This window comes from Lemur catta, chromosome 9, assembly GCF_020740605.2.
Source record: "Lemur catta isolate mLemCat1 chromosome 9, mLemCat1.pri, whole genome shotgun sequence".
In the NCBI taxonomy this organism is placed as follows: Eukaryota; Metazoa; Chordata; class Mammalia; order Primates; family Lemuridae; genus Lemur; species Lemur catta.
In genome coordinates, this window is record NC_059136.1 from 87,947,623 (window position 1) to 88,091,801 (window position 144,179).

Consider the following 144,179-nt stretch of genomic DNA (forward strand, 5'->3'; position numbering starts at 1 on the left):
TATTTAATGCGTAACTGTAAGTGGCTGAATTTTGCCAGCCCTACAAATGGCGTTTGCATTGGAAGAAAGTCAAAAATGACAGATCCACACAGTATCAATCAGTCCCTGATATTGCGATACATCCACTTCCAGCATTTCCGAAGCCTGATAGGATCCCTCAATTTTTTTGGCAGGCTAAGGATATGGAGCTGGTAATAGGGCAATAACAGGAGTTAAAAGGTCATCCCGTATACCAGCTGTTGAAGGCAGGCACTGCTGAGGCTACACAGCAATGACTGGATACCTGTGAACATAGAAAAAGAAAGGAAAGAGTCAGAGGTGGTGCAGCTTTAGGACAGTTAAGAGAGGATCGGGAGAGAAACCCCTCCAGCCTTATCCCAGATCAAGTGAAGTCACTTCCTCCAGACCTGCAGGAGGCTGCCTGAGACCCCACCTACAACTTCTTCCAGCTCTGCACGGAGGGGAGCCAAGGGCTTAGTCCAGAAGCTCTGCTTAACCTCAACTCTGAATATGCTTCTCAGCGTGGTTCGCAATGAGGTACATGTCTAATAAGTAGCCAGCATTTAAAATCAGAAAGCACTTCAGCTTTGTTAAATGCTTACAATTGTGTGATATAAATGTTTACTCAGCACACAACACCGAATTTAACCTCAGGACAAGGCAATGACCTGCCAGGAATGACAGGATTTAAACTGTTTCTTAGGCCCAAGTACTGTTTGCAAAACGCTTTAGAGACTTCCTTATAAATGTAAGCTGGAAAGCCAAGATAAGCCTTTGTTTATAGCATCCGAAATCTTAGCAAATATTCTAGCCTGTGAATTATGAATTAGCAAGATTTCGTTATTTTTCCTCAAGAAAATGAGAGGCATCTGGCTTCGGCAGAAAACCTAAACAAGTCCTTGGCACGATGGCATTAGAAAGCCGCTCAGTATGTATGGAGCTATATGTGGAGAAAGGTCAGCGCCTTAAAGAGGCACACCATTTAAAAGAAGAAAGCATAGAGAACATCAACATTTTCCTCTGAAAAGCCTGATATATTTTCTACACTTTGTCCCCTGGCAAAGGAGCAATTATCTCCATCATATAAGATGTAGCAGTGTTCTGCTCGCCCTTCTAGATGGAGAAAAAAATAATTATTTCAATGTGAGGTTTATCTTTAGCATCCTTTCCCTGCCCCAGTTAGCACCCTCTGCTATCTCTTGGAAACCCCTAAGTCTCTAGTCCTACTTTGATGCCTTATGATCAGATGTTTTACTTCATCCTCCTGCTGCCTGCACTTTTCTTTGTCCTAGTCTGCTATTTTAAATGAGCTGATACAGAGGAAGATGTCCTGGACTTGAGATCAGAGGTACTAAATTTGAGTGGTTTGGATCCGTGGATAGGGTCTAAGCAGCAGTATTTTTGAAAACATCCCAAGCGTTTTGATGTGAAGCTAGTGTTGGGAATTAACTTGCTGTTAACTGATGGTAGTAATACTCAGCTACAACTCCTGCTGGAAAGCAAGTAGATAAACACCTACTTTCCATTAATATAAGTTTATTGTGATACCCAGTATAAGGAATAAGTGTCCAAGGATGAATTTTTGGGCTCCATGGCAGGAGGCCATCTCAGGCCAGTGAGAAAGCAACGTAGTGTGTTGGTGAGTCTTCTGAACCTTCTCAAATCCCCTACCCTGCCTACCCAGAAATTAGTCCTAATTCAGACATTTGTTTTTCCTCTTGCTGGCAGTGAGACTAAGGGATAGTTCATGATAATTCAAATGTTACAGGGTCCATTCATTTAATTGTATGCAGTGCTGAATTCAAGTATGATCTCATAGATCTAGACCTTTTCCAATTTACTAGGAAAGAAGAGTCTGGTAAACTGTTTTTTGTTTTTTTTTTTTTCCTGAAAGAAGGGCATTTTTGTTTTTCAGAGGAGAAAAATATTATCCAACACACAAAATAATATGCTTAAATATCTTGGACAAAAAGGTAAAGCTACCCATACCTTCTATGTGAAGTCCAAAGAACCATTTGAGAGTAGATCAGATAGTATATAAATTTTCTGGTATTATGTCTTATCAGTAAAAATCAATCCAGGCAAATATATTACAAAATCATTTCTCAAGAACAGCTATATTCCCACAAATTAAGGGTAGGCTTGCAGCCAACCATTTAGATAATGTTCTTTACAAAAAACAAAATGTTTTCATCTATACCTTCAAATTGAACTTCCTTGCTATGATTCACAAATATGGCTGTACATCTAAATAGCCTGGGACTTTATTTTGGTATCCCAATAAAATTTACTAAATAATATTTGATGGTGGCTCCTGGGAATCTATTATTGAAAATCTCTTCCTGTAAGATGGATTATTCATCTTTAACAGTGAGGATAACTAGAAGTTCTGAGGGAAAAAAAAAGTTGAACCCATGCCTCACACATTAAAACAGAATAAAGTCTAAATGGATAACAACGTAAAAACAATAAAATAAAACCATAAATTAACAAGAAAGAAATTATAGGAGAATTCTTTTGTCACCTTAGAATAAAAACAGCTAGAACCTATGACAGAAAAAATTGATTAATTCACAATATAAAACTTACACATATAATAAGTAATTATATTACTTATATATAAAATTATATATATATAAATTCTTATATAAGAATTCCAAATATATTACTTATATATAAAAATTCCAAATATATTTTATAAATATAAAATAAGTAAAGTCAAAAGATAAGCAAAAAACTAGAAAAAAATTAACTTACATGAAAATTAAAAAGTTGATCTTCTTAATGTAAAGGATTCCAACAAGCCAATATGGAGAATTCTCAGAGAGGGCAGAGCAAGAAGGCAAAATAGGACTCTCCAGCATTATCCCCCCTGCCAAACACACACATGAAAACATCAATTTGCACAATTATCCGCATGCAAAAATACCTTCACAACACCTGGAGAAACCAAGTGAGAGATCACAATCCCTTGTGACAGCATAATAATATTAGATGCATTGAAGAGGGTAGGAAAGAGTTTTACATTACCCATGTCTTCACTCCTTCTCCAACCCTAGGCAGCACAGCACAGAGAAATACTGCCACTTGGGGAAAAGAGAGGAAAGTAAATGTAGGACTTTGCATTGGACCCCAATACTGATTCCACCACAGTAAAACCCAGCACCAGTCAGACCCCCATGGCCCCAGACTTCAGGCCAGTACCCATGGACTGAGCTTCTACACTTGTCCCAGTGCCAGAGGGGAAGCCATAGCCCCTGCAAGATAAACTCAAGTTCTACTCCATGTCACTGCCAGCTGACTTCAGTAGCCTTGGGCTTTGAATAACCCACAATGACAGGCTTCAGAAGCTGAGGGCTTCTATTCCAACTCAGTGCTGCACCAGCCAGAACATTCCTGGGCTTAGGGAGCCCCCTAGTGCTGCAACAATGGCTGCAGCGGCCGTGGGCTCAGGGACCACAACATATGACCTGCCTAGAATTTCTGGACAGGCTTACTGTAGAAGGACATTTTTGAACAAAGCCATGCTGCTTTTAGACTGAAATAAGTATCTACTTCTTCAATGCATAGACATTGATGCACAACTACAAAAAGCATGAACAATCAGGGAAATATGACGTCACCAAATGGACTAAATTAGGTGTCAACGACTGACTCTAAAGAGATGGAGATGTATGAACTGCCTCACAAAGAATTCAAAATAGTTATTTTAATGGAACTCAATGCACTTCAAGAAAATACAGATAACAATTCAAAAATTTATCAGTGAAATTTAACAAAGTATAATAATAATTATAAAAAGATATCCTTAAGCTGAAATATAAAATACAATAGAGAGTATCAACAGAAGAATTGATGAAGCAAAAGAAATAATCTAAGAACTCAAAGACAGGTTATTTGAAAATATACAGACAGGAGAAAAAAGAATGAAAAGGAATGAAGAAAACTTACAGGATTTATGAGACACCATCAAAAGAGCAAATGCATGAGTCATTGGTGTTCAAGAGGGAGTAGAGAAAGATAAAGAGGTAGAAGGCTTATTTAAAGGAATAATAGCAGAAAATTTTCTAAACTTAAAGGAAGATAATAATACCAAGGTACAAGAAGGTCAAAGATATCCAACAGATTCAATCCAAATAAGACTACCCCATAACATATTATAATTCAACTATCAAATATCAAAGACAAGAGAGGATCCCGAAAGCAGCAATAGAAAAGAAGCAAATTACATATAAGGGAGTTTCAACAAGGCAAGCAGTGGATTTCTCAGCAGAGATCTTACACGGTAGGAGAAAGCAGAATAATTCAGAGTGCTGAAGGAAAAAAAAAAAAAACCTTCCAATCAAGAATACTTTTCCTAGCACACTTGTGCTTCAGAAATGAAAGAGAGAGAGATTTTCCCAGACAAACACAAACTGAGGGAGTTCATCACCACCAGGCCTGTCTTACAAGAAATACTAATGGGAGTTCTTCAAGCTGAAAGAAAAGGACAATAGTGAGTAACATGAAAATATCTAAAAATATAAAACTCATTGGTAAAAGTAAGTACAGTCAGGCCTCTGTATTTGTGGGTTCCACATCCATGGATTCAACCAACCGTGGATAAAAAATATAGTATTTATAGGGTGCAGAACTCACAGATACAGAGGGCCAACTTTTCATATCCACAGATTCTTCAAGGCTACCACAGGACTTGAGTATTCACAAATTTTGGTATACATGAGGGGTCCTGGAACAAATCTTTCACAGATAGTAAGGGATACGCTAAGGGATGGCTGTACACAATCAAATTCAGAATGCTCTAATGATGTAATGATGTTAGATAAATCACTTGTATTAGTATCTTTAGTATGAAAGTTAAAAGACAAAACTATTAAAAATAATAACTACAATAATTTGTTAGGGATTTGCAATACAAAATGATGTAAATTGTGACATCAAAAATATAAAATGTGGGGAGAGTGGAGTTAAATAAAGTGTAGTGTTTTTCTTTGTGATCAAAGTTAAGTTGTTGTGTTCATCTATTTTGTGTTCCTATAACAGAAGAGCTGAAACTGGATAACTTTTAAAGAAAAGAGGTTTATTTAGCTCATGGTTCTGTGGGCTGGGAAGTTCACGGTCATGGCCCTGGCTTCTGGCAAGGACTTTTGTGCTGTGTAATAATGTGATAAGAAGGTCAAAGGGGAAGCAGACACATGCAAAGAGAGAAAACCTGAGGGACACCCTGGTTTTATAACAACCCACTCTCATGGGAACTAATCCATTCCCAATAGAAATAATCCAGTCTTGCAAGAGCAAAAATTCACTCACTACCCTGAGAATGGCACCATGCCATTCATGAAGGATATGCTTCCGTGACCCAGAAACCTTCACTAGGTCCTAAGTCACAACACCACAACATTAGGGATCAAATTTCAACATGAATTTTGGTGGGACCAAACTCAAACCATATCTAAACCTAAACAGTTGATATCCCTTTAAAATAAACTATTATAACTATATGATGTTTTTTGTAAGCTTCATGGTAACCACAATGCAAAAACCTATAACAGACACACTAAAAATAGAAAGCAAGGAGTCAAAACATACTACTATTAAAAAAATCATATAACTACAAAGAAAAATAATAGGAAAAGAAGAAAAGAAAAAAGGATCTACAAAAGAACTAGAAAAAAAATAACAAAGTGCCAGTAGTAAGTCCTTACCTATCAATAATTACCTTTAATATAGATGGATTAAATTCTTTAATTAGAAGACATGGATTGATGGAATGGATAAAAAGATAAGGCTAACTACATGCTACCTACAAGAGACTCACTGCACCTTTAAGAACACACTAAGATTGAAGTGAAAGAATGGAAAAAGATATTCCACCCAAATGGAAACCAAAAGAGAGCAGGAGTAGCTGTGCTTATTTCAGATAAAATGGACTTTAAGTCCAAACTGTAGAAACAGGCAAGTCAATAAAAGCCCAACAAACCAATAAAAAAATGCACAAAGAATTAGAATAGACAATTCATAAGACAAGAGTAGCAAATGGCTTATAAATATGAAAAGATACATTTTTCATAGTAACAAAAAAGTAAATTAAAATGACACAATATCTTTTCACAATTCAGAAGAATACAAATCCCAAAATTTGACCACATGCTTTTATTGAACAGGGTATGGAAAACCAGGCCCCTCTCATGTGGAGAGGAAATTAAATATCTGTGGAAGACAATTTAGCAATAGCTATCAAAACTGCAAGTGGTCATGTCATTCAATCCAGTGACTTCTCTTCTACAGACATACTTTCACATGTATGTAGAGACATATGTACAAAGTTTCTTACACAATATTGTTTGTAATAGTAAAATACTGAAAATAGCCCAAATGTTGATAACAAATGTTCCATTTTATTAAATTATAGCTGAACTACACAATGAAGTATATGGCTGCTATAAAAGACCCAGAAAATTTCTTTATGTACTGATATGTAATAATATCTAAGAAACAAATCAAAGTCGAGTGCAGTCTATACATTATTGTACTACTTGTGGGGGAAAAAAAACGAGGGAATCACTGATTTTCCTTGGTATCCATATTCATCTCAGTCTCAGAAGAATCACTCTAATAACTGCCAAAAATTTTTATTCAAAATTCCCTATCCAAATTGATAAGCTACTATAATGAATCTACACACAGGCAGCAACAAACATTATGCATGATTCCAGGGAAGACCAGAGTGAGCTTTAATCATTTCTCAGGTGTTCTCCAGATAGAATTGAGTTTCTGCTGATGTCTAATCAAATTCTGCATCATAGGCATCATCTTCCTCATATCTTAAGTAAAAATAACTTCTAAAAGTGGAACAGAAGAAAATGGGTGAGCCTAAAATGTATAGAAATGCTATACATAAGAAGAAAAGTTTGACGTGATAAAGCGCATTGAGAGAGGCGAACTCATAAAAAGAAAATGTAATTCATAAATGACCCTGTAGATCCATGCTTCTCTAACATCAATGTGCCTACATAACAGCTGAGCATCTCTGCAAAACACATTCTGATTGACTAGGGTTGTGTTAGGGTCTGAAATTCTGCATTTCTGACAAGCTCACAGGTGATGTTGATGTTGCTGATCCACAGACCACATTTGAGGAGAAAACTTTTGTTATCATTGCATTCTGCACATAATGAACTCATAAGTGAGTTCATTAAGTGTTGAATATTTAAGTTCCTTATGCAGATATCCTTGGGGAATTGATAACAATTGGAGAATTGAATCAGCTTTTGATTGCCTGGGAGTATATTCATTTTCTTTTAAAAATAATAGATTATAAGCTCCAACTGTCCAAAAATTTGCAACCCAACGTGTTTTCAGAAATGTGCATGTGTATGTGTATTAGCTTCTGTGTATATAAAATAACTCTGGAAAGCTCTGGAAGAATAAGAAGAAATTTAACATTAAGTAAAAGGGGAACATGAATAATAAGCATAATTCACTATATTTCCTTTTATGCCCTTTGAACTTGAATCATGTGACTACATCATTTACTAAGCCATTTTTTAAAAATTCCCACTCTTGAAACTGATGACTTCTTGAAGTAGGACAGAAAGGAAGAAGGATTTATGCAAGTCCAAATCTTACAGAAAGCTTTGCAAGAAAGGCATGGTGCTGAATTGACCCTGGCCCTTCTCCATACCTTAAGTCTACACACAGAAGAGAATAAGTATATAATAGCTATATCCTCAGTAAATGAAGTTTTTCCATTTTTCCAATAATTCTTTGAAAAATACTTTTTTTCTTTTTTTTATTTCAATATATTAAGAGGGTACAGATGTTTGGGGTACATGGCTTGAGTTAGGGCTATAAGTGTGCCTATCACCAGCATAGTGTTTATTGCACCTATTAAGTGGGTTTTTGCCCTACTCCTCCTCCCCCAACTCCCTGCTTTATTTTCAATGACTTTTACTTTCCTCTGTGTACTTGTGTGCCCATTGGTGAGTTTCAATTTATTAAAGAGTGCATGTGGTATTTGTTCTTCTATGCTTAAGATACTTCACTTAGGATAATGGTCTCCAGTTCCTTCTAAATTGCTGCAAAAGGCATTAATTCATCCTTTTTTATGGCTGAGCAGCATTCCATGGTTTACATATACCACATTTTGTTAATCCATTCATGAATTGTTGGGCACTTGGGTTGATTACACATCTTTGCAATTGTTAATTGTGCTACAATAAACATTCAAGTACAGGTGTGTTCTTGATAAAATGACTCCTTTTCCTTTGGGTAGATACCCAGTAGTGGGATTGCTGGATCTAATGGTAGGCCTACTGTTAGTTCTTTGAGAAATCTCCATGCTGTTTTCCATAGCGGTTGTACTAATTTCCAGTCCCACCAACAGTGTATAAGTGTTCCTTTCTCTCTGTATCCATGCCAGAATCTATTGTTTTTGGACTTTTTAATAAAAACCATTCTAACAGGAGTGAGGTGATATCTCATTGTGGTTTTAATTTGCATTTTCCTGATGATTAGTGATGTTGAGCATTTTTTCATATGTTGTTTGTCTATTTGTCTATCTTCTTTTGAAAAACTTCTGTTCATGTCTTTTGCCCGCATTTTAATGGGATTATTAATTTTTTTCTTGGTGATTTGAGTTCTTTGTAGATTCTAGTTATTAGCCCTTTATTGAAAGTATAGATCATGAATATTTTCTCCCATTCTGTAGGTTGTCTGTTTGCTCTGTTGATTATTTCCTTAGCTGTGTGGAAGCTTTTTAAATTAATCAAGTCCCATTTATTTATTTTTGTTGCTGCTGTAATTGGCATTGTGGTCTTAGTCATAAATTCTTTACCTAGACCAATGTCTAAGAGTTCTTCTAAATTATCTTCTAGAATGCTTATGGTTTCATGCCTTACATTTAAGTCTTTTATCCACTTGAATTAATTTTTGTGTGTGGCAAGAGATAGGGGGCCTGTTTCATTCTTCTGCATGTGGCTATCCAATTTTCCCAGCACCATTTATTGAAAAGGGCTTCTTTCCCCTAGTGTGTTATTGTCTGCTTTGTCAAAGATCAGTTGGCTATAGTTAGGTGGTTTTATATCTGGGTTCTCTGTTCTGTTACACTGGTTTATGTTTCTACTTTTGTGCCAATACCATAATGTTTTGGTTACTATTTGAAGTCTATTAAGATGATGACTCCAGCTTTGATCTTTTTGCTTAAGATTGCTTTGGCTATTTGGGTTCTTTTCTGGTTCCAAATGAAGCATGGAGTTATTTTTTCTAGATCTATGAAATATGACATTGGTATTTTGATGGGGATTACATTAAATCTGTAAATCACTTTGGGTGGTATGGACATTTTAGTAATGTTGATTCTAACGATCCATGAGCATGATAGGTTTCTCCATTTGTTTGTGTCATCCACAATTTCTTTCCTCAGTGTTTTATAGTTTTTCTTGTAGAGATCTTTCACCTCCTTGGTTAAGTGTATTCTTAGCTATGTTATTTTCTTTGTAGCTATTGTGAATGATATTGAGTCTTTGATTTGATTCTCAGCTTGACTGTTATTGGTATATAGAAATGGTAATGATTTGTGTCATTGATTTTATATCCTGAGAATTTGTTGAACTTATTTATCAATTCCAGGAGACTCTTAGGGGCTTTCTAGATAAAAGAGCATATTGTCAGCAAAAAGTGATAGTTTGACCTCCTCTTTCCTGACTTGGATGTGCTTTATTTCTTTCTCTTGCCTGATTGCTCTGGCTAGGACTTCCAGAACTCTGCCGAAGAGAAGTGGTGACGGAGGGAATCCTTCTCTTTTCCAAGTTCTTAGTGGGAATGCTTTCAACTTTTCCCCATTTAGCATAATGTTGGCTGTGGGTTTGTCATGTATGACATTTATAATTTTGAGATATGTTCCTTCTATGTCCAGTTTGTTGAGGGTTTTAAACATGAAAGGGTGCTGGATGCTGAATGCTTTTTCTGCTTCTATTGAGATGATCATATGGTCTTTGTTTTTGCTTCTGTTTATGTGGTGAAGCACATTTTTGATTTATGTATGTTGAACCATCCCTGTGTCCCTGGGATAAAGCCCACTTAGTCCTGGTGGATTTTTTTTTTTTTTTTGATGCACTGTTGAATTCAGTTTGCTAGTATTTTATTAAGGATTTTTGTATCAATATTCATATAGTTTTCTTTTTTTGTTGTATCCTTACCTGGCTTTGGTATCAAGTTGAAACTGGCTTCATAGAATGAGTTGGGGAAGATTCCCTTCTTCTCGATGTTATGGAATAATTTCTGCAGTGTAGGTACCAGTTCTTTGTAGATCTGGTAGAATTTGGCTGTGAATCCAGCTTGCCTGGGATTTGTTGTTGTTGTTGTTGTTGTTGTTGGAAGATTGTTTATTACTGCTTCAATCTCACTGCTTATTATTGTTCTGTTCAGGTATTCTATTTCTTCCTGATTGGAAGGTTGGTCTTGGAAGGTTGTGTGGAAAATACTTATTAAAACTCTAATAAACATAATTTAAAAATCACCTCATATAAAGGACATAATGAAAGGAAATGGTACCCTTATCCACCAACCCCTATTCAGGACAGACTCCCACAGGAAGACATTTTTAACATGTTTTTCCCATGATTACATCTGTGCTGACAAATAGTATGTTTATACACCTGTTTATAGACTCAGGAGTTTTATATATTAACCATTTACTCCCTGCTGTAATGGATGAAGATTTAGCCCACTTACACCACCACTACCTCCTCCTACCATATATTTAAAATACTTTCATCAGCATTCATTTTAGATTTTCCATTTGTTATGCTCATAATGGTGAATAATATGTTGTCATCTTCATTTCTCATTCCATCAACTGGTGCAGTATCTCTTGAAGTCCCACTCTTTATGATGAGAACATTCTTGTCCTTTCTTGTAGTTCACTCTCCAAATATTGTCATCTGTGTTTTACATTGCCAAGGGGATGACATTTATTATACATTCTGTTCTCAATCATAAATATGTAGCTTATATTTTATCCTAAAAGGTTTATTTTAAAACTTGAAAATTTAAGACAGTTTGACTTAATTATGACCATAAAATTATTGTTCCCTATAGTAAAGACAAATAGTACAATGTATGACCATATTTTATTTACTGTGCAGTTTTTTGTTTTTTTAGAGTTCCTAATTAATTTCTTATTTTCCTTCCATTATTTAACTTTTTAGTAATTAAAGCCTCAGGATTTTCCCCTAATATGCTCATTTTTCTTTTGTAATATCAAGTCATATGTTCCTACATTCTCTTCTATCCTAGACTCTTCCATTTTCTGCTTCAATCTATACCACTGTATGCTAACACAATTTTCTTCCTAAACTTCTTTTTTTTTGCTGTCCTGGGCTGTATCTCTGACACCTACTGGGTCCTTTGACTAGAGGGAAAGCTCTTGGCCAACACATTCCTCTAGCTACTACAAAGAGACACTTGTCCTCCTAACAAGGGCTTGGGCTTCTTGATGAAAAGGACTAATATAAAAAGTCAAAATACCATATTGTGTGCTCTTCTTTGCATACCCCTAGAGAAGCAGTCTGCCTTTTTGAAAAGTTCTCTGAGGTGATGATTCAAATAAGGCAATTTGGAACTTGATTTTAATTTAGTTATTTAATTTATGCCAGTTATGATTCATTCTGTTTCATATTGAAATATTATACTTTATTTTTCTTTCTGGGATTATTTGGCAGACACTAAATAGAGTCTCTTTTTTATAATAAAGAGTGCTTAATTGTCAAAAAGTTAAAATATTATACATGGACTAATGACTAAGATTTTACAACATTTTACTAAGGTACTTTGATTCTATTTCTTTTATAATGATCTGTTCTTTTAGAGTCTACTTCTTGAGACTATAAGATGGGGTAAGGAAAGAGGTATATGATTACTCACCAACCTGATTAACTTTTTTCTCTTTTTGACAAAGTATTATGTCATGGTTATGTACAGCCCTGATTCCATTTAAATATCTGTGTGACAAGTATTCTGCAGAGGAAAACGAACAGGACTTGAGTAATGTGACTAATTCAGCATACATAATTTGTTAATGCAGTTAGTTCTGATTCAGAACTATGAAATTTTTAGAATTAATGGAATGCACAAAAGATGGACAGTCACTTTTACTTTACTTGCAATGGTTCAATTTATCCCAAATCTTAACATTTTTAAAAAAATATCAATATCTTGAAGACATTTAATATGCAAATGGATTATTCTATTCATTTCCATATTAAAACCTGACCTAGGAAATTTAATTTGTTTACAGGCCTCACTGACCTATCTTTCACTTCTACTCAGTGAATATTTACTAAATGTTTAGTGTTTATAGGTTATTCCTATTTACCCAGCACAGTGCAAGTTTTTTGGAGGAGTCAAAATAATTGAAATATAATACCTCACTCCAAGCATCTGGTAGTATAGATAAAAACATAACAAATGCACACAGGAAACAAAAAATTATTCAAAGAAGTTAATAATCAGGGCTGCATTTTATGACACAAAGGATTGTGTGGCACTTAGAGAAATCTGAAGAAAAAAAGAGAAACAAGGGCTGGAGTACCCATGGAAGGCTTAATGAGCAAAGATGTAATTTTAGAGTTACCTACAGGTTATTTTGATGTAAACACTTCAAGCCAATTTATTGACTATGAAAGACAAGATTTTCCGCTGCATCTGGAACATTATTTAACTTCTTGGGTATGTTTTTTCTTTCTCCTTGTGTGATGGAAATAAGATAAAAAGATTAATGCTTGCTTTTGAAAGTTGGCTCTAAATGTCAGCATTTTTGTGTATGTGTATGATTTTGAATAGTGCCTATTATTCCAACTAAAATTCATACAAGTAAAACTTTTTATTCTTTGCAAGTAATTTGAACTCAGAAGACATGACCATTTTAGAAGATGATTAATAGTGTACAATAACCAGCCTTAATGCAACGGAGCAGTCATCACTCAAGTCAATCTGGGTAAGTGTACCTTAAACACCAGTCCTGTGGCCAAGAATTTATAATATAGGAATATTTCACTTAGAGAAATAGATATTTCCTGAAAAACCTAGAAGTATAAAAAGCAGAAGTCTAAAGTGAAACCATATGAAACTGCTAGTTGTGTAGGTCAAAATATTAGCAATTTTGTATGGTTCAACAAAGGATGAGACTATTCCAACTTGATTTTCTTAGTAGCCACTACCTATAGATTAGACTTGGCCTAAAAGAAAAAATTAAACCTATTAAGCTTACTTTTATTTCTAAAATCCTAATATTTAAGGTTAAGGATACATAAGTTATCTTCAGAGCAATGAAAATAGGCAACCAACCTTTTCTAAATTCTATGGCATTCCCTTGAAGAAGATTCCTGTGTGTGTCTCTTACCTCATTTAAGAATCACTAGCTTAACAGTATGTGTATTTGCTTTTCTATAGATTGATTTGGTAGATAGTGCTTATACTAGACCCTTTTAGACTTTCATATAGGAAATAAGGCAAAGAAGACAGAGAGAAATTTTGTCAGCCTTGACCCAGAGTTCTTAGGACAAAGAAGAATAATATACTGAGGTCTATTCAGGCTCAGCTTCTCCACAGATCATTACAACCAAGATGCCAATTAACACTGGCTGTGACAGTGGCTTTTGTGACGTGGACAGCTGGCCACTCAAATATACACAAGGACCACCTGCTCGTGTAACACAGGCCACCAAACAGGCACCAGATGGTGACAACATTTGAATGTTATTACTACAGTCACTTTCACCTCAGCTCGATTTGAACTGGACATTAGGAGAAAGAGCTGTAAAATTCACATTTGATTTTTGGAACAATATGGTTTTCTATAAATCTCACACGTATGACTTGCTGGAAGCCAAAGAATCATTCCTGAGCATTGGTGGCCCAACAGAAGTTGTGTTTCATGTGGCAATTAGAAACAATTGGCTTAACCAAGATACACTATACCTGCTGAGATCCCCGTATGGAAAGCCTGGAGAAGAGAAATGTAGAAAAATTAGCTACAAGAAAAGACTTGAGTGAGGGGATGGGGCTGGTGATAGATGGAAAAGTGAAAAATGGTTGCCAGAAAAGGCAAGTGGAGGAGTCAAGATATGCATATTTTCGGCCATATTCCAAGTCCTTGAAATTTCTCCTGGCTATACAGATTTGCAAGAAAGAACATTCTAGAAATTTCTAAACATGCTTATTGCCCACAAAATGGTGTAAATACAACTTTTTCAATATATATGCTCTAGGAAGTTGAGAGAACATTCATCAATTTCCAAAGTTGATTAAAATGTTCTATTAAACTAGCTGATGCCCAAAGCACCACAGAACAGATACAAATAAAGTAAAACTTCTTCAACAATTCTGGAAACATAGTCTGTTTGGACAAGGAGGAATCCCTGGTTGCATTTCACAGGGAAGAACAGATCTGAGATATCCCATCCAAATCCCTAGGAAAGAAACTAACATTGTCTAGGAAGTCAGGAATCACGTGTAAAATTGCCAACAAATAATACAATAATTAAAAGACCATAGAGATTTTGCTAACATGGTTTATTCTGCATTATAGACTGATGTAGTCTCTACCTATCTATGAAAAAAAATCAGATTTCCATCTTCCTAACAACATAGGTGGATCTTGTTGAGAATAGCAGCCATATGTCCAATATTATTTCCTGAATTTCATAATGCAACTAACTTAGCAGGTGGTCCTAAGTTTCTAAATCAAACCATTAGGAATCTGGGGGGGCTCTTAGTTAGGAAAATGGTGGTCAGTATGAAAAATATGCTGGTAAAAAAGCTAGAAACAGTAAAAGTAAAGAGCAGAAAAAAATTGGTAAAATTTGACAAATGCATTTCTCAGTATTATGTCAAACATGTTTACTGAGCTGCACAATTAATAAAAAATATTCTGTACTAGAGTCCCTAATTATTATTCTACACAGGACAGAACACCTCTTCATTATCCCTTTTTGAATTGATTGTGTACATCAAACAGTCAAGATATAAATAAAATATGCCTGCATGCATAATACCCTCACATTAAAGCTGGAGACAATTAACCTATGATTTCTCATTAATTAAATTAAAATAACCTTCTAAAAAATGTCTAAAATCAAAACAGATTTTTTAGCATGGATTTTCCTCCCAATGATGCAGACAGGCTGTTTACCAAATTTATCACACCAATAAGAAAAAATGCTATTTCTGATTTTATCCCAGGTTTGTCTCTAATTTCCTTCTGAGGTTTCAGTCTCATTTAGCTAAACCCAATTACAATGTCAGGGTTTTCAGGGGATTTTTTTCTGTCTTTAAAAATACTCGTTCTCATCAAGGTTTTTTTATTTTTCATTAAATTGTTCCAGCACCTTCTCCTTGAGCTGGATCCATATCATATAAGTGGAAAGCTGCAAATTATTTGGTGAATTTGTTGAATGTACACAGTCAAGCCACATAGATGAGATACCAGAGGGAGGTAATGGGTCTGAATGTGAGCTGCCCTCAGCCACGCTGGAAAGTTCTCCTCACCCCCTGCTCAGGCTCCTTCCAGTTCCTCCTTTCCTTCTCTGGCTCCCAGTTACCACAAGTTGCTAGTTATGCTAGTAGTCTCCTCTCTAAGGAGTGTTTTTATTTTAAAATAGGCATAAAAACAAAATAGATACACATATGTATGTATGTAGGTATATGCATTCTAAAAGACACATCCTTTTAATGCTAGAATTTTTTGTTTTGCTTTTCTCTAAGCTCCTTTGCATATTCCCTGGAAATACTGCTGTATTAAGAGACCACAGATTCACAGATTTCTTCCACCTACAGCCCACTCTTCTGGGTACCCAAAGAGGTGTTAAGATTTGCTTAGACATCATGTATTGGTTGATTTACCTCTTTCCCAATGGGAAAAGCATATATATTCACTCTTTTCCTCATATGCAGAGAATCTCTCCCTAGATTTCACAGTGTCTGGCACTGTGTTTTCACACAGTGAGTCCTCAGTAAATGATGCTATGTTGAATTGAGTTTTAGCCCTGGATTCATTTTTCCCCCCAATCAGCTCCCCATGCTAACTACTACCTGGACATCCATGGTAGCACTTCTAGCCCTCTGGTAAGAACTTTGGAGACATCTTTCACTCGTTCATCATCTTTTCTTAATCTCTTTATTGATTTCCTCATGAGGTGCTGTCATTTCTTCCTTCAAAAGATTGGATTGCTTCCTTTTTCTTCATTCCAACCATCACAGCCTAATATGGACACTCATTACTTTGCCCTTATCCCTAAGCTTTCCCTAGCAGCCCTCTAACTCCACTCATTGACTCTCAGCTATCCCTCTACAATGTGCATTACGTGCACTCTTTGACTACAAATCTCCCTACAGTCTTGACTTCCCCTTGACCCAATCCTCGTACACCTGCATCATCTCTATAACACACATTATCCATTCAATATCCAACAAACATCATCACCTTTCCCATCTCTTCCCTGCTAGGAGAGCCCTGGGTTTTGTAGTTTAGTGGCAAGAAAGATCCTATAATCTTGCAAAAGAATAGCCCCTTCTCTGGTCTCTGATGGTCTAAACTAGTCGATAGTCTAGAGGTGAGTACTTGACACAGTTCTGGCCGGTGAGCATTAGGGGAATGTAGGCTGGGAGCTTCCATTTCTGAATAAAATGACAGCACCTCATAAGGAGTAAACATTATACTCTTACCGCTTCCTCACAGCTTGAAATATTGGTATAAAAATATGATGCTTAGAACTATGTTAATAGGTAAGAATAGTAGATCAAAAAGACAAAAAAGAAAAACCAAAAAAACAAACCTTGAGTCCTTCATAGTATCATTGTTCACTGAACTCAGACTTCAAGACTTTTTATTAAAGGAGAATAAGAAATGTAAACTTATATTTAATTGAATTGTAAAAGATGAAAAGAAATGATTTCACTGCACAAGATGAATCTGCAAAAAGACTATGTAAAGCATTATTCTTCAGTGTCCCAGGTTTGGGAACTCACTGGCACAGAAGACCATGAATACCCCCAATACCATGTAACTTCAAGATAAATTCTTGTAGGAGATTGATAACATATTACACAGGATTTAATGTCAGGGTACACACTATTTCCAATCCAACAAAGGCATCTGACAAATTCACTAAGCACGTATTTAAACAATTGAATCTGTCATGTGCATACTCAGAAGTCCCTGAAGAAGTACATGCCTGACAGGATACAATGGCATTGGAGAAGCTATTATAGTCAATTCTATGAATCAGATACCCTGATTCTCCAAGGCAATTTTTACAAGAGCAGGTCAATGGCTTATGTTTAAAGCTTTGTTTTAAAATGATAAGAGGGATTTGAGGAAGGGTTTCTTTTTAGTTAGAATACCTTTTATGACTACATTAAAATAAGATAGGTGCTATTTATACAAAGGTACCTTTTGACAAAAGAGGATTTTGTAGCAAATAAGAAATTTTAAAATGAAGCGTTAATTCAGTTTTTTACTGCAGACCATCATCAATAGACCACAGTATGCTATGCATAAAAATGCTAATGCATAAAAACATATAAAGTATTAAAGTAATGTGACTGAATTTTACAAATCTATACATATGATATTTAGCCACTTCAAAGTAGTCACCTTGTAAGGCTATTTCCTCATTGTAATAATGCCCAGAATATACTCTGCATGCATGTCCTTGACAGTGACAAACTCTTAACCTTTGAGAATGGAATTGTGTTTTACAAACAAAACAAAGTCATTAAGTTTAATGAAATTAATCTCACCTTGCCAAAAGTCTTGTTCTCCTCAAAGCCCAGTGGAACTCAAGTCTCTCACACTCTGGGCCCGCCAGCCAGGCCTCACCAATGTCACATGGGTAACAAAACCCAGATCCTTTCCCACGGCTCTTGCACATCAAAGGCATCATTCCTTCAAAATAGCCTCTCAGAGTCCAAGAATCCAACCCTCCATGTATAAATTGAAGATCATCCCTACTACATGATCTAATTCATGTCCTATATCCCCCAAATTCTTGAGATTAACTCAGTCCTCTTCCCTTCGTTTCCCAAAGGCTCACCTAATCCTAATCTATTTACAACATCCAGACCTTTCACTATTACTCCAGTGCTTTTGCCCCACAATCTATAGGGCTCACACCTACACTTCACCAGCGTTAAGGACTCAAGTCTCAGTATCCTCAATACACTATTTTCACACATGCTTCTCTTTTGTGATAGGCTTCAGTTGATACCCTTCCATTATCTAGTTTACAGAGGTCATGTCAGAAAGCATGTCCCATATTGCACTAACCTTTGGGGTCATTCTGCCCTCCTTTATCTCAAAGACTGATAACTTTCTCTACCAATGAGTCTCAGAAACAATTCCTATCCTTAATCATACCATTCACTATGAGCTATCAACCAAAATTCCTGTTGATACTACTTACAGGGTACAAGAGCTTAGAAATAAGGAAAGTAAGATCATTCTCTGACATTAAACTGTAAGGTTGACATGTTAGCCTTTTGTTTCCAAATTTACACTATATGAATAGATCCAGATAAAAATTTTGAGTTAGGATTGGTATTCCTCACCTCTCAAAATTCTCACTACCCAGTATCCAAAACTCTGGAATAAAATTGATTCAGACTAGCCTCAGCCTCTGGACTCTTGACATTCAAACCCAGGAATCAAATAGATTAGGATGTTGAGGGGTATTTACTAGGCCCAAGTTTTAGAGCCACATGGAAAGGACATAATGGCTCAGAAGCCTGCAAGACTTGATTAAAACCTGATTTAACATATTAATATATTTTACAAAAGAACATGCAGATGAAGGGAGCCATGAAAACATAAATAGGGGAGATACAAAGATGAAACATGTTCTAACACATCCCCTAAACATGCTTCAGCATACTTCTCCTATAAGAGAGGAAGATTTGGCCAAAGCTTTAAGTACTTCTGGTCTATTTATTTAAAAATTGTGGCCAGGCGCGGTGGCTCATGCCTGTAATCCTAGCACTCTGGGAGGCCGAGGCGGGTGGATCGCTTAAGGTCAGGAGTTCGAGACCAGCCTGAGCAAGAGCAAGACCTCATCTCTACTAAAAATAGAAAGAAATGATCTGGCCAACTAAAATATATATATAGAAAAAATTAGCCGGGCATGGTGGCACATGCCTGTAGTCCCAGCTACTCGGGAGGCTGAGGCAGTAGGATCGCTTAAGCCCAGGAGTTTGAGGTTGCTATGAGCTAGGCTGATGCCATGCACTCACTCTAGCCCGGGCAACAAAGCGAGACTCTGTCTCAAAAAAAAAAAGAAAGAAAGAAAGAAAATTGTGTTGCAATGGAACACATGCATCTTTCTAGGTTATCAGATTCTAGCCATTCATTGTCTTCGAGCTATTTTACAGTTCTTTGTAAGTTGATAAAGATTTCTTGTCCAGCAGAGTTTCTGTTAACATCCTTTCTCTGCCGTAGAAAAATCAGTTTTGCCTCTACTTGCAGTTCAATTCCTTTATTCCAAAAACGTTTGTGCCTTTCTACTTTTCCTTTCAACCAGTTATAACATGGCCTGGTTACTTCATTGAATGAGTAAAATAAGTCCTTAAACATGTGTTCATTTTTTTCACTTTTATATCTATATATAAGGATTTCACCTTTTTTCTGAAAATTATCTTTCTTAATTATCTTAAGGCAATCTTAACTTCATGTGAATGAATATTTACTTTATCTAATTTCTCTTATTATGATTTGATGGTCACAAAGTAGCCATTTGATTTTAGTTGGCATTCTATATTAATCCTCTTTTAAAAAGAGAATGTACTGACCCTGCAAATATAAGTGCTTCAGTTCAATGGCAGTTATATATTTTATTATAAACATCAAGTAATTCTTAAGTCAAATCTAAATGGTGAGCACACAAAACAGTTTTGAACAAAGACGAAATAAGAGCAAGTATCGTAGCATGAAGGGAAGTAAGAGCATAGGCTTTAGAATCAGAACTGGGATTAAATTCTAGCTGTGCCAGTTTATAAATTGTGTGATCTTGGGCAAGTCAGTTAATCTCTCAAAATCTGAGTTTTTTCATCAGCAAATGTGGATCAGCACAGAATTGTAGGAAAATTTTGCAATGACATATTTCTAATCCAGACATCAGCTGGGCTCACCCTTTCCTTTCCATGCTATGACTTCTGGAAAGTTCAGTCCCAAAGTGTTGTTGAAACTGCCAAGGGGTTTCAGTCTAGGTCCATTTGTTCATCACACAAAGATCCAATTATTGAGACAACGAGTGCCAAGGAAGAAAGGAATTTTAAATATGACAGATGTCTTGTTGGGAGAACGAGCGAAGCTGGCTCAAGTCAATCTCTCTGACTAATGAGATCATGGACTTTTAAAGGAGGGACCACATGCGTGGGGACAGGTCATGGTGTCTGTGTGCATTGGGGGCAGGTTGTAGGGGATAGTGAATCTCATCAGGAAGTTTGCCCAGGGGCCTTCAGAATCTCAGCTCCTTTGTCTTGCAGAAAATCCACCATTTTGGGGAAACAACTCAAAAGGTCAAGTAGTTAGCTACGGGAGAGGATTACATAGGGAGTGTTGAAATTTGTTCAATGGAGGGTAGGGTACAGAAGATTGCTTTGAGTCCCAATTCCATGGTCATTTCTACTTCTAAATTCTTGTTTCTGCTAAATCTTTGATTTCTTACAAATCCTGCTTCCCATATCTTCCTCTTTTCTCTAACTATGCCACCTGACAGGGACCATAGCCCCTTTTTTCCTGATTTCCCCAAAGCACCACCAGTCACCTAAGGCCTTTGTGCCTAGCAGACATTAGCAGAATATTAATAGACACTACAATACATATTAGAAACGGTGGGGTCTGTTTCCTGTTCCCAATGAACTTTCCCACTACAATGGCTCCCTCTCACTCCAGATATTTTCCTGCTATCTCCATCTCTGCTTGCAACCACCAAAATTTCTGTTTTATTTCTTTCAAAAATCAGTTTAATTACCAAGAGGTAGTTGTCACTTCGAAGAACATTCTTGTTATGCTCAGAGACGCTGTTTCTGAGAAGAATTTGGTGGTCAGTATTTAAAGTAATGTTATTTTCTCTTAGCTACATTCCTGAAATTCCTGGAAGAGAAGGCATTCAATCAGTGGTAGTTATTATCATTATGTATACAGATCCCCAAGGTAATGACCTTGAAATGCTATTCCCATTTGAATAAATAAATTCTTTTATGTTTGTTAAAAAGGCAGTTCCATTATTTTATGATCATCCTCTACAAATTACTGTTCCAGAGACCAGGGAGGATAATACAATGCTTTTGGTTTTTGGAGTACTGAAAAATAACTCACTACCATTACATTTTTAATTACATCCCAACAACTAGAAAGTCTTTTCCTTGTTTCACTCCTACAATCACTTCTTGTGTAAACCATGTTCTGCTTTGGGTTTGAGAAAACACCACTCTGTGCCTCCTCTTAGGTTGTTGACACCATCCTCACAGCCAGGGTATATATAGTATGTGACCTAAGCCTAAGAAACAGTGCGTTCTGCTCTTGGGACTCACATATTAGTCAGGAACAGACACACTACCCAAATCTGGTGAATCAGACCAAATGAGTCTAAGTCCTAGGATATTAGAGGACACTTTTAGAAAAGCAAACCATCCAAGCTAGAGCTCATAAAGACATCTTATTTTTGTCAAGCAAGAAGATACTTTTTCTGAGAATAAAACCAACACAGCAAAAGACTGCAAAGAGAGACAGGGAAAGAGAAACCAGATCCTTCTGATATTTATTTGAACCCTCGGTCAAGCAATATTTGAAACGGACCCTATTGCAGGATTTTGTTTGTTTCTATTTTTGTTTTTGTTTTTGAGACAGGGTCTTGCTCTAGTATCATCACAGCTCACTGTAACCTCAAACTCCTGGGTTCAAGCAATCCTCCTGCCTCAGCCTGCCAAGTAGCTGGGACTACAGGCACATGCCACCACATCCAGCTTATTTTTCAATTTTTCAGTACAGATGGGGTCTCACTATGCTGCCCAGGCTGGTCTTGAACTCCTGGCCTCAAGCAATCCTTCTGCTTCAGCCTGTAAAAGTGCTAGGATTATAGGCATGAGCCACCATGCCTAGCCTATTTTTGGATTTTTGTTGTTTTTGTTACATAACAGAATAAACTCCCATTTTGTTTAAACCACCTTGGATTGGGTTTTCTGTCCCCTATAATTGAGAATCCTGTCTGATAGTCTCATTTCATCCAAATGAGTTTAAATAAATTCAAAGAAATACACACAATCATTCAGATAAAAGCAAATAGAGGCATGGAGGCACACAATTAATAAATGAAAGAAATTTAGACAAAGTCACGTGTAAACCAACTATGTAAAACTGCATGTAATTAGTTTCCAGGGGAGAAGTTCAAATTCAGGACATTACTAATGGATAATTAATTAACATTTGTGAAATGCATAATGTCCATGAAATTAAATAAAATCAATTGCATAGAAATTGAACCCTAGTTTCCTGGTTCAAGAGGGAAATTCTTTAATAGCTTTTCATAGAGGGGCATTTTGGTGATAGATTCACCAAAAATATTCTAGTGAGCTTCTTTTAAATGTTTCTTGTAATGAAACTCAACAAAAAGCCAAAGTAATGATACCAGAACACAATTCTGTAAGATCAATTATATGAAAGACCAAAAGTCTGTGGTCTTATTACACAGCTCTCTGACAGCTAAGAGCCAAGGATAAGAATGTCTCTAGATCAATGGTTCTAAGATGTTTTGCATCAGATATTGTTATTCACGTGATACTGTGCGTGGAGCTGATCTGTTTGATTCCTGAATGGGGTGTGTAGAAAGCCCACTCACCAACACCCCCTCATACCGTCCCCCTCTCTCTAACATGGCTGTCCCTAGGGAACACCAGGCCTCATAAAGTCGTTAAATATAGGAGATATAGAGAAAATAATACATTGGTATCAATCCAGAAATATTCCATGAATGGTATTTTTCCACTTTTGAGCTCTCAGAATTTCAAAGCAGAAAACTCAATTTCATATTATCTGACATTGAGAAAGGACAGAACCTGTATGTGCTGGGGATTAAGTGGAGGATAGGGTTTCATCCTCCAATTCTCCTATGATTCTAAGAAAATAAAATACTTCAATCGGGACATGTTCTTAAACAGAAGACTATCTATCTCTGAATGGAGAGGCACCCAGATAGTACCTGAAGGAGAAAACCATGGCTTCCTAAAGAAACAGTTCTGGGTCTGTCCTGAGTCAAAGACAAGTGGGCAATAAAGAACCAAGCACTCTACATCATGGAGCATGTCTTAAGTCACAGTATTTTGGAAACATTTCAAACAACATAGGACCTCTCGTAACATATAGAGTGTCTAACTTTGAATAATGTAATTTCTTAGAAAACTCTTAAAATATATTGGCTGAAAATATACTTCTATGAAAATGAATGGTCTCATAAAAGATAATTGAACATAAGCCAATTAAATGTTGGAGTACGTCTGCCAAAAATGATGATTTGGGACCTAGAAAAATAATAAAATTATGCAGATTAATCCTTTAAGACAAATGGACAGCAAAATCAATTGTCTGTGACTTGAGACAGAAAACCCACACTACTGATGTAAAGAGGAATGTTTATCTTTCTATTCTAAATAGCACACATCTATTTCAACCAGAAGCAGTTTTAACTCATTATGATATCAGGAGAACAAACAGGAAAATATATGCTTATCGTACATGAGTATATTTTTGACAAGGATATTATCAAACACGAGGATGGCACCAACTGACCTCACCTTGTTAGCAAGTCTTAGAACGCAGTTTGTGAACCTCAGTAATGAGGAGTTTATATTGTTTTTATATGGCTTACTAGAGGTTGAAAAACTATAGTCCACAGGCCAGGTGCTTAAATAAAGTTTTTATTGGAACACAACCAACCCATTTGTTTATGTTTTATCCATGCTGCTTTTGTGTTCCAGTGGGATATCTGAGTGGTTGCAACGGAGACCCTATGACAATGAGACTAAGATATTTACTATACACCTCTTTAAGAAAAAGTTTTTGTACTTCTTTGATGACTGGGAACTGCCTCGGAGTCAAAGGCCAATAAAATATCAAAAAATGCTAAATACTTCTATTCACAAAGTTACAATGTAAAGTCATGGGTGAAAATTGTCAGTATTGGATGAGTAAAACCCAAAGTCCAGATGTTCATTGTGTAGAATTTCAGCCCAAGAAACACACACTTGAAATTAGTTAGAAGAAAACTAACAGAGTTTAGAAGACATGCATAGTTAATCAGTGGATTCATAACATAGGGTGAGGTAGATTACCTTTTAAAACTGAATAGGTTGATCAATGGACTTATCAGGTGAAATAGAGGGTCACTTGCTAAAGAATGAATAATGAACATACAATATAGGATGAAGTAGATTACTTTTTAAAAACTAAATAGATTATTCTTTGAGCCCATCCAGATAAGGAAAATTTAGAGCCCATAGTTTGCAAACAAATCATAAAAAAAAATCCAGAGAACTGAAAGTCTACAAAAGGTATTCCACTTAATTTGAGCTCTTCAATGAGCTATTCCAAATGAACAACCACTATTTACATTATTAAAATCTGAAAACATTTGGGGACTACAAAGTTCAAGCAGTTCTCCTCAAATTAAATTAACCTCCTTTGCTATACTTTATGAAGGTTTACTTAATACATGTGCTTACCTCAGAGATGTGAGAACTGTCCTTCCCAGGAAACCTCAAGGCTGGGTGTGGATAGGAGAAATGAAAAAGTATCCAAAGAAGGGCTGAAAAAAGAAAGAATGAGTGAAAAAGTAAACAAATGTGCTACAAATAAATGGAATTAAACCAATATCTCTTTGCATAAATGTTTCAGGCTAAAGTAAAGCCCACCCCATTTATGCCTGGAGAGAGTGGATATACCCACCCAGTATCTCCCTGCCTGCTAAGCCAGAAATGAAGCTAGCCAAATGACACATCTTGACCAGGTTCACAGAGCCCAAAATCAACTTCCTACTTAGAACAGACCCCTATTGGGGAAAAAGACCTATATGATGGCAGAAGAAACCCATGCCAACTACCTATAATAATCAACCCAGTCCCTCATAAGTAATTTTAAATATGAATTAAAAATGAGAAGCTGCTCTACATTTGAAGAGAATCAACAATGTGAAAGAAAATTGAAAAGATAAGAAGAATGAATAATTTTGAATGAAACAAGATTATTCGGGGAAACAGAAGACAACTTTTTAAAAATTCTAATGTTTTATTAATTGATTATTTAAAGAGAATACATGATACTCAGAAAACAAAACCAGGCGGTTATCCATAAAACAAAATGTGTATCAATCTAAGAACAAAAAAAGAGTTCTTATAAAGTAAAAAATATGATTGGAAAAAAATATGACTAGAAGGGTAGAATAAATAGTTAAGGCACTCTCCCAAGTATTGAGCAAAAAAGACAAAAGGGTTAAAGAATAGAAAAATGTGATTCTTATATAAGACAAGTTAAAAGGAAGAAACTATGGAAAAAAATAGGAGAGAAGTGATAATGCAAGACATAGTAGAAGAAAATATCCCAGAGCTGAGGAAAACTACAGGCATAACATTTAAAGATATAAATATACAAGAATAAAAACTAGTATGATTATTAAAAATTATGAGTAGGGAGAAAGATTGATAGAAGGTAATAGAATTAAGTTAATGTCTTCTTTTCATACTGGGGTATAAACAGATGCTGTTTAAAGTTGCCAAGTACAAAAAGGAACATATAAGATTTAAACCAGAGAAACCAACAAGAACTGTGAAAAGTGGGACTGCAGTTGAATGACATCATGGGAGATTTTTCACTTGATACTCTTTTTCACTATTTCAAATTTTTCTATGGGCTTATACTATATTGCTATAATAATATTAGCAATAATAAAAATTAATTATCCCAAATGCTAACGAAGATATGGTTTTCCACCACCTCACTCACCATATGCACTTGTGGGAAACATGATCCCAGAATCTACATGTATTCCTAGTTCCGAGTGCCGAGCACAAGCCATACTTCAAGATTTTATTTGAGATTTTTAGAAGAAATAATCTTGGGAATGTCTTGTGACACCTAGTTTTTACCTTGTGTCACATGGAACCCGTTATAGTATAATTTAAATATGATAAGAACCCAGGTGAGTTCTACTGAGTTCCCTATTGCTTTTTGCACCAGTAATTTTATCAATTTTGTTTTTAACTTCCTATCAGTTTTTAATCAAGCCAAAAATTAGAACCTTGTGAATTGTAAGAAATAGTTTCTCTCTGGAGGCAATGAAGACAGTATTCAGTAGGTCCTGGGATACCACATAATAACCATTAAAATTCAAAAATCCCTCCAACCATTCTGTTCTTCTTAACTATTTTATGCCAATAGTCCAATCATGACTACAAATAGGCCCCAGGTTGAGATTGATACCGAGGAAATTGACCACTTTCTGCCTAGTCCAAAGAATCCTTCCTAAGTATGGCAGTAAACAGAAAAAGGTAATTATAGTTCTGTTTCTCAGATCACCCTTTGGGTTCTACTATATTGTTCCATTCTGCAGGATCAGTTTCTTTTAGTGAAGAGTTATTCATTCAGATTTATTCAATTCACCAAAGGAGAAGAGTCCCAGAGATGCAGTCCTCTCCCTCTGTGGTGGGTCCCAGGAGTGCTCCACTAAGCATGCCCCGATCCAGTCACTCAGATGTCCAGAGACAAATCACTACCATCAGATTGGTTGAAAGATCACTGGTACCAAATTAGACATCCAAATAGCCTGTGTAAACCAAGTACAACTTCTTCAGGTAATGCGTCAAGATTTTCCTAAGAGACACAACACCAAGTCATTCTGAGAATAAACAGGATGGCAGAGGATTGCTCACATCTATGCCTACCTCTGTCATTTTGCCCTTAAAAGAAAGGTTTAAAATCATGGATATAAAAACATTGTTATTAAAATTTAGGTAATATTAAAACCTATCAGGAAAGCTAACTCACCCTAATGTTTACTTTTAGAATCCCAATGAATCACATTTTAAGAAAGAAATCTTAGTAAGTGGCAATTTTTAAGAAATCTAATTGAAAGAATACATCCTTTTTTCTTAAGACACAGTGGCTCACACACTGCAGCTATTGTTGAGTGATTTGGTCCAAATTAAAAGGCTCCCTAATCTCATCAAACCAGGGTATATTCTGTCCGGCCACATGGAATAGCCTATAGACTTTTTACATCATAAATACACAGACTTGAGTGTCTCATGGTGATTTGTAGACTCCAGAGTAAAAAACTTCACATGGGAAAAGAAAAGTCAAGAAGTGAATGGAATTGGGGTAGCTTTACACTAGTGTATTTACATGATTGTACTCTTAAGAACTGTACATTTACTATATGTAAAATTCACCTCGATTCAAGAAAAAAAAAAAATAAAGTGACCCTGAAGTTCTAAGCCCTCAGGAAGGTGATGGTCTAGAAAGTGCTGCTTTACTTGCAGGCTGTCCTCACTTTTCGCACTTTCAATATGCACAAATTCCAGTTACCACACTTAGTTAAATAACACGTTTCCCAGCAAGACAGTCCAAAGTTCAACCACCACAAAACAGTTTATTAATATTAACTGAGGAATTCCATAAAGCACAAACTGTTTTCACTGCCGACTCTAGTTCACAAATCGCTATGCAAGTATAGATGCACCGACCATCAGTGAACAATCACATCACTCGTTCAAATTCTGTCAGCTCTTGGCCAGTAATATCTGAGATTCAGTTCACATAAGTGTGTGGTTGTGTTGCCTCTTCGTCTCTTAGTAGTAAACCCATGTCACATTTTATGAAAATAGATACTCAAAAGAGAGAATAGGCCAACAAAGATGAAAGTACAATGAAGAAACGAAAAGTGATAATACCGGAAGTGAGATTGGAATCAAACGTACACAGCACAGAGGACATAGCTGACTAGGAATGTTGACACTGTCACCATTTAAGAGTTTCTAGATTTGCAGCCAGAGGAACTTAGTGAAGGTGAACAACTTCCAACATAAATGAGAAAAGCACTTGTGACATAAAAGATGAAGATGTCATAGAGGAAGGGAGGCCAGGGAAAATGATCACGTTAAAGGAGCTCTCATAGATATTTCATGACATTGAAAGTACAAAGGATAAAATGCTGGAAGCTGATCCAAACTTAGAAAGGAGTGTGACAATTCACCAAGGGGCAGCAAAGATACTCGTTCCATAAGTTATATGATGGTAAGAAGAAGGCAAGCACTGTTCAAACCGTAAGTTTTTTAAAAAAAAGAAATAATACAGTTCAATTCTCAATGTTTCTAATGTTTTAAATGATGGTGTTATAAAAAAAAATTGGTTTTACTTTTTTTTCATTTTGTTATACATTTCCAACCAACAGTAAGAGAGTTTTAATGTTTTGACATTTTTATGTATCAAGAAGCAATTGTAATTTTGCTCATTGATTATTGGGATTGGATTCAGCTTGCATAGTCATTTTTATAATCCCACACACCCTGCAAGGCAAGGACTGTCTCCTTAGACTAGATTGTTAACAAACACTGAAAAGCCATTTTAAAAGGGAACAGTTTCCACTGAGAGAAGAACCTCCTGATCATTTGAACCCTCTAAATGAATCGAGTGAGAAGTCTAGAAGAAACCTACCTGAAGCTGGGAGAATCTATCCCACAGCCTTCAATCTTAATCAGATTACCTTTTAAATTGTCTGATCTTTCCTTTGGAAAATGGTTCGAAGTATTAGAGAAGCCCAATTTCAGCTGCCTCCCTTGGCCCCAAGGGCTTTCTCAGGAGTAGGAGACCTCTCAGTCAAACAGCAAAAGATATTTCTTTCCTTCATTAAGCGCTGTCCCAAACAACTCAAAAGATTACTGTCTGCCAATGGGAATCGACTAGGTTTTATTTCCCATGATCTAAAACTCGTTTTGAAGATGGCTGTTACAGCAACACCTATAGATTTTCTCCCAAGAATGTCTACCAGGAAGCTCCACATTGCTTAGGGACGTCTTTGGCCAGAACAGCATTAGGAGGGTCTTTCCTCACATACAATCTCCTTTTTCCCTTCCATTCCTGTCATATCACACGATTTGGATTCAGCTTAATCCAAGTCCGAATGCTTAATTGAAATGGGCACAGATTGTGCTTCTTTTTAAAATTTATTTCTTTAAACTTATTGGTTTAAAGTATTATCAGTTGAGTAATGTACGGGTTAGAGGAGGGGGCAGGAAATAATTTAAACTGTTCCTCCAGGTAAGTGATCGCTCTCTTATATAAAGCTCACAGATTTCTGTTTATGTCCCCTGCTCCTCTGCAAATGTGTTCGAGAGTGTTTGGGAAAAATGTGGCTTAAGTGGCCTGGTTTGGGCAGAGTTTGGGGGTCCTGAATCTGTGTTTGATATTTTTCTGCTATTATGTAGCTCTTCACGCCAATTTCTGTTCTGCTGCTATTGAATCAGATGTGTCAGATGTGTGCTGTGGCTTCTCTCTCTCTCTCTCTCTCTCTCTCTCTCTCTCTCTCTGACTTCTTCAGCTAACAGTGGTCATCCCACTCACTTGGCCCACCTCACCCCTCCCTAGCTTTGCAGGTCCTTCATAGCTGTCTGTGGCCTCCAGTTGATCTTGACCCAGGGAGTCTACTCTACAATGCTTGACTTCAGGGCTGCAACCTCCAGAAAGTTCTCAAACCAGACTTGCAGCTAACACCCTTACGGAGAAGGTAGGTCCCATCCAAAACACATGAGAACTAAAGCGGCCAAGATCTAATCCCAGAAATTCCTGTTGCTGAATCAGAATGCACTGCCAAGTACACTCTGCTGAAGCTGCCCCTTCTGTTCTCCACATTCCCCTCATCTTATCCGGAACACACCTCCCTCAAGGCCTTCAACCCAGAGAAGGGAAACCAGAGCCCTGCCTTCCTTCCATACTGCTGTTTGCCATAGCCCTGCACCATGTTGGAAATGTCCTGCTCAGGGCTTCTTCTAGGCTCTAGGACCTAGAGTCTTGCAGAATCCTGGGGAATCCGATCATATGCCACCAGCACTGATGTTTTCTATCTACATTGTGTCTACCTGAAAGTTTCTAAATTGTCACCCTCACCTCAAATGTTGGGATTGATTAAAACCCTGGTACCTGCCCTGTCTCTCTGATCTGACTCCCTTTTAAGCTTCTCATTATCTCTTAGGTTAGGCTCAAGCATATCCTTATATCATAACATCCTTCTGCTAGGAGAACAGTCCTTTGGCCTAGAATTCCTAGATGAAATTTTATTTTCTCTACACTCAGGGAAGAAAATAAATGCCCAAAGTCCACCAATGTTGGATCTTGGTGTACTAAAGCCATCTCTACACCAAGCCTAGATTTTAAGGCAGTCTTGTTTTAGAATTCCCTTTTGGATATTCAGTGGCGACTGTTAATGCCCTTTTTGCATTCCTGTGGGAGCATTCCTAAACTCCGCTACAGACCCTTCCTCCACCCCATCCTTGCCTCCAGTGACATAGAGGGCTCCATCTGAATAAGAAGAAGACCAAATCATGGAAATGCAAAAGAGAAGGGGACAGACATTAATGTGTTTCAAATATTATTCCCATTAAATCAAATGGAAGGGATGATGAGAAACACCCCATGCCAGGAGTGCATGAGAGCTGTATGCAAGGAGAAGGTGGCTGTGGCCCTGAAAGGAATTGTTGGCTGGTGAGTCCCCTGAGAAGATCAGGGCTTTATGAATATAACACTAGGAAAAAGGGAGCTTCAACTGAGGGTATCCAGAAGAGCAGTAAAAAAAAAAAAAAAAAAAAGAGTTCAAGGAAACTTCCAGCCTCATTTGTTGAAGAAATTTACCTCTGCTGCTTCCACTTTACCTAGCAACTATTATATAAACAAGTCATGAGAAAAACTAGTTAAACTTTTAGAAATGTTTATAATTAAAATTAAGATCCAAAAGCTGCACACATATAAAAACTAATAGAAGCTAAAAAATAAATTTAAAAACTTGAAAAAAAATCAAAAATGGAAAAAAGAATTAAAAAGATTAAAATTTTAAAAAGGATAAAATGAATAAGATTAACCAAAGAAATGAAAAAGAATAAAACTGCCAAAATTAGGAGCATATAAAAGTTATCAAGTGGAAATTTTAAATTAGAAGAAGGAAAAATAAAGGTTAGGAGAAAACAGAAATCTGCAAAAATAATTTGTCACACTGTTCTACGTCGCCTAGATTCTCCCTTCAGAATTTAAGGACTTTCTCCCTCAGCTCCTACAAAGATTGTCTGCTGACTTGTCAGGTGATGGCCCCTACCGAAGAGAGATGCTCCATCCACCCTGAGACAGCTGCGTCCACTGTGGGCATATGAATCATTGTGGGAAACATGGCAAGGCCCTGCCATGCCAACTTGAGACAACGCGAACCAGCCATTCTAGCTTCAGAGCTCCCCAAGAGTATGGTAAGTCCTTGGTAAGATGCATTAGCTTCAGGCAATAGTATATTTAGAGATCCTTTACTTCAATAAAATTTGTATGGTTATAGTGGTCTAGAACATCCTAGAAAATCCCCCTAAAGAAAAGGACACATTATCACATTCCACACTGTTCACCACAAAGAAGGAAGCTCTATGCCTGGTAAAAAACTCTTTATGTTCTAGAAGCAGCACACTACACCTGAGAATACTGCTCCCAAATACCAGGTAACATAGAAGGCTGCTTGCCTTGAGGGGAAACTAGAATAGGGGAGAGTTCTGCAGCCAATTGAGGCCAAAGTGCTAGCAGCCCTCATGCTTGAGACATACGATGCAGCCACACCTATGGTGCTAGAGGTATCAGTATTGGGAAGGACACTGTGTGGAGTTTATGGCAAGCCCCAGTGGGAGAATTACAACACAGACCCCCAAGGTTCTGGAGCAAAGCCATATGATCTTCGGCAGAGAATTACAGGACTTTCGTTTTGAAAAATGGTTCTTGGTGTACTAATTGGACTCACAGAGAGAATATCTAACCATAGGAGACCATGTGGTCTTGCAGCCAGAATTCCCCATCATGAACTGGATGCTATTAGATCTTCCAAGTCATAAGGCCATATTGGCTCAGCAGCAGTCCATTGTAAACTAGGATTGAGCATAAGCAGGAAAGAAGAGCCAAAGCTGGCTGCATGAGCAGGTAACTGAGACTCCCACATGTCCACTATTGTTGCGACTGTGCCCCTTCCTCTGCTAATACCTATGGTGCATTTGTGGAGAGGACCAAAGAGCTAGAATAAGAAGAGGTAAGTGTCGTTCATGAATAGATCAGCTAAGTATTTGGGTTCAAGCTGAAAACGGACAGTAGTTGCACAATAACCCAACTTGAACTTTAAAGTGCCCTTAAAGGACAGTGCTGAGGGAGAATCCTCCAATTAGGCAGATTTTCAGGCCATGCATTTGGTCAACCACTTTGTGTGGAAGGAAAAGACCTGAGTTTAGTTCAGCATTTATAAAATATGAATTGGTGGGCAAATGCCTCAGCTGATTGGTCAGTTGCCTAGAAATAAATCAATTAGAAGATCATGGACTAGGAAATCTAGGGTAAAGGCAGTAATGGAGCAAACAGAAGACGTAAAATGGAAATATCTTAATATTACATGTTAACAGAGAGTATCCACCATGGAAGAGCCACTAAAAAGCCAATTAGACTCAAAGACTCAGCAAATTGGCATCAGTCAGCCTCTGACACAAGGGCTGTATGAATGGAGCAGCTGTAGAAGTAAGAAGGATGCTATTTGTAGGCCAAAGAACACGGGCTCCCACTTATCGAGACTAATATAGCTTTTGCAGAGGTTGCATGTCTAGCGTGCAAGCAATGGATGCCAAGGCAGAGGCCTAACAATACCTCAAAAACAGAACAATCAGTCACAGGGTAACAAGTTGACTCCATTGGACCCCTTCTGACCTAAAAGATATTTTAGCAGGAATTGCAACATATTCCAGATATGACCCAGTCATTTCTTCCTGCAGAGCCTCAGTTGAGGGTTTTGAGGGTGGTTCATCAGCACAGCATCTCAAATAACATCACATTAGAGCAAGGAATCCACTTGTCAGCAAAGGGCGCATGACATGGTATCCACTAGAGGTGTCACTTACTGCCCCACCCAGAAACTACCTGCTGGACTAATAGAGCAATGGAACAGCCTGTTAAAGGCTCAGCTGAGGCACCAAATCAGAGACAATACCCTGTAAGGACAGTGCTCTCTTTCAGGAAATATTACATATATAAAATAAATGACCATTATATGGTGTAGTGTCCCTAATAGGAAGAATATATAGGTCTGGGAACCAAGGGGTCGAAGCAGGCATGGTCATGATTACCATCATTCCCAGTGACCACTTAGGGAAGTTGTGCATCTGATCATCTTAACTCTGAGCTCTATGCATTTAGAGGTCTTGGTTCCCAAAGAGGTCACACTTCTACAAGGGACACAGAAAGATTCCCAATGAACTTTAAGGGGCTGCTACCATCTCATGTCAGGCCCCTTGAATGAAAGGACCAGCATGCAAGAAGACAGATTGCCATCCTACCAGGGGCAATTGACTCAAAGGGCACAGTAACCGGGAGCTAGAATTCCTGACATAGGGGTCTGTGCCCTCCATTAGGTAACCCAAAAAACCACCAGTGGTAAAAGCAGAGGGTCAGCAGAAGCTAGAAAGATCATAAAGGCAGGAGATGGGTATCCACTGTGGCCTCAAGACCATATGTATTAATAGCAACAGGTCCACTACCTTTTCTAATAAGTTTTCTATAGTTCCTCCAAGAAAAGAGACCTATCAAAATGCCGGAGAAGCTGCTTCAAGAATGTAAGTGAAACTAGCAGCTACAAGCAATACCAGGAGTAGACGGCCCTGAGCACTGTGTTGTGAGCCACCCAGATCATTCACTGGGGACTAAAGGACTTGTTCCCCTAGCTTTGGGGAGGTTCTTGACTGACAGCTCCTAGCTGTCAGCCCTCTCTGAGGAATTGCCTCAGTTGAAGAGAGACACCTGGCTAACGGCTTCCTATGGATGCCTGTTTCATAACTCATTGATGTGGAAGAGACTCAGCCACCTTGGGACAGGGTGTGCCTCAGTACCAAGGAGTCATCCCCAATCTTCCTTTTCTGATCTCCTTTTGGTGATTGGTTTCAAGACATAAAACTGAAAGCTCTTCCAGGCCTTCCTCCCCCAACCCCCACATTTAACCGGTGATTCCTGTGGACCAAACCCTGCACCAAGTGGTTGCCTGCATCACCACTCCCCTGAGACAGCGACTGCTATTATCTCCACTTTACAGACAAGGACAATCCGGTTTGGAGATACAAAGTAAGTTTTCAAGGTCACACAGCTAGTAAGTGGAAGCAACGTTAAGATCAACTTCTACCTGCTCTAGAATCCACACTCTAAGCCAATTCCCTGTTCCCCCCTTATCCGAGGTTTTGCTTTCCCCAATTTTAGTTACCCACAGTAAACCAAAACACTACATGGAAAGTTCCAGAAATAAACAACTCATAAGTTTTAAATTGCATGCTGTTCTGAACAGCATGATGAAATCTACCCTCATTCTACTCCATCCCACCTGGGACGTGAATCAGCCCTTTGTCCAGCATCTCCAGGCTATATACACTACCTGCCTGTTAGTCCCACTTAGTAGCCGTCTTGGTAATCAGATGTTTTTCTGATCTCTGTCTTTTCTTCTTTCTGGGTATGTCTTTCCACTTACACTTTTCCTACTGACTCCTTAATTCCCTCCCCATATCTCTAGGTCAAATTCCCGAGGGTGGCCTGCTCATATGCTGCTGGCAGCCTGTGTTTGCCTTCACTCGAGAATGTTCCAGTCCAACACAGTGTGGCTGGGGTAAGGTGGACAGGGCACCACAGATACAGGAAACACCCACCTGCACCTAAAGACTGGCCCAGAAAGGAGCCTTCAGCAAGCGATGGAGAGTAGGGAGGACTCCTGTCAAAAAGAAAGAATCAGGCAGGCCTGAAGTCTGACCCGTCAGGTGTCCTGTGAGCTCATACTGAGCTCTTTACCACTGGAGTAAGGCTTTTCCTTACAAGAAATTACATATTCCTCTTCCTTTGCTATTCTTACCGGTTGCTGCAGTTTCAAAGCATGATGTAGGTCAGGACTTGTGTGAGTTTCTGGAATGTGAAAACTGAAAAGGACCATGAAAGTCACAGACTCAGGATTGGCCTCTACTGGAAATATGATGTTATGAAATAGTCTGTTTGCTTCACTGATTATACTAAATATAACCAATATCAGAGGAATTTTATGATCAGATAATTGTGTTAGAAGGATTATCCCCATGATGGGGTTAATGAGATATTGAAGGAAGAGAAACAGAAGAGAGCAGGTAAGATGCTTTGTGATAGCTTAGACGCCTTTTCCTAAGAAAGAGGCAATCGGAATGGGGAGAAGCACACCTCAGAGGTATTCATGGCAGGTAGAAATTAAAGTGCTAATGACAATGAGATAATGAGAGGGTGGAGTGAGTGGCACGTGTAAGAGATGCCAACTGTAACATGGAAATAAGACTGGTGAATTTAGGAATTTGGGCACCTCTAGTTGAGGCAGGAAGTACAGATGAAGCAGAGGATCTTTTTGCGGGGAAAGGATGACATATGCCACATTCGATTTTGAACACATTGTATTTGAGTTTTCTTCAAGTGATTCATGTGAAACTTCCCTGAAGGAAGTGAAAATCTGGGCTTGGAACTGGGACTAGAGGTTGGAACTGGTCGTATACATTTGGCAGTATATGATCCATTCCAGCCTTTCCACTTTGAATATTACTTTCAATAAAGAAAACAAGCCGGATAGAATCTTTGATGATCATCTGTCCCTAAAATCAAGGTTATCTCTTTTTTATTATTTCTTAAAACAAACCGAATTGCTGAGAGAATTTTTAAAAAGCCAAACCCAAAAGATTACATAGTAAGTGATTCCATTTTATATAATATTTTTGAAGAGATAAGAAAATACAAACTTTTAGCAATGGATCACAGATAAGTGGTCACCAGGGGTTATGCAAGAGACCCTGGAGGGAAGTGCATGTTGTTAGGAAAGGACAAAGTCAGAGGATTCTGTACGGCTGGAATTGCTGTGTGCCCTGACTGTGAACCTACACACGTGATAAAATTGTGTATAACTAAACACACATTAGTACAAGAAAAATGGGGAAATTGGAATTAAGATTGAGAGGTTGTATCAAGGTTGACATTCTGGTTGTGATATTACACTAGTTTTCAAGATGCTGCCATTAGAAGAAATTGAGTGAAGGGTATACCAAGATCTCTGTATTATCTCAAAATAAAAAGGTCATTTTTAAAAAATATGGAGGCAACAATCATTTGGAAGGGAAAACATGTATGTTTTCTCTCATGTGTTTTCTCTTTACCTTTCTTCAGTTTGCTTCATTGATTCAAGAAAGGTATGGGGCTAGCTTATGGAGAAAGGAATATCCCCCAAGTCTAAGAATAATTTGCCCTAACTGGGATGGAGTGGGATGAGGGAAGTTGAGAAAAAAAGAAGAGAAAGAGAGAAAGATTAAAGAGTCCTTAGGCAGCACCAGACAGTTGGCCCAAGGTTAAAGGATGCTTCTGCAAAGGTTCTTGTTACTATGACATTCTTGAAGAAACAGGAGTTAAATGACAACTGAGCCATGGTGCCACAATACCCAACCTTCTCTAAGGTGAGCACAAGCCAGCTCTATCCTATGCTGGCTGTCCTGACCACCAGTGGCCTATCAGGGCATCCCTCGGTCAGCAGTTGGCATCTTATCCAGTGACTGTACAAAGTAATGCTTATCCATGACCTGACAGTTTCTTGGCACTGTCCAAATTACCCGTCAAAGTTCCAGAATATTTATAAACCCAGAAAAAGCAGGTGGAACCAGGATGTCTATTGAATGGTCACTTGGAGGTGCCCTTCTACCCATATTTAGGGAATATGCTAAACAGAGAAGCTTGAGAACCAACCCTTCCCCCCTAAACTGGCTCAGCCCACCTATGGTTCCTTTCTGTTTCTTTAGCATTCTTCTTAAGCCTATGGCAATTCTAGATTCTAGTTTTTCTATCATCTTTAATGTTTTGTGTTATGTAAGTCTCCTTTCAATATTAGCAGATTTCTTATAAAATTGGAGCTCTTCAGTGAGCATTTTTTGTAGCCACACTGGTTTCTTTTTATATCTCTACATTTTATAGTGCATTGGGACATATTTTGCTTTCTTAATTTCTATTTTTTGGACCTTCTACCTATCTTAAGCCACATTCTCCTCCATAAACAACTGCCAATACACTATACTTTCCTCTGATTTTGTTTTGATTTGATTTCTCCAACATAAATCTATATGTCTGATTTTTCTGTAAATTACGTTATTTTTTTTCTTATTATGAAATCTAAGATGTCTTCTATTACTTCTACATCACCAGCAAGTTCTTCCTTACTGGTAAGAATTAGCTCCAATGTTCTACATATTACAACTTGTATCTTCTTGGAGAACAAAGTCTCATCAAGGCAATTGAAGAGTTTATCAAAGCTCTGCTTTTAGCAAAATAAGGCTTCTAGCAGATGTCTGGATAGTTCAAGTTTCCTATCATAACCAGATCATATTCCTGCACCTGTTTTATAATCTGCATAAGGAATGCATCCTTCCCCTCCTCTAACTGTCCAGTCATCCACAGTAGTGACATCACATCTGTTTCCTTCTCAATTTACCCCCAACCAGATGTTCTCAACTGTGCTTCCAAAATCAGGTTCCTTAACTTTCTCCTGAAGTAAACTCCTTGAGAGAGAGTGATACTTTGCAATCATTTCTATTAGTTGTATTTCTTTTGTCTGTGTTTCTTTTGTATTTCATTGCCAATTACAGTATTGGTGATTCTTATTAGCACATGTGTATCAATTCGTGGCAAAATCTTCAGTTATTTCAATATTCTATGCAATAGTATGTAAGTACCTGTAATCATGAGTGGTAATTGTGACTTTCCTATCTACTTATCTCCCTGAAAGTTAGTAAGTCCTCCTTCCTCTCATGGAGAAAGCTATATCACAACAGTAATTCTTGATGCTATCAAAATTTTATAGTGTTCTTTGGGGACATTATTCTTCTTTACCCCCAATTTTTACTTTTTAGAGGCCTTTTCCAGCAGGTTGATGAGATTCTTACTAAATATGTTCTTGTCTGGAAATTGCCCAATGAGTCAGAATGAGCTGAGTTATAAAATGCTAGAAAAAAATCATTCTCATCTGATCATTGTTAAACTTGTTTGACAGTAAACATAAAAAATTAAATGAGAGAGAAAATTTTCCCAACACTCCTTGCGGCACTAAACCACTAATTCTGATGGGACAAATTGCATTATGTGGGTGAAGCAGAAGCTTTTAAATAAAAAATATTTTCATTGTTTTTAGTTCTCCTACACCCTTTTTTACATTTTGAAATATGTTTTATAAGATGACTAACAACATTACTGTACAAGCTCCTCACAGATATTAATGACCCAGAATAACAAGCTTTTAGTATAATCTCTACTCTTAGCTTCCTCATAGAATCCCCAAACATTCCAGTTTAATGATGGCTTACATAACACAGAGCCGTTAGTAGAGTTTTATTTTAGTTGAACAAAACTATTTAAACAATGTTGTAAAGGGAGGTGGGGCAAGATGGCTGACTAGAGACATCACTTGCCAGACTGGGAGAGAAGGAAGGGTTTTGGATAGGGGAGATCAGATATGGGATGCAGCACACATAAATTTCAGAGAGAGAAGTGCCATAGCCTATGGGGACCACACAGAGAAAAATTATGAAGCAGAGAAGAAAGAGAATAAAGGGAAAAAAGATGTCAGCAAAGACCAAACACAGGGAAGCTCAGAGTACAGTGAAGGGGTGAGGGGGGATCCCTTTCTCCCTCTCACAATCCTTCCATGATGAACAGGCTACCAAGTTACTGGGAAGCTTTTCCACCCCCATAAACCCAAGCACTGGAGTAACCACAGAACTGTGGGAAGAAATTGCGTGATCCCAGAGCTCGGACACTCTGTGCCGTGTTCCCCTCCAAGGAGAGTGACCCAAGAGGCCAGAGAGCAGGCTTTCTTCCTTTCAGTCTCTTATCTCTCCCTGCCCCTCCCTACCCACTGCAACCGGGAGAGTATTTTGAGCCAAGAATTTGTTAAGCGGCTCCCTTCCCCAGCTAGCATGTCCTGCAGTCTGAAGTTTCCACAGAGACTGAGGCCCATGCTTCTCCCCTTGGGGATCTGGGAGGTCTCTGCCTACGGCATATCGTGGAGGCACACACCAGTGGGTCAGACGTGCGGGCCAGATCCTGTGCCCACAGGACTCAAGCAGGTTGCTAAGGGACATGGTGGGGAGGTTTAGGAGCTGGATTTGGGAGGCAAGGGAGCCCACATGGGCAGAACTGATGGGAGAAAACTGTGGGGTCTGAGACTTGGCAAACAAGGGAAGTCCCCATCCCCCCATAGGAAAGCCATAGCTGTCAGACTAGGGTGGGTCCTCTGATGGGGAAGATCCCAGCCCATGGTGCAGAGAGTGCAGTGTGTTCAGGGCCCAAGGGCAGAGCAACACAAGAGGGGCAGAACTCACTCCCCACAGCCAGTCTGGGAAGTGCAGCCCCTCCCTCATGAGCGGACTTTCCGGCTTGGAGAGCTGGCCTTGACTTTCCCAGCCGCTCCCTTTAGCAGCCAGGAAGATGACCTCTGTGCCTTGCCAAGTCTTTGCAAAGCCTTCCAGACTCACACAACCTAGCTGTACCCAGCCTTGCCCCTCCAGCCACCTCTGCTGTGGTGGAGATCAAGCTACTACCTAAGATATACAAGGCCCCTCCCAAAGCCTGGGGCATTCAAGTGCTCCACCTGAAAGACTAGAGATTATCACAGGCACAAAAGAACATCTCTGCAGTGGCCTCTCTCCTGCAAGCATCAACCAGTGACAGGGAGAACAACTCTATAGCTCATTACAGTATCTACCAACTCAACCAAACAGAGCATAGCTGATTCTTACTCACAAGTATCACCCACCATCTTGGAGATTAAGCTGGGGTGGGGGGTCCCAGTACAATTCACACTGCTTTGAAGAGGGGAAGACAGCAGAATAGAAGCAACTCAAAGAGATACTACCTTTCTGGAGAGAAACAAAAGTTACAGGCAGCTCAATTTGTGAGGAGCCGCCCTCCTCCACTGCAGACCTCTGGGCTGATCAGGGAGCTGCTCAGAGTCTGTGCAGACATTCCACTGGAGAGCAGGTGCAGCAGAGAGCTGGTGCCTGCTAACCCTAGGTTTCTGCAACTGATGCCATCCTGATCATTCTGGTGGACAAAGCCAGGCCTGCATGGGACCCAGCCTCCCAACAATAGCCTTTGCATTGCTGAGCTGGGGAGGGAACAGACACTCCCCTGTGTGATGCCCTGTGCCTGGGAGCTGAGCACGCCTCTTCCCCTGTGTGGAAGCCAGACAGAGCAGGAGCCCCAGAAGCCACACACACCACTTGGAAAGCCTGGGAAGACTGCATCAGTGGGTTCTAGGTGTGGGGGGAGAACCTGGGTCAATTAGCAACGCTAGCCTGCCTACACAGACCCTAGGCCACTGAAACTGTGTGACAGGGCATCAGCAGTCCCCACGCTGGTGGAACAGCCCCCCATAAGAGTGACTCTACCTCTGAAATCTCCAGAGTCAGCTGTGAGGCTCTCACTGTGCCCAAGTCTAAGGCTCTGCCCCTGTAGTTCCAGGGCCTCTACCAGGCCTGCAACTCTACCCCCGAGAATCTAGAATTGTGCCTAGACCCCAAGACCCCTGCTACTGAGTCCTCACCACTACCACTAGGCCAGCAGAATCTCTGCAAAATCCCAAACTTCACTTATGATCCCCCAGCCCTGATAGCTATCACTCCTGGACTTGGTTTGAGAGAGTCCCTAGCAAAAGGGACAGATGCCCTGCAACCTATTAAGGCAGAGCTGGGAGAAGGGGAGCCAAATGAGAAGAAACCAGCAAATAACCCCAGCCACATGAAAAAAACAAAATAGTTTGACACCACCAAGGAACACAATAGAGCTATAGTAATGGACTCCACCCACAAAGAAATTGCTGAAATAATAGAAATAGAATTCAGAATATATATGGCAAATAAGATGAATGGAATTGAAGAGAAAGTTGAAAAACAACAAAAAGAAGCCAAAAAAAAAAATTTTCAGGAAATCAATGAAAAAAAAGGAAAAAGGCACTAGAGAAGTAGACAAAATAAGAAAGGATATAATAGAACTTAGAGAAATGAAAGAGTTATTTAGGAAATTTAAAAATGCAGCAGAAAGCTTTAACAACAGACTAAACCAAGGAGAAGAAAGAATCTCAGAGCTTGAAGCCAAGGCTCTCAACATAACCCAGGCACTCAAAGAGGCAGAGAAGAGTATAAAAAGTCTGAGCAATCACTGAGAGAGATATGGGCCTATGTGAAGTAAACTAACATTCAAATTATAGGTATAGGTATCCCTGAGGGAGAAAAAGAAAGAATTAAAAGCACAGAAAACCTATTTGAGGAAGTTATTGAGAAAAACTTTCCTGGTATAGACAGAAATTCAGAAATACAGATATAAAATGGACATTGGACACTGGGAAGATTCATAGCAAATAAGTCAGCTCCAAGACACACAGCATAGAACTTGGCCAAAATTACAATGAAGGAGAAAATTCCTCAAGCAGCAAGATGAGAGCATCAAATAACTACAAAGGAAAACCCATCAGACTAACTGTAGACTTCTCAGTGGAAATCTTATAAGCCAGAAGGCATTGGGGCCCATCTTTAATCAACTGAAATAGAACAACTGCCAGCCTAGAATTTTGCAACCTGAAAAACTAAGTTTCATAATCATTGGAGAAGTTGAGTCTTTTCCAGACAAGTGAACACTGAGGGAATTTGCCATGACAGACCTGCTTTGTACAAACTACTCAGAACAGCACTATACAGAAATCAGCACACAGATACCCATCATTGTAAATTCATCTAAAAAAAAAAAAAACCAAAACTCACAACTCTAGAACAAGAGGTAAAACAAAGCAATAAGAGACCACCCAACAGGATAAACAGACCAACATCCCACATGTCAATGCTATCAAAAGAGAACAGGAGTAGATATTCTCATATCAGATAAAATTGACTTTAAGCCAACAAAGGTAAAGAAAGACAAAGCTCATTATATAATGGTAAAGGGAACTATCCAACAAGAAGACATAACAATCCTAAATATAGATGCACCCAACACAGGCTCTCCCAGACACATAAAGCTAATTTTACTAGAGTTAAGCAAAGAAATAAACAGCACCATCATAATTTTGGGGGACCTCAACACCCTACTGTCAGAGCTCAACAAATCATCAAAGCAAAAAATAAACAAAGAAACAATGTACTTAAACCAAACTCTAAATCTAAGGGACCTAACAGACATTTACAGAACATTCTATCCAAAAATTATAGAAAATGCATTATCTCAGCACCACATGGGACATTCTTCAAGACTGATCATATCTTAGGCCACAAAACAAGTCTCAAATAAATTCAAAAAAATCAAAATCATACCATGCACCTTCTCAGATCACAGTGGAATAAAAACTAGAAATCAAATACAAAAGAAACACCCAAGCCTACAGAAAGTCATGGAAATTAAACAACCTGCTGTAAATAATTACTAGGTCAAGAAGGAAATTAAGATGGAAATCAAAATATTCTTTAAACTGAATGTCAAAGGGGACAAAAGCTATCAAAATCTTTAGGAAACAGCAAAAGCATTCCTCAAGGGAAAATTCATATCCTTAAATGCCTACATCAAAAAGACAGAAACGTCACAAATTGACAACGTATTGTCACACCCAAAGGAACTAGAAAGAGAAGAACCAAACCCAAAGCCAGCAGAAGAAAAGAAATAATGAAGGTCAGAGGAGAACTAAATGAATTGGATAATAAAGAAAGTACAAAGGATTAATGAAACTCAATGTTGGTTCTTTGAAAAGATAAACAAAATTGACAGACCTTTTGCTAAACTAACCAAGAACAGAAGAGAAAGGATCTAACTATGCTCAATCAGAAATGAAAATGGTCATATTATAACAGATACTGCACAAATACAAAACATCATCTACAAATACTACATAAATCTCTATTCACATAAACTAGAGAATATAAAGGAAATGGACAAGTTCCTGGAAACACACAACTTCCCCAGACTCAACCAGGAAGAAATAGGACTCCTGAACAGAGCAATAATGAATTGTGAGATCAAAACAGTAATAAAAAACTTCACAACAAAAAAAGCCCTGGACCAGATGGATTCACTGCTGACTTCTATCAGACCTACAAAGAAGACCTGGTACGTATAATACAGAAATTATTCCATAATATCAAGAAGGATGGAATACTCCCCAACTCATGAAGCCAGGATCACCTTGATACCAAAGCAAGGAAAGGACACAATGAAAAAAGAAAACTACAGGCCAATATCCCTTATGAACATAGATGAAAAAATCCTCAGTAAAGTACTAGCAAACTGAATTCAACGGGACATCAAAAAAATAATCCACCAGGACCAAGTAGGTTTCATCCCAGGGATACAAAGATGGTTCAACATAGGTAAATCCATAAAGGTGATTCATCACCTCAATAAAAGCAAAAACAAAGACCTTATGATCCTCTTGATGCAGAAAAGCATTTAACAAAATCCAACACCCTTTCATGACAAAAATCTTCAACAAAACGGGCATAGAAGGAACATATCTCAAAATTATAAAAACTATATATGACAAATCCACAGCCAACATCATACTGAATGGGGAAAAGTTGAAAGCATTTCCCCTAAAATCTGGAGACAAAGATGCCCACTGTCACCATTTTAATCATCATAGCTCTGGAAGTCCTAGCCAAAGCAATCAGACAAGAGAATAAGATTAAGGGTATCCAATTCAGGAAAGAAGAGGTAGAATGATTATTGCTGTTCATTGATGATATGATCTTGTATCTAGAAAACACCATAGATTCCACCAATAGTCTCCTGGAATTGATAAATTCAGCAAGGTCTCAGGATACAAAATCAAAGTACATAAATCAATAGCATTTCTATATACTAATAAAGTTAAGCTGAGACTCAAATAAAAGACACAGTACTATTCACAACTGCTACAAAGAAAATAAAATACCTATATTTAACCAAGGAGGTGAAAGATCTCTACAAGGAGAACTACAAAACTCTTGGAAAAGAAATCACAGAAGATAAAAGAAGAAACATATCTTGCTCATGGATCGATCAGTAGAATCAACATTGTTAAAATGTTCACACTGCCCAAAGTGATTTACAAATTCACTGCAATCCCCATCAAATTACCAAAGTCATATTTCACAGATCTAGAAAAAATAATTCTACACTTCATATGGAACCAGGAAAAAGCCTGAATAACCAAAGCAATCTTAATAAAAAATAATAATAATAAAATAAATTTAAAAAATAAAAACAAAACAGAAAACTGGAGGCATCACATTACTAGACTTTAAACTATACTACAAGGCTATAGTAACCAAAACAGCATGGTATTGGTACAAAAATAGAGATATAGACCAATGGAATAGAACAGAGAACCCAGATATAAAACCACCCACCTACAATCAACTGATCCTTGACAAAGCAGGAAACAACAAACACAGGGGAAAAGAAGCCCTATTCAATAAATGGTGCTGGGAAAATTTTATAGCCACATACAGAATGAAACAGGACACTTACCTCTCACCACTCACAAAAATTAATTCAAAATGGATAAAAGACTTAGATCTAAGGCATGAAACCCTAGGAATTCTAGAGGAAAATGTAAGTAAAATCCTTCTAGATATCGGCCTAGGCAAAAAATTTATGAAAAAGATCCCAATGGCAATCATGGCAACAACAAAAATTAATAAATGGGATTTTATTAAACTAAAAAGCTTCTGCACAGCTAAGGAAATAATCAACAGAGCAAGTAGACAACCTACAGAATGGGAGAAAATATTTGCAAGCTACACATCCAATAAAGGGCTAATAACCAGAATTTACAAAGAACTCAAGCAAATTAGCAAGAAAAAAACAAACCACCCTATTAAAAAGTGGACAAAAGACATTAACAGAAGCTACTCAAAAAAAGAAAGACAAATGGCCAATAAGGATATAAAAAAAATGCTCAACGTTAGGGAAATGCAAATTAAAACCACAATGAGATATCACTTTACCCCAGTTGAAATGGCATTTATCAAAAAGCCCCAAAACAATAGATGCTGGCATGGATACATAGAGAAAGGAATGCTATACACTTTTGGTGGGCCTGCAAATTAGTACAATCTCTATAGAAAACAGTATGGAGATTCCTCAAAGAACTAAAAGTAAACCCACCATTTGATCCAGTTATCCTACTATTGGGTATTTACCCAAAGGAAAAAAAGACTTTTCATCAAAAAGACACCTGCACCCACATGTTTATGACAACACAATTCACAATTGCAAAGATGTGGAATCAACCCAAGTGTCCATCAATTCATGAGTGGATTAATAAAATGTGTGTGTGTGTGTAATGGAGTACTACTCAACCATAAAAAAGATGAATTAATACCTTTTGCGACAATCTGAATGGAACTGAAGACCATTCTCCTAAGTGAAGTGTCTCAAGAATGGAGTAACAAACACTACGTGTAATTGCTACTAAATTGGTGAATGCACATGTGCACAGAGGCAAGTAAAACTCTGAAAATCAACTGGGGGGAGTGGAGGGACAAAAACCTACCTAATGGGTACTATGAACACTATTTGGGTTACGGGCACACCTTTAGCCAGGACTCAAGCATTACAAAAGTGATTCATGTAACCCAAAACATTTGTACCCCCTTAATATCTTGAAATTTAAAAAATCTGTTTGTACTGAGTCACATGAGAAGTGTATCCTTTGATCCTGCCCTGCAGCGATAGGGGTAGTTGTTCTAAAATGAGAGCATTGGTGATATCTAGACAGTGGGACTGTTCATTTCCAGAGAGGAGAGTCCCCCTGGGGTCCAATTTCTTTCTAAGAAAGTCATGGTGACAACTACACAACAGGGAAATCGGTAGCCCAAGTAAGCAGGTGGCCAGTGTGTGACACCTTAGCACTGTTCAGCTGTTCTCAAGGAATATGGCCAAAGCACAAGCAGAGAAGAACAACAGAAAATAGGAATGTGTGGAGAACAGAAATAATGTAAATATAACCTAAATCATAATGAATGAATGCCAGGGAAAAACTTCACAATCAACACTGCAGTGCAATATAAGGAATGTAACCACAGGAAACAGAAAAGCCACAAGAGACAAATGTCAGAAAGAAAAAGAAAAACAAAAAGCCAGGCACAGTGGCTCACACCTGTAATCCTAGCACTATGGAAGGCCTAGGTGGCAGGATCGATTAAGGCCAGGAGTTTGAGATAAGCCTGAGCAAGAGGGAAACCCCATCTCTACAAGAAAAAATAGAGAAAAATTAGCCAGGTGTGGTGGCATCTGCCTGTAGTCCCAGCCACTTGGGAGGCAGGAGGATTGCTGGAGCCCATTAGTTTGAGGTTACAGTGAGCTATGATGATGCCACTGTACTCCAGGGGGACAGAGAGACCCTATCTCAAAAAAATAAAAATAAATTAAGAGTGTAAAAATGCCAGCCATAGTAACCTAAGACTGAAAAAAATAGTACTCACATCACCTTCCTGGGCCTTTAATGTCCCAGGGTAGTAGGAAATAGACCAAATCCAGAGAGGTAGTTCCAGCAAGGGAGGGGCAGGTATGAAGCCCAAACCACAGGGTCCAAAGAGGTGTGGGGCATAGTGACTTGGTATGGAAGAGCTCCAATGGCTGTAGAAATTCAGTCTCTGAGGTGGAACAAAGCAATAGAATGTTCCAAGCAGAAGTGATGTCATGGTTCTAAGAATTCAGTTCACATATTGCCCCAAGCAGCAAATTACAACCGCAAGGAAAGATGTATCCCTATATAGAGAGGGCTAGTCACGAGATCAGGCCTCAAAACAGTAAAACAGTTCCAGAGGAGGAGTAGAATATGAGACAGGAGTCAAGGGATGGGCGATATATGTCAGCATTAGAAAAATACCTAAAGAAAGTATACGTGCCTAGAGCTTGTCTGCACATACAAGAAAAAGATATCCTGAGAAGTGATGCTCAATGAAACACTAATCTAGATGTTGCTGTGAAGGTATTTTGTAGATATAGTTAACATCTACAGTCAGCTGACTTTGAGTAAAGAAGATTATTGTCAATAATGTGGGGGAACCTCATCTAATCAATTGAAAGGCCTTAAAAGCAAAGCTAAGGTTTCCCTGAGGAAGAAAAAATTGTGCCTCAAGATACCATCAGCTCCTCCCTGAGGGTGTCCAGCCTGCTCGCCTGCCCTGTGGGTTTCAGACAATTGCCTCAGCCAATTCCTTGAAATAAAGTTCTCTCTCTCTTTCTCTTTACATATATATTAATATTAACTCATACCGACTGTATAAACTAGTAAATAATAATAATAGTAGTGGGATTTAAATGTATTTTGAGAAAGAATAAAATATGCAAAAAATGACAAAAGTTACACAAATGGTAAACAAAGTGAAAATGATCTAATATTCTTGTACTGTCTGGGAGAAGAGGAAAAGTTTTCAGTAACGCTGGACTTTGATAAGTCAAGGAAGCTTGATAATTTGTAGGAGTAATCACTAAAAGAATAGAAAAAAAGAATACAGACTTCCAAATTAATAAGGTAAAAGTGGGGAATTGAAAGATTAAAAATACTCAATTCAAGGAAATAAGAGGAATAAAATCAGAGAAAAGGCAGAACAAGTAAAAAGCAGAGAGGCAGATGGTAGAATTAAGCTCTAATATATAAACAAGTGCATTAAATGTAACTGGATTATAAAGTTCCAATTAAAAGACAAAGCCTGTTAGCCTAGATTTAAAAAAATAGAATATATGCTGTTTAAGATATCTAAAGCAAAGGATACATAAAGGTTTAAAGTAAAAAAATGTAATAGATATACCATGCAAATGCTAACTACAAGAAAATTGGAGTAGCATGTAAATGCCACACAAAATAAAACTTAAGGAAAAAGGCACCAGTAAAGATAAAGAAGTGCCTTCATAATGATAAATGTTCAATTCATTAGGGAGCTACAATTCCAAACCATACTCCCCTAATAATATAACTCCAAAACAAAACAAAAACTGACAGAAATTCACTGAGAAATTAAGTGGTTAATGATTATAATAGGGAGTCTTAACACACCTCTCTTAGTATTTGAAGGAAGCAACAGACAAAAATCAGTAAGGACAAAGCAGATTTGAAAAACATGATAAACAGACCTGAACCAGTGGGCATATAGAACAATCAAACTCAGTAACAACAGAATATTCTTTCTTTTCAAAAATGCATGAAACAGCTTTATAAATAGCAATATACTCGACCATAAAGAATGTATTAACAAATTTAAAAGAACTGAAACCTCAGAGTATATTTTCTGATTACAATTTGTTATGCTAGAAATTATAAGCACAAGATAACTCTAAAAGTCTCCCTATTTGGCTTACCATGAGAAATATACATTTAGCTAACAAATGGATCAAAGAAGAAATCACAAAGAAAAAAAATTTTGAACGGATGGATAACAAAACTAGTATACATTGTGGAACTCAGAAAACACAGGATTTAGAAGAAAACACATATTCTTAAATGCATATATTAGAAAAGATTAAAGGCTAAAATTTAATGAGCTAAGCTTCCAGATCAATAAGTTATAAAAGGAAGAATAAATTAAATTCAATGAAGGGAAAAGAAGGAAATAATAGAGGCATGACCATAAATTATTGTAACAGAAAACAAATATACAAATGAGAAGAACCAAAAAAGCCCAGTTTATAAATGCTTTGAGAAACTGATAAAGGAGAAAAAAGGAAAAGCACAAACAACATCGGGAAAGAAGGAGACAATGATACAGTTGCTGCAAATATTAAAAATGACAATAGGAGGAAAATATAAATGACACTATACCAAAAAAATTAGAAACAGAAGAAATTGACAAATTATTAAAAAAACATGACATAGAAAGCTATCATAAAAATGAATAGAATTAAAAACATTCCCATAAAGAAAATTGCAGGCTTAGATAGTTTCACCAGTGAATAGTCGTAAATATTTAAGAATGAAATAACTCCAATCATATAAGAAATCTTCCAGAGATCAGAAAAAGAGGACACACGTCTCAAATAATTTTATGAGGTCAAGATAACCTTGGTCCAAAACTCGACAAGAAAAAAAAAAAAAATGGCAGGCCAATCTCACTTATGAAGAGAAATTCAAATATCCTAAATAAAATATTTGCAAATTAAATCCAGCTATACATAGAAATAATACAATGTGACCAGCTTTGATTTGCTCCAAGAATTCGAAGTTGTTTTAACATTAGAAAATCAATCAATGTAATTCATTGCATTTACTGAATATTATAATAATCTGGGCAGAGGCAGAAAAGACATCTGATAAAATTCAACATCCTGTTGAGATAAATATTAGCAGATGACCAAGAAAATCAAACATTTTGTATTTAATGGGGAAACATTAAACATTCCCTTCTGAGACTGGGAATGGACAAGGATGAAATCATCATTTCTATTCAACATTGTACTGAACGTCCCAGCCACTGCAGTAAGGCGAGAACAAGATTAAAGGTAAAGGGACTGGGAAGAAAGTAATGAAGCTACCCCTACTCACAGATGATATAGTTGTGTATAAAAAAATCCAAAATATTCAACTGATTGTTAATTAGGATTAATTTGGATGTAATAAATGTACCTGATTCAAAATCAATATACAGAAAACAACTGTGCTGGCAGTCTTCTATTTCTTTACCTGAGTGGTGGCAATATGCACATTTGTTTTGCAATTATTGGTTAAGCTCTATGTTCATGTTTTGTGTACTTTTTAATTAATTCTTACCCAGCACGAGGACCCTGAAAGTGTCACACTCTTCCAAATAGGATCTACCAGCTTGACTGAGGAAAAAAGTGCATGTAGCACTTGTACCCTGAAAAGCAGCAGTACACATACAGGAAAGCATTTAAAACCTTGTTTAATGGTTACCTTTGCTATAACTCCCTTTATACTCACAATTTTGGCTTCATTTCATTCTTATTTTGCTGTTTAAGTTTTTCCTTAAAGCAACAATTTTCTTTATATTGTTTACAATAGACTCCACAGAAGTACAACAGAAACTATTTTTCTATTGAAGAATACTATTAATATTTCTCTTCTAGATATTTCACCTTAAAACAGACATTTACTTAACAATTCTATGCTCCTAGCTTTCATTCAAAGAGATCTGTGTCTGTTACCTCGCCCTTGATATACTGATCTATCATAAGCCTTTCCTTGAAGGAAAGGGTCGCTCAGAAGGAAAGAGCGATTTGATAAAACCTATATAAGCAAGTCATTGTCAAGAAAACTGACATGTTTTCTTAAAGGCAAAGTATAACAATTTCTTTTCATCCACTGATCAATAGATAAAAATAACTTGGATACAAATTTACGGGCACAAACCCGTCCTACTTGATTCACTTATTGTTAGTTGCATTGAACATTGTTAAAAAACCCATTGAAAGCCCAAAGAGCCGTCAGCAGAGGGTGGCAGGCATAGCATCACCGCCACTGAGCCTAAAAGCAGAATAGAATAGCAACATCAGACCTCATGCAGGGATACAGTTTAGAAGTCTGGCAAAACTCCCATGCTCCTAGGGTACCTGCTTCCTCTTACAAAAATATCATGTGCTTTAAATGCTTGAACCACTTTTCATCTAAAAACTACCATCCACTACGGCACGGTTATTGTATGTTCATTAGACATTGAAAACACAAACACTGACATTCTTTACCTTACCTGTTATGGCACAAGAAAGCATAAACGAGTCTGTCAAGTAACAAAAGGATTTTGTTAAATATCCCAAAACTAATCTGTTATTATTCTGCCTGTCAGGGGAAAAAAAAATGAGAAAACACAAATTCATATCATTTTCTGTTAACCAACTAAAAATAGAGGGTAAAATGTAATTCCACTAGAAAAATGAATAAGTACTTGAAAACCATCACATTCTATAAAGGTCTAGCTTTTGGAAACTGTAACCCTGTCATTAAATTATTTCCACAAATCCATTCACACAGTCATGTGCTGAGTCTAAGAGGAGGAGGAAAGATCATTTTTTTCCCCAAATTTGGTATCCAGCTTTCTAAAAAAAGACAAAGGCACATTTTATCATCCTGGAAAAAGTGACTTCAGTGAAGCAGATAAAGTGTCTAATAAGGCCTAATTATCTCATGTTGTGATTCTTTTTAAATCACTTTTAACCTCAGGAAGAATTTTAATTATCTTGTATAATAAAGTCTTTCCTTATTTCACCCCCTGTAGGAGAAAAACATATTAAACCTTATTTTTGTCAAAAGATAAGAGCAGTATTAAGTTTAAATTGATGTCATTATGGAATATTTGATATCAGGATTACAAATTTCAACTTCAGTAATTATTCGATTGGTCACAAAAGAGTATCATTCCACCACCAACTCCTAGGAAGAAGCCATCAGCTATCAGCACACACGCCATACACCAGGGACGGTGGGGGGAGAGAAAAATGTGTCCTTTCTATTCCAGTAGAGTCTTGTGATTCCAAGGTTAAATTATTGAAGCAGTTTGGGAGGTACTTTTTAATATGATTTTCAAAAAGTTTTCTCCTCATTATCAACTCTTTAATAAACACTTCAAAGTTTCTGTGAGCTTCTCCATTGGGAACAATATTAATTCATGAGCCTTCTTCCCAAACATACGCTCGGTTCTCTCGTTGGGATTCAAGAACTCAGGAAGGAAATGTTATGCAAGTGTCTGCATATGGAAAGACAAAGTTTTTCTTCCTCTCTTGCTCATTTCTCCTACAAATGCATTCCCTTCATGCTTAGCACAGCGGCTCCATCTTGCAAAGTGATTCTGGCATGAGGAGCATCCTCTCAGACTCAGTGAGGGTCTCTGACACAGGGTACTAATCTATCCTACTCCTCTTCGTTTCTGACCTACATAAAATAACAAAATTCATGTTCACTGGGTGCTAGGCATTGTGATAAGCACCTTCCAGCACATTCATCTCTTTTATTCTTCACAGCTTTATCCTCCTTTACCAATGAAAAAACTAATCCTTGGAAATGTTTGGTGGCTTTCCCAATGTTATGTAGCTGGTAAATGGTGGGATTTGAATGCATTTCCATTTGAGGACAGAATCCATTCGTTTAACTTCCACAATTGTTAACACAGTTTTTTATTCTGACAGAGAGGAAGTAGCTGTTTTCACACCTTATATAAGGATACCATTTAGATACTCATGGTGCTTTGGAAAAGGAGGGCATTTTTCTTAAACCTGTGTCTTTATGCAGTTGACTTTGAGCCTTGCCACAGGACTGTGTGTGGGTGAAACTTTAAAGCAGACCCCTGGCATACTAAACTTCACGTTAATGCTCATGCCTAAGAAGAATTAAATATGTGCAGAATTCACGTACATCGTATTTTACTTCAGGGAGCTCAAATTCTCTTTGGCTTACTACAATGGAAATCTGTGTCTTATCCTGGTAAAATCCCATCAACAGTGCATAGGGGACAGGTGGGAAGAAGATCAGCTTCACACATTTAGGGGCCCAGATGGTCATGGACTCTGACATGGTGCAAGGTCACCAACCTGCAGCCTGGAGCCCTGGAAAGAAAGAGTAGAGGACTGCAGGGGAGGGCTTTCTGGGGCAGGCAGAGAAGTGCCCAGAAAGAAGACAGAAAGGATTGGGAAACAGCCAGTCTCGATTACCTTAGGTATATAGCATAATACAAAATAGATGCAATAATTAAAATCAGAAGAGTTAGTTATAGGTATTCCTATGGCATGCATTGAAACTTCATTTCCTTTTTTAAATGTGATTATCTTTCACTGTCTCTTAAATTTATTAACACTGTTTAGTTTGTATCTTTGCAAGGCCCTTTAAATACTCTCTAGGAAAAAATTTGGGACTACATTTAATTAATGAATATCCTGTGATACCAAATAATAATAATTTTAATACTAGCTAGCATGTATACATCATTTATTATGTGCCAGATACTATCCTAAGTATTTTACACATACTGATCCATTTAATAAAACCATATATTTTTAGTCCACTTTTTATTCATGTGTAAATAATGCTGCTTTAAACTCTGTTTTTAGATTTTTTTCTGGGAAGCTTAAACCAATGACTCATCATCTTTTTTGATCTATTAATTTGCTGAAGAAGCCCATTTTTTTTTTATTCTCAGTCAATACGAAGGTAAACATCAGCCAAACTTTCCTATATAAACTGTTAAAACACAGATACAGGGCCCCTTTCCCAGAGATTATGAGTCAATAAGTCTGGGATAAGGCCCAAGAATTTTCAGTTTCCCCAAGAAAAACTAATGCCATCAGCACAGATAAAGCAAAAGACTTAGTTGGCAAAGGATGGTGAAATCCTACCTCAAAGATATGGGCCCCTGGAGTCTTTGGGAAATGCAAGAGAATGGATTACAAGAATGGGTACAATTCCGATTTTAATCAGAATCATAGAAACACTGTCACTGGATTTTCATTCGAATATGGTTTCCAAAAGTCATGTAAGCAGACAAGGCTGCAGCAGAAATGATGTCATGTTGAGTTTGTGCATCTCCACAAAGAGATGCTCAGTGCTGCCGGTGGGCTTGGTGGGACTTCCAAGCCCCTTCTAAAAAGAGAACTTCTGGGATTTTAGGGTAGCCTGATATTTAGAGCCGCCTTAAAATGGAGAAACGAGATAGATTGCAGGAAGAGGTCTCACAGGCAAACTCTGTGGCCAGGAGGAAGGGATGCCAAGCTAATCAAGAGAGATGAGGCTCACTGAAAACAAGCAGGAGGAGCACTCTGCCCAGCCGACCCTTGTGACCTGCATGGGGTAGGCCCCAGCAGAATAAGAACACGATTCCTCAACTCCGGACTGCATCCGACTTTGTAATTTGAGAACAGGGCAGAACATGACAATGTGATGGATGCCCCATTCCTCTTCCTCCCTGGGTAATGTTGCTTAGGATCTCTTCAGCGCCAGAGTCAATTTCAGGGACTCTACAGAACATGATTGTATCTGGGGCCTTTGAAGTTCCAACTGCGAGATCCGTTTGTAGGACATTTTTCTAAAATGAATCGTTACATGTGTTGGTCTCTGCTTCTGCTTCTCACTGCCTTTGCTAGATTGGCTATTTTAAAATCCTGCTTTATACGTAAATGAGCAACTTGATTCTATCTTTCATGCAGGGAAAGAGATTGCTGTTGTTATACAAAAAGCTGATTTTTCCTATTTCTCTAAGATTGGGTTGGCTGGGGAAGGGGACCAGCTACCCTTTCCTCTCTGTTCCTTCCACCTGAGAAGGACTGAGAAAGTGTCACAGCAACCACAGGGCTTTCCATACTATGGGAGCTCAAATATGTACAGTTCCATTCAGGAAAAGGAATTGCTCTCTGAGAGTTTCTCTGGTATCATTACACCATCAAGCATTTTTGTATAAAGAAAGAAGGGCAGGACACAAGCTGGGATACAGCAAGGAGGAATTAGTTCATTCCAGCATCTCTGCCAGTATCAGTTCACTCATTCAGCAAATATTTATTGTAGCTTGCTGTATAGCAGCACAGTGCTGGACTCTGGAGGTATGTTGGGGAAAAGAGACACACAGATGTGTTATATTCCATCCTCATATACATTGTATTCCAGCAGGAAGACCAGATATTAAACAACTCCATGCATTATTAACTAATTATGATGGCAATAAGGGCTGTGAGGCACCGTGACAGCCTGGGAGCTGATCTGGTCATGGGTTCAGGGAGAGCTTCCCTGCGGAACTGACATACGCATTTCCTGAAAGATGAGTTGAGTTCTCTGATAGTCTTTATAATACAAATCATCACTTAGTTTTTATGTATTCATATGTTTGTATATTGCATTGTGCCTGCCTAAAATTACATTAATAAAAGAAAAAAAAACTGCTTACGGAGTTACTATCTGTGAGACCCAAGGAACTATGACCAGTATAAAAGACAATGAATTTTAACACTTATAACTCTAATTTACATTCATCTTCAGTTTCTTTGCTGTGGTCATTCCAAGAGAGCCCTTTGCCTTTGAAAATTATAGTCTTGCTTGTCTTTGAAACCCAGCTCTGCCACTTGCTAACACTGTGATCTTTGGCAAGTCCCTTTAACCTCTCTTCAGTAAAACAGGCATAGTAATGAGACCTATATGATAGGGTTGTGGAAGTCTTAAAGAGTGAATGTACGAGAACAGTGTTCACCACATGGTAAATACTATATAGTGCTAACATTGTATGGATAAAATGGTTCAAGTAGCCATGGGGTAGTTCGAAATGGGACCCTAACACAGACAAGGCTGATTTTTTGTTATATGTCACCAAAGAGGTTTAGCTGTAGCTGTTTGCACCTTCCATGAGTCTGTTAGGCTGTTTTATTCACGCACAATCAAGTTAGATTTGGATGTGGTGATTCTTCCATTCTCCTCTTTTATGATTATTTTCTTCTGGCTTACTGACTCTTCAAGTGTTACCTTTTCTCATTAAAGAAATAGTGATGTGCTATAAAGTTACCAAACTTACCTGAAAATATCACAAACCCTGCTGTATGTTTGCTAATGATGCAGTTGAAGTTCTCCAAATGGTGAGAAATCCATTCTTGCACTTCCTGATCCTTCAGTCAAATGCAAATTTTTATTCTTCCAACAAGAGGTACCCATTCATTCAACAATAAACACATATTGAGGACATATTTTGTGGTGAACATTCTGGAGGTGCTAGCAATGCACAGATGTTACCCATCCTCAAGGGAATTACCATTACACAAGGGATTTAGTCCTTGCACTCCTATCTATAGGGTGGATTCAGGCCCATACTGGAGCCAGGCCCTGTTCTTGAGAACGAAGTACAGTGGCAAATGGAGCCAACCCTGCCCTCATGGAGCACTGGGTCTAGCAAGAGAGACAGATAATAAACAGGGAAACAAACAAAGAAGCACACAAGTACAAACTGAGAAATGTCTTATGAGGGTAAGACATTTCAAAATTTTATTTATTTCAAAATTATGCCACCAGCACCCCCCAAGGGAGGAAGTCCGTGTAGATTTCATGAACAGGGAAAGCCACCATGAGAAGGCAATGACCAGGCTGAGACTAGCTCAGGAGCACGGGAAAGCGTCATACAAAGAACAGGGGAAAAGGTGTTCAAAGCAGAGGGAACAGTTTGAATGAAGGTCCCATGATAGGAACAACTTAACTTAGTTCAAATAGCAGAAAGTAGCCCGCTGAGGCTGAAACAAAGGCAGGACTTGCCAGATGAGATCCCAGAGACAAGCAACTTCCCGTGCATTGCAAGGCATGGTCAAGGGTATGTGTGCATGCTATCTTCATGCAGGGGGAGGTCATTGAAGGATTTTAAGACATGATATGCAGTTTACATTTCTTTAAGTCTGCACTGGACACTGTGCTAGGAATGTGTTCGAAGTGTGAACAGTCATCTAGATGGAGCTCTGGGAGGACAGGAAAGCATCAGCCCCTCCAGAGCCATCACTAAGAGGCAGCCCATGGTTGGAGAGAAGTGGAGGAATCCGATTCATTTGGAAGTAGAATGTGGGGCTGCCCTGATGGATTAGAACTGTAGTATGAGGAACAGGGAAGAACCAAGGATGAAGCCCAAGTCCATGACTCAAGCAAATAGAGGAGTAGAGATGAAGGGAGGTGAAACCTTAGGGAGGAACTGGTTTCAGGAGGGAAAATCTACTCCATTTTTATTGGTCATACACAGAAAGACCTTCCTATAAATAATCACCTTCCAGAAAATTAAATTCTAACAGGGTTGTGTATCAGTAATCTGGAAGACTGCTGTGTGAGCCTCCGCAACTCACAGGGAATTAAACACAGGGAGAGTTGCAATCATCTTTGGATCACTTTTTGCTATGGACAACAGGCATCCAGTATTTCATGTACCTGGTAGAGTATGCCCAGGGGTTAATAATATCCCAAAGACGTTTCTTTTCCTCCCAGCCTGGACTTTGCTTGGTACCAGCACAGGCTACACAAGATGCAGCCGTGTCTTTAATGAATCTGGAGTTAGAGCATGAGATGAACAGCCATCTTAGAATACCACATTACGCTGAAATTTTGGTGTTTCAGTGGTTAATGTGGCCCCCAAATGGTTAGCCTCACTGAGAGTGAGTACAAAGGGAAGTCTGAAGGCAGAGTCAAGACCCCCCAAAAGAATAGCCGAAGTCACTCACAGTATTTCAAATTCCCCTTGCCAGTGGCTGATTCAAGGGTGGGCATTTGACCCAATCCTAGTCAATTCAAAGTGAAAAAAAGTCTGTTTGAAGGGCTTGGGGAATGTGTTCCTGGGCCCTAACAAAGAAACACAAGGAGAGATTGTCCTTTCTTTGTCCCCTGGACATTGCTATGTCTGGAACTGCCGCAGCCTAAGAGGAGCCAAGGCACAGACAAGCAGAACCAAGAGAACACATGCAATGGACAGGAGCCCTCGACCTTCCTGGAGGCTTCCCTGTCCTCACCTTCCTGCTACGTGGGGTATTAAAGTTCCTCACTGATAAGCAAGTTTGAGATGGGTTTTCTGTTGCTGACTCTAAACACATCCTTACTGATATAGATAGGTCCCATGACTTAGGGAAAGGATCAAATTATCATACACTCAAATCCATGGAAAAGCAAACCCCCTCAAAGGTCCTATTATATTTTTTAAATACTGTACATCCCTATTTTTTGAGAAACATGTATATTCTCTCAAGAAGTCTATAAATATGAATCAAGGTGACTAGAGTAAGTTTAATAACAAGAAATCTGTCAATGATTACAATACTTCTCAATAATGTTTTCTATGGAATCATAGAATGGTTTTCAAAAGAGGAGTAAGAGAGAGAAATCCACAAATTTCAGTTATAAAAGAAATGTGAAAATATAAAAGTAAGAACATATTAAAGGCCATCCTTTAGTAAATAACCCCTGAAAAACATAAAAATAAAGGAGTCTACAATAAAGGTGGTTTTCTTTCTCTCTCTCGTGTCTCTTGATTTATTAGCTACCAAGTCAGATGAAAAGTAGAAACGGTACTATTGAAGTTAAGAGGGGAAAATTATTTGGAGGACACCTCTGAAGTGGTAAACAGCAGGGAATTGTTTGAGCATCAAAAATGTCTTTGGATGGCAGGTTATGAAGAGAAAGGACTTTGTGGGCTTTGTGGTCTCCAAATCCTGGAACGAGCAAGTCACAAGAGCAGGGTGAGATTAAGATGGATCACAAGATGAACAGAAAGTATTAGAAAAAAAATCTTTCTTGTACAGGTGAACGCTGAGGGCCCTGGGAACAGAGAATGACCTGGACCAAGGATATCAATACACTCAGTGGGAGAAGAACAGCACTCCCTGTTTACACTGATGCAAGTCCCACCACATCCCGAAACCCGTGCCTCACTAGCCGCCTATCTGTGAGGAAATGTCAGCTTCAGTTGTGCAGGGCCTGGTCATTATAAGTTTTGCACATTTTAGATCTGGGTCATGACAGAGCTAGTCTATTTTCTGATCATTCGCAAAACTGTCAGTTTGGGTCTAAAGATTATGTTGGTTAGAATATTTCTGAAACATTTAACTTCATAAAAACACAAAATCTTTCAAAATTTCCATCTTCTAGGAAGTGAAATAGACAGGTCCCTCCCTATTTTTTCTTCTTGAGATTAAAAAAAATTAAATTCATTCTGCTATTTCACACTATTTGTAGTAACTGCAACTTATTCTTTTAGCAAATTTCCCACTAAACTTAGTCAAATGGACCCACATGAATGTTCACGTTATGTATAAATATACATGAAGATACAATTTATTGTAATCTGAAATATGAAAAGAATAGATCTGCCTATCAAATAGATATTTAATCTCCTAACCTAACTTCACAAAATTTCCCTTTATAACCCCTTTAAATACTGAGTTTCTATGATGAGTTTTTTAATTATTAATTTATAAACATTTATTTATATAACATGTCACTGCTTTCTCTCAACTATATCCACTTTTATGATGTGTATGGATATACAGTAAAACTTTGATTAAGTACACAATGGATGTTTGCTCTTTAAAAATAGCTAAACACATCGTAATTTTTTCCCATGGATAAAAAGTAACTGTGGCTATAACCAAATAACATGAGCCTTGAGAAATGTTCCAATGTCAGGTTGCCTTGACTTTTTTCTTTGGAGTCATGGCAAGACCATGTCTTCGTGGGTGTCAGGTTCTCTTCTGAAAACAGTGGTGACAATCAATATGCCAAGTGGTTGTTCCCAGAGCTGGAAACAAGACTAGACTGTGAGTAAGACTTCCCTCCTTTCTCTGGAAAAACACCTTTCTCCGGCAATGGGTGCATCCTGGCCCTAACCTTTAGAAGGAGATGGGAGAGGAGGAGACAGAGGTCTCTGCTGTCGACCAGAGGTGGAGGCTGCAGTGTCAGCAATGCAGAAAGGTGGTGTCGATGGGGGGACCACCACCTGGAACAGCAGTCATCAAGTCCTGGAGCTGCACGGGGGCATGGCAAGAGCCAGGACACTGACCCTCTGCACCTAACATGGGAAGCATCCCCTCCCTGGCAGGCCAGAAAACATTCGATACCATCAGAAGGAGGCCAGCTGTGCCCAACACAACACAGGCCCACTGGGGACTTTAGGGCAGAGGAAGCACTATGGCAACAGGCCGGAGCAAAAGCACCCAGCAGGCATGTTAGGAAAACCCTGTGAGGCCCCCGTGTGAGGACACCTGTGTGGACGCTGAGAGCCCTCCCTGTGTGGACCCCCGCGAGGGCATCTTCTCTGAGGAAACTCATGGAAATATTGGGGAACACTTTGAAGAACACCCATTTGTATCAAGTGAACTAGTGTGAGATAGTTCCCACGGATTTAGGGCGTCTTCACTTGCCTTTCTCCTTTTCTGAAATGTTCTTCCAGGTTGGCACATGGCTTCCTTTCTAAGCTGCTTTGGGTCTCTGAACATCACTTTACCAGGGAGGACGACAAAGTGACATCTTAACCCGCACACACAGACACACTCAGGGCCCAGCCGGTATCCCTGCTTCAGCTTTTCCAATGTGCTATTACAATCTGACGTATCAGACATCTAATAATACGTATTTTTATTGCTTAACTCTTTCCACTAGAAGCTCCACCTGTTGGGTTCACAGGTTTATTCCAGTATTTAGAGTAGTGTTTGGCACATAGTAAGCATTCTATTATTATTATTTGTTAAAGAAGTAAAAAAAATCTACCCCGCACCATGGTTCAGGCCTCTCAGTTTTTTATTTCCTGCCCCTTCTCTGGCTCTGTCCAGCCACCCCAGTAGTCATGTCCTGAACCTTATCATCACCCATCATCAGCTGGGTCACACCTTTCCCCTCTTCTGACCTGTTCAGTTTCTCCCACCATACACACTTTGCAAACTCATCAGGACTCCTTTACTTTCTTCAAATCCATCAACACTATCTATCCTTCAAAACCAACTTTTTACTTCTATTGGATTAGATTACAAAGACTATTTTTTCAATGCTGTGTCTTGATGCTTTATATTTTGGGGTCCTGTCCTGCTAGACCCCATTCCTGAGTGACCCAGCTCTCCACTTACCCATGACTTCACCCCACAGCTGAGCACTGCTGGAGAGAGTTACACAGCAGAGCAGATCAGGGATGGCTTGAACCCTGTGGCCAACTCACATAGGTCCTCAAAACGCTCCCTCTTATTCCTTCACTTTCATCAAAGATCTCTGCTCCTCATTTGCAAAGAGAATAGAAGCCATCAGAGGGGAATTCTCTCACCTTTTCAACAGCAGACACATAGGCCTGCCCACATCTCATACGTTCTATCAACTTTCTTACCAACTTGGATCCCATTCTCATTTTCTGAGGAACTTACACTATCAACTATCCTCTTTGTATGTTCACCTTCTTCCTGTGATCCTGTATGAGTTTTCTAGAGCTTCCAGAACAAAGCACCACAAACTGGGTGACTTAAATAACAGAAAGTCATTGTCTCACACTTCTGGAGGCTGGAAGTCTGACATCGAGGTGTTGGCGAGGTTAGTTCCTTCTGAGGGTTGTGAGGATGACTATCTTCCATGCCTCTCACCTAGCTGCTTGTGACACACCGGCAATCTTCGGGATTTCTTGGGTTGCAGAAATATCACCCCAATCTCTGCCTTCATCTTCAGATGGCATTCTACCTGTGCAATCTCTCTGCATCCAAATTTTGCCTTTTTATAAGGATACCAGTCCTACTGGATTAGAATCTGGCCTAAGCCAGTACGATCTCATCTTAACTAATTACACTTGCAATGACCCTATTTCCAAATGAGGTAACATTCTGAGATACCAGAGATTAGAAATTCAAGGATCAGTTCAACCTATAACAGATCTGTTCTTCCCATTGGCTTTTAAATATGCGCAAAACTCTCCCCTTAAGAAAGAAAAAATCAGCAGAGCCCACATTTTCTTCTAAATTCCATCTCTAAGTCTCTAGTCTTTCTTTAACAGTCATTTTTAAAAAATTATTTTCTTTCCCTGATGTCTCTATTTCTTTTATTTCCCGTTCTCTCCTTGATCCACTTCAAATAACTCTCCAATAGCTCCCACAAAGGTCGACAGTGGTTTTCTATAGATAAATACAATGTTTATTCTAGTCCCCAGCTTATTTGGCCCCTCAGAAGCATTTGGCATCATCAAAGATGCTCATCTTCTTGAAATACTCTCTTTGACTGGGGACTAGCACTACCATTGCTTTGCTATTATCTTTCTATTCATTCTAAACTTTCATCAACCTCACATTGCTAAAGGTGAACACAAAATCCTTATCCCATCACCACCCTTTGTAGAGCAGTCTTCCTCTTGTATTCCCGACTGCAAGGAGTTGAAACATCATTCAGACTTGACTAAAAGACCATGTACCAAAGTCATTATTTCTTCCTTTAACTTCATGTTGTTCTCCAATTAAACTGGGTCTAGAAAAACTTATTAAGCACTTAGGGTTGCGTTTATTCAAAATGAAAGTCATGATCTCTGTTCTCACACAGGAAATAACCATCTGATTGAAGAAGGTAACATTTGAAATAATTAAGAAGAACTCAAAACAGTCTACGGTTGTTGATTTCTATATAGTGCTCTTTTAAATATTTTACATGTCAAGGTTCATTAACTCTCATAACAATTCTATAAAGTAATTTTACCTATTTACGTTTAGGAGATGAGGAAACTGAGTTTGGAGAAGTTACTAATCCCCCTGAGACTACCTAATAGCAAATGATGAAGCCTTGTTTCAACCTAAATGAGAATCTCAGCCCTTAGTCACATTACGAAATTGTGATCAAGATCGTAGTTTGTATTGAAGTCATTGGGAGAAAGCAGAAAACCACATTTAATCTTGGCTTGAGGAATTAGAGAAAGTATGGATAGATGGGAAAGTGAGCAAACCACGCTATTTGAGCAAAGGGAAGATTGAAATGACCCTGACATAAGAGAGGGACAGCAGAATTCATTCCAATAGACCAGAGTCCCTATTGAGGACTATTATATAAAGGTGAACATTTAAGGTAGGGTCATAAAATGGAATTTCCTGAATGCCAGACTGAAAAGTTAAAACTTGAAACGCTAAGCAATAGGAAGTCAAGAGCAAAAGCACAAGGATTTTGAAAAGAGTACAATAATACAGTCTTTTTTTGTTTCCACTGTCCTTTCTGATAACACACAGATCTCTAATAGCTGTTTGGGGTTCAGAGGTACACTAAACCATTAACTGTGAGGACATAAACTCTTCCTTCCTGGGTTAAAACTGATAATTTATGGGCAGACACAATAATGTAATCCCAGCAACTAACAAACGTAAATATGGTTAGAATTTCAAGAATAGATTTCTAAATACTTGATATTATACAAATTATTTAGAAAATGTGCTTCCCTGGACCCAGTTATGTCCTCTTTTGTATAGACATGCATCTTTTTCTCCATCAAAGATCTATAATCTGAAGAATGAAAAATAGGGATGGGCACCATTGTTCCAGGAGTCGATCATAATGCATTCCTCACGATGACTGCTTACATTTGACTTCCAAAATGCTTCATTCTTACAGCAGGGTTGATGTCTCAGGAGATGAACTTGGTGACCCACAGGAAGGTTGATTATGTATTGATTAGAAATACCTAAGATGAGTCAGGAAGTTTGCTGGCCTTACAATGCTCCTTCACTTACAATGGGGTTACGTCCCAATAAATCCCTTGTAAACTGAAAATATCATAATTCAAAAATGCATTTAACACACCTAACCTACCTAACATCATAGTTTAGCCCAGCCTACCTTAAACGTGCTCAGAACACTTACATTAGCCTACAGTTGTGCAAAATCATCTAACACAAAGCCTATTTTATAACAAAGTGTGGAATATCTCATGTAATTTATTGAATACTGTACTGGAGGTGAAAAGCAAAATGGTTGTATGGGTATTCAATGAATGATTTCTACTGAATGCCTATCACTTTCACACTATCATAAAGTTGAAAATCCTAAATAGACACATCATATATTGGGTACCATCTGTATATACAGCAAAATGGTCCCCATCTTCATGAAGCTTACAGTCTTGGGGGGAAGACAAACACTAATCAAATTACCACATATGAAAATTGACACTGATGAGCATTTATGTTAAATAATTCACTTCAATGCAACAGTCAAGTTAAATTAAAATTTGTTTTGTTTTTCTGTGCAATAGGCCCTGACATACAATCTGGGAATTCTTGTAGTACATGGTCCATTTGCCTAGGTCCTCAGGCAAGTTATTTAATTTCATGAAGGTTCAGTTTCCTCATATGTAAAATGGGAGTAATAACAACAAATAGGGATTTTTTACGAGGATAAGTGAGACAACTTACGTAAAAATGCTTAGTATTGTGCCTAATACCTACTGACTATTAAAATACGTCAGCTATTGTTACTCTTAGAGCAGTGCCTCTTACAAATCTGCATCTTTCATGCTAGTGGATACGAAATCTGATTAGTCAAATAGTTCTTACCTGCAACAATGTCAACAATGTTTTGTGCTAGGTAACATCTCTTACAGGCCAATTATTGCATAACATTCTGGAGGTAGGGGAGGAAGACAGCAGCTTATTACTGAGTAAAGGAAATAGAAATATGAATATCGACAAGCATAGCCATAGACGTGGGTACGGGGTGGGAGGCAGACATGCTGAGTGTGGCTGAAGAAGGGCCAGACGGAGGACGATCCAAACGGAAACACTGGAATGACAGTGTGTCAGCAGTAGAGAGCCCTTCCCGCATCCAGAGTCAGGAGAGAAGCCTGGAGGAGGCAGAAGGGACGAGTGATCAAAGGGGAAACATTTCAATTCCACCTCAGCCTCCTGGCGGAAGAGAGCATCTTAACCAATGCTTTACTGAGTCAGCCTAGGGAAAAAAAAAAGAAAAAGAAATGAAGCACATTTTAGGAAATGTTTCTGTTGAAAGCACCATCACAGTGATCGTACTAGCTGCTCGATACCAACTTCAGCACAGGATGCAGGTGAGAGATAAAATTTAGAGAGTCCCAAGTCCCAACTGGTTAAGATTTCCTTATATCTCAAAGGTATTGTTTTAAAAGTCTCAATCTGAAAACTTACATCCACACAGAAACCTGCACATGAATGTTCACAGCTGCTTTATTCATAATCACCAAAACCTGAAATCAACTAAGATGTCCTTTAATAGGTGAATACAAACATGTGAAGATGAGTAAGTGAAGATATGGAAGGACCTTAAATGCATATTGCTAAGCGGCCGAGGCCAATCTGAAAAAGATATACACTGTATCATCTCGACTATACCACATTCTGGAAATGGCAAGACTATGGAGACAGTGAAAAGATCAGTGGCTGCCAGGGGTTTGCTGGGAAGGAGGGATGATAGGTGGAACGCAGGGGATTTTTAAGGCAGTGCAACTGTTCTGTGCGATTCTGTAATGGTGGATATACATGTCATGATACATTTGTCAAATCCCATAGAACACGCAAAACCAAGAGTGAACCGTAATGAGAACTGTGGACTTCGGATGATAATGACGTGTTGGTGCTGGTTCATTGACTGTAACAAATGCACCACTCTGGTGTGGGATGTGGATACCAGCAGGGGAGGCTGTGTTTATATGCGGGCAGTCAGTATATGGGAACTCTCTGTACCATCCACCCAATTGTTCTGTAAACCTAAAACTGCTAAACAGACAATACCTGTCAATTACAAAACCAAAGTCTAAGTAGATGGACACTGTGTAGACAGGTGACAAGACAGGTGACAAACATGACTGTATGTGGGAAACGTGATTGGCAATCCTGAGGCAGCTTTTAATCATTATAGCCATTTTATCACATAGGGAACACGTGAGTACTTTGGCCAAGTCACACGGAAGTGTGCCAGGAACACTTTGATCTAACCAGGAAGATGTTCTCTATTTTTCCTTGTGTTATTTTGCAAGACACAAAGAGCGGCGGTTCCACAGTATGTTCTAATCTGTTACAAAGGTAATAGAGTCAGCACCACAGGTTGTTAAAAATTAATAAACCTTGCACCGCTTATGTGGTTGGGATACCTTTATCCCTGACCTTTATACCTGATCACTTGCCCCTGCGTGGCAGTCAGGCCGTGTCACTCAGCCAGGTGAAAGGTAGTTCCATAATACTTCCTGCATTCCGGTAACACAGCTTGAGCACACACTTCCAGACATTGAAAGGCTTCTCAGTTCAGGTGTGCAGTTACGGAAATTTACACTAGAAGTAAAGGTGAAGAATAACAATAACAACTAACATGTACTGAGAACAACAGGAAAGGCATTGTTCTAATCGCTGATTTCCCATTCCCTATTCTCTTCTAAAAAAGAGAGAATGTTGATTTCTCTTCTTTCGAAGATGCCAAAGGCAAACTAAATCATCAACAAGATCCTTTTTGAAGGAAATGAATCACTGTTGAAAATTTTTCTAACTTGGAGGGATTAATTCTACTCAGACCCTAAGTCACCCCAGTAGCCTGGCCATTTCAGGCCCGGTAAAAGTTTCAGCCAAATCAAATAGAGCACCATGCCTGCACGGGCTGATTTTGCTGAACCTCCCCCAGTCATCGTTTGGAAACCCAGGACAGAAATCCCAAGAAGGCTTCAGAACCTCCCCTTTCTCCCTCTTCTAGGTAGACAGCATGTTAAGAAGACATGCAAGTGACTGTTCTAAGGGTCCCTTCCTCCTGCTCAGAATGCAGGAAGCTGCAGATGCAGCTGCAGTGTAATAAAAGAAATGGTTTCTGGACTTGCAGGTCCAAAAGGGATTGTGTTCTTCATACCCCCTCTTGTGGCTACTCAGCGATAATACACTCAGGAAAGGCCTTAAGACGGTAAATGCACGTTAAAGCCATACTTAGGGAATTAGAAATCTAAAAATGCCAGATTTAGGAAGCTTTTCTTTCCATAAATTACGTTTGCCTTGGGCCTTGTGGAAATCTATAGCTCTATTCTCTCTAGAAGTTTTGTAAGAGTATGTCCCAATGAAAGCCATTTTGCAAAAAAAAAAAAATAGCAAATATATATTAGCTTTTTGTTTAAAGAATTTAAAACAATTAAGGGGCTGGAACTGCACAAAAGACAACTTGAATTGCTGTTTGCTTGTAAGCATGTGAACATGGGCAAAGCAAAATACAAGAAAGAGTTTAGATAGTTTTCAGGATTATTCATCAGTAAAACCAAAAACAAACTGTGAAAGAAAAAGATATACATATATATGTATGTATTGACATTATGCATGTTTAGGGTGCATCTACCACAGCCTCCAGAACAAATTCCTTCCTACTGTTGGTAGGTTCTGAGATTTAGCATCTTTCACGCGGCTGTCCTACACTGAGCAGGGAAGAGGTGATGACCGTCCTTGGCTACCCCAAAGGGATATGGCACTGCCCTCCCACGACCCTCCCTTCCTCACCAGAAAAACATTTCCCCTTCCCCATTAACCCCTGAGAACGTAAAGCCTTCCCTACTGATGTGTGTGAGCTCAGCATGGCTATATTCCTGCTGGCTTCTCCTCTGGACTTCGGTAAAGAAATCTGCCTCAGGTTGTAAGCTCCTAATAGAAAGAAACAAGATCTAATTCACTGTGTGGTGTCTAGCAGCTAATCACCTCTACAAATAGATATTAATGAAAGTTTGATAATGGGAAGATTACATTAATTATTCAGTTTTTCTAATTGTCTAGAAATAAAAATAGATTGTCAGAAGCTAGACAAAAATTTCCAGAACGAGGAAATATAGGGCTGAGCAATGGAGTTAAGAAGCTTGTAGGATTTGGGACAGAGCCTCCTGACCTTGGCACTCGTGACAGCTTGAGCTGGAAAGTTCCCTGCTGTGGGCCTGTGCTGTGCTCTGCAAAGTGGCCGGCAGCAGCCCTGGCCCCGACCGCTAGAGGCCAGTTGTACCATCCCCAATGGTGACAACCAAAAATGTCTCCCACCATTGCCGAATGTCCTCTGACAGCAAAATCACCCCTGATTAAGAGCTACTGATTTAGGGGAGTGACGTTGGTAGCAGAATTGTTAAGTATTGCAATGAGTAAACTGAGAAGGGGGAGCACGAGGTGAAGCAGAGAGAATGGGCTTTGGAGTTAGCGAGACCAGGGTTCCGATCAAACCGTGTGACTACAGGCCTCTTTTTTTCCTAAGCCTCCATTTTTACAAGTGTAAAAATAATAGCAACAATAATAATATCACAATAGTAATACATGAATGGATTAATGAAATGTGGTTTGTGTAGACCATGGAGTATTACTCAGCCATAAAAAGGGTAAACTAATACCTTCTGTAAAAACCTGAATGGAACTGGAGACCCTCCTCCTAAGTGAAGTCTCACAAGAATGTAAAAACAAACACCACATGTACTCCCTGTTAAATTCGAACCAAATGATCAGCACTCATGTGCACATATGCAAGTAAAATTCAACGGAAATCAAGCAGTTGAGAGGAGAGAGGAGGAGATGGGTAAATTCACACCTAATAGATACAATGCACACTGGGTGATGGACACGCTTATAACTTTAACTCAAACTGTACAAAAGTAATTCATATAACCAAAACGTTTATACTCCTGTAATATTCTGAAATAATTAAAAAACAATACTAGTAGTAATTAATAAGGTGGTTGAAAGCCTAAAATGAAATAAAGTATTATGTATAAGGGATCTAGGAAATTGCCTAGTATATATAACAATGTCTGTAAATACCAGTGTCCTTTCCTTGCCCCCAGAGGTTATAGAAATACAACATCACTTCTTTGGCATAGTCTAAGCCCTTACAGCCTGGCAGCAGGTGGGCAGGAAAGAACCCTGCCCTTGGGATCCTTTGTGAATAATGTCACCTTCACTTCCTTCTGAAGAACCTGCAATACAGGTTGTGCCCACCCAGAACAAAGTGCGTGGCACATGTGTTAACTCTTCAGATAAATGATCACTCTCAGGCAGCTAAGTAGATAAGTCCATTCCAAAAATGGAAATATGAATAGTCCTTAAATGCCCACTTGGAACTCTGTTTTTCCATTCGGCAAAGTACAAAATCTTCTTTTTCACATAAAGAATAAAATTCTTATATTTTTGTGTCAAAAAATCTTCTTGGTGAATTTAATGCAAAAGGGTTTTTTGTAATGTTACTTCTGTCTGATGTATGCCCCTTCTTGAAATAATGAATGCTGGGTTTAGATTACTCCTAAAATATTTCATTGCCCTCACTGCTCCTTACCACTTTTAAGTAAATTGCTTATATCTTATATAAATTGCCTAAAAATAAAGATATGTTAAAACTGACTTAAAATATCTACATATTAACAATCAGGGCATTAGCAATTTATTAAAGATAAATTACAGACTCATTCTCCCTTTTCCCCAGCATGTCTGTACTCTAAGCTGTTCACATTTCTGATTTTCTCCTTTCTCCCTAACATTCAGGAGCCCTCATTTGAAACAGAAGGGTAGGAGAGGATTGAAATTCCCATTTTTAAAACTTTGCCCATCTCATCACCCTACCACAAATATAATTTAGATGGACCATATGAAATTATGAATATTTGACTTTATTTGACCTACAAAAATGAGTTCCTATGGTTCAAACTAAAAGTCCACCCCTATTTATTGCTCTTACAATTTTGCTTATCCAACATCACTTTCCTCAGGAAGTTTTCCACAATTGCTCCACCCTAAGTGAAGACAGCTGTAGCACTGCTGTTGCTGCCTTGTGACATCAGTTTTGGAAGTGGTCCCCATGAGAGAACATAAACTGCAGGCTTTGATTGAGAGGACAGTGTTTGGATCGTGACTCTTCCACGCACTTGGCAGGTTACCCTGGGCAAGACATTGGCCTTCCCAAGTTGCAATGTCCACACTTATCAAAGAGTTGCTTTAAGTACTGGAATAATGGATTCCATATTTTACATAGTGTTGATTGCATAATAAGTGCTCAATAAACGGTCATTACTACAAACAATAGTAGTAGTAATGAACTTCTGAGGCCATGCCTTATTCACTGCATCCTTCCCATGGTCCTTGCATGCCATAGGTGTCCAACAAATACCATTAATAACAACAATATAATAACTTACTTTTATTAGACACTTACTCTGCCTAGGACTGTGCTAAGTATGTTCCTTGCATTATTTCATATAATCCTCACAGCAATACTGTGAGGCAGGTACTGTTATGATGATCATTTTAGAGGTGAGAAATTTGAGGCAAAGAGAGATTCAATAAATAGACCATGGCCACATCCATGGAAGAGTCAGGGGTGGGACCAAGGTCATGTGACATCAAAGTCCGTAGTGCCCGGGATGCTTTGGAAAGGGCTCAAAGTCATCCAACTTTAAAGGGTCCACGATTCAAATGTGATAATCCTTAAACATTGATTGCTCTTTTTATTCAGTAAACTAATTAATCATCCCATTTTTTTCTCTGTCCCATTTTCTTTGTTCGATATTTCATTTAGGTTTTACGTATCTGGAGATTTTGTCAACACAGCTAGGCAGTACTATAATAAATTGTGGTTTAGATGAATAGCTTAGTTCATTTCAGTGATTTATCTGCCACATGCAAGGTACCCTGTGAGGCCTCAGTACATATATAGGAATACCATACAGTCCTCAGTTCAAAATACTGATAGCTGTATCATCTTTAAAAAATTAATGTCATTAGAAATGGTGACACAGAAGATACAAACACAACTGAATTTGAGGACTTATTTCAACAAATATCATATAATTTCCCCTGTGTGCCCAGCCAACACTTTGCAAGATGCTAAGGGAGCTAAGCAAAGAATACAGCGTGACTCTTGACAGCGAAGATTCACAATCCTGCGGAGATAGGAACCCGCACAGATGCAGTCAGATGATAATGCAGATCAACACACTCATTCCTTCAATAAACAGAGTTAGAGCCAACAACCTGCCAGGCCTGTGCTGGGAGCCGGGACAAGGATAAACAGGTTAGACCTGAATTTGCCCCATGAATTATGCAATCTAGAATACATGATCGATTTTGTGGGAAGGAAAAAAAAAAATCACAGTTTAGAGAGTCCATTGAGAACTGGAGTAATTGGAGAAGGCCTCCCAGGTGAGGATGGAATTTGACTTTGTTCTTCCACAAAGGATGGTAAAATACCAGTTAGTTACTTCATTCCCAAACACAGCAATTAATAAAGGCATAAGATGACATCATTCATTTCCTATTGGTTGTAAAAGATATCCAGTGAAAAATAATTACTCTTTCAAAATATGCATTCATATTCACATGAACTCTAACAGCGTTTTAAGCTTAATATTTCTATTTTATTCACTGAAAGAACTAAGGTAAAAGTAACCTCAAATTTGAAAACATTCCTTACGAAGATTCTTATAAAATAATGTTAAAAAACCAAAGTCCTGCACTATAGTTAAAATTGAGGTGTTTTCCTTTCAATTCAAAACCTCAATTTTCAAACCTTAATATCTTGGACTTTTCAATTGCAGGCAGTGGGAAGTTGGTCACAGAGAATAGTTACTATGAAGAAGGAGATTGCTGATAGCATACTTCTGAAGTACAACTGCTGCCTGTCATCTTAAAATGGTTAAGTAAGCAATCCAGAGAAAAATATGTTGAGGGCTAAATTGCTAACTCAATCGAGATGAAAGACGTAGGTAGGTCAAACTATATTTTTTGTCCATTTCCCTTAATACTAGTAGATAGTGTTAGTAAGAAACCCAGCTATTTTTTCGCCACATAATGGCTTAGAAGAGCTTTCTACAATATAATTTACATGGTATCAGGGATTATCTTTCTATCTGCAAACTAAACAAGATGAAATTATGTCAGCACAAGTCTCTGCAGACAACGTATGTCAAAAAGATAAATTACATAATTTATATTTGCATTCCTTTGCGTTTTTAATATTGTTATATTCTTTGCATTTCTAATTATATTTGCATCTTAAATATTGAATTCATTTTTAATTTTGGTGGTACAATGATATGATATAATTAGGGATGGATGGACATGGGACATTTTCAGAGCCTTTCCTTGCCATAGCTGCAATCAGACTTCTTTCCTTCCCATGGTACCCCAAGTACCCCAAAGACAAGTATAATAAAAGTAAGTTCTAGCTGATTATTAATTTGGTGCATCTTAGTATTCACAATTATTCTTTCCCTCCTCTGTAAGATCATACACCTTCATCCTTGTGATGCCTCCTTGTAGGCAGAATACACACCACTGCCCCACCGTTAGGCCTGGGGATGTCAATGGATGCAGATGACTTACATCTCAGCATAGTCTGGTGTGCTCTTGCCCTCTGGCACGAGAACAGCATGTTCCCCATAGAGGTTGCTCCTTCAGCTTAGGTCCAGAAATGAGAAGATACATGGAATGACTCACAGATGGCCCACAGCCCAAGCAGACCTAGAGCCAACTCACAGCCTTTATGTAATGTGAGAAATAAAGAAATGTGTGTATTGTAGACTATTAAAATTCTGAGATTGTTACACAGCAAAACTGACTAATACAATTAGCAGTGGCTCTTAGTCTACCATATTGTCATACTATATGCATGCTATCCAATTATTGGACAAAAATATTACTACCCTATCACTGCCATGTCAGACTTACCTTTTATTCTTATAGCTGTCCCATGCGCTATGACCAGAAGTGCTATAAAGACCAAAAAATAAGCAAATTCAAGAATATTATACAGAGTTATGCACTCTCTTAAAGCAACCACAGAAACCATTCATGATTCCTCTGTCTGCATCCCCCCACCAATATACACACACACACACACACACGCACACACGCACACATGCACATGTACACACACACACACACACACGCACACATGCACATGTACACACACACACACACACACGCACACATGCACATGTACACACACACACACACACACGCACACATGCACATGTACACACACACACACACACACACACACACTCTCTCTCTCTCTCTTTCGGGTGCTAGCCCTGTATTGCATAGCTGCATGTCAGCCCATAACAGGCCTGGCCTGAGAAGCTAAACACCCAGAATTGTGCTGAGCATACAGATTGTGTAGCACAGACCAGCACCAAGAAATAAAGTGAGGAAGAAAAATGCCCATGACTAAAGTGATCCCATGACCCCCTCCATACCATGACTACCAATTTTTAAAATAATACATTTTACATATTCTACTTAATAGTTAGGAGACTCTGTATTTTGAAATCTTAAAAAGCTCCTAGTTTTAATCTATTTTGTCCCATCAGAGTATTCCCTTCTCTCAACTTTCCCATTCACAGGCCATTGTTTTTCTTGCCTCACTCCCCACCGATGTTCTCAACTCTTCTCAGTTAGTTCCTTCTCTTCCCTGATGTCTATTTCCAGATTCTCGGGAGATTGACAACTCCTAGAAATACCACTCACTCAACTGCTTCTTTCCCATTCATTCATACTCGGGCCTACATTTTACTGTATGTTAAACACATCTTCCTCAATGTCTCATGACTATGACAACTTTGACATGCTTGTCACTGACTGGGCCCTGTCCAAGTTGCATGCACTTGCCAATTTTACAAAAAGTGCTGAAGTGACTGTGTGTGTCTTTGTGTTTCTGTGCTTACGCTGAAATGTTAACTGCAGTTGTCCCGAGATTTTGAGATTTAGGTCATAGTTTCCCCCTCCTCCTTTTCCTTCTTCTCCTCCTTTCTCTTCCTTCTTCTTCCCCTTTCTCTCCCTCTAACTCAAGCTTCACCTCTGGTTACAATATACTCTTAATGATGTTTTTCTCATGGAAGTAGTTTACTTTTTGTTAGCATTCCAAGCACAATAAAGCCCACAGCTGTCAAGACTTGAGAAGGTGATGCCCAGCAGCTCTGCTACTCACTTTGATCTTCCACATCAGCTTGGGCCATGTTTTCTGCCCCAGAATGTTTACCAGCTACAGCTCACTCACCCTACTCAAGGTCCTGGTATGCAGCCCTTCCCATCTGTACACATCACCTGTATTAGTGGATATAGTGTTGGGGACCCTAAAATAAACTTGCATCTCCAAATATAAAAATAGATATAAGAATCAGCAAGCAACAGATGTATTAAGTCTCCCAAGTATTAATATTACCCAATCTTTCATTGGAAAACTGACAAGAAGGATGTGACAACTGATGTCCACCTGAGAATGACATGTGAAAGTGTGTCAATGTCATCATGCTGTCATTCAGCTAATATATTTATTGAACAGCCACCATATGCTAGGTGGGTTGTGAGTGCTCTTTAGAATGAAACCTGGTAGCTAATAAAGGGGATTCAAAACAGAAAGCTTGAATCTATCCATAGGTAAGGTATATACTAAATATGACCAAAGGAAACAGTATTCTGACTGCATACCACAATTAACCTGGTCCATTTGAAGGGGGTAGATTAAGATGACCAGTGTTGAATGACACTCTCCTTCAAGGTCATCCAACTCCCTTTATTCTGATCAAAGTCAGTAGGAATTTTTTTTTCAAAATGTAAATATGTGTATTAAAGAGTTTTCTCTGATATTATAAGATCTTTTTTAAAAAAAATTAAAAATAGAGAGAATGGAAGTCCTTTTATAATCCCAACCTCCAAAAGTAACCACTGTTAACAATTTGATATACACTTGGTAGGCTTTCTAAATTTATCTAAATACATAGTTCTTTGTAAGATACATACTGTTCAATAATCTACCAATTAACTTGCTTATTTTTAAGTTTATTTGTGAAGTAATCTTACCTCTTATGAATATAAAACAGTGAATAAACAATGTGGATGTTTTGGGCCACTTGGCATCCCTCTTTCTTGGTATAAATAAATACAATCACATTGTGATTTAAAAGATAAAGTAAATTCAGGCTGGGCATGGTGGCTCATGCCTGTATTTCTAATACCCTGGGAGGCCGAAGTAGGAGAATTGCTTGAGCTCAGGAGTTTGAGATCATCTTGTGCAAAAGCAAGACCCTGTCTTTTCTAAAAATAGAAAAATTATCCAGGCATGGTGGTGTGTACCTATAGGCCCAGCTACTTGGGAGGCTGAGGCAAGAGGATCACTTGAGCCTAGGAATTTGAGGTTGCAGTGAGCTATGATGATGCCACTGGACTCTACCCAGGTTGACAGAGTGAGATTCTGAATGTCTGAAATAAAAAAAAAAGAAAATTCAGATTCTAGGGTCTGATAACTCCAGAGGGAACTGATTTTAAAAATCCTGAAACAAGTGGCAAGGTCAAATTACTCTCACATCTGATAAATAAAATCAAATTTCCTAAGAAAGTTCTGAAAAGATGGCAAAATAGAAAACATAAGGGATCTGTCTCCCACCTAGACAACTTCATTGGCAGAATCTTTCTGATGTAACTATTTTGGAACTCTGTAGTCCGTTGAAGGATTTCAACTTTCAAGGAAAGTCTTGGATGATATCTTAGTCTATTTGGGCTGCTATAACAAAATACCTTAGACTGAGTAACTTTCAAACAGCAGAAATTTATTTCTCACAGTTCTGGAGGCTGGGAAGTTCAAGATCAAGGTGTCAATGGTGCCTAGTGAGGATCTGCTTCCTCATCAACAGAACCCTCTTGCTGTATCCTCACACGGTTGAAAGGGGCAAACAAGTTCTCTCAAGCCTCTTTTATAAGGGCACTAATCCCATCTGCGAGGGCAGAGTCCTCATGACCTAATAACCTCCTGAAGGCGCCACCTCTTAATGCTATTGCATTAGGGATTAGGTTTCAACATATAAATTTTAAGGTGGCACAAACACTTAGACCATAATAGATGATTTCAGTTAATTTTAGTCAATTTCAGCAATTAGCACAGTAGCAGCTACCCATAACCCACCCCCAGCTCCATAGCAGGCAGCTGTACACATGTTCCAGAAGCAGCTTGTGGGAATCAGGTTGCTCAAAAAGCACCATGTCTTCCAAATATCAGAGATATGTTCTCTGATCACTGATTATTGCTTCTGATCACAAAGGTGCAGACAAAAAGGCAGGTAGCCATTGTTGTTGCATCTCCTCCCATTTTTGCAAGCCTCTGCCCTTCTGGTTGAAGTGAATTCCATAAGATTTAAAGTGCCAGCATCATCCCCCATCCTTCATTTTTCTCCTTTTCCCATTTTGGGAGCCAGACCATGAAAGACTAGAACATTCAAAAGCAAATGCATATATGAGGAAAATTAGAAAATGTGCATACCCAGAAAAGGCACAGGCTCAGAAAAGATTTGAGAAGACATTAAGTTTACACCTCATGCTGATTCTTGGTACAGAGGAAGCCTACAACAATAAAAAATAATAATAATAATAACAGAAAGGGAAAGGGAAGAATCTGATTTCCAGAATTACCAAATTATTAGATTCAGATGTCCAGTTTTCAATTAAAAAAATCATAAGGCACACACACACAAAAAATGAAAAGGATGGTTCATTTGAAAGAAAAAAATAAATCGGTAGAAACTGTCCTGGAAAAGACCTGCTGGCAGACCTCCTAGACAAAGATTTTAAAACTGGCCAGGCGCAGTGGCTCACACCTGTAATCCTAGCTCTCTGGGAGGCCAAGGCAGGAGGATTGCTTGAGGTCAGGAATTCGAAACCAGCCTGAGCAAGAGCGAGACCCCATCTCTACTGAAAATAGAAAGAAATTAGCTAGACAACTAAAAATAAATATAGAAAAATTTAGCCAGGCATACCTATAGTCCCAGGTACTCGGGAGGCTGAGGCAGAAGGATTGCTTAAGCCCAGGAGTTTGAGGTTGCTGTGAGCTAGGCTGACGCCACAGCACTCTAGCCTGGGCAACAGAGTGAGACTGTGTCTCAAAAACTAAAAAAAAGGACCTTTTCAATTAAGTTATTTGCCTAAGCCCCAAATGTATTCTTGGTTAGCTGGTACAAAGACACTACAAGAAAATAAAGCTAAATAAAGCTAAAGATCAGTATACCTTATGAACATTGACTTAAAAATCCTCAATAAAATACTAGCAAACCAAATTCAACTACATAGAAAAAGGATTATACACTATAACCAAGTGGGATTTATTCTTGGAATGCAACGATGGCTTAATAAATGCAAATTAATAAATGGATTAATAATATACCACATTAACAAAATGAAGAGCAAAAAACACATGATTATCTCAATTGATGAAGGAAAAGCATTTGACAAAATTCAATACCCTTTAATGATAAAAAACAATCAAAAAACAAGAAATAGAAGAAAACTACCTTAATAAAAATCATATATGAAAAATATACAACAAACATCATACTCAATAGTGAAACAGTGAAAGTTTTTCCTCTCAAATCAGGAACGAGGCAAGAATGCTTGCTTTCACCACTTTTAGGCAACGCAGTACCGGACATTTTAGTTAGAGCAATTAGGCAAGGAAGAGAAGTAAAATATATCCAAATTGGAAAAGAAGAAGCAAAATTATCTCTGTTTACAGATGATATGATCTTATATGTATGAAACCCTGAAGATTCCACATAAAACACTGTTGGAACTAATAAATGAATTGAGCAAAGTGTCTGGATACAAAATCAACACACAAGAATCTGTTACATGTCTATACATTAACAATGAACAATCTCAAAAGGAAACTAAGAAAATGATTTCATTTACAACAGCATCAAATAGAATAAAACACTTAGGAGTTAATTTAGCCAAGGAAGTGAAAGACTTGTACAGTGGAAAATAGAAATTATTGCTGAAAGAAATGAAAGTCATACATAAATAAAAACACATTCTATGTTTGTGGATTGGAAGACTTAATACTGTTAAAATGTCAATAATACACAAAGTGACATACAGGTTTATTCCAAACCCTATCAAAATTCTAAGAATGTTCTTTGCAAAAACTAAAAGACCCATCCTAAAATTCACATAAAATCTCAAGGGATCCTGAATAGCCAAAAAAATGTTTAAAAAGAAGAACAAGGCTTAAGGACTCAGATTTTCTGATTTCGAAACTTTCTACAAAGCTATATCAATCAAAACAGCATGGTACTGACATAGAGACATACATATAGAGAAATGGAACAGAATAGACAGTCCAGAAATAAACCCTCACATGTATAGTCAATGATTTTTGGCAAGGGTACCACAACAATTCAATAAGGAAAGGACGGTCTTTTCAACAAATGGTGCTGGGAAAACTGCATATCCACATGCAAAAGAATGAATTTGGGCTTCCCTCACCTAACACCATATACAAAAATTAACTCAAAATTGATCAAAGACCTAAATGTAAGCCCTAAAACTATATCGACTCTTAAAAGAAAACACAGGGTAAAAGCTTCATGACACTGGGTTTGACAGTTTCTTAGATATGACACCAAAGGTACAGGCAACAAATGAAAAACTAGACAAATTGAATTTCACGAAAATTTAAAAATTTGTGCATCAAAAGATGCTATCAACAGAGTAAAAAGGTAAACCAGAGAATGAGGTAAAATATTTGCAAATCATATATCTGATAAGGAATTAATATCCATAATCCATAGAGAACTCCTAAAACTCAGCAACAACAAATGATTCAAAAATGGGTAAAGGACTAGATATGGTTTGGATGTTTGGCCCCTCCAAATCTCATGTTGAAATTTGATCCCCAGGTGTTATATGTAAGGCCTGGTAGGAGGTGTTTGGGTCATGGGGGCAGATCCCTCATGAGTGGTGCTCTCCCCAAGATAATGAATGAGTTTTCACTTTGTTAGCTCACATGAAAGCTGGTTATTTAGAAGAGTCTGGCACCACCTCCCTGTCTTGCTCCTTCCCTTGTCGTGCAACATGCCTGTTCCCCCTTCGCCTTCCACCTTTATTGGAAGCTCCCTGAAGCTCTTACCAGAAGCAGATGTTGGTGTGATGCTTTTTGTACAGCCTGCAGAATTGTGAGCCAAATAAACCTCTTTTCTTTGTAAATTACCCAGCCTCAGGCATTTCTTTACAGCAGCACAAAACGGACTAACACAGGACTTGAATAGACATTTCTCCAAAGAAGATACACAAATAGCTAATAAGTACATGAAAAGATGCTCAACATCACTAATCATTAGAGAAATGCAAAACAAAACATCCGTGAAATACTACCTCCTGCAGGTCAGGATGGCTGCTACCAAAGTAACAAAAATATCGAGTGTTGTTGAGGATGTGGAGTAATTGAAACACCTGTGCATTGTTGGTACGAATGTAAAATGGTACAGTTCCTATGGAAAAGAGTATGGATGTTCCTCAAAAAATTAAAAATAAAATTACCTTACAGTCCAGCAATTCCATTTCTGGGTGTACATCCAAAAGAACTGAAAGCAGAGACTCAGACAGATATTTGTACACCCGTGTTCATAGCAGCATTATTCACAATAGGCAAAACACGGAAGCAACCCTAGTGTCCATTGACAGGTGAATGGATAAGCAAAACGTGTGTGTGTGTGTGTGTGTGTGTGTAGATATAGGTATAGGTATAGATATAGACAATGAAATATTATTCAGCATTAAAAGGAAGGAAACTCTGATATATGCTACAACATGGATGAACCTCAAGGATATCATGCTAAGTGAAATGTCAGTCACAAAAAGACAAATACTATACTCCCCTTAAATGTGGTACTCAGAGTAGCCAAAATCATGGAGACAAAGGGCAGAATGGTGGTTGCCAGAGGCTAGCAGGGAGAGGAGAATGGGGAGTTACTGTTTAATGGATATATTGTGTCTGTTTTACAAGATGGAAAGAGTTCTGGAAATGCACGGTGATGATGGTTGCACAGCATCATGATTGTATTTAATACCACTGAGCTGTACACTTAAAAATGGTTAAGGTGGTGTATTTTATGTTACATGTATTTTTACACAATAAAAAATGGGGAAAAAACATATTTTCTAAATCCATCATATATTAAGAACCAATCATTGTTATTAGAAATTGATTGTCACAGGAAAAAAGGGGAATTCTGAGCTATTGGAACTTGAATGGGAAAGTCTTGACTTAATAATGTTCATAATTAACGACTTCCTTCTCACCAAAACTACACCTAAGGGAGGAGGCAAGAAATGATGATGATTTTCAAGGCTTGCAAAAGCAGAAATCCTATTCCTAAACAGTTCTGAACAGAAGTTAAATGTTGAACAATACAAGAAGTGAATATAACAATAAGGTGAAATAATATGACTATTGGCAGAATGAAAATATAAGGTGGTTCTCTCCTCTCTTATCTGTAAGAATTTCATGTTTACATATACCTTACAAATTTTCAAGGAGGGTTTGGTTTAGTGATTGTTTCATACTTTAAGTAGTACATGAAATGCTTTTTTACTACATTGGACCTATATCTTATCCTAAAAAAAGAATGGCCATCATTTTAGGCATACCTTAATGAACTTTTACGAGTTTAAATGTCAAATTATTGGGGTAATTTTTCCAAAATTTTTCCAAATTTATGGTCTTTCAAGGTTATTTTGAATGTGTAATATGACAGTTTTTTTAAAAAATGGGCTATGGAATCAGAATGACTTGCATCCATCCAATTAATGCAACTGTAAGCAAATCAACTTATTCTCTTTGTGCCTAGCAATTTTTTAACCTCTAAGATGAATATATTAATAAAATAGTATATATCCCATAAATTGTCATGAGGATTAAATGAAATATTGTCTATGAAGTGCTTAGAATAATGCCTGACAATAAGCTAAAGATTCTTGAATCTTGTGCAAATGTTTATTAATTGTGTAGAAATTAACATATTTCAGCGACTGGCAGAGCTCACACACACAATGTCGGGTACTCTATAATTTCTATTGTGTAAATGTTAAAGAAACATCTGCATTGGCAAGTAAATGAAGTGTTGTACGAAGTGATGTGTTCATCCTTTTCCACCTTCCCCGGGCAAACGTAGAGCTCCCTTCCCAGGTATGCCCCAGCATTACATTCTCGCTTTTATTGTAGGACTTTTAACCAAGGAGTTCTCTGCAGCCACGAGTGTCTCTTGCTCAGACCTGTCACCTCAGAGCCTGGCACAGTGTCTGAGGCTTAATAAGCTCTCAATAAATTTTCTTTGAAAAATTGATTTCAATTACTTAATGAAGGGTAAGACAGACTTGGAAGAGAATATTTGTCAGAATAATCTCCTGGCCAAACTAGGAGAATGGACAGCACTGAAGAATGCTAAAATGGATAAATTTAAAGTAAGACAGGTCCACGACCTATGATGTCAGTTACGTATTCAAATCATTTAATAAGTACCCATTGTGCCAAAGGCACTGTACAGGACACAAAAATAAAAGAAAATAACATTTTTTCTGCCCTAGGAGAGCTTATATTGAGTAGAGAAAATAACATTTTTACCCAAATCCCTCAAAATAGCATACAGTAAATTCTGTGTAATGGAATTGCTTTAAACAAAAAAAAAAAAAAGGATTTCTAACCAGTGTGATAAGGATGTACATCCTAAGAAAAGAGGTATTTAAGCTGGGTGTTGAAAATAACTAAGAGACCAATGAGGAAGGCAGGTGGATAAGGAAGAAGGTGGAGAAAGGACATGTTAGAAGAAATAGTGAGAGCAAAACTGCAGATACAAGAAAACGCAAGAAGTGTTTAGCAAAGTCCCAGCTTTGCCACTGTATTTGTAATACTGGTTAAATGAATGAATGATGCAGGAAAGCCAGGTTAGAGGCTCACTGTTGAGAAACCTGAAAGCCAACCAGGATTTTGTCCAGTTCAGGAAGATTTAGAAAGATTAATGTGGTGTAGCGTGCAGAATGGTTTGAGGGTAGGAAAGAATCTAGTGTGAAAACGCAAGTTGAGATAATTAGTGCCAGAGCAAAGAATTGAAAGGATTAGAGAGACAGAAAAGAATCATCTAAATGGTCAAATTACTGATGCTTGACAACTCACTGGATTTAAGAGTTCACTGGAGAGGAGGCAAAGATGACTTTTCATCATTAGACAGTCAACCTTTGTCCAACAGATGAAGTATCTCTTCCCTGTGACTCATGCATTACCAGAAGCCTTTGATTGTCTGGAATTTTTGATGAAATTTCTAAATTTCTCAATGATAAATTTTTAAAACACAATTTTTGCCATTTCATTTATATAGCAATGCCTCTATGACAGTTTTTGGAGCAGAAACTTTCTTCTCCAACTCCTAATGTGAATTAGACCCAGTATGACCACATTTGACTAATTGGTCTCCTAGTCCATTACTGAGTACGATCTGCTGCCAGTTGTTTTGTGCTAGATGGCAGTGAAGGAATGGCTGGATGAGTGGTTTTCTGGTAAACAGGAAAACTTCTTGATAAACATAAAAAGTGAGAGCAGCCATCTCATCACACTGATCACAGGTTTCCAGAGTTCAATCCATATCCCTGCTGCTCACCGCAGCCACTGGGAGTGGATTACGCCTAGCAATTGAGGGAATTACCTACCTAATTCACACAGCCTAAAGCCACATCTGTGGGTCAGACTTCTCACCTCTTCTCTCCAGGATCCAAATAGATATTAAAAAGTCTCCACTGAGATGTCCCACAGGCACTTCAAATACAACACGTCCAGAAGAGAATTCATTATCCTTCACCCAAAACCTGCTTCTTTTCCTAAATCCCTTGTCACCTGTCACCTAAATCCCATGTCCTCTCCCTCTCCTTGTCTACATCCTGTCCACCAGGAAGCCTCTGTTTAGCAAATCCTGTGCCAGGAGGCTTCTCTCCAGTCCTGTCTTGTCCTTGGCCATGATGTCTACACGCATGGCTTGCCTGGGATTTCCGCAACAGCTACAGACAAGTCTCTTGCCCTCCAGATTCAGCCTCCTCAAATTTACTCACCGTATTCCAATTAGAGTTATTTCTCTAAAATGGAAATTTGAAAATTTACAATTTTACTTGAAACTTGTCAATGGTTTCTCCTTTCAAAATAAAATAAAGTCTGGACTCTTAGATCTACACTTACTATATTGCTGTATGACTGGCTACTCTTTTATCTGAATCCTCCAACCTATTGAAAGCTTCCAAATGTTTTTGGAATGAACAAATGAATAGCATGTTGTATACTTTTATGATATTATTTAATTCTCACAAGAATACCATCAAATAAATATTCTTGTTTCTATTCTACAAAAGAAAAGAGTAAGACTCAGAACATTTAACTTGTTCAAATAACAGAGAGTAACTGACAGAGGCTGGGTTGAAGAGCAAGTCTGTCTAACCCCAAAACACTACAGCTCAACCCCTTCCATATTGTCCTATATTTGTATTTATTGTTTTCTGATTTTATGGCAGCCCTAGGTGAGCCTGTGATATACCTCTCATTACTATTTGTGTGTATGCATGTGTGTGTGTGTGTATGTGTGTGTTTGTGTGTGTGATGAGATTACAACCTCATGAAATTCAAAAGCCATATTCACCTCTGCAGTCCTGGTACCCAGCATAACACCTTTTATACAAGTCTTTGGTTGGTTCTCAACAAATGATTTATTAAAGTAAATAAAATAGTGCAATGGTGAAAATGATTTTGTTATTTTAGAAATAATGAAACTTAAACTAGTTATAAACATAAATTTCAAAGTACCACTTAAATAACACTGTATATGAGATATCTACTATAGAAAGAAAAAAATATTTGCTATATGCATTTACCATTTGTAGCTCATGAATTTTAACTACTAAAGGAGACAATATGTGTCTAAAAGCTTGGTGTAAGTAATAGCTCACTATTCTCAGGGCAAAATTTTCCAGTTAGATTATTAATAGGATTTCATTTTGCTGTGGATTCAGATCAGCCTTGGCCGATGTCATTATTCAGTCTTTCATCCTGAAGTCTCTATGTAGACAGATTTCTTTGGAATCATAACTCCTACCAATAACTGTAACTTACAGGGCAGATGAAGTGGTAAATTCTAAGGAAACTGACCTCTTAGGAGGCCTCCAGCTTTTGCTGAAGTGGTCTTAACTCTGCATTGATCAGATCTAATTGTTGGAATGAGTTCTAGAAGCCACATTTTCATGATAAAATTCTAAAGCCTAAGAGAACAAGATGGAAGTGTCTTCATGAACAACACAACATCTGCGAAAAGGTTGAGGAAATTGGAGGTCTATAGCCTGGTGAGATGATTCAGGAGAGGGCAATTTCTGTATTTAAATATTTGTAAGGTGTTTGTAGAATACACATATAAAATTGCTTATCCCATCCTCTTATTCTAGAAATTGCTCCTCTTCCTCCCCTTTTCCCATGTGGTTGCAGCAGAAATGTCCATGTTCCTACATGACACAGTGCACAAGCACAGTACTTCTGTTCAAGAGTAGAACTTGATCCAATGAGGGCCATAACTGCCCTTTCCAGGATTATAGAACAGAGGGTGGGGGGTGGGGGAAGGGAGAGTTTCTGGATGGCAGAACCTGGAACATGTAAAATAGCTCCTAAGAGCTATTGGTGACATGCTTTCTGCCACATGAACTCAAGAAGAGGGGAAATGAAAAGAGAGGCAGAGAGGGTGGAGGGAAGAGAGACAGAAGCACGGGTCAAAGCATTGATGAGAAACATGGAGAGAATCTTAATGCTTTTGAGTCTCTGATTCCAAGTCATTCCTGAAGCCTAAGTTCATTTCTGTCCTTGGGTCCCATAGAACAACTCTGCATCCTTCTAATTAAATTCCACCTTCTGCTTAGGCTAATTAAAGTAAAGTTTTGGTTATTTCCCAATGAAAAAGTCCATATTAATACAATTTTTACCTGGAGAAAATAGGTCATCCTTCCTGCTTTCAAGGCGGGAAAATGAAGACCATATAGAAAGTTATACAAAAGTGGGTATCGATGCAGTATATGGAAGAACTGTGTAATAGAGAAATCCATAAATGTATTGCGGTGTGAGCTCCCTGTCCCTGGAAACATTAAAGCAGAGGCTTGATCTTGATCAGATAAAGAGCAGTAGAGAAGGTTTCTGGTTCCTGAGAATTTATACGAGATGACCTGCTAGGCTTTTTGCAACTGGGATATTCCATGAGGCTTTACAAGGATAAATTGTCAATTATCTGCAGTTCCCCTAGTGTTTGCCTCAGTATGAAACTATGTTCCATCACCTGCTACTGTCCAACGTCTCCAACCCCATATCCAGTAGTTGAGCTCTACCCTACCATCATTCTAAAACTGTGGTGCTTGGTAGAATGGGAGGTAGCAAGCACGATGGTGGTGGGAACTAGAAAGGAATCACTAACCTAACACTAGGAGACTAGCCTTGCAGGGGGCAGTGCTGAAGTTAGACAAGAAAGGGGCTGGTATCTGAATGAAAAAGGTGGGGGGAGCACAAACTGGAGAGGACTGTGAGCATCCACCAGCTCCATGGCAGGATGCCAAGTATCCCCAGCATCTGGACATAGTAGAAGCTCAATAAAGTCATTGACTAAATGGACAGATGGATGGATGGATAAATGAATTAATGAATGAAGAGATGAAGCAGTGGAGAAATTTAAGCAAGAATACATCAGAGGAAACTGAGTACAGAAATTAGAGTTAACCTACAGAGTTCAGCATAGTCAGTTGAAAAACCATCTCTTTAAGGCTGGATTATGTATGTTGGATCTAATTTGCATGTCAAGGCTCTATTCACTTGATGTCAGAAGTACTTGAAAGTCTGACCACTGACATAGAGCTCTTACTGCCTTTCCTGATATCAGATATATAAACCAACATATGCCCATCACAGCCACATGAATGCTTCATCCCCACAGCTCACACTCACTCTCCCAGAGAACTGGACTTGAGCTAACCAACGTTACTTCTCTGTCCTTCAATCTGAAACAAATTTTAAGTAGGAGAGAAATCTCTGCACTAAACAAGAGGTTTGAAAACAATTTCGGTGGTTGGAAATAAATTAAGGTGCTTAAAATGCCCATTAAAGTCAGTGAAGAGCTTGAGTCATGCTGGCAACAATATAGAAATCAGGCACTTTTGAATCTGAAAACTCTTGAGTTACATAAGTGACCTGAGAGTGCTGGGACGAGAAGCCCTGGAGGGCCTTGTTCAGTTCCTAACCACAGTTCAGGTGCTATGAGGATTGGAGAATAACGAGCTGCTCCTTTCCCCAGAACGCTTTTTACTCTTCACACGTTCAAGCTCTGTTTAAGGGATTAAACATTTCCCTTTGTACTTTCAAACCCTTGTCTTTCACCTGTCCCATCTCTTGCTTGGAAGTTTTGATGCTCTGAGTTCCATTTAACCACGTGCATCAAGCAGAAAGGCCAAGGAGGAAAGGGCAGAATAATTCCTTTAACTATGGACAGCAATTTACCAATCCATTGGCCACCCTTTTCACAGGCTAACTCAACTTCCTATTTATTTCCTCTCCAATTTTTTCCTTCTGCTAATTAATCCATTCATGTGATTTAAAAATATTATGCTAAGTCTTGAGCAAGGCAGGCAAACTATTAGCTCTAGCATTGATAGGGGAGGGGAAGTGGATTGCTGGATCCACTTTACAAGAGGAGTTATATACAGGAGACATTTAAAAAGGAGCCCATACCTTTCAGTTTTGCTCTTGGTGCTAGTAATAGACTGACTCACACATTCCAGGAGGAGAATGGCCCATAGAGTGTTAGCTGTATAACACATGCTTGTTCCACCAACATGAACTAGCATGACCGCCGTAAGGATTGCTTTTGTTTTGTTTTGTTTTTAAAAAAAGCTCTTACTGTGGCTTAAGTAAATGTCTCTGTCTTAGTCCTACATTTGTCCTGATTCTGATTATTTACATCTGATACCACATCATTTTTCTTCTATCCACTTCTTCATGCACTGATTTATTACTAATTCATAGCCAACTTTATTTCAAAGTTAAAGAACTTTCTCAGATTATTTTCAGATAATAATAATTTCCAGATTATTAACACATACTGTGTCAGAAGGTGACAGTTGCTAGCTGCTGAACACATTAATTCAGAACTCTCAGTAGCTTCACAAGGTCAAATTTATTTCTAGCTCAAGTTCACTTGGTGGCAGAGGTAGAGGGCAAGGGGTGCTCATACCCATACAGCCATCCAGGGGCCCAGGCTCCTTCTGACTTGTTGCTACACTATCCCTAGACACACTGAGGTCCTCTGCTGTTTCATATCATCCAGCACATGGAGGAAGAGAGAAATAGATTGCATGGGAGGCCTTTGTAGGCCAGTCCTAGAAATGGTGCACTAACTTCAGCCCACAAGGCGTTTCCTGCAGCCCATTTCAATGGCCTCGCATGTTGCGATGAAGGCTGGGACATGTGATAGCTGTGTGCTCAGGAGGAAAGAAAACTGAGATTGGAGAAAAACTAGCCAGTCTCTGCCACACCTAGTCACTGAAGAATAATATTAATCGAATGAATATTCAGCATTTATTGAATACATACTCTGTACTGGCCATTGTGCCAAGCGCTGTAAACTTATTACTTTATTAATCCTCTCAAAAAAACCTAAGAACTAGGCCTCATTATTATCACTCTCTCATAAATGAGGATTCTGGGGCTGAGGAGTCGAGTGCTTTACCCAAAGTCACACTGTTATCCACAGCGCACAGTTGGGATTAGAGCCCAGATGGTGTCTCTGGAGTGTTCTGCAGCCACTGTCAAGACCGCCAGTGCCTTCAGCTACCCGCCCTCTGGTCCTCCTCTACAGAGCGCCACCCTTCAGCCCCACAACTACAGGGTCAGTTGCTTCCTAGGCCACCTCTTCCTGTCTGATCTTGCCAATTGAGGGGAATTGACTAGTCACCATTTCACACCAAAACACAATGACAAGTTTTAGTATGAGCAACCCCCTTGCAAATCTGCTCAGAGTAGATCCTAAGCTCAGACGGTCCTGCTCTGCACGTATGATGTATATAGCCTATGAGTTAATATGGGGGGAAAAAAAACCTCTGAGTAGTTAGGCAACCACAGACAGCCTCCATGGCTGCCTCCTCTTTCCTACCTCCCTGCCTTTCTACAGAGGATGTGTACATTTTCTGCAGGATCTGAGCGTCAGAGGTCAAAGTTCTCCCTCCCTCTGTTCTCTAGATTCCCCCACACACACCCACACACACACTCTAAAAACCAATGTGGTATATGTATACCATGGAGTATTACTCAGCTATAAGAAATAACAGTGATATAGAATCTCTTATGTTCCCCTGGATAGAGTTGGAACTTTTTCTACTAAGTGAAGTATCCCAAGAATGGAAAAACAAGCACCACATGTACTCACCAGCAAATTGGTTTCCCTGATCATCACCTAAGTGCACATTTGGGAATAACACCAATTGGGTGTCGGGCAGATGTGGGGGGCGGGGAGGGGATAGGTGTTTACCTACATAATGAATGCGACGTGCACAGTCTGGGGAATGGACACGCTTGAAGCTCTGACTCCGGGCGGGGGCTGGGAGGGGGCGGCATGGGCAATATACATAACCTAAACTTTTGTATCCCCATAATATGCTGAAATAAAAAAATAATAATAAAAAACCACAAACAGAAATAATAAAAATTCCATCTGAGGCTGGAGAGAAGGTCTGTGGTATTTTCTTCATCCTTCAAGCCTCTAACCCACATGCATATGGATTACATAGGTACAAATACAAAAAGCAACAGGAAAAGTGATAGATTGCTACTAATTCTAACTGCTATCACCTAGGTCCTCTGGAAGGGTTCTTAAAATATTGCAAATTGCGTGGAACCAATGCTGAACAACAGACAGGAGAGACAAAAAGGGAAAAAGTGGTTCCGGCTTTTGAACTAATTCCCTGATTCCCAAACTCCTCCAAATAAAGACGGTAGAGCCCGAGGCCATGCGATTTCAAACCAGTTAAGTGAGCCTGGAGCGTCCTCCCAGGGGCACTGAAATTCACTGCAGGCTCAGGAGAGCCCTTTAATGAATTCAGTTTTTGGACTTAGATGCAAAAGGTGAACTCAAATGGGCTTCTCTAAACCTTAAGCTGTTAAACAGGCGAGAACAAAAGCTCACCGAGAGCCTCTTTCAAACTGCTCTCAGCTAAAAACATTTTCCCCCCCAACAAACCTGCTTTTGGAGTAATAGCCAAGGCTTCTCTGTTTAAACTCAAGGCAAGATTTTTAGAAGCGACATGTTGGGAAAAAACACAGTACATTTTTTGTGATTCTCTTTTTACAATTAAAAGGAAAATGCTCTGGGTTCCTCCAGCAGAATTTAAGATGGTCGTACTTCAGGAGGAAACAATCGTAACTGCGTTAAGTAGACAACACTATAATGAGGGCAGCCAGCAACACGATTCACTGAATAGAGGAAGGAGAAAGGAAAAGCAAACCTTTGGTAAACTAGTTCTATAATAAAGATGAGCATCCCATGAGCCTAAATTACTACTGTGGGAAGACGAAGACGGGAGGAATTGGCATCCGTGAGGTCAAAGTGTGAAGTCAGCCAGCTCTAAACACCTCTGAGTTGTATTCCAGGATCCCAGGAGTTGCTGGTTTGGTTCTGGTTCTGCTCCCTCCAAGCCAAAGTGACCTTATCTGAGGCCCCCTGGGGGCTAGGAGGCACGCAGATAAGGACTCTGAGTCAGAACCTGCTCTGTCACTCACTCCCTGAGTGACCTTTGGCAAGTCCCTGTTACAGATGGTCCCCATCTGTAAAACAGGATAATAATTGTCAATGGAAAAGAACCCAAACTCTGTAAAATAATTTAAAGAGATTTATTCTGAGCTGAGTATGGGTGACCATGGCCCGGAGCCACGCCCAGGAAGCCTTGAGCAGGTGTGGTCTCGCAGTGGTTGGGTTACAGTTGGTTTTGCACATTACAGGGAGGCAGGAATTACTCGTCAAGTCATAAATCAAAACATGGAAGGCGTACATTGGCTTAGCCCAAAAAGGTGGGACATCTCAACACAAGGGGATTACAGGTTATAGATGGGTTTGAAGATTCTTTGATCCGTAATTGGTTAAAGAAGTGAAGCTTTGTCTAAACACTTGGAATGTTTTAAGATAAGTAAGTCTGCTAATCACAGACAAGCCACTGGACAATAAGGAGAGACTCAAAAGTGATCTGTTAAATAAACTGAGGACCTGCAGGTGTGGTTTAAGCTTAGTCTTGCATAGCCTTAGGCCTGTTAATGAGCTACAAAGAATATCTCCAAGAAGGTAGTGAGTGGAGCATGATGAGGCATGTCTGACCTCCCCTCTCATGGCCAGCAACTCAACTTTAGGGTATTTCTGGGGTCCCTTGGCCAAGAGTGGTTTCATTCAGTCAGCTTGGAGGGCTTAAGATTTTATTCTAGTTAACATAATATTACCTAAATCACAAGACAGTTTTGGCAAGAGAGCTGTTCATGTGTCTTGTGTGCTTCCCCACTCCTTAACAAATGGAATTTAGCAGAAAAGATTTAAAGAAAAGTGGCATGAAACAGCTCTGGCTGGACTAAAACACAGACAATGTAGCCAGACCCAAGTCCTGGGGAGCAAAGAAAGAAGAGAGATTGAGGGGACTTCTAAACACACTTGAGAAGTGCTATTTGGCATGAATTAAAAAGCAACTCTGGAGGTTAAGGATTTGGGTCTTGTTTATCTCTGCATTTCCAGGGCCTAGGACATGGTATGGATGGAGAACGCATTGCATACGTAAGTGAGTGAATGAACATTATCTTCTAAAAAATCTTTCACCAAACTTTGCTCAGCTTGTAGTGGGCCTTTTCCTAGCCAATCTGCTGATGGCCAAGACATGGGATGTCCATCTGCTGTGGTTAAAATTAAGCAAAGCCTGTAGGAATGGCCAGAATATATAAGGCATCTTGAATCTGGTTCATAAATTCTCCAGAATTTCAAAACATGCTTGGCTATTTAAAGACAATGTATTGCCTGATAAACCACTAATTATTTCCTTTAATAAATGAAGATAACCAAACCTTTTTAATTAGTACCCGAGTTTCCAGCCTCCCTCCCCAGCCTGCCTCGCCCCCAGGCAAGCTGAGGACACTTTTCTCATAGTGTGCAGCTGAGAGGTCTGCTAAGTTGAGCTGGAAAGAGGCTGCTTTTGTGGCAGCCCCTGCTCTGTAGCCACAAGCCAACAGAGATTTGCTGCAAAAACAGGAAAGCTGCAATGCGGTATTTTCCTCTGGAACTTTGAAGCTATATTAAAGATTTCAGACAGGCAATGAGAGCCTATTTGTTTTCAGTGTTCAAATGCAATTTAAACAGTAGCTGTTCAAGGAGGCAGATGACTTATAGCCAGCTCAGCAACACTTTTTTGAGCTGGCCGATCATAATGGTATTTTTCTGAACTAAATTATTTTAGGTCTCCTTGAAAATGATGTAGCTCTTCCCCAGAAAAGGTCTGCCGCTAATAACTGCAGCCCTGCAGAACCACTGCGGGGAGTAGAAGCGGAGAGAAGAGCTGTCCGCTGAAAACAATCAGCCCTGAACCTTCCAGACCCAGGGAAAGAAGACTGATAGAGGACCAGCAGGGAATGCATAGCAAAACAATGGGAAATTTCAAGCTACCTCTCCTTTTTAAAGGTCACTTGTCTTACTCCCACTGATGCTAATCACGGGGATTCAGATTTCTCACCAGAGACTTGCGTTCTTGTCTACAATACTACTCCTGCGTCCCCTCCTGCTTCTGCACACTGTGTGTTCCGGGGTATGCAGTCCTGTCTCATGCTCCAGCACATTCTTTCTCATTCTGTCTTGCCCGCACTCTCACATACATGCTACTAAAAACATTTTCTGGTCACAATGTAATAGAAATCTGTCAACACTAACTAGCAGAATACATCTCAGTTGCCAATTCCAAAGTCCAATTTAATTCTCAGAAATCAGAAGAGAGTTAAGGCTAAGCAGAGGATCTGCAGTATCAGAGCTCAATGTCATGGGTGAAGTGTGAGAACGCTCGAGAAAGAAAATGCAGCATTCCTTATCCACTCATTTTCATTCAGTAGATTTTTATGGTCTGCTATGGAAAGTAGAATTTGGTGGTGCACTTTGGAAGGTTGATATTCAGGACCAATGTAAGAGTCCATTAACTCTCCTAACCCTTCAGTGAGATAAAGATCTGGCAATGTGAACTTGGCTTTATAAATGTGGAAATGAAACACTAACAGGTTAAGGAACACGGCCAAAATTACTCGTCCAATTAATGCAGAAAACAACACGTGTGTGTGTGTGTGTGTGTGTGTGTGTGTGTGTGTGTGTGTGATGTTTGGATCTAAAGATCTATGTTCCATTATTTTTCTTTTTGTCTTCAATGATTTTTGTTTCCCTTTTCATCCTTCCTTGCCCTTTTAAAATTATTTGAACATGTTTTAGTAGTCAATTTTAATTTATCCATTGGATTTTTGGCTTTATTCCTTTGTATTTTGCATATTTACATATATACATACATAAACTTTTGATAAGACCTTTGACTTTTACCAGCATCTGCCCGTTTTCAGAAATTCATGCAATCTTATTAAAGAGTGAGAACGAGTTAAAATGTCTCCCAGCTAGACAGTCTTTGTTTGCTTCCTTTCCAGCTAACTTATTTCCCCTCTTCTGTCATCATAACTGGTAAAAGCCCCAGGATGGCTCATCAGCAAATCATTAAGCCCAGTCTGTGAAATTGCCACTTGGTTAGCTAACATTATCCTGCACTCAGAGGTGGAAATGCTGGATCTTTAATTAACCTGTACCTTTCCTGCCAGCAGGGAGACTCTTTCACTCCTGAATGTTAGATCCTAACTCCTCTTCCCATAACTAATATCTTAAGAGAGGATTTTCACAAAAACCAAAGAGCTTCCTAAATAAGCTTTCTGCTCTCTTCTTGTGAAATTGCTTCTGCCGTGGTGTACTTTACCACATCTGAATTAATTCGTGGATACTCTGTGAGCGCAATCACACACAGGTGTGAGGCAGAGAGAGCCCATCACAGCCCTTTGCCCCTGGCATCCCTGAAATGCAGTGATTGCTTAAACTAACTAACCTATAATAATATTGGCAAGTTTATGGAGTTTTTTATGAGCAAGGTAATGACGGTCTGAAATGGTCACCTTGACTTCTCCCCATCCCTCAGTTCTTTTAACCTATTATTATGAGGCAAAAGATATGAAATATCTGATCCTGGGAGGCACACAAATCATTGGTATGGAGATCAGAGCAAAGTTCTGTCTCAAGCAGCACTGCTGTCTAAGTTGGTGGCTCGTGGGGCAGGTGGGTGGGGGCGGTCTCTGCGGGCCACATGAAGGACGGGACCTGCCCCTTTGCCCCACCATGCATTTGGCTTCCGCTGGCAGCCACCCTGACGGTGGCAACACCCACTCTTCCATTGCCTCTGCTAATCTCTGACGCTGTGCTGTGCGGCACACGTACCTCTAGATGGGGGATGTCTGGCCGCTAGAAGCACTCCTCGTTGTATATAATAATTACCCAATGAAGACAGGTTTCTAGCCTCAGCAGTTCTCTTTCAAAAAGTTTCTGACTGCCCCACCATAAATAGGAGCTGCACCAAGCACATATTCTGACTTCCCATCAGAATCCAGGTTTAGATTTTCTGTCCCATTGTTGTCAGCAGTACCCTTGCGCAGTTAACAAGTATATTCTGGCATTTGCATAGCAGGTGCGATGTCGTGACTAACTCATTTTTGTACTCTTAACCTTAAACTGGTTTCTGTCTCCCTGCACCCTGCCAGCTCTTCTGGCTGAAGGGAAGGGGGCAAGCCATGTGCACATCAGACTGAGAGAAGACAAGCTGTAGGGGAAGTCCCTTCCAAAGGGCGAAAGGATGAGAAATTATGGCCTTTCTTTGCCCACATGAAGGTCCTGAGTAAGAGAAAGAGACAGAGTTGGGAAATCAAATATGAGTATTGTCCCTCTCTTGGAATGGAACCCCAATGGGAGGCATAATAAAAGCATCCGGAGAGTTAGAAGAAGCCAGAGAATACCAAGTGAGGTCATGGCGTGCCTGCCGGGTCTGGCTGGTGTGTGTATGGGGGCTGGGGGGTGAGAGCCAGGAGATGGCCCTGGGCGGCCCCAGCCAGCCTGGTGCAGGGGCGACACTGCAGCCCAGGCAAGGGGTGCTTCACGGGCTGGGGGTAGCACTCACATCTCTCCTGCAGTCTGTCCAGCTCCTGCAAAAGTCCATAAGTCTCCATTTGTCTTGATTGCAGGGTGGGGACTGCAGAGTAACTGAAACTTCTGGGGAAGTAACAGAGGTCCGAGATTAGGATAAAATGGCTTCATGGCCAGTAAAAACAATCAGGACCACAATGTCCAGCAGTGAATGGGAGCCCAGAGGGAAGGCCGGGCAGTCAGCGAGGCCCCATGGTAGAATGAGGGTGTCCTGCCCTTCCCACCTGCCCCCATTAAGCCCTAGACGTCACCTTAGCAAGGGACAGGGAAAGAGGCAAAATGTGAAAACTTACCATCTACCCTAAGAGTCATCCAAATTAGACCATTAAAATCAAGACAGACTGGGTTATTAACCTTAAGTTTCTCCTCTACACAGAGCAATTAATGTGTTTCTTGGGAAGAATGAGGATGGAAGGTTGGATTGTGAAGAAATTTATTCATTAATTAATACACAAACTTAAGCCTCACAAATTCCATTTTTGTGTACAAACCCTAGAAAAACTCTTGCTCCTGAGCACAATGAAAAACATAAAAAGCCTTCATAGTAGGATTGTCTGTTGTCACAAAAAGACTGATAGTGACCCCAATGTCCTTCAACAGGAGAACGGATAAATAAGTTGGGGTAAAATCACACAATCAAATCCCATAAAATAAAGTTATACATATCAACATAGACAAATGTCACAAACATAATATTAAGCAAATAATGAAAGTTACAAAAGGATACATAAATGTAGTATGATGTCACTTATATAAAGTTTAAAAACATGCAAAGTATTGTTTAAGATATTAATAATTGCAAACATTTACTACAAGGGTTCCTATGCACCAGGTGCTATCCTGAGATTTTATGTGTTATGTTAAGAGGTTGGTACTGTCCTTACCCCCATTTTGCAGATTTATGCATACTTTATCCCAAGTATGTATAAAGAATGTGGCAGTCTGATTCTAGAGTCTATGCTCTTAACCACTATACTTGACTGCCTCTCATACTCTATAAATGCAAAGTAAAAACATAAAAAATTATGTGGAATGAGAAAGTCAAAATTCAGAGTAAGCAGTCACCTAATGAGGGCAGAGAGAACAATGAAATGAGACCAGGGAGAAAGGGGGCTGTAAGGATGGATGTATTTCATTTCTTAGGTTTGGTGATGTTCATTATGTTACCATTTATACCTTCATTCCAGCATACCTGGAATATTTTTACTAAAAATTGTTAGGTGGCTATATTTCTTTGCACATCTAAGTATATTGTAAGTTAGTTTAAAATGCTGTTACATAAGGCAACATCATCTGGGATCCTATTGACTTATGAATTTGGGTACAAATTAGGTTACAGTTTGGGCAGTTGTTTAGCATCAATCAAGATGAGCCTAGACAACTATAAAAATGGTACATCAAAGCGCCCTTCAGAGGGTTACCTTCTAGCGTTGGTCAGGTGGTGAGAAGGTTAGGGACTCCAATAAAGCCAGATTTGAATATTCGGAGGCACACAATTCAGAGCAGATGTCTCAGTAGGGTAGAAATATCTACGACTTTTCCTTGAGGTGTGCCAGATTACTAAGAAGGATCCAAATGAACTGAACAAAAAGCAAGGACTATGGAAGGTGAGCTATGAGGCATTTTTCCCTGATGCAGAACACTTCAAATGGCTGAGCATTTGTCAAATTTGGAGTAGAGGCTGGCTCAGGGCCCATAACCTTTTTCACCCAATGTGGAGAACTGAGTTCATCACCAGGGCTTGCCCTTGGAAAAATTAGGTCTGAAGCACTCACCCTTTCAGCAGTGAGGCCCTCAGTGACCACGGAGAATGCCCGAGTGCCCTCTGTCTGGCACAAGGGAGAGGAGAGAGTCAGAACGCAGGCCCGTGCAACCTCCCCAGTGAACTTCAGAGGCACGATGGGGAGTGTCTTGGGGGGCAGCTCAGAGGGTAGAGACTAGTGCAGAAAGTTTACCTGGAATATGGACAGATTTGGGAAATGGCTGAGAATGTGGCCACTATATTATCCAGGGGCTAAATAAGCCTCCTGACCTTCTGTGGGTAAGAAAAAGGAAAATTAGTGATTTTCCAGCCTTGGAAACTCTGCCAGGAATTTTTCCATCCCAAATTTATGGATGAATCTCAATGCTGCCCCAACCTTCAGGTTGATTTAAAAGTTATTTTTTTTAATGTTCCAAGAGAGGATAGCAGCCACCCCTGCCGCGGCAAAATATTTCCACTAAGCTGTGTATCCCTCTCCTTAGCACGCTCCCTCACCCTTGGAGAGAAGCCAAAGCTCTTGACTTCAAGGTTCAAACAATGTTTGCTGCCAACTACAGGAAAGAGATGAAATGAATCTGAAAGAAGGAAGAAAGAAAGAAGCAGACCATTTCACTGGCATTGTAATTTTTTCAAATATTACCTTTTGTGCTATACAAATGAATGGTTTGAGGGTATTATACAAACACATACAACCTTTTTTCCTGCCAGGAAAATGGGTGTAACTTCCAATCTCCGTCTCAACGCTCCTCTGAATCAACAGAGACGTAGGATAAGTGTGGTTCCCACTCTTTTCCCTAAATTTTATCTTCCTGTAACTGCTGTTTTTGAAGAAGAAATAGAAGGAAAAACAGAATTTTAAAAATGAGTTAAGCAGCAAATGAGAAAGAATACAGGAAGGGAGGGGGATTAGAGAACAGTAACATTCATAAAAAAAATAAATAAATAAGCTAGAAAAAGAGGATCAGTAAATCACAGGTTTTCCATATTGAGTATTGGCAACCAGGGTTTTGTATCCTGGAAATGTGGTTCTACTTTCCCAGCTAATTAAGAACTGTTCTCCAAGCTAGTTTCATAACAGCATTGTTTGAGAGTTTCTGAGATGAGGAGAGCTATAGAATTGAAGGACACAGAGAAGATCTGAACTCAGAAAGAGCTGGGTCCCCAAACGCTGGGTACAGAGTCTCCAAAGAAGGACTCTTCCCTGTGTCACAGCATTTTCAGGGCTCACGAGAGCTCTAAGGAGGATCATTTCAAGACTATACTTTCAGGAATCATTTCTGTAGTTCGTTACTAGAGAAGTTTCTCTGAACATGTAAAAATTAAAAATAAAAATAGAAATAGAGAAACTAAGAAGGATCATTTCATGTGTGCCTGAAGGGTTTAGGCAGTAAGTACTGTGGCCTGAGAGCCTTGACAAAGAGCCTCCTGACTCGGCAAAAGGGAAGTGGAGGCACCAGCCTTCAGACAACGATGATCAGACATTGTCAGAGACAAATGCCAAGAGCAGCCATGACAACTAAAACTGGAACTTCCCACTTGTGCTAGAGCAGTGGTTCTCAACCGGGAACAATTCCCCACGGTAGCATATTTGGCAAATGCCTGGAGACAATTTTGGTTGTCCCAGGTAGGGGAAGAGGGTTCTACTTTTCCCGTATAAGCACCCAGATGGTACTTCTGGCATCTGGCGGGCAGAGTCCGAGGATGCTACTAAACACCCTCTAAGGCACAGGACAACCCCTCGCAACAAAGAATTATCCAGTCTAAAATGTCAGTAGTGTCAAGATTGAGAAACCCTGCTCTAAATTAAGCAAGTTCCATGGATCCTTTATTATCCTGAGGGAGTAGAAAGAAGTGGGCCCCAAATGACTGAGGTTGAATTTTGTGACAACTCCGATGAGCAAACATCAAGCCAGATTTGCTATGTTTGGTTTTTTTTGTTTTTTTTTAAATAAAGGTGTAGCATGTTTGGAGCAAAGTATTATGTTAGAGAATAGGAATCTCCCTCCAGATTGCTAAGAATCCTTTTAAGCATAATAGTCTCCAACATTATTATAGCTTCTAGAGCTGTTGCGAGATGATTTTGAGAAGAGGGTCATGACTATTTCACAGTTTTGGAGAATACTCAGAACTGGCTGCTGAGGGGAGGGACCGTGTCTTGCCTCTGGCTACTCGGGTGTGTTCCTTGGTCTGCAGACAATGTGGTGGCCACACGCAGACACCACAACCGGACAGTGAGGGTTTAAATCTCTAGAAAAATGGAAAAGATCTTTGCTGTGCCCAAGCACAACAGCAGCATACTTCAAAGACATGAACCAACTTCTAAAGAAGCAGAAGTACTCCTTTTTGCTTTGCTTATGAAGACGATGGACATGTCTTGGCAGATACTTCATGGTACCCATGAAAAGAATCCCGCACAATGGATGTGAAATCTGAAGTTTCACTGGGGGTCTGGGAAAAACAAGAGAGCTCTGGGAAGAGAGACTCTCTCGATCCAACAAAAAACTAGGTTTCCTGACAGTCATCTCCAATGTTACCTTCTGGGAAGGGGTAAAGAAAAAGCCTACACACCCATCTGGGAACGGACAACTGGTTGGGGTGGAATTGGCTAAAGTCGTAAGAGCCACTGCCTCACCCTTCATCAAAACAATCCACTGGAGGTCGCCAGGGAAGTCTGAAAGCGGAACCTCTGATCCACACTGAGGTCTTCCTCCTTCTAACGTGGGGATCGCAGAGGCTGGGGAGAAGAACGGGGCTCTGAGCATTGAAAACACTGTGGTTAAGTGGGGCCTGGGACAAAATCAGAAAAATAAGTGGATGTGGCTTTTGTTATGCCTTAAATGCCATGGAGCAATTGTATTACTTACATACATATGAAAACATAGACACATAAACATAAAAATGCATGCAAAAACATTACAGAAATCATAAAATTGATACAAATTCTCTGATCTGAAGGAATAAAGGACTACTCAGGTATGAAGAATAAAACGAACATTGAATTGAAGTCTTTATCTGATTTTAGAAAAAAAATATTTCATTTATCTGCAATTTAATTTTTCATTTCCCTTTGGGGGAAACAATATAATAGTTGCTATTAAAAGAAGTACTATGAGAAAAACATCATGTTTATATGGTACTTTTTTTTATGTAGAAAGCATGACATAAAAACATTTCCTTTATATAAGTTCTCTCAAATACCCAAAATGCCATTTCTCCAGAAAACCTACAGAGCAGAGAAAGTAAACTTTATTTTAAACAGCAAATAATGTCTGCCAAAAGCCACACACTACTTAGAAATAAGCAACTCTTTATACAATTTGATGTTTTTGAATGATTTAAACTCTAAACTTTTGGAGACCAATAATCAAAGTTTTAATTTCTCTTCCCTAGTCTAACATGTCAAAATACCTGATGTAAAAAAAGAACATTAACTCAGGTAAGAAAGAAGAAAAGTATTTCTAACTTGTAAAATAATAGTATCGTAATTTTTTAAAGGATGTAAATTAAGTGATTCTTACTCTTTATTCTCTTTTCAGATTTTAGTTCATCTTTATTCTTTTATGTTTTTATAATATGACTATAGATAGTGAATTATTCTGCTTAAGTGGGATAGTATTTCACAGGAAGCGGACGTCCTCATGAATCCCAGAACTCCTTACCCAGATGAAAGACCATGTTTAATAAAACAGCATCAAATTACTGTACAACAGTAACTGCTCTGCTTCCTTCTGCCACAGTGAGTGGTAATCAAGGAAGGCCTCCTCACACCAATGTCCATGGCCTTTGCAAAAACTGGGGCTCTTGCCTGATATAAAATTTGGCTGTAGGGCTTACCACTTCTAATTAAGATGACTAAATCTTGATCCAGAAAAGAGAGAGAAAAAGGTTTTAAAAATACAGCATGTCCTAATCAAATAAGAGGATAATTCAAAGGTCTTTATTTTGCCCATGGAAATGACTGCCAGTTGAGATAGATAAAAGCAAATTTAATCAAGCTGATATAATTTAATATACAGGAACTGACTTGAGCTGCATAACATAAAAAAGAAGTTTTCTGTGATTCATCAATCTAACACAAAATGAATACTAGGTCAACAGAATCAATATCAGTAACTCTAGTCCTAAATGGGGATTTTTAATGGCCTGGAATTTTTTCTTTGTAGTTGTATATATTAAGCAAACAATGACTGCTTATTTAGAAGCCAGAGACTTAATAAAGCATAGTTACAGAAGAGATAGGAATATAGACACCTGTGTATACTTGAAAGTATGTTGATACACACCTTAGATGACTGACCGAGGTAATCTGTTTCAATTCAGATTCTTTTTTTTAATGTTGTGGATTCAGTCGCAGCTAGAAAGAATTTGAGTGTCAGTTCTTATTTTGACCATAGCATGAATTAAGAGAGCTAGAGGGAGAAATATGATTCTAACATGAAAACATTGGATCTAGGTGGGATAGTGATTCCCAAGTTTTCTAATCTCCTAAAGAGAAAAACCTAGAAGGAACAAGACTGAATACCACCTGAACCCCCTAATCTGTCTAATAGCAGATCAACCAGACACCATGTGTATCCTAATAGAATGAATCATGAATTTTGTAGCATCACCTGGCATGAATTTTTACCAAGAATGTTTAACTTGATTTTTAATCAAAGCTATAGTTCTAACTTCAAGTTCATAGGAAACACAAGAGATAGAAGAACAGGTTAAACAATATCAGACAAGTGCAGAATACGGGACACTTCACAGAGAAACAAACCTATTTCGATAAGTCACTATCATTTAAAAAAAGAGAAGCAGGAAGGAAACAATTGCAAATTAAAGGAGACATAAAAGATAAAACAACCAGAGTCTGCAGACCTTTTTGAATTCTGGTTCAATGTAAAAGACATTTTGGGAACAATTGTAGAATCTGAAAGTGAACCAGATTTTAAAAGACAATAAAGATTCATTGTTAATTTTGTTAAATGTGATAATGTTATGGTGAATACTGTAGAAAATTTCCTTATTTTCACAGGCCACATATAAAATATTTAATATAATATAATATGATGTCTATAATTTATTTGTAAATATTTTTATAAAGATGTGGGTCACCTTCAGTAATGAAAGAAGAGTAAAATGATCACGAGGACCTTCACAAAATACTGGATGAAGTTTAGATTAAGATGATTAAAAGAACACGGAAAGCACCCAAACACAAACAAAACCAAGAGAAAAGTTTTAATTTTTAAAACTTGCAACTAGAAAAGTTAAGAATTTTAAGTTTGTGGCTATTCTACCTATGGCTCTGACCAACACCAATGGTGGGTACGGTTACCAACTGCCATGGGGAAAATAACAGCCTTGTTGGCTGAAGGTGCCCGAGGTGGAGTTCACACTTGGAAAGCAACCAGAAATTTAAAGAAGGAAAGAGCAGTCCTAGAGCCTCGGAAGGGATAAGACCAAAACTCTGAGCAAAAACTGTCCAAATTCATGGTTGGCAACTAAATTAGGTAAAAGGCCCTGGTGAAAAATTAGTCAGAAACCAGAGAAATTTTTAGTTTTGAAATTTAAACAAAATCAAGGTTCTGAATTTGATACTTTTCTAAAGGGAGGGCATTTCCCAACTATATGCAGCTTAAGCTGAACGAAGCTGAAGCTGCCCAGATCTGCAGAGCCAGAGAACAGAGCCTAAAGTAGGCAGATATTATAAAGATTGCGGGGGGCGGGGAGAGGGGGGCAGAGAAGGCACACAAGCAGGAGCAAAGAGAGGGTGAGACATATCTGTGCCAAAATCCTTGGATGGCTAAAAAAGTTTTGCAGATATGGGAATAGCCACAGGGGACAGGTAAAAAGGCTGCCTTTGGAAGCTTTGAAAGCAGATAACAGCTGTATGTAGAGCAAATACTGCAGTTTCAATCCAGGCAAGCCCACTACCTACTAGTACAAAAACCCAATAATACCCCCAAATTACTAGACATGTAAAGAAATAGAAGACTGTGATCTATACTCAGGAAAAGTGGCAATCTATAGAAACCGACTCCAATTTGAGCCAGATATTGAATTTATCAGGTAAAGAAAACAAAGAAGCAACTATAAATATGTTCAAAAATTAATAGAAAATATGCTGGATTAAAAGACAATTTGCTAGCAATATTTGATAGGAGATCTCAACAGAAAAGCAAAAAAAATTTTTTTCAAAAGGATATTATAGAGCTGAAATTTAAAATGGCTAAAAGGGCTGAAAAGCAGACAGAAAATTAAAGAAAAATAATTAATGTAATTGAAGATGGAGCCATAGAAATTGTCCTACCTGAAAAAGATAGAGAAAATACATTGAATAAAAAAGTAACAATGCATCAAAAAACTCTCAGAAATATATGAAGTGGTCTAAATTAGGTGTAAGGAAAGAGAAAAAGGAAAGAAAAATTTTTTTTAATAATGCTTGAAAACTTTCCAAATTTGTTGAAAATATTAATTGATAGGTCCAAGAATCTCAATGAATTCAAATAAACAAACAGAAAATCACCACTAGACACAATATAGCCAAATTTCTGAAATCCAAAGATAAAGAGAAAATATTTAAATATTTAATATTACATACAGGAAAGCCACAATAATATTAACGACAAATTTCTTATCAGAAACTATGGGAGCCAGAAGAAGTTAAAATGGAATATCAAAGTGCTGAAGGAAAAATTATCAGTCAAGAATTTGATATGCAGCAAAACTATTATATTATTCAAATTAAAATAAAAATAAAGACATTTTCAAGTAAACAAAAATTTAGTAGATTCATCCCTAAGAGAATAGAAAAGAGTTCACTAGAAGTTGGAAGGATAATGTTATTAAATTGCAACTACTCAGACCAACAGAATGAAAAGGAAAAGCCTGAGAAATAAATATGTGATAAATATGAAAGAACTAGTAGATGGGTAGATAGATAGACATTTCCTTTTTCACTTAGTTCCTTTGAAAGAAATATGATTGAAGTAAAAATAATAAACCATATTAGTTGGTTTATAACATGCGTACATGAACTATATATGATAAAAATAGTCTGGAAGTTAGCAAGTAAAATAGACTATTTTAACATTGCTATATTTTACCCAGAGTAATTCAAATATTAACTGTGAATTGATTGGGATGAATTTAAATGTGTACATTGCAAACCCTACAACAACCACTACAATGATAAATACTGAGAGACATGGCCAAAAACCCAACCAAGAAATTAAATAGAATACTAAAAAATAACTGATGACCACAAAAAAACAGAAAAGGAAGAATAGAGGACCAAAAAAAGTAAAAGAAACAGTAAAAATGGCAGATTTAAGACACCATATCAGTAATTATATTAAATGTAAATTTGACAGGTACTCCAGTCAAAAGATAAATATGTAAAAAAAATAAATAAATAAAGCCACACTAGCTATAAAAGCAAAACCCAATTATATGTTATCTATAAAGATGCACTTTAAATACAAAAATTCAAACACACTAAAAGCAAAAAACTAGAAAAAGATATGCCATACAAAAAGAAAGGATAAGGGAGCTGGAGTGCTATAATAAATCAGACAAAACAGAAATCAAAACAAGAAATATTGCTATGGACAATGACAAAAGGTTCAATATATCAGGAAGATATATCAATTATAAATATCTATGTACCTGACAAGATTCAAAATATATGAAGAAGTAACAGAAATAAAGAAGAAACAGACAAATACAAATTACTATGAATCTAATACATTCTTTTCAGTAATTTATAGACAAACTGTACAAAAATATCTGTACAAATATAGAAGACCTGAATGATACTAGCAGCTGTCTTCATCTAATTGACATTTTTAGAAAACCACACCCAACAGCTACAGAATGCACAATTCTTGTGAAGTGTAGATAGAACGTTCACCAACAAGGATCATACACTAGCCCTTAAAACAAATCTCAATAGATTTCAAAACATTTAAATCTTATAGAGTATATTTGCTGACCACAACAGAATTAAAGTAAAAGTTAAAGTTAGTCTGAAGGTTGTGGGTTATTGTTAAGCTGATTAACCTTGTCTCCCCTCACAACCATGCTTGACCAGCTTTGCAAAAAAAAAGTAAATAAATAAAAATAAAAATAAGTTAACAAAAATAAAACATTTAGAAAAGCTTCAAATATCTGAAAATTAAACAACCCATAGTTCAGAAACAAACACAAAAATAAATTAGAAAATATTTTAACTAGAGTTTGTTGTGATATGCAACAAAATCAATATTTAGAGGGCAAATATAATATTAAATGCTTATGTTAGAAGGGCACAAAGGTTTCAAATCGATCTAAACTTTCATCTCTAAAATAACTAGCAAAAGAAGAGCAAATTAAACCTACTCACAAGTAAAAAGAAAAAAATATTGGTATGTTTAACAACATATATGAATCTCAAAAGTATTATGTTAAGTGAAAAAAAGCCACATACAAAATATTACATACTTCATGATTCCATTTATATGAAATTCTAGAAAAGACAAAACTATAGAGAAAGTAAATCAGTGGTTTACTGGGGCTTTGGTAGAAGAAATGAATTGACTACAAATGGCTTTGAGAACGTTTTAGGGTGATAGAGCATCCTCTATCATGATTTTGGTGCTTGTTACCTGGTTGTACACATTTGTCCAATCTCATGAAATTATCCACCTTACATTGAAGAATTTTATTGTATATAAATTATACCTCAATAAAAAAATAAAAATAAAACTAGGGGTAAAAAAGTTGCATAAATTTAAAATGTGGAATAAATGTAGTAAGATATTAATAAATACCAATAAATTGTTAAATCTATATGATGCAGGCTTACACAATAAAAAATAAAAAATCTATATGATGCATATGAGAGATTCATTTTACTCTTCTTTCATTCTTTCTATTTCTCTGTATTTTACAAATTATTTTGTAGAAATATTTTTAAGAAAAGTGTTGATATTTTATGAAAAGTCATCTCAGTGAACATCAAGAACTTTTGAAATCTTAATGAAAGATTTTTTTAACATTGATTATGGTCACCACCACACCTAGTGGCCCTTTGGAATGAGTTTAAGACCTCAGCTGAGGCTGGGTGCAGTGGCTCACGCCTGTAATCCTAGCACTCTGGGAAGCCAAGGCAGGTGGATTGCTCGAGGTCAGGAGTTTGAGACCAGCCTCAGCAAGAGCAAGACCCCGTCTCTACTAAAAATAGAAAGAAATTATCTGGCCAACTAAAATATATATATAGAAAAAATTAGCCAGGCATGGTGGCGCATGCCTGTAGTCCCAGCTACTCGGGAGGCTGAGGCAGGAAGATTACTTGAGCCCAGGAGTTTGAGGTTGCTGTGAGCTGGGCTGACGCCACGGCACTCACTCTAGCCAGGGCAACAGAGTGAGACTCTGTCTCAAAAAAAAAAAAAAAAACCCAGCTGAGACAAGTGACACTTCTTAAAGCTACCCCAACCACCTTGAAAAACAAACTCTCAGGAACAAAGAGAAAATCAGGTAGTAATATCACTGGTGCTATTTTAACAGCATGTATAATTTTTCAGTGGTTTAGAATCTTTTTCTTTTTTTTCTTTTATGCAAAATTTTATAAAAGTTTTTTTTCACGTTTTCCCTTATTTATTTTTGATGACTTTATCATGACTATTCACAGGGGTTTTTTTGTTTCTCTTTGATTTTTGTTTTAATTGATCAGCTGGTCCTCTTATTTTTAGAAAATGAAGGAGTGAAAAAGAACGTTTTATTTCTCTCACTCTCTGAAACAGCTCTAATAAACTGGGTGAAGCAGAGAAAATACTAAAGCTGACAGTCAGCAATTATTAAGAGTCTTTGTTTAAAAAAAAAAGAAAACTCCCTGGAACTCTATGATATATTAAATATTCATTACATTTAATGAGAATAGTTTTATTCTCACCTGTGAAAAAATTTTAATGCATGGTTTAGTTGGGAAAATTTTTAGTCTTGCAAGTGTTCTGTAAGTGTTAAGAAGTCTGGAGGAACCATCTGAGAGAGAGAGAATGTGCAGAGCTGTGTGAAAAAGATAAAATTGTTAAGAATATGATGGGTAAGGAGAAAAAAGATCTCACAGTCTTTCTGCTTCTGCGTTCTACCACAGTCTTAGAAACTAATGCTCTCAAGTGAAACAGTGTTCTGGAAGTTTAAATAAAATCAGTATTTTCCTTCATGTCAAATACGTAAAAACATTTTGTCAAAGGCAGAATTCTTCTAGTTATCTATTTGTCGTGGTAGAAATGATCAATGTTTGATGTTGAGGGGAATCATTTACTTTTGTTCGTGTTTTCAAGTATGCAATTTTCTTTTAAAAAAAAAAGTCATGTTATATCTAAAATTTCTCATTCTGTCCTCTTTCCCTGACTTAGTAGAAGAAGGAAAGAATGAAAGCGGGAAGGGGGAAGAAAGTTTTTCTAATTTATTAACTGTACAAGTAGTTAACTATATTACTTCTAACAGAAGAGAGAAAATAAATACTATCACTGAGAAATGAGGAGGACTAAGAAAGTTGCTAAAATCTGGAAAGTCTTTCAATTTAGACTGTGAATCCCCCATTTGATGTCATTGGATCCTGTTTGCAAATAGCTTTCCCATAACGTCTCAAACGCAGCGGAAGCACTCTTGAAATCCTCTTCAGACGTCCTTCACTTGTACCCCTGAGCCTGTCAATATCTAACAAACTAGAAATCCAAGGGCCACTCGGATAACCTATTCCCTTGACACTAACCAACAACTGAGGATTTTTACTTACTCCTTTTACAAAACAATATTATCACCAGGAGAAATATGTAAATCTCGACATCAGGGATTTCATATCTGTGTACATGTGCTTTTTAAAAAATTAGGTAAGTACCTACCGCACACCAGTAAAAAGAAATTACAGAAAAATCACACATGGGATACAAATTTTTAAATTGTGTTATCTAAATGAAATTTACAGGATAACGTTGAAGATGGTTTCATCTCACACTATGACAGAAAAAAATCACCAAATATTTAGTAAGAACTTTATGCGATGTCATTGGGCTGGGCACTCTGTGCCTCGCAGAAGCCCGTGCCCACCCTGAAGAAGAGCGCTGTCTCACTAAAGGGAAAGACTCACAGACAGAAATCTCAAGGCAGCAGGAGCCACAGGGCAAATCCGTGACTAAATGCCAAAAGGATGGTACGAGTAAGGACAATGCTCCCTCAGAAAAAATCACAGCTGCAATCTATGGAAACTTCTGTGAACTACTCAGCGTATGTCCGCACTGGTTGAAAACTACGCTTTTTGAGTAGTTAGTTTATCATACTGGGAAAGACACAGAATTCAAATTACTCCCTCTTTGGTGTGCAATTAGTAAACACGGAAATAATTTCTCATTCATTCATTATGAGGATTGAATTAATATAAACAGTGAATCTCAAATACATGGAATATGATATTCTCACGTTAGATGCTATGTTATTCATCATTATTATTGGATCCCAAGTATGGACTGTGGGATTCCTGTTCCTTGGGAATCTAGTTATCCTAGACCCAGATCCCAGTTCTTGGCCACGTAGAACAGAGAGTCCTTCCCGTGACTGCTGCAGATTCTTCCTCATCAATCTAACCGCATCAATCTAGGCACGAAGCACAACCAACCCCTCACCTTTCTCCTGAATTCCACGTTAAACTCCACTCGCTTGTAAGCAGAGGCTGTGTGCAAAGGAATGGTTTGGGGTGAGAGAGGAAGCAGCAGCATCTCAAAATCCCAAAGTCCCAGTCTCTACCAAAGTCCCTCCCAATAATCATGCCATCTAAATAACAACAGTTTACCAAATGCTGCTTTGAGATGAATCCCCTCCCTTCCACATTATTGCCCCCTCAACCTACCCTACATACTGCACCCTGCTAGCCATCAGGAGTGAGTTTGCAAGTGGTCCCAGCTCTTTTTTTTGTGACCAGGGTCTCCTTGCTGGGACCAATTGAAGAGTTTGGTCCCAAACCAAGGCCCTGGACTGACGTGGGCATCTGCACAGATCTGGAGAACACTGCTCAGACCTCACCCTGAGACTCACTTCCAGCTCCCAGGTCTATTTCAGCGGATCAAGTCACAAGCCTACTGTTCTGTCTTACCCCTGACAGTCTATTTGCCTCTTTTTTGCTATTCTGAAATTACTTTCATTAATATCAAGGATTTAAGGGTTGCCATGAACTTGTGCTTCTCCAATAAATGTAGCTATAAGCTTTTCACACCCCAGAAGTATGTTCTAGCAAAGTCTAATTTTCCCAAATGACATTCCGTAGTATCTTCTGGTACCATTTGCTGCAAAAGTCTTTCAAACGCACGCATGTATGAAGTATTTTCTCCTAGTACGTGGTCAGGAATTGACCAAAAAGTGTCCCTGAAACTTCTAGCTTACTGAGTATTGGTTTAAATATTGTCAGACTTTCTGCCATAGAAACAGAGCCTGGCAGACATGAAGCCACATATAATCCCTAATATGAGACCCAACAGACTTTCTTTTATTACTGATGCTTCTCCATCCCCAAAGCCTCCCATGTTCCACCATGCTATGTATCTCAGAGGCATATTTTAATAACTCAGAATTATCTTTTCCTCTCTGAGGCCTCCAGCTTCTGGAAGGGGGTATCAACTATTTACGAGCAGTTTGGTCCTTCAGAAATTCTGTTTCATCACATGAAGCAGTTAATAATAAGAGCTTGCTATATAACAGAAACAATTAATTACACTTTACATGTATTGCATCATTTAAGCCTCATAATAGCCCTATTAAGTATTTATTGGTGCCATCTCCATTTTCCTAGTCAGGAAACCAGGGCAGGGAGAAGTAAGTTCTTTCAAGTGACAGAGGCGGAATTCATAGCCACTCCCTGGAGTTGTACAACATAACATTATCAGAATTCAAAACCGATGGCCCTAGCCCTGAATCAGCCAAAGCATGTCTGCCAAGGCCCTTCCAAGACTCTTTTATTTTTCAAAGGAGATTGAGTGTCAGTTAAGGCTAAGTCAAACAGTAGCTCCTGGCATCCGTCTGCCTTGGTGTCTCCATGAGAAAATTTTCCCAAGATAATTTTGTCTTGGGCTTCAAAAAGTAGCATTGCAGAACATTGAGTATTCACGATTCTCTATGAAAAGCATTCAGAGTCCAGCAGACCATCTCATGGAATCTACAGAACAGAACTCATCATAACTCGCTCAACTTCTCAGAAAACTGCGGTGGGGCTCACAGGTGCACCTCGTCTCAGCACAGCAGACCCAGTTCCCTCACATCATGCATCCAGCGATTTGGCAGTCGGAGTGAGGATGCATCTCTGGCTCAATCTAGGGTTCATCTGGTTCATCTAGTGCAAAAATTCCATGCAAGTACTACACCCCAGATGACAGCCAAAGCCTCCTAAAAACAACTGAGAAAACTCGACAAGTCATATTTCTATAGTTCTGTGATAGTTGAGTCGATTCTATGATTTCTCCGTGTTCCTTGGAATTATTGTCTAAGGCCCTGCTGTTTCCTTGTTCTCATACACATGGGTTGCTTAGCACTACCTTAATTTAATTAGGTATATATCATGAGGTCCAGCCACTAACCAGTTTCCACTAAACACGCACACACAGAAAAAAAAAAAAAAACTACTGACATAATTTCACTGAAGATTTGGGAGTAAGAAGTGTTAAAATGAGAAATGCTTGATACAAACACCCATCTTGTTGAATTCATTTTCACTCCAGAGTAACAGTAACTCTTCCCTTTTCTGTATTTAGTAACATTCTACCAAAATTCAGATCCCATCAGGGTCTGACTTATTAGCTCAAACACTTTACTAAACACTATTTTCTTGCGAAAGAAAGGAAATAATTTTCTGACATAGTTTTTTTTCTCAGCTCATCAGATGATGTTTGTTCTCACAAAGAAAAATGTAGACTAATTCATGTCCTTTTATTCCTTACTTTTGCTCTAGATTTGGGTGAATTGGCAATGAAAGCACAATAAATTAAATGCACTGATTTTCTGCTATTTCTCAAAGGCATATAGGAATATATTTTGTTTTTAAGCTTTGGAAACATGCATGGTATTTATGTGTATATTTCTAAGGTTTGGGCTTAGAAATTTGTGTATAGAACTAAAATGTTTTCCCTGCCTTTCCATTCTTTTCAATGCAATCGTGATACAGCATCTGATTTCCATGGCTCTCAGTAATTTGTTTATTTATACTAGCAATGCTTTGATTTTTAATTAAGATTAATATTTTACCAAAGATGGCCTTTTCTGTTATATATGTTGTATTTGCACAACATGTTGTATACACACAGACACCTCTCATTCGAATGGCATCCTCAATTCTATGTTAATACACTAACTTGGCATGGCAGACTGATGTGTTGTGGGTCCCAAAGACCACCTCCAGGTTCAATGACACAATAGAAAGACTCACAGGACTCAGAAAAGCTATTATAAACACAGTTAACAGTTTATTACAGTGAAAAGATACAGATTAAAAGTAGCAAAGAGAAAAGACACATTAGGTGGAGTCTGGAGAAGCGAGACACAAGCTTCCAGTTGTCCTCTCCCAGTGGAATTACATGGAAAGTGCATAATTCTCTCACTAACAACGTGTAACAACACGTGCCATGTGCTAAGTGTTGTCAACCAGGCAAGCTCACCTGAGCCTTGGTGTCCAGAGATTTCATTAGGGGTCAGTCACATAGGCATGCAGTACCTTTGTGACTGATCTTAGCTACTCAATCTTCAGCCCCCCACCACCAAGAGATCAAATCAATAGTGTAGCCCACAGCCTCAAGCGTACAAAACAGGTATTCACCATAAATCGTATTGGTAGCACAAATCATCTGTTGTGGCCCAAGATTTCAGGTATACAAAGAAACCTATCAGGTAGGATACTCCAAAGACTCAGAGGTCATCTCTCAGGTGGCAGGCCAAGGGCCAGTCTGGAAGACATTGAGAATGTGAGAGATTTGAGCAACCTAGGCCTGCTAAGTTAACCCTATCCTGCACAACTGAATAACAGTCCCCAAAGATATCCCAGTCCTAACTCCTGAAATCTGTGAATCTTACCTTGTATGGCCAAAGGGATTTTGCAGATATGATTAAATTAAGAATATTGAGATGGAGAGAGTATCCAGGACTATTTGAGTGGATTCTAAATGTAACCACAAGGGTCTTTATAGGAAGGAGGCAGAGGGGTATTTTACTACAATCCAGACAGAGGACAGTATGAAGACTGAAGGAAGATGTGAAGCCACTGGTTTTGGAGATGAAGGAACCATGGGCCAAGCAATGCAAGGAATGTAGCTAGAAAAGACAAGGAAAAGGATTGTCCTTTAGAGCCTCTGGATGGAGGACAGACCTGTCAACATCTTGGTTGGCAGTGAAACTGACTCCAGTCTTCTGACCTCCAGAATTATAAGAGAATAAATGTGCTTTGCTTTAAGTCACCTAGTCTGTGGCAATTTGTTACAGCAGCCATAAGAAACTAATACACTTGGGGACAAAACTGTGCAATGAGATCCCTTTGGCATTTCAATCACTAAATCTTCTTGGAAGTCATCCTTTCATTTCATTCAGCTCTAAAAGAGTGAACTGGTACAGCAAGATGTCAGTATGTACGTGAACATGCACGCACACATTTGAAATGCAAATGATCATAAGTACAAAACATTTCAAGAATTTGAAAGACTAAGGAAATAGCAGGCAAGCCACCCTCAACCAGATGGCTAACTAATGGATTCGGCAGTTGTCCTATATAAGGATATTAAATTCAAATATCAAAAGCTGTAATATCTTGAGTACTGTGACTTGAATATAAAAAATAATTGCTAACATGGAAATTAAAAAAAGGAAAGTGGTATCAAATGAAGGGTAAGATAATCAAATGGCATGGGAAATATCAACGAACTTTACTGTGTTTCTGGTTGGAATTTCCATATTCTAGAGTAAACCTTAAATCTACTCAAAATATCTTGTTTCCTGTTTTTAAGAGTGGTTATACGATCACATTCTGCCCTTGATGATTTGCTGGCCTCAGTTAACATCCATATTTACTCTCTGTGAGTGTAGATAGCTACTTCCCACTTGCAATTCACATGCACACATTTTAAACATTAGATCGAAACAGTTTTTTCCTCCAAGTACACTGATAAATCTTTAATCAAAAATTCCCAATAATGAGATTTACCTATTAATATTATCATATTCGTTTTTATAGTTCATTAATTTCTCTTCTATTTATAGTCTAAGCCAGTGGAACAAAGAACTAGAATGACATTCCTGAGCTCTATTTTTGTGATAAAGATAAGGTTGTCAAGTACTACTTTTTAAAATTAAATTAAAATAATAATTTTAAAGGGTAAGGAGGGATGTCTATCCAATCTTTCCTATTTTTAAGGTTTATGGTGCTATATTATATTCTATAAATTGATTTTCATAATATACTACACATAATATACAGTGACTTCTGAATCATCAAAGACAACTGTGTGTAGTATAACTTTAGAATCTATCATATTGTATTAAATTGTTTGAAAATTGGTGGGCCATATATGGGTTATACTTCAATAATAAACAAAGTAGAATGTTCATATTTCCAGAACAGCCCAATCAGTGACCTTTCATAGCAGTTGCTCAATCGATGTTAGTTGCATGTATATGTTGATATACTTTAGTAAACATCCACACTCTATCAGGAACTTCATAGCCATTTCTGTCAACGTAGACCTCAGTCTTCATTACCCCCACTTCATTAAAACTTTATTTAATAAATTAGGAAACAAAAGCAATAAGAAATTAGGCAATTTAGCCAATTGTCCTAGTTAAGTTTTCAGCAGAGTCTAAACAGGGTTCCAAAGTTTAACAGAGATACTTACACGTATTCCCAATGTATTATGAAATATTTCTATTGTTTACTCTTAAGATAAACATTATTCAGGTGTTCTGCTCCTCTAAATAAAAGATTAGGGAATTTTTAGCAATCTGGACAAATTCACATTTATAGAAGTCACTCACCAACTCCTATGTCAGATCTATTAATATTTGACCCAATATTGGTTAATATTTGACCCGATTCGCTAGAGATGAATGCTATCCTCTAAGTAACTATTCTGTGGAGAGGTTTTTCAATTAATTACCAGAATTGTTCGGCAAAATATCAGATTTCCACAATCATCTGAATGACTGTAGCTTTAGGCCTGGCAGAGGTCGTGGCGCCCTGCAATTCTTTCCAGCCTGGTGATCAGCCCTGGTTATCAGGGGAAAAAGCATATCTCCTCAGAGCCCAGCTGGCAGCTCTAACACCTCAGACACATAGAGCCATTTCTGCTGTTATTTCCATGGAAACCACTGGTAGCACAGCTTAAGTGAACCAAGAACCAGGTGTGAGGCTTCTAGGCTAACCGCATGGCAAGTGTAATCTTTGACGGACAAAATGAGGATCACGCAGGTGCTTAAAAACCAATATCCTACACACTGACCAAGACCCAGGGGAAGATTTTATAAAATTGAATTAGTGTGAGGGTGGCCCAAAGCCTCTTTTCTCTACTGAGTAGAAGCTGCCTATTTGTGTGGTACTGTCCACCCCAGGCACAACCCCTGAACAGGTAATCGCTATAACGATTTATGCGGGTTTTCTGCGAAAATAACATTTTGCCTTTACGTACTACTTTCTTCCGAGGAGAGCAAGAAACAGCACAGATTGCTACTCAGTTCTATGAGTGCTATGACCCCCTAATATTTTAAAATTATTTAACTTTTTAAAATAATTCTCTATTTATATTAGTATTTCTCACTTTAAGTCAACAAAGATAGGGTTCCTATAGATTACAGCAGATGTCTACTGCAACCAATTGGACGAAATGATGAGGATGCTTGTAATTAAGCAGCTGAGACTGGTCACTAGAGATAGGTCAATCCTCTCACAAGACAACACTCAACCACGGGTTTCACAAACAACGCCGCTCAAACTACAGAGGCTGGACTTGGAAACTCTCTGTCATCCACCGTATTCACCAGACCTTGCGCCAACTGACTACCACTTCTTCCAGGCTTTGGAACATCTCTAGCAAGGGAAAATATTCAATTCTCAATAAGACGTGGAAAATGCCTTTTGCAATTTCATCGCCACTCGCTCTCCGGGTTTCTTCACTGCTGACATAAACAAGCTACTGTTAAGATGGCAAAACTGTGTCGATGGTTTAGGTGTATACTTGGATTAATTGTGCTGCTTCTTGTTTGAGATGTAATAAACTACATTTTTGATTCCAAATCAGACATTTTATATTTAACAATCTAATAGTTTGTCATAAATACTTGCAGTATTGAAATAAATGTGTAGTCCCTGGGTATATACGACCTGGCACAGATACAAAGTGGACCAGGAAAATTCACACCTATATCATAGTCACTTCTGGGGACTGTTTCATTCTAAAAGTGCTTACTGAGCACCTACCACATGCCATGAACTATGATGAGTGGTGGGGATATAGTGGAAATAAGACAGACATGATCACTGTCTGCAGGCAGCTTGCAACCTAGGGTTTTCCTTACTTTAGGTGACTCAAACCTTCTAATTATTGGGCAAAAGTTCAGAAAAGCAGTCATGTAGGTAAAAGAAGTTGTCCCTGCTAGCTGGAGTAAAATTTATCTAAGGCACTTATGTTTCTAGTTAACTCATAAAACATGAATTGCTTAGGGTAAATAACATTAGCTGTTATGAAAGAAACAAACAACCCCTGCAATCTCAGTTCCTGACTGACCTCACAGTGGGGAGGGGTGAGGACTCTCTGTTCCATGATGTTCCTTGGAATCTAGGCTACTTCCACCTTGTGGCTGCACACTCCCCTGGGTCCTTGGGGGTTTTAATCCATCCTGTGAGTAAAGGGAGAAGGAGGATTATGGGTGGGAGGATTTTCTAGACCAGGCTGGAATCCAGGTGTGCAACTTCTGTTCACATTCCATTGGCCAAAACTCGATTCCACAGTCACACCTAACTGCACTGCAGTCTAGGAAATATAGCCCAGCTGTGTACCCTGGAAGAAGAGAACATTTTGTGTCTCTCTCCACCCACACCAAACCCTCCAAGCTCTCTGTTCCACCAGCACGTGGGAAAATGTCTGAACATGGAACATGTGACCTACTCACATTCCATTGAGCAGAAGGGTTTCCTGGCCACGCTTCATGGTCAGGGAGCCTGCAAGTTTGAGAGGAGGTGTGTGCCCAGGAACAGAACCCAGGCACTGGGGATCACTGCCCTACCTAACACCAGCTGTCTTTCAATCACTGTTAAGACAAAAAAGAGAATCTCCTTATTCGTTTACAAACATTCCTCTATGGGATTTATTTTTTCTTTCAGCAGAGCCCTTGACATTCATTTTTTTCTTATTGTAAATGAGAAGTTACAGGACTGAAAAGGTAAAATGGTGAGTATTCCAGAGTCAGACAGCTAACCAAAAACAAACTTGTAACTATACTAAGGTCTCTTAATTCATAGTCCATCTAGTTCACTTTTTTCACTTTTATTAAATACATATGATACATTAAGCACTGTGTTAAATATTTTGGGGATAAGAAAAAAAAGGTCTAAAATTTTCTCCCAAGAAGCTTTAAATGTATTCTTGAGAAGCAAAATATTTACATAACAGGAATGTGTTTGTGTAATTCAGAGGAAAATACATGCAATTGAACGTAACGTGATGTTCGCATCTGAACATGCACTCCAGGAAGGTTTGTAGACAAAGATCTGTGCAGAGTGTAATGCCTGGGAAGAATGTCACAGAGTTCAAAGTTCAGAAATGATAGGATGTGGATGAATAAAGAAAGAAGAAGGACTTTTTAGAGATGACACTTGCAGTGAGAGAAAAGCATGAGCAAAACTCTATTGTGGACACAGTAAGGAGACAGGGGTGACCGAGAAAGAGAATGGGAACTGGGAACTGCGAGAGACAGAATCCCGGGGCCCCATCACAGGTGATTCTGAAATCAGAAGCAGCTAGAGAAATGCAGTAGGGACTTGAGCCTGCCTGCCTGTCAGGGAGTTTAAGGAATCTTTCCGGCAACAATGTGTGGAGCGCCCCATGGAAGGGAGAGATGGACCTTTATAGAAACCGAGGAACAGAAGGCTGGGAGACTGGACTACAGTAGTCCAGGAGAATCCTTATGAAGAAGAGTGTATAAGGAGAAGACATCCCCTGACCAGAGAATCTCACATGTATAAAACAGCACAGAAAAAACTTTAAGATGCTGCAGAATAAATGCCAAAACCAGTCATTTAGGGTGGCAGCCCTACATGGTGGCTCCCTTACAGCAAATCCATGTATTCGTGTCCTGTTTACATTTTTATTGTGAGAAGAAATTATATAACCACCTAAATAAGACCTTGTGCTCTCCCCTCAAAACAATAATTTTTGGCAAAGATATTAAGTAAAGCCACAAGCCTATTAAGAAATGCAAGATTATACACATTATCTCTTATGGGCAGGCAGTGATGTTTGTAATGCACTAAAGACATATCTTCTCAAAAGAAACAGATGTTCTTAGTTGACAATAGAAATGTAAACAGAATCTTACAGAATTTTCTCATCATTCGGCCTATTTATTTATTTATATCCTGACTTTGCAGAAAAAAATAAATAAATTAGACAAGTTTACAGAGGTAAAATGAAGCAAGGTAAAATAAAGTAAAAAAACATGATGGAAGCAGGGCCAAAGAATAATAAAAGTAGAAAAAATAAGATAGAGACATGAGAAATGTGGGTACATTTAAAGAATCAATGTGGGAAAGCCCTAATGACCGACTAGAAGTGAATAAAAAATTTGGTTCTGAACTTTCGGCACAAAGCAGAAGTGTTCGTGTAATACACGGTATTTATGAAATAAATCATTTACTCAGAAGGGAAGAAGCCATTTCTGGATCTGGAATCCTAAAAAGTGTTCTCTCAGGGACTCTACAAAAAAAAAGTAAAAATTAATATCTTGTATTGTTCTGAACTCCAAGTTTCAAATGTTAGAAAGCCCAACTTAAACTGGCTTAAGTAGAAAAAGGAACTTATTGATTCATGTAACTAACAAGGTACAAACTAAAAAAATTAAAAAGTAAGTTATTAATCTATAATTTCAGACATTGTCAGACTTAGGCATTCACACACTGTTGTCAGGAATCTCTCCCTACCTCTCAGTTTTGCCTTTCCTTTGTGTGGCTTCATTTTCCAGAAGACTCTCCCCACACACCAGCAACAATGGCCACCAGCAGTTCCAGGTGTGTATTCTACCAGGTCAGCAACTTCAAGAGAAATAGCACCCCTTTTCCAAAAGTACTGAAACTGATTCAGCTTGTCCCAGCTTCTGGACCAATTTCTGGCCTATTTCTGGACCAATCACTGGAGTCCAAATGAGGCTCTTCTGTCTCCAAGGGATAGGCTGGAATCCGTGGCATACGTGCTGCCTTAAGTTTGAGCATGCACATTTTATGTTGCTGGTTCATGCCCAGACCTGTGCTTTTTTTTTTTTTTTTCTTGAGATAAGATCTCACTCTGTCACCCAGGCTGGAATGCAGTGGCTCAAACATAACTCATAGCAGCTTTGAACTTCTAGGCTGAAGCCATCCTCCTGTCTCAGCCTCACAAGTAGCTGGAACTACAGGTGCATACCACCACACCCAGCTAATTGTTTTTTTATTTTTTGTAGAGATGAGGTCTGACTATATTGCCCAGGCTGGTCTTGAACTCCTGGTCTCAAGTGATCCACCAGCATCGGCCTCCCAAAGTGCTGGGATTATAGGCATGAGCCACTGCACCTGGCCCCAGACCTGTACTCTTTAATAATCAATACAGTGACTTCCTTGAGTCAAAGTTAAGAAGCTTAATAAGGACAACTGTCTTAAAAAAAACAAAAACAAAAAGCACTACTTTCAAAATGAAATTGTGCAAAGAAGGACCATAGTCAAAGATAAAATTCATTTCACAAAGCAATTTTGGGTCAGCTCTGACACAGGTGAATGAGAAGCCAAGGCCATAATAGTTTCAATTTGAAAGCATTCATAAGCTGTTATACTGAACCTTTCCATTCATCTGCAAATGGTTCTTAGACAAGAACTTCATTCATAGTTCTTTGTTTGTTTGTTTTGTCCTTGGTGAGTGGGCAGATTGATAATTAATTCTTGCCCATCTACATCCTTTCTGCCCTCTCATCCACTGGACATAGTGTAGGACACAGAGCTGATGGCGTTGGGGCCAGTGGGACAGGGAGCAGTCTGGGTTTTGTGGAGACTATGATCTCACACTTACTAGAGCTAGGTTGTGAGCCCCTTGGAGTAGAGGCAGAGGGGGACAGATAAACATGGGTTAGAGAAAGCCAGAGTCTCCCAGGGACAATCCGAGATCAATTTTGATCCTCAAGTTGAAATCCAGAAACAGTACAACTCAAGAGAATGGACTGGGGCAGAGCTTCCAATGGACAGACACCCTCCCAGAGTTACATCCACCCACTACCTGCCATCACTCCCTTCTATGCCCACCACCTCCAGATGCAGTAGTGGATGGCCAACTACATGAGACCTCTGAGAACTTCTGGAACAGGATTCCAAATGATGATCTTGCTCAATCTTCTAGAGTTGACCATGGCTTTGTTCAGCTCTTTTAAAGAACCAGCGCTAAGCAACTTGCTTACCACCTTCTTAATTTACACTGTTATTCCTCTATGTCCTCTACAGCACCCACAACATCACTGTTCATATTAATCCTGGCAGTACACTGAAGCCAGACATGGACCAACAGACCCTCCTATGACTCATGCCATGGGGCTATGTATGCTGAAATCTTGAATAGACACCAGACGATTTTCAGACACCACTCAGCTCCCATGTAGCTCCCAGATGCCATCAGCAAGCAGCATCCCCCAGTGGAGACTGGGTCCCTCCAGATGTGGACTCCACCCCTCTCAGGTGACCCACCATCCTTTCTCCTTTCTAATCCCCCCTGCACCCTTTTCCTTTCCCCAGCCAAGAACATCCTTTCAACTCCCAGAGGCTAAAATCTCGGCTTTTACTCATTAGATATTATGGTCTAGCTTAGCACTATCCAATTTCAGCCATGGCAAAAATGATCTGTAATTCTGAGCTACACATTACAGTAACGTAGCCACATTTACCTATTGAGCACTTTAAATGTGGCTAGAACAAATAAGAAACTTTTCATTTGTACTAGCCACATTTCTTTTAATTTTAATTAATTCAATTTTTTTTTAAGAAACAAGGTCTCACTCTGTCACCCAGGCTACAGTACAGTGGCCTGATCATAGATCACTGTAACCTCCAACTCCTGGTGTCAAGCAATCCTCCTGGCTCAGCCTCTTAAGTATTTAGCACTGCAGGCACACACACCACACCCAGCTAATTTTTTTCTTAATTTTTTTGTAGAGATGGGGTCTTACTTTGTTGTCCAGCCTGGTCTCAAACTCCTGTCCTCAAGCAATTCTCCCACTTTAGCGTCCCAAAGTACGGGGATAACAGGTGTGAGCCACTACACCTGGCCTAATTTAAGTTTAAGTAGCTACATTGCTATGGGCTAGTGGCTACCATACTGGACAGCACAAGTATAGCCGTTGACATGCAAACACTAAAAATTGATTCTGTTTTATTTTTCTCTCTGATTTCTTCTGATATGCCCAAGAAAACAAAGTTGGAATGGTCTAGTTAAATGGTGGGAGAAATGAGGACATTAAGCAAAATTTCAAAGCTACCATTTTTGCCACATTTATTCTTCTGTATCCCAACAAATAAAAGTTACTTCTGAACCAGGGTGTGGGTGTTGTTTGCCCCAGGCTGTCTAAGGATGACTTGATAAGCTTCTTGCCCCTCTCGTGTGCCACCTCCTAGTTCTCCCAGGCGGATCTTTCATGATAGCAATAAAGGAAGTAGCAGAGTCAAAAAAGACAGAGAGGAGTAAACATCATGCCCATGGCTCCATCCCACTTTCCCTGTGTGTCACACTAAGGTGATATTGTGGGGTCCAGGTGGCCTGGTTTCACCATCGAGCCTAAGCCCTGTGGAGGTGTGTCTAACAAACGGGGTCTATGCCTGGGAGTGGCCAGCCTCACAGCACCACCAGGGCCCTGGTGCAGCTTGGAAGCTGATGCCTGTGTGCCTTGGAGAATGGAGCTGAAAAACCAGTGACAGCAGCCTGAACCCAAGGAGGCCTCTATGGAGCAGGAATGAAGATGACTCAGCAGTGACTTTCACAGACCATCAGCCAAGGACCAGGTGTGTTAAATGATGCCTCAGTGGATGCAAATGTGGACAGATGGCGGCTTGTCGCGCCGCACTCGCCTGCAAGGACGACGCAACAAACTGGAGTTCTTCCAACAGCAGTTTAATGAGGCATCTAGTCTAGTTACATGGCGAGAGACCCCGAACAGGAAGGACAGTGGGCTTATATACCATTGCAGGTAGTCGTGACGGGAAGTGATTGGTAGAGGGCCCTGACAAGGCTCCCAGCAATGATTCTATTGGCTATGTGCTCACCCGTAATCAGAGACCGCTCCCAACAGCTCCCCCTTTTGTTTTGCAACACAAGCTTTGGGGACTCCAACCTCAAGGTCCGGATCCAGGGGGTGGAGTCCCTGAAGCAGGTGCAAAGGCCACCGTCTCCCGTGCAATGAGCAGAGACTCTGGGAGGTGCAACGGCTGGTAAGGGGGTGACACGCCACAATCTGGTGCAATGGGGAAACCCCTCAGAGTGCATGGGCCATGTCACGCTGTGCGAGAGGGGAGGTGGTCTTGACCTTCGGAGCGTAACATTTGTAGCCAGATGCCAGGGGATTGACCACACTCGAGGGCGGCTAGGGCTTGGGTAACCACCACTCGGTCCCTGCGGCGCTGTGCACGAACGCGCAGGAACCCCCAGATCACGAAACCTGCTCCCAGGATCCCCATGAACCCTAGGGACCCCAGGCCAGCCCAGTCCCGAAGTCCTCGGACTATTGACTGAAATGTAGGAAAGAGACCATTGGTCACTGTCAAGTCCAGGCGTGTGGAGTTAATGTGGGTGATCTCCAATTGCAACTGCCGGGTCAAGGCGGTAAATTGACTAGACCAGTGTCCTGTCAACATAGCAGATAATTGACGAGACTTGTTGGCTGCGGCGGAAGCATTATCAAACGGTACCGCGGTAATGCATAGTCCTGTGAAACGCCATTCGCAGCCCAGCTGTGCCAGCTGCCATAAGGCATCTATTTGCTCCTGGACCAAGTCCACACGTTGGTTCAGTATCATGATACCACCCTTCAGGTGCGCGTTGACGGCGGATTGTGTGTCCAGAGCTGTAGCCACAGATGCCGATAGGTTGTTCAGCGTCTGTGCTGTCTGAACAGAGCCTACCGCTGCAGCCGTAGCGGCTGCCAGTGCGGCAGTCACTGCCAATATGGAAATTACAGCTGCAGTAACGCCAAAATCTCTTCGCTGTCGGAAAAGGGTCAAGAAGCTAGGAGCCTCCACCGGCCAAGGAATATGCCGAGGCATACGGGCAACAATTGCCATGGACTGGCTGGAGGCATTCCAGCAACGGGCATAGGAGCAGTTTGCCGTGGAGCAATTGAGAACACCAGGACCAGAGGAAGTAGCAGTGATCCAGATAAAAGGGGGCCAGAGGCAAACAGGTGTGGAGGGGAAAGACAGATTACGCTGCTGAATAGCGTGGACCGACGTCTCAAATGTTGAGGAGGAGTTCCATGTAAGATTGGCAAGGCCCAAAGAGGCATTAGTAGCGAACAGCCAGGGGAAGATCTGGGCATCATGGGTCACCGGCATCGGTCTTGGGAACACCGACAGGATGGCCCAGCGCCGGTCCGTCGTCACCGATGTGGCCAGCAGCAGAAAGGTCAGGAGCAGCAGCATCCCTGGCAGCGGACGCCCCATCATCTGCATCCTCCACATCCGCCAACCGCTGCACTCGCCGCGTTAAGCGTGCCGGGACCCACACTGGATCAGGAGTGTCCTGCGGGAAAACACAGACAGCTCCCCTGGACCGGCTCACAACCGGATCCGGGCCTTTCCATTTGTTAAGCAGGACATCCTTCCACAAGACCTGCTCTGATAAAGGGGAACCGGGGTTGGCGTGGCGGTCCGCAGCAGAGCGCCCCTGATCATCCAGCAAAAGAAAATTTAAAGTGAACAAGGTGAGAGAGAGCACAGGCTTAGGGGTACATAAGCCCAAAGGGCTCGTCCCCGTCTCCCCCTTTTGTTTTTTGAGATAGGCCTTTAAGGTGCCATGGGCACGCTCTATGATACCCTGGGCCTGGGGGTTATAGGGAAGGCCCGTGCGGTGCTCCACGCCTAGGCGTGTGCAGAATTGACGAAAAGCTTGTGAGGTATAGGCAGGGCCATTGTCAGTTTTGATAACCTGAGGTTTACCCCAGGCAGCCCAAGCCTCTAAGCAGTGGGTGATGACATGACTTACCTTTTCACCTGTCAAGGGAGTGGCATGAATTATGCCAGAGCAGGTATCAACAGAAACATGGACATAAGAAAGAGTGCCAAAGGAGGAGTAATGAGTGACGTCCATTTGCCACAAGTGGAGTGGCCGAAGACCACGAGGATTGACACCTACATGAGGTGCTGGACGAAAAGGTGCACAGGCCGCGCACTGCAGCACAATATCGCGTGCGGCTGCCCGCGAGAGGCCAAATTTGAGACGTAACGTCAGTGAAGGAGTATGGTATAGAGAATGAAACTGGCGAGCTGCCTCCAACGGAGAGCCAACCCAATAAGCGTGAGTGGCATGATCCGCCAGGGCATTGCCGCGCGCCATGGGGCCCGGCAAAAGGGAATGGCCCCAAATGTGCGTTATAAAAAATGGGGACCGGCGCGAATGGGTGGCAGCACGCATAGCACAGAATAAGGAGAACACCGTGCTGCGAGAGTTAAGAGAATGGGCTGTTTCCAAGTGACGGACAGCCTGAACAACATAAGCAGAATCAGAGATTATATTAAGGGGCTCTGGCACGGTTCGGAGAACCAATTCAACGATAGCACATTCAACGTGCTGGGGAGAAGAGTAAGCGAAGCGGGCCGTAAACACCTGATCATTGATTACATAGCTACCGGTGCCTGTGGATGACCCGTCAGTATAAACAATGGTAGCCCCCATTAGAGGCTCAGGGGAAGTCAGATGAGGAAAGATAAGCTGATTGCAAAGTGCAAACTGAAGAAGGGGATGTTTAGGGTAATGGTTATCTATGTCTCCTGGGACGATACAACAGAGTACTGCCCAAGAATTTAAGAGCAAAGGACTTGAGTCTGGGACTTGGTGTATGGGCAATGAATAACTGTAGGGTAAATACCGAAGTGGGAAAGGGACAACGAAAGCCCAGATAAGGCCAAATCCGCAACCTGCGTAGGATAATGTTCTATAGCACGCCGCGGAGAAGCATGTGAATGAATCCACAGCAAAGGCCCGTCCTGCCAGAGTACTGCCGTGGGCGCCACGGGAGAGGGCAAGAGGCACAAGGAAAAGGGGCGGTCCGGTTGGATGCGGACCAACTGAGCTTGCTGAAGAGCTTCCTCGACCTTAGCGAGAGCCTGCCGAGCCTCAAAGGTGAACGAACGGGGGGACAGTATATCAGGGTCACCTTCCAATATTTGAAACAGAGGGCGCAGCTCAGAGGTTGGGAGATGTAAGAAGGGGCGAATCCAATTGATGTCGCCAAGTAATTTTTGAAAATCGTTTAGAGTGTGCAGAGAATCTTTTCGAATTTCAATCTTTTGGGGTCGAATAGAAGAGGGACCGATACGAGCCCCCAAGAAGGTGCCTACATCGCCTTCCTGGACCTTTTCTGGGGCAAAAGTTAGGCCAAAAGAAGATAAGCTGTCACACAAGGCGGCATAGGCTTTGTGCATCACTGAGGTGTCAGAGTGGCAAAGCAAAAGATCATCCATATAATGGAGAATCTGGACACAGGGAAAGGCCTGCCTCACAGGGAAAACTGCTGCTGCCACATACAGCTGACACATGGTAGGACTGTTAGCCATCCCCTAAGGCAGGACCCTCCACTGGTATCGCTGATCAGGCTCCTGATGATTAAGGGATGGAAGCGTAAAAGCGAAACGCTCCCGATCATTGGGGTGTAGCGGAATGGAAAAGAAACAGTCCTTAATATCAACAATAAGTTGCCAATGCTTAGGCAAAGCGGACAGAAGCGGGAGGCCGCGCTGCACTGACCCCATCAGCTGCATCTGGCGATTGATTGCGCGGAGATCGTGTAAGAGCCGCCACTTGCCAGATTTCTTTTTGATAACAAAGATTGGTGTATTCCAGGGAGAGCGAGATGGCTCCAAATGGCCCATGCGGAGCTGCTCAGAGACTAACTCTCGAGTGGCAGTAAGTTTGACTGAAGGCAGGGGCCACTGAGGCACCCAGACCGGCTCCGCTGTTAGCCACGGTATGGGTATAGCTTGCTCCTCAGTGACCCCTAAGAAAAACCCAGCCCTTGTCGTGGAGGTCGCGGCTCAGGTATAATGGGCTCCGCTCGGCCCTGTAGCCGGGGGCCCAGTCCTTTTCCAGGAACGCAGCCCATAGCACGCATCATCTGTTGACTCTGTGGAGAGAACTCATTAGTCAACCGAAAAGACATTTGCTTTAACACTTCCCGTCCCCATAGGTTGACAGGTATAGGCATAACATGGCTGAAATGAGCCCTCATTACCCTCGGAGTCCCGCCATTTGAGACGGGATGCACTCATGGCCGGGGCAGAGGCATATCCGAGGCCTTGCAGACTATGTGTAGAGGGAACAGTGGGCCAGGAGGAAGGCCACCATCGACTGGACATAACACTGGAATCTGCCCCGGTATCCAAGATACCTAAAAAGGACTTGCCCTGAACTTGTAATGTAAGTGTTGGTCTCTCTCCCAACTCAAGGGTTACATATGCCCCTACACCCCCCGAGGAACCAAAGCTCCCCTCCCCCCGAGGACAGGGAGCACTGGGAAAATGAGAATGAAGACTGGGTAATACTAACAGCTGAGCAATCCTGTCACCAGGGCAGATAGATACTACACCTCTGTGGGCCGAGGCTAAAATCTGAACAGTGCCTGTGAAATCTGAATCTATAACTCCTGGGTAAATAACTAAGCCTCGCAGTGTAGAGGAGGAACGACCTAGCACTAACCCCACCGATCCCGACGGGAGAGGACCGCGAAAATCAGAAGGGATGGGCTGACATCCCATCCCGGGGGTTAATACTGAGTGGGTGGTGGCACAGAGGTCCAGTCCTGCGGAACCCGCAGTGGCTCTCCGGACCCTGGGGGCACCAGGGACGGCAGCTGCATCTGCGGGGGCACCAGTGGCTGTTGAACCGGTGGCTGCTGGAAGACCCCATACATTTGTGGGCCCTGGGGTCGAGGGCCCCTCCTCCCGTTTTTTGGCTGGTTAAATGTTTTAGAACGAGCACCAGGTGTGGAGGTTAAAGGCTGCAGCCAGCGTCCGTGAAGGTCCTTGACTGACCGACACTCGGAGGCTCGATGACGGCCCTTACCACACCGATGGCAGATTTCCAGTATGGAAGGCCGGGACTCCGACCGAAAGCGTGGAGGTCCCATAGAGCGGGTATTTTGGCGTTTGCACTGTCTCCGAATGTGTCCTTGTTGGCCACACTTAAAACAAGTCACTTCGGAAGTGTCCTTAGCGGCGAGGATGGCAGCCGCCAAGCCCGCATTGGTGGGAGGGCCTCCAATTTCTCTGCAAGCTTTTAACCATGCACTGAGGCCCTTTCCCTTCCAAGGGGCAATAGCATGACGACACTCTCTCGTGCACTGCTCGAAAACCAACTGTTCCACTAATGGCATAGCCGAGTCGGCATCGCCGAAAATCCTTGCAGCGCATTCCACCATCCGAGCCACAAAGTCAGAAAACGGTTCTGCAGGGCCTTGGATGACCTTGGTTAAATTGCCTGCAACTTCTCCGCGATTAGGCAGTTGTTGCCAGGCTCTTATAGCCAATTGATTAATCTGGCCATAGACCTGAATGGGAAAATTAAGCTGATTATTCTGCCAACGACCCTGTCCTAAGAGCATATCGGCATCCCAGGCAGGCTGGCCCTGCTGCGCGTTCTGCCGAGCTTGATTAATACAGGCTTCTTGATATATGGATTTCCAATCTAAATATTGCCCCATGGATAGACAGGCCTGCGCGGTACCAGCCCAATCACTGGGGGTCATGGCATGCGCACTTAGCCGTTCCAGTAGGCCACGGGTGTAAGCGGCATTGCACCCATAAGCCTTGACAGCTTCAACCAAAGCTTTTAGTTGCTTGTAATCTAGGTGTTCGTGAAAGCGATGTTGATTAGCGTCCTCAAAGACGGGGAAAGCAAACTCCCTCTGTATCTTCTTTCTAGCTCGGGGAGGCACAAACGAGGTTCCGCCCTCCACATTTAGAGGGGCGGATCCTGCAACGGGAAAAGGAGGGGCAGTAGCGTACGGGGGCGGGCGATTACGCTCCGCCTCATATCTAGCCGCCGCCTCCTCCAGCTCCGCCTTCTCCTGCGGAGACAGCCCCTCCTCCGCCTCGCGAGAACGCGAACGGGAAGAAGAGCGAGACGATGAAGAAGAACAGGAAGAAGAAGGACGAGAGGAAGAAGAGGAAGAAGAGGAAGCCGACATGTGGAGGGAGGCCATTTTGAGAGCCACCTCCTCCATGTCCCTTTCAGGCGGCGGGCGTCCCCGCCGTTCCTGTTTACCCGCGGACTTACGTTTCCTTTCCGGCCTTTTCCTCGGCCACCCCGGCCGCGCCGGACCCACTTTGCCTCTCTCAGACATACTATCTTGATAATCACTGAGTACTTGCTGACCTTCCCGGACCGGACCGCTGCAACGGTCGTCCTCTAAACAGGAGCGCACCAGTGCCCACACAGGGAGAACACACTCCCAAAGGGGACCAGACTCTCGGGCACGGCGAAGGTCCTGCTCTAGCTTATCCCAACTCGGAATCGTTAAAGACCCCGAGTGGAGAAACCATGGGGCCACCCGGTCCACGTCCTGCACAAAATGGCGCAGGACACGGTCAGGGATAACTAGGAGAGTTCCCCATGGGGTAGGTCACAAGCACCCGGTGCCGGCGTCAGAAGAGGGCAGGGGTCCAAAATAAAGCCGCCCCAGCTGCTGTGGTTCTGAACTCACCTCCAAAGAGGTCGTCTCCGCCGGTGCGAGAAGTTCCCGGGTTTCGGCACCACTTGTCGCGCCGCACTCGCCTGCAAGGACGACGCAACAAACTGGAGTTCTTCCAACAGCAGTTTAATGAGGCATCTAGTCTAGTTACATGGCGAGAGACCCCGAACAGGAAGGACAGTGGGCTTATATACCATTGCAGGTAGTCGTGGCGGGAAGTGATTGGTAGAGGGCCCTGACAAGGCTCCCAGCAATGATTCTATTGGCTATGTGCTCACCCGTAATCAGAGACCGCTCCCAACAGCGGCTGAGGATCAGACATCTCCCATCCCCCCAGAATTATGGTGGAGGTCCAGAGGAAAAGGGTCCAGAGGAAAAGGAACCAGAGGAAAAGGAGAGCAAGTCCAAACAGGTTGAAATTCAGTTTCTACAAACCCCAACAGGTTAGCACACAAGATTAAAGTTTAGTTTAGTTTTATAAAAATAAATGTGTGTTTATTCTTTACTTAAGTTGGAGAACTGTTACATTTTTATAAGATTATTATTATGATACCTATATATTTTTTATATCATATTCCCTCAAAAGTTTGCACTGAAAGTGGACTACAAAATCCAGGCAGGATTTACAATAACCCAATTTCTTCTTGTAAAGGTCTAATAGGTTAAATTAGTATATTGAGTCCCAGCTGTCTTCTGGAGCTTCCAGTGTTCTCCAATAAAGAAAGGCAAATTAAACTCAAACTGGAAGGCTACGATGCTCAAAGATTTAAAATTTTACTGGGTGCAGGGGACAAATACTTTTTTTAATTGTGGTAAAATATAAATAACATAAAATTTAGCATCTTAACCATTTTAGGTGTACAATTTAATGACATTAAATACATTCACATTGCTGTGCAACCATCACCACCATCCATCTCCAAAACTTTTCCATCTTCCCAAATTGAAATGCTGTACCCATTAAACAATAACCTGTATCTTCCCTCCCCAACCCAGCCCCTGGCAACCACCACTCTACTTTCTGTCTCTGAATTTGACTACTCCAGATACTCCATGTAAGTGGAATCATAGATTATCTGTTCTTTTAGGTCTGGTTTATTTCACTTAGCATAATATCTTCAAGTTTCATTTATATGGTAACACATATTCAAAATTCATTCCTTTTTAAAGATGAATAATATTCCACTGTATATACGTAACACATTTTGTTTATTCATTTATCTGTTGATGGGCATTTGGGTTCTTTCCACCTTTTGCCTATTGTGAATAAGGCTGCTACGAACATGGTTATACCAATATCTGCTCAGGTCCCTGCTTTCAATTCTTTAGGGCAACTAGCAGTGGAATTGCTGGACCATTAGTTATTTCATATGTGTAATTTTTGAGGACACACCATACCATTTCTACAGCAGCTGCACCATTTTATATTCTCACCAGCCATGCACATCTTTACCAACATATTTCCTTTTTCAAAAAAAGAATCAGGTTTGAGTTAGCTTTGATCTATTAATATTTGAAGAAATACATTCCATGCTTTCCACTATTGCTAATTATGTTCACGTTGCTGCTTTTGTTTAAGCATCCAGAAAATTGCTTCTAATTATCGTTTTCTCCTAGGCTCCCTGCTTTTACTATTGTGACAAAGCAGATCAAAGGAAACCTCAAGAAAATAGTGAGAGTTGTCCTCAAGTCCTCTCAACAGTCCATCTCCAGTGACCTGGACACTCTCTGCCTCCCCAGCCCAACCTGGCACCACTCAGCCAGGCCAGTTCCTCATCCCCAGACCTTTCTCTTTTCTCTTCCCACTTCCCTTGCCCCAGTGTAACTTGAGGAACCTAACAGGAGCTGACATGTTAATAGGTTGCTTTCCCAGGTGACATGCGTACAGGATACTTCCGTACCTAACACCTTAATCATGACGAGTGAAGGGTGAAAATATCAGGTATGCCAATAGGCTATGGGGGAGTTGCAGGAGCTCAGTGTAGACAAAAGACCTGGACAAGAAGTCAAAACACATCATGTTCAGTCATATGGAAAACTTTAAGCAAGCCACTCAATCTTTCTGGGACTCAGTTTCCCTACTTGTAAAGTGGGAAACTCCCTCCAATGGAAAAGCTGGATGATTCTGATTTCATCTATCTAAACATGCATTTGTATATGATAAATTAAAATAATTTACTTCAACAATATCCTGTGCCATTTCTAAGATTTGTCTACTTAAATATCTTATAAAGCCCCAATAATTGAGTTTGGTGCCAGTGCAGGAATAGGCAAGTACAACAGAATGCAGAGAAGTAGAGCCAAGGATATAAGCTAAAACCTAAACATTGTTTAATCACTCAACATTGCCAGCTACAGCAAATCCTCACCGTTATCAACAGATTCTTGGAAACTGTGACTTTAAGCAAAACAACATATAGCAAGACCAATTTTTTTCCTCATCAACATTATAATGAAACAACAGTGAAAGAAAGGACATTATTTGAGAACCTGCAGTACATTCTTTCATCTAAAGTCATAATCTTCAAGAACCTATTGACAACATTAAGTGAGGACTTCCTGTACTGTCCTTTGTGTATGGTCATCATTGAATTTATCATTTAATCCCTGCAACATGATAATTGATGTAAGAGGGTGATTTATGGAGAAATTAATGGATGTCTTGTTATTTGTTTTTTCTCCTTGCTTTATACTCCTTGGAATAGACTCAAAAGCCATTTTTCCCTTCTACACACCAGGAGCATTCAGCAGGGCCTGTATTCCTAAATTTTAGCCACAGGTTATAACTGGGACCCACAGTGTAAATCTTGTTTCTAAATGTGAAATCCTACAGTGTAATTTTTTGAAATGTAAATTAGTTGTTACTGATATTTAAATTAGGGTTGTTTCACATTTTTTCTTTAAAAAAATCCAAATTTTCAACCTCTCTTGAAAAAGCATAAGATTGGGCTACACTGGGCATTTATTCCCAACTGAGATCAGCAGGATACAAGTAGTAACTTCCCTTTGGACTGAGCATGTGCTCCGCTGTTCACCAGACTCACTCCTCTCTCTGCTCACCTCTACGTTACTGCCTACCTGGCCCTCGAGGGCATTTCAATTTGCTCCTTCAGAGGTGTAAGTTACCAGCTTTTGTGACTTAGGCTTTGAAGGGAATCCACATGGATTACCAGAGGGTCAGAAGGTGTGACAACTTTTGTGCACCAAGGGCAAGATAGGGAGGCGTGGGAACCCACCCTGGGGCAGGCATTAGATACATAGCACTGGGGAATAAAGGGTTACAGTTTCCAGGGTAGGGGAGCATGAGACTGCTAAAATCTCCCAGTAGGATCAAGGAATGACTCAATAACAAGCTTCAAGGTCTTCCAAGCCTAGGTAATGTCTAGGGGTGGTGCCACCCTCTGAAGATCCTCACAACTAAGGGACTCACACTGGCCTGAGCGAGTAGAATGGCAAGCCGTTTTGATCTCTGCGAAGACTCGACTGAAATTAAAACTGTTGAGGCAGAAATAACTTGATAAAGGTTTTTTGGAAGCCAAATATGAAGATCAACCCAGGAATATACACCAACAACGTTGGGAGTGTTCACGAGTCTGTTACAAGTTAGAATGGAATGCTTACATTAAACAGTTCGGGAGAAGGGAGGGGAACTCTGCATACCCAGGTTGTCCTTTTTCACTGAAGGGTACAATCCAGAGGTTACAATTGTTGGATACAGATCGCCACATACAGGCCAAAATGTATACACGCAGGACAATCAGTAAAACTTTATGATTCAGAAATAAATCAGTGTTCTTTTCAGTGTCAGTAGGTTATGCCTTCTTAGGACATCAACAATTTGAGGAACTCATGATAAGATTCTTTACTCAGGGACAGGATGGTGCCGTGAATGGCTACGAATCCCAAGACCTCCACAACACAGGTTAATTTGGAGGCCTGTTTACTTTTGAAGTCCACCGCTGAATGTGGCCTTAAGACATAGCAAATGACCGACACCTGAGGACAGCCCCACTGACTAAAGAAAAACTGCAGAATTTCCTCTTACACTCCTTTACTAGGCATGTAGGAGCACTTAGGACTTTTTTAATCTCCCAGAGAACTGGAGAGAACCCACAAAGAACAACTAGTATTGAATTTCCCACCAAGTTGAGTGAGTGGGGCTGGTGTGCTGGGTCGGGGGGGAGAGGACAAGAGCCCTGTTTTCAACAAGCTGTCCTGGAGATTATGCTGTACAGACATTTGGGAATCCCAGTTCCAGCTGTGCTCACTAGAGTCCCTTACCACTCCAAAATTCTATGATCCTAAGAGTTCTTTTGCATGCAGAGGTGCCCATAACGGGGAAAGGATAAAGGATGTGAAAACTTGGGAGCAGAGCGTGTTGGTTGGCAGGGAAATTGATAAACGTGAAACTGGCTTATCTGAGCATAAATCTAACACAGGAATTCTATTTTGCTAATCTAGTTGTGCCATCATGAAAAATGAAAGAAACCTTTACTTCAGGAAATGGCATGTGCTTCCTAAGCAGTGTGACGGCATTCGCCATGTTGGCTGCCCAGTCTGCATTCCCCACTCCTGGGGACACCCGGATTTCCTTTGGGAGCCTTACCTTTCCTCCAGTGGTTGTAGCCTCACAGTACAGATGGGGCTGCTTCAATAAGAACTCATTTAAATGAGATAAGTTTCTCTCACTTACAACATTTGACATGGCGGCCCAGGCCTGCAGGGTAGCCCAATGGTGATGAACACACAGGTTCCTTCCATTTCTTTGTGTTGCCATCCCTAAGGAATGGCCCTTGTCCACAGGGTCAAAGACGGCCCTCCATAATCTTTACATTCAGCTACAAAATGAAGAAATGAGAAAAAGGGAGCATAAGTACCTTGCCTTTACATAAACCATGTTTGCTCATCTGAGCCCATTGACTAGAATTAAAATACACAGACTTTTGTGTGAAGGCAGCTGGGAAAGTGTGGTGGTGAGGAAAGTAAACAGTGGGTAATGGTAACCGTCCCTGCCACAAAGGTAAACCCCTGGTGCCTGCCCTCTGTTGCGAAAGCCAAAGGGTCCCTCCTTCCTTTCCCACACCAGGGTGGGGCATGTATCTAAGCACAGGCAATTGGATGCTCCCTCCCAGAGCTCTGCACCCCGAGTGAGGGAGGCGAGGATGGAAAGTAACATCAGAGGTCATATATGGTGGTGCTGGTGCTAAACCACGTTGCTGCTGGGAGAATGTGGTCATGCTTCCCCTCCCTACCTTCTGCAACTCCGAGGGCTCCTGCCTCTTCCCAAGCCTGGTCTCAAAGCCTCTTGTTTATTCTATAGCCCCATTCCACCCCACCCGTCCCATTCTGGATACCTTTCCAATAAATTTCCTTTGGTTTAGTTGGCTAGATTCCATGTCTGTTGCTCTCAATGAAGAACTCTGGGTTAGTGTGTCTCCTGTTGCTGTAACAGAATACCACAGACTGGGCAATTTAAAAAGAAAAAAAAATTGTTTCCTACAGTTCTGGAGGCTGGGAAGTCCAAGGTTGAGGGGCCGCTCCTGTGAGGGCCTTGTTACTGCGTCATAACAGGGTGGAAGATATCACATGGCGAGAGAGGAAGTGAGAGCACACCAGCTCAGAGCCCTCTTCTTCTTCTTATAAGGCCACCAGTCCCACCATGGGGGACCCATTGTAGTGACCTTCTTTAATCCTAATTACCTCCCAAAGGCCCTGTCTCCTAATCAGCATTTGAATTTGGGGATTAAGTGTTCAACATATGAAATTTGGGAGATACATTCAAACCCAGTAAATCGCAGTTGAGCCTCAGTCTAGGGAAATGAAAAGAAACTCAAAACCAAGAGGTTGGATAAACCCTGGCATGTGCTTTTGGCCCCACGCCACAGTGGAGCCTCGGGATCATGTCATTATGGCCCACTGTTTCCAGAGACAGAGGGCCGACTCTATAACTCATCATTCCCATTATACTCCCGTCTATATTAGTTACCTACTGCTGCATGACAACCCCAACATTTTGCATTTAAAGCAATAAGCAGTCACCATGTCACAGTTTCTGTGAATCGGAAATCTGAGTGTCACTTAGCTGATTACCTCTGGTTCAGGGTCTCCCATGAGGAGACAATCCAGACATTGGCCAGGGCTGTGGTCTCATTTGGCTGCACAGTCAGGCCATGGGGGAGGGAAGGAGATGTTTCAGGTTCCTGCATGTGGGTGTCAGCAAGCCTGGGTCCTCCTCCCGTGGGCCTTTCCACAGGGCACTCACAGCATGACAGCTGGCTCCTCCCGGTGAGGGACCTAAGAGAGAGCAAGAGAGAGCACCCAAGATGGAAGTCATAATCGTTTACAGCCTAGTTTGGGAAGAGACATCGCCTTATTTCTGCCACCTCCTGTGAGTTAGAAGTGAGTCGCTAAATCCAGCCCACGCTCAGGAGGAGCAGATCACATAAGCACAAAGTGCCAGAAGGCTGGGCCACCTCACAGCCCTCCTGCCACACCATAACACTCCTCTATTACAGATCAATACATGACAATCGGGGCAGGAGGACAAGGGGTAAAGCTTACCTAAAAGTGTGGTTTTGTTGTTTTTGTTTCTGTTTTTTCATGAAATGACCCAAAAACATGTTTGACTATTTTGCTTTCAAACTATCAGGCAGGAATTGTCAGGCAGAACCCACTATTGCCAATTTTCTTTTTTTTACTGTACTGTAATTTACATCACATTGCTACAACTGCTATTTTATATGACATTCCCAAGTATATTTTAAAGGATGATTAAAAAGACAGTTATATCAATTTCTAGTATTTTATTATTATTATTAACAATAATAACAACCAGATGAACAAAAAGAGGTAATATGTCCCTTTCCCCATTTATCTTACTTTAGCCTTCTGTTATGATTTCCTTAGCTGCCATTGTAACTTTCAAAATGCTGGTTCAATTACTGGAGTACTACCCATTAAGTTAGAAATGATAGGTTTGCCAAAGAAATCAGCTATTATTTAGAAATAAAAAGCACAGGCAAAGACACCACTAACCCCCAATGAATTTCCAGAAGTCTTAACACCTTTTCAAAGCCATTGTGAACAACAGAACCAAGTTGATGCTTTTGAAATCTAACAAATTGTTAAAGGCACAAAAGTGACAATACCTGTAAATAGCTAGGTTTTCTCAATTACCTAGTAAAAGATCTCATGTGCAAACAATGTGTAAGCATCTACATGCCAATGGTTCAAACATAGGAGCCCTGTTAACTTTTTGGGGGTGAGGGGAAATTTGCCTTTTCCCCTGAAAGTTTGCTGAAATATCAACTCACAATTAAGGCAGATTAATAAAAGAGAGGTTTATTTACTCTGCTTATGGGGAGAATCACAGCTTGATTATTCATTATTTCAATGGGATACAGATATTTTTATACCCACCTTTTCAGAGGGGAGGGGGAAGATGAGGAATATAGGTAATTCTGTTTAGGGGCAATAAATGGTTGCTAAGAAGAATGAATAGATACTTGGGAGAATGAATGGATGGGGGAAACAGAGTGACTTGTAAATTAACCTGAGAGACAGAGATTATGTTTAAAATGATTTGGGCCAGGTCTGGTTGCATTCTTGACTTTCTTTCCTGCAATATAGTGAAATAACAGGGAGGAGAAGGGAAGTCCATCATTCTTTTGATGGATCCATCTGGTTATGCAGACAGAGGGAAAGCCCCTTCCAAGGGCCTATTGTCTTTAATTCAAAATATTCCTTATACCAAGGAGTCATATTTGGGGGTGAAATTTCCCAAGCCCCTTCACTTTCCAAAGCTCCCACCTAGACAAAGGTGAACCTTTCCTGGGAGTCTCCCTTTCAAGGAGGTCAGAAGCAGTGAGAACTCATGCAGGGTCAACAAAATGTTTTATTTCAACATATGAAAAGAAAGGGAACATTTATTGGCCAAGTGCCCAGACTTCCCTTTACCAAACACGTTATTTTATTTAATCCAAGCATAAGTGTCACTTTCCTCAAAGAAAACTTCCCTGACCCTCCTCTCTGATGGATCTCACACACCCCTTCCCCACTGTTCTCTGTCGCATCCGCTGTTCACTTCCTTCATAGCACTTATTTGATGTTTGATTATGCATTCCTTTGTTCCCTTGCATGTGTACTGCCCTAAATTGTAAGCTCCATGACAATAAGGCCTCCTCTCATACCTCGAGCCAATGCAGCACAGAAGTTGACCCACGGCTTCTGGAACCAGGCTTCCTGGGTTCTAGTCCTGGGAATGACAGTCACCAGCTGTGTGACCTGTGCAAGTTTCTTAACCTCTTTGGTTCTTGCTCTTGTCATCTGTAAAATGGGAATCAAAGTCGCATCCTCTTCCCTTTGCTGTGAGGATTAAGTCAAAAACTGTTCAAATATTAGTTATCCATGAATACCTAGATTGGGCCTTAATGCATGTTTATGAATAAATTCGATTCTCACAATAGTTCTACCAAATAAATATCATTGTTTCCAAGTCTGCACGTGAATAGTCTAAACCTCAGAAGCCAGTCAAGATCACACATTAGCTAGTAGTGCTGGTAGTCCTAGATCACATATGTGTAATTCCAAGTCATCTATATGTCCTGGACCAAATTATCTAGCATTGTGTTACTCTGATGTTAGTTTTATTTTTATTTTTGTTTCCTAGACTTTAGTGAAGTTTCCCCACCTTAGATGAACTACATTATGGGGTATCAAAGGAAAAATCTCCAGAAGCTTGGATTTATTTATTATAAAGACTTGGCAGTTTCCTTTTAATATTTTTTGCTAATTTTCACAAGAACGTTGCTAGTAGGTATTAAGATTCTCATTTTACCCAGGAAGTATTGGGGAGAGGTTGAGTGACTGCCCCCTGCCCCCACCATGACTGTGCAGCAAGGCTTCAAACTGTGTGGTTCCATCCATGAGCTCCGGAGTCAGATTCTCGGGCTCTGAATCCTGGCCCACTTGCTTACCAGCTGGCACAAGTTCTGTAATATTTCTGATTTAGCTTCCTAATCTGGAGAAGAGAAGTAACAATAACTGCCTCATTGAGTTGTTGTGTCATATAAACAAAGTCTGTACATGGAAAGTGGCGAGCACACTCCCTACACATGTGTTCGATCTCGATAAATGCTGAACGATGGTGGTAGTCGTGGTGGGGGTAGGTGGTGGTGGCATTTCTACCCTGTACACAATGATTCTTGGAGGAGGAGCTGCCCATATGGACAAGAAGAAGGTGGATAAAAGGCCATTCTTACAGAAGACACAGCCTGTGAAGGCACGGAACAGGATGGAATGTTTGAGCAACACAGCTGAAGGAGAGGCATTGCCTCAGATGAAGAGAAAAGGGTAAAAAACATTGAGATTGTTGTGAAATGGAGTTTTAAGAGGAAGAGAGACATGAGCAGATTTTCCTTTAAAATTATTGTCCAGGAGTACCGAGCTCGAAGAGTTGAATCAGAGGAGACAATCATGAACTTCAGGACACAGTTCACAGTGAAGCACCTTAATTACGGCTGGGCTTGCAAACAGCAAGAAGAAACACAATCTAAAATTGGGGGAGGCAGACTTGACAGGATTTGACTGTGTCTTGGAGGGGTCTGGAAACAGAGGAGTCTAGGATCCCATGTGTCTAGGACCAGTGACCAAGTAGACAGACCAGCCATTAACAGGGACATGATATTCCAAAGGAAAACCAGGCTTCAGAGGTGAGGCAGAAAATAAACAACTTTATCAATGAATTCAAAACCCTTAGAGGGCAGATTCATTGGACAGCTAAATCCTATAGGTCAAAATATCAAAACCCAGGTGTGTAACGGAAGTAAGGGCCTGGAAAAGGGCAAAATGTATTACAAGTTGTCTCTTTAACCACCACCACCCCCCCACACACACACTCTTTTTGGAAATTAAAACCTGCATTTCTGCCCATGGCCAGTAATCAGAGGGGCAGGGGAGAGTCCTTTGCTCCGTGTACCACAGTAGATGGCTCAACAGAATTGTCCAGGCAGAGATCATGAGATCGTCTTCACCACAGATGCTATAGTTAAACAGCAATAGCCCAAAGCTGAAAGCTCCCCTTAAACCCCCCCCTTTCTGTATTTCTGCTTATAGAGAGGATGATGGTACTGTAAGACAAGATTCTCCCTTACTCCTCATTTGCCAACAAATTAATAAACTTCTCTTTCCTTCTCCTCAAGCTGCTTATTCTCATTCTTCACTCAGCCATGGGGACAAGTACCAAACTTTCAGTAACAGGTGGACATATATCTTTTTGTGTTTTTACTGAAGCAACCTGACTGTGTGCTCTCCAGGACAGAGTTCCTGTGGCGTGTATCATGTGCCCTAGTCCCTGGGCACAGTGTCTCGCCCCCAGTACCATGTATGCGAGGTAGGTTCTGAAACAGGTGTTGTTTCTTCACTTGAGCACCAGAGGAGCTAGTTGGCTTGTGCTTAGGGCCATGATGTGAGAAAAATGTGTACACTGAAACAGTAGCATAAAACTCAGCATGAAGACCAGGACATGAAACATCATCTCACTGTCACTCAAAACATACACACACTGGGCAGAAACCCAGCAGACCTGTCTGGTCAATTCAAGTTGTTATTTCTCCCCATTTTAATTTGCTGAGTGAACGTAGTGGGACTTATGTAAGTTAAACATATGATGGGAGTCCTCTAAGGCTTGATTAACTTGGCATAGAAAAACTACCTAATGAATGAATAAACCATCTCGGCTTTATGTGCTTTCTTCCCCAGATCCACCCTAATTGGAAGCTACTGCTATGTATAAACTGAGAAAATGGAGCCCCCAAATCCCATGGTCTTCAAACTTTCTTGTTTGCCTACTCCTCAAGGGAATTTTGAAAGAGTATATGCTCCTCTGTGTATTTTTAAGTTGATATTAAAATTTTTTCAACAAATTTCAGATAGTTGGAAAATATACAATTTCCAGGGTAGTGTAAATAATGATTTTTAAAATAAAACTATGAGATCATTCTTGATAGCCAATGGAACATACCATATGATTTTGACACCCACTCTTATTCATTTTTAAAATACACACTAACAAGCTCTTCTTTAACAGTGAAAATTCTTATATTATTCTTTTTGCTCCATATGTACTTATTTCCATTCCCCTTTCCTTTCAGAATTTTATCCTAATGTAATATATTTCATGCTTAATGATATTTTTATTATTCTTTCATTGTTCCCTGCTGCAAAAATATGTATATAAACTGAAATTAAACTTTATTATTTTCCTTGACTGTATAGTTCTAAGTATTAGAGATTTTTCTTTCAAAATGTTGTCAATTTAAATATTACTATTGATTACAATTGATCAAAACAACATAAAATACTTTAAATATGTTGATTAAATGTCATTTAACATAACAAGTAACTATTCATTCTTATTGCTACTGTAACAAATACCACTAATTTACCGGCTTAAAACAACATTCATATGTGATCTCACTGTTCTGTGGGTCAGAAGTCTCTGTCTGCTTAGAGTCTCACAAGCCAAAATCAAGGTTCAGCTGGATTGCAGACCCTTCTGGAAGCTCAAAAAAAGAATCCACACCCAGGCTCATTTAAGTTGTTGGCAGAATTCAGTTCCATGCAGCTGTAGGGCTGAGGTCCTCTTCTTTCCTTGCTGGCTGTGGGCTGGGGACCAGCCTTAGCTCCCAGCACCTTCTCTCTGGTCCTTGCAGGTAGGTCCCAGGACCAGCCAGAGTGCAATGTGTCCTTCTCACACCACATCTCTTCTGCATCCTCTTCTGCAACATCTCTCAAACTGATGCCTCTGGTTTTAAAGACTCGTGTGATTACATTGGGTTGGTCCACCAGATAATCCAGGATAATCTCCCTATTTTAAGGTAAACTAATCGATCATTGATTAGTAAATTTAATTCTGCAAAGTCCTTCCACAACGGTGCCCAGGTTCGTGCTTGACTGAATAACTAGGGGCCAAGAATTTTGGGGGGACATCTTTAGGATTCTGCCAACCACAGTAATCTGTCACTAGAAAATAGCTTTTAATGATATAGACGAGTCTGTTGTATTTTTTCAATTAGTCCACGTATCTGTGGGTGAGTATTATTCATTGCCAGGATGAGACATATTCAACAAAAATTATATTTCTATTTTTCACTTGCAAATAGGTAGGCACTGAGAAACTTTGTTCATCTAAGTAAGTAGACAGGAATGGAAGGAGTTTTATTATAACAATATAACTGAAGTCTTTAAATGCCTTCTAAATTACTCTCCAAAAATATCAGGAAGTAATATATCATTTGAAGTCCTTCTTTTTCCCCAGTGATACAGCAACTAAGGCCACTAAGGATCTCCTTCAATTCTGTAAAACAGTGGTCCCCAACCTGTTTGGCACCAGGGACTGTTTTCATGGAAGATAATTTTTCCACAGACCAGGGGTGGGGGGATGGTTTGGGGATGATTCAAGTGCATTACATTCATTGTGCACTTTATTTCTATTATTATTACATTGTAATATATAATGAAATAATTATACCACACACCACAGGTTGGAGACCCCTGCTGCAGAAAGCAGAGAATTAAAAACCACCTGAACTGCAATATAATTCTCTGCCCAGTCACCCTCATTCTCAATTTCTGGAAGATATATTAACAGTGGTCCCTCATTATCTGTGGACCCAATAGATGCCAGAAACTATCGATATTAACAAACCCTACATATACTATGGTACATACTTATGAGAAAGTTTAATTCATAAATTAGACACAGTAAAAGATTAACAATAATAAAATTAAAAATCATGAGAATATACTGTCATAAAAGTTATGTGAATATTCTCTCTCTCTTTCAAAATACTGTAATATTTTCAGATTGCAGTTAACTGTGTGTAACTGAAACTGCAAAAAGAGAAACAGTGGATGAGGGGGGACTACTGTATACCAAAAAGTCCTTACAAGACTTATGTGACTTTACCATTTCTGTTATTCTTTCATTTACAAAAACAATGGAAAGATCTTTGGAGGCACAAACAAGTTTGGGAAGAAAGAAATATTTCATTCCGCAGCTGTGGCTACTATGTAAACAATATTGCTAAACGCCAATACCCAAGTTTCAGTGGTTGGAAAGTCCCCCTGAACAACCAAACACCCAGCTATACAGAACAAAGGGTCAAGGCTTCTTATTATACATTGAGCAACAAGAAAAGATTCAGAAGTATTTAATCATCAAATCTAAGTTAACCTAGGATAAGAAGTATTTTTTTTTCAGTTTGGCAACAACAATAATAAAGGGACATCATCAACACCCTTGAAGACTAAAAAAGAATATCTAGTCCAGGTGGATAATAGGTTCTTTCAAAGGGAATGCAGGCTTGGTAAAGAACTAGTGGCAGAACAGAGACAGATGGTTTAGAATTACACAGGATCTATGTCATCATATCAACCTCCTCGCTGCATCCTGAGAGACCACCAGCTAGAACCAAAGCCAAAATTCTTCTCTTAGCCTACCTTTCACCTTCCCTCTCACCATCTCAAAAATAGCCCTTGTACCAGTTATCAGTTTATTGCCGCATCTCCAAAATCACCCTTCATTGCCTGCTCTGCAAAAATGGATCTAGATCCTTTAAATATTAATAGTTTTTCCTTGCCAGGCAGCACAGTATTAAGCTTTGTCAGTTGAAGGCATTGGAGGGACATTCCAAAAAGAAGTGGTTTTCTTTTATTCAGATGTGCTTTCTCAGATGGCTTCTAAAGCACAGGTGGCTTCTCTGCTACCCAGTTTCTGCAGCACCTACAGCATCTTCAGGGCCCAGCTCATCCGGCACTCACAGCTTTTCCATGGCCAGCTCAAGCAGTGCACAGCAGCCAGCAGCTTCTCTTAGCATCCCCATTTCCAGGAGGCTTTGTAGCAGAGACACCACCCCATCAACAGCTTTCCCTGGTGCTCTAGGCAGTAGATTTCCAGCAACTTCCGCCAGAGCAGGACCACAGCAACTTCCCTGCCATTCAATGAACCACAACCGTGCCTCCTCCAGGAAGGACTTGGTCTACCTGGGGGACAGGCAAGGGCCTCCGTTTGGGGCACCCTACCTCAGTCCTAGGCATAGTGCTGCTCCAAATCTCTGCCATTCCTGTATTCTTCAGAGTTCTTTTTACTTCTTCCTAGCCAGTCCCTCGTGACTCCAATTGCCTGTGGTAACTAATAATTCTTCTCATTAAACTTTCCTTGCTCAAATTTCTGTGTGACTTCCCCTTCCTGAATGGACCCTGATACAGCCCTAAAATCAGACACTTCCAAGGGGACTTCCTTCAGCTCGGCTAAGGTAGGTATGTCTCTTTAAGATTCATGGAGAAGGACATTCTTGAAAGATATCATAGTTTCTCTTAAACAGATTACTTTGTCTAAGACAAATTAATATTATTTTTAGCAAATTCCCTTATGATATAGAACGAATAATCCCATCCATTTAACCTTTCCACACAAGCTCTTATTCGAATCATTCAGCACTTTTCATTGGTCTTTTGGGATCTCCTAAATGTGATGAGGGGCTGCGTGATCTCAGACAGACTTCCAGACATGTCGCTGCGCACTTCTGTTATAATAGTTACATTTTCACAAATTATGAAAAGTGAGAAACATGCCGATGCAAAGGTAAAATTATTTCAATAGGTAGAAAAGACACTCACTCTTTCCTCTTTCTTTATTAAAAATGGAAGTGTGGAAAGCAAGGGAGAAAAAAAACAGAAACCGTAAAATGTTAAGCAACCTAATCAAAATGAGAAAAGAAGCTGACGGTGCCTAAATAATAAAATGGCAACATGGAATTGAGAATAAAGGATCTACGGAGCTTTTAAATCTAAACTCAGCCTTCTGAAGAGATCTCTTCTTGCCCTTGAGATGATTTGACGGACCCTAAAGTACATATTAACCCATCATTTGAATTAATCCTGCTTTTGCTATTGTCTTCTCAAACAAGCCCAGAGAATTCTTCAATACGTCAAGGTCTTTTTGTGTGGCAAGGGCAATAGAATTCTGCAGCCAATGTAAGTTGATTCAGCAGCTGTAATAACATGAAGCCATCTGCAGCCCTACATTTAGTATGCAAATGAGAGGAAGCAAAGGTCTAGCATTAGATGCAAGATCTTAAATTCTGCACTTCTCCTCTCTAGCTCTCTGTCTGTTTACCTCCAGTGACATCTGATTCATTCATTCCCACATCGAATGGTTATCGAGCGTCTGAGGATACAGACGTGAACTTGAATGACAGGAGGAACCTGCTCTGGCTACTTGACTCTTTCCTATTCCTTTAGTCTACCAACCTTCTTTTGGATTCAGTTGCCTTCCTAAAAAGCTAGGACCAGCCAGTTGTTTACTTCCTCGTCTCCCACGCCCAGGCTGCCGATCACTGTGATTGTATCAATGTTTTTGACCACCCTCCAGCCCCAAGCCCGTTCCTGTGCCAGGGGCTCACAGCACACGACTGCTCTCAGGTTTGTAGAAGCCTGAGGCCATACAGCATTAAACCCTTCAACTTCCTTTCTTTCCTCCTCCACATTTGTCCTGATTTGTCCCCCTCATTTCCTCAATCTCCTGCATGTCTAATCAATCACACTTGTATGAGAAAATTTTCCTAACATTTTTCAAATGTGTGCCCTGTGCTCATCTCTGTGCTTTCCCCTGACACATGCCCTGATCAGCCCTCACTGGAAAGATGGCAGTGTATTCACAGATGTCATCCTGTGGGGGTCACTGTTCTTAGTCGCAAGTAACAGAATCTCCATGTACTGAGGAGCTTGCAGGACCTCCAGAAGGGCCAGGAATCCAGTTTTGAGGTTAATTATCCAGAATCAATGCCCAGCCATACCCCAGGGCCTACTCAGTAAAAGCTCCAGTGCTGCCACCCCCTGGCACCTGGGAGGTTAGGGACAGGGACAGGGATTCTGCCACTACTGTTTCCAAAGAACCAGGTATGTCTGTCTCTGTGCTTGCCACAAGAGCAATTTCCCCACGCTTAGCCAACTCCTCTCAACACCTCGTTCCAAATCCAAGTCTTGCACAGGTGCATCCGAATGGTGGAACTGAGGTCACACACCTGTATTCAAGTTTCAAGGGAGCCTAGGAACGTGAGTTTCCAGAATTAAAGTTTGGGAAGGTAAAATTCACAATGTGGGATATTACCAAAATGTAGGAAGGCATTTAATAGTGTTGGGCTGCCACAGAAGCGAAACACCACCAAATATACCCCTTTAATCAATCTTTTAATATAAAATATAATTGTTTGTTTCTATTTTTTGAAAAATAACTTCATGGGTTCCCTATCACCTAAAGATTAATATAAGCTGCTAAAATGGTATATAAGCCCTTTGCATGTCTTTGTCTTCCTTCCTTCTATTCATTCCCTGCTATTAGTTCATTCTCCTAGAAAACTAAAGCACTACAAAATTAAAAAACAAAAACCACTGGTGGTTTGTGGCTCTCTGTACTTGCATATACTTCTCTCTCCTGCATAGTGTGTTCTTTCCCCTTTCTGCCTTCAAATCCCTGCTCAGAGCATGTATTACATGCAATTATCATGGGCTATGCACTAGAAAAACAAAAATTAATAATAGAGTTCCCACTTTAAGGGATTTATAAGGATGAGAGAGAGAGATGTAAGCAAACAGGCTAAAAACATAAAGCTACGACTGGAGTAGAGTGTTGCTGCCGGGTGCCCTGACAGCTCCCAGTCCAGAGAACCGTGTGGACTCAAAGGAGAGGGTTAATCATTTCTGTTTGGTGTGGCAGAGAGGGAGAGTCAGGAAAGGTGTGGCAGGATAATAATTTCAAATATTAATATATTGGGATTTTTCCCCCTGATATTTCCCTCTCACTGTCCCCACATGTCAACAGAAGTAGCTTATAAGCTTTGTGGCTTTTCTTATGCACAAGTCTAAGTCCGTAGGACCAAGGTCACCAGCCAGCAGTCCATGGGATGTACATGAGATAATTTATTTGACTTAAACACTATTTTCATTAGTTTAGGTTTTGTTGCCAACATAAAAAATTGATACTTTTATGTAAGACTTTAAATTTCCAGTTCCTCCTGAAAAATCTGGAACTTCTACAAACTGTAGGCCCACAGATTTCATGACATCAGCCAGCTGAAGCTAAGTACTGGCTGCCCCTTCAAATAAACCCAGTCCCCACCACTCCCTATTGTCTCCTACCCTCACCCGCTTCACTCCTTTACAGTAGCTACCTTAGCCCCATAAGCACTTGAGTTCTCAACACACGCCCCAGAATAACTGAGAGAGTTTTCAGAGGAGTTAAATATGAAAACAGGATTCTAGAGTATAGACAAATATCAGTAAG

The 144,179-nt window shown here is 39.8% G+C and overlaps 1 pseudogene; it reads left to right on the top strand.

Moving 5' to 3' along the window:
- Positions 1-96,923: 96,923 nt before the first annotated feature.
- On the top strand, positions 96,924-96,999 carry LOC123645273 (annotated as a pseudogene).
- Positions 97,000-144,179: the final 47,180 nt, after the last annotated feature.